At 46.4% G+C, this 144179-nt stretch overlaps 9 protein-coding genes across 9 annotated transcripts; 5 read left to right on the forward strand and 4 right to left on the reverse strand.

Annotated features, from left to right (window-relative positions):
• Nucleotides 1-1802: 1802 nt before the first annotated feature.
• On the forward strand, nt 1803-3095 carry PtA15_4A22 (uncharacterized protein; the record flags this gene model as incomplete). Its single annotated transcript, XM_053168092.1, has 6 exons — nt 1803-1884; nt 1988-2098; nt 2161-2313; nt 2481-2582; nt 2688-2837; nt 2941-3095. The coding sequence occupies 6 exons, from the start codon at nt 1803-1805 to the stop codon at nt 3093-3095; spliced, it is 753 nt and encodes a 250-aa protein (XP_053019129.1).
• Nucleotides 3096-3182: 87 nt separating this feature from the next.
• On the forward strand, nt 3183-4227 carry PtA15_4A23 (uncharacterized protein; the record flags this gene model as incomplete). The annotated part of the gene is made up of 2 exons (XM_053168103.1): nt 3183-3357; nt 3470-4227. 2 exons carry the CDS (start codon nt 3183-3185, stop codon nt 4225-4227), a joined length of 933 nt encoding a protein of 310 aa, XP_053019130.1.
• Nucleotides 4228-9165: 4938 nt separating this feature from the next.
• On the reverse strand, nt 9166-11735 carry PtA15_4A24 (uncharacterized protein; the record flags this gene model as incomplete). The annotated part of the gene is made up of 10 exons (XM_053168114.1): nt 9166-9423; nt 9515-9736; nt 9818-9953; nt 10034-10182; nt 10248-10504; nt 10584-10831; nt 10909-11049; nt 11117-11429; nt 11520-11643; nt 11712-11735. 10 exons carry the CDS (start codon nt 11733-11735, stop codon nt 9166-9168), a joined length of 1872 nt encoding a protein of 623 aa, XP_053019131.1.
• Nucleotides 11736-36269: 24534 nt separating this feature from the next.
• On the reverse strand, nt 36270-37615 carry PtA15_4A25 (uncharacterized protein; the record flags this gene model as incomplete). Its single annotated transcript, XM_053168125.1, has 6 exons — nt 36270-36428; nt 36539-36560; nt 36639-36963; nt 37048-37122; nt 37195-37236; nt 37366-37615. The coding sequence occupies 6 exons, from the start codon at nt 37613-37615 to the stop codon at nt 36270-36272; spliced, it is 873 nt and encodes a 290-aa protein (XP_053019132.1).
• Nucleotides 37616-43463: 5848 nt separating this feature from the next.
• Nucleotides 43464-101255, reverse strand: PtA15_4A26 (uncharacterized protein; the record flags this gene model as incomplete). Its single annotated transcript, XM_053168136.1, has 5 exons — nt 43464-44204; nt 44291-44500; nt 44587-45901; nt 51869-52599; nt 100920-101255. 5 exons carry the CDS (start codon nt 101253-101255, stop codon nt 43464-43466), a joined length of 3333 nt encoding a protein of 1110 aa, XP_053019133.1.
• Nucleotides 101256-102431: 1176 nt separating this feature from the next.
• Nucleotides 102432-102889, forward strand: PtA15_4A27 (uncharacterized protein; the record flags this gene model as incomplete). Its single annotated transcript, XM_053168147.1, has 3 exons — nt 102432-102434; nt 102580-102640; nt 102714-102889. The coding sequence occupies 3 exons, from the start codon at nt 102432-102434 to the stop codon at nt 102887-102889; spliced, it is 240 nt and encodes a 79-aa protein (XP_053019134.1).
• Nucleotides 102890-134933: 32044 nt separating this feature from the next.
• Nucleotides 134934-136290, forward strand: PtA15_4A28 (uncharacterized protein; the record flags this gene model as incomplete). Its single annotated transcript, XM_053168158.1, has 6 exons — nt 134934-135183; nt 135256-135369; nt 135445-135519; nt 135603-135936; nt 136014-136035; nt 136138-136290. 6 exons carry the CDS (start codon nt 134934-134936, stop codon nt 136288-136290), a joined length of 948 nt encoding a protein of 315 aa, XP_053019135.1.
• Nucleotides 136291-137156: 866 nt separating this feature from the next.
• PtA15_4A29 (uncharacterized protein) lies at nt 137157-138870 on the forward strand (the record flags this gene model as incomplete). The annotated part of the gene is made up of 8 exons (XM_053168169.1): nt 137157-137215; nt 137333-137456; nt 137542-137642; nt 137743-138079; nt 138148-138305; nt 138388-138521; nt 138629-138693; nt 138835-138870. The coding sequence occupies 8 exons, from the start codon at nt 137157-137159 to the stop codon at nt 138868-138870; spliced, it is 1014 nt and encodes a 337-aa protein (XP_053019136.1).
• Nucleotides 138871-139951: 1081 nt separating this feature from the next.
• PtA15_4A30 (uncharacterized protein) lies at nt 139952-140784 on the reverse strand (the record flags this gene model as incomplete). Its single annotated transcript, XM_053168181.1, has 3 exons — nt 139952-140277; nt 140338-140596; nt 140749-140784. The coding sequence occupies 3 exons, from the start codon at nt 140782-140784 to the stop codon at nt 139952-139954; spliced, it is 621 nt and encodes a 206-aa protein (XP_053019137.1).
• Nucleotides 140785-144179: the final 3395 nt, after the last annotated feature.

A 144179-nucleotide genomic window follows, 5' to 3' on the forward strand; every position in this document is an offset into this window, starting at 1 on the left:
CGTCATTCTTGACGTGGAAATCCCAGGCGGGTGGAGACAACCAAACTTAACACAAGTCCCCTCCCTCCAAGGAGGCGCAAAGCGCCTCCGAAGGAGGGACTTGAATATAATGTCCCAAATCTTGCGTGAGCGCAACCAGCCATTTGGCTGGGGAGGGCATTACAACCCCCAAATCACCCACAAGCGCTCTGATTCTGGTCACGCCTCCCAGACCATTGAAAAGTCTGTGATTTTTTGGTATATGTACGGCCCTCAAAGCTCCACATTTCCATAGCATTAGGAAACTGTGGGGATGGATAAGTATTGGGCATTGGAGTGATCCGCCCAATGCAGGCCCAGATAAACTCTTGGATCGATCCGCTCCTTATGGCATAAATAGCAAAATGCATACATTATAAGCCATAAGCGCCACCAATTGCAAATATGTACATATTTCATTAAAAATACAATTTAATACTTCAAGAGCCGTGGGACTCTCCCTGATCCGACAAGAGTGGAATCCGGCGGGTCATCAAAATCTAATTTCCCAAATGTGTAAGTGCCCTTGCAAAAATAGCTGCTGAGCAGGCCATTTATGGCCGAATTTCCCCCAAAAAAATCCAGCAGATGCTCAAGATGGGCAGCTACAACTGTGCCAAAAGGCATTGAAGAGAGTTCATTTATTTATTTTTAACTTTGTGCTGAGTTTATTTTTCATCATTTCTCTGCCAAAATTTGACTGTCCTCAGGCCGCGGGTCCGACTTCACAAGTAAGCCTCTCCTTCGGAGAGCGTCCCTTCGGGACGCGGGGTCGGGCCCCCCCGACCCTCCGATCGAGAGGCTTAGTTAAGCTCGGGAGACGACGGGCTTTCCCGTTGTCTCCACGCATTTTCCACGGGAGGGTGGAGACGACGGGGGGAGCAGTGAATTCCACGTGGGTTTCACGTATCCAGTGATCCCGTCGTCTCCACAAACCGGCGGGCCAGGAAGCACCCCCGCCGTGTAGCACCAGTGATCACGTATTCCGTCGCGGTCCCCAGGAAACCTGAAGGGCGGGCGAGTACACCCCCCTCTCACCAGTTTCCCCGTTGAGTGGGTCCGACCCATGCATATTGGTGCCAAGTTTCGCGGAGGGTTCGGTTGGATCACCAAGATGGGTCGAGACAACATCACCACCTTGAAGGTGAAATCTTGAACTGTAATGATTGAAACTTCACATGGAGAAGAATGCCTCCAAGCGTGTTATAAGTTGCAGAAATAATTATTTTAACTAACATACAAAGCAAATTGTGCCCGGTAAATTTGAGCACCACCAACCGGCCCGAACAAAATCCTTGTCCTGATCACGCCTCTTCTCGCAGACATTGACTCTTCGGGAATCATTCATCATGAAATACCTGTGGCGAACCCCGCTCGTCTTCCTATCTTACGCGCAAGGAGCTTTCTCGGGTTCTGGGCCAGGTGATCTCTTTGATCATGCAAGTCAAGCAGAGCTATGGCATTTGTTGAGCAAATTCTATCCTTTTTTCAGAAGTGATACAAATTCAGCTTACTGAGGCTCAACTCACTGCAGACCGACCCAACACCCGCGAGAGACATCAGTTCGACTAGATCTGAGTCTCTCGCGAAGTGAAGTGCTCGACCCTGAGCTAGAAAACTGTAGGTCTAACTCTCTTCTCGGATACAATCATTTTATACGCCAATAATTTCGCTTCGATCCACAGGTTGAGATGTTTCTCACCATTATGCGAGATGATGCTTGGTCTTTCTTTTAAATATTACTGCTAGACAACAAATCCCCAGAGCGCGGCCTATTGGCACCCATGCGTAGTAACTTGGAAGTCGACCGAGGTTGTCATCGCGGCTCATCATCGACCACCCAAGGGAAGGAACATGAATTCTTGGGTAAGTGGTTTCGCTTGGCGCACGGCAGAGCGCATTAGAAGAATTCAAAAGTTTTATTCGTATCTAATTGGCTCAGGCGTAAAACGTCTTAAATTCTTTGCAGGAATTTCGGGCAAGCCGATTTTTTTCAATTTTCTGCCGCATGTGCCACCCCAGGAGCGACGCGATGATCGGAGAGAGAGTCGGCTTTATTCTCAGGGTACTAGCGAGGACGGTAAGCAAAATTAAAACCTGATTCATGGGTCGGAAACTGAGAAGAGCCGCGAAATTTTACAGACTCTGGACGTCAACTGGATCTAAGCTTGACTTTAAGACATGATCCGGAAACTCTCAAGAAACAAAAGAAGTTTATTTCTACTTCACCAGGAATCATCACTGGAGAAACGGGGGAATGGATATCTCCAGAAAGCACTCATGGAAATGCCCCAAGTCAGTCTTGCGAAATCTTTCCTTGATTCCTCAAGTTGGCTTTCGGAGGCATAGCCATGTCCGAATTTTACCAAGATTTGAGGAATAGAAAAACCGACCAGAGCGGCGGAATTCTTTAGTTTTTGAACCCAAGCTAGATCTAAGCTTATCTCTGAATCATCCGGAAGCCTTTGGGAAAAACCAGCAACCTAAACTTGGTGAACCAGAAAGGTCGGCCAACACTATGATCGGATCAACATTTCCCCAGAATGAAAATGGGAAACGTCCGTGTCAGTATTGATGTTGTTTTTTGCGCTTGAGAACATGCCGTTGATCAAAGGCATACAGTGGCCAATCAGTATGAAAACTAACCTGAACGACCTTTTTTTTTTCAGTTCTTGAATCTCAGCTAGACCTCAGTTTGTCTACAGATGATCCGCAACCCACTAGGAAAAAACAGCACTTTATATCAAGTGAAACGGAAAGGGGGGCTGAAACTATGAGCAGCTGGATGCTTCGCCAGAAGGACCATGTGGAAACTGCTAGTTAGTAACAAGGCACTTATTGTCCCATAGGGGCTCAACAACCTCAAATTCTTCTCAATGCCCATTCTGCATAAAAACTAAGAATTGCGCCCTCAACTTGTAGACCGTAAACCTCCGCCAACTCTGAGCTCACTTTCGGACTACCCCGCAGCCGCTCGTGAACAACAAAATTTCGTGTCTAGTGATCCTGAAGGGGCAAAAAAAACTATGGCCGGGTGGTTATCTCTCGAGAAAGACCATGGAAACAATCCGCGTTAGTATCACAGAACGGCACCTTCTATTTTTTTTCTGTTAATCTTCGGGTAGCTAGCTATAGTAAACAGTCAGGATGGCAACTAACACAAGATGGAAGATTCTATAGAACACGCACCTCCGGTAGCTCAGGTAGATCGGGAATTGAATTTGGATCGTGAAGCAGCCTGGCAGGAAAGGCAACATATTTCATCGGCTGCATCAGCAACAGAGGCTGATGTTACGAGTGAATCGATAATTGCAAATGAGGATCACGAGGCTACCCCTCGTTAGTCTTGCCATGCCATCATTTTCGCCGTGGTTTGATTTGATCATTGTTCTTGGATAAAAACTGAGATTGTCTGGGTGTATTGATTTTGTTGAACTTTGATTTCTTCAAGCTCCCGAGAGTTCTTCGCGTGCTGCCACGGCTTGGTATCCTTTCCAACCCATTGTGAAAGGGAAGCGCACCAATAGAAAAAAGCCACTTACACGCCAAAAAGCACTGTCCGAGATTTACCGGAAGACCTACCCCAAAACCACCTTCAAAAATTGGGAGCGCGTCATAGGGAACAAGCAGGTTTCTACGACTAAAGGTAAGGAAGAAGCTGCCGAAGCTCTCACTAAGCAAAATAAGAACATCAAATGGGGCAAGAAAAACTCAGAGGAGACCGAGCTTAGAGTTACCAACAATTTTTCCAACCTTAAAGCCAAGGAAAAGATTGTTCAAGATCTAACTGGAAAAACGAAAACCAGCCCCAAAAAACGAAAACCCCCACTGACAAGAGTTCCTGCAAAAGAGAAGACCGAACCACTAAAGGCTGGGTTGCTTACGGAAGAGAAAATGCGTCACTCATTTTATGCAAAGTACGACGACACGGTATGGGGATGGATTTATGGAGGCACAACCTACGCTATGGAAGATTGGCATCAGGAGTCGCAGCTGGAAGAGCAATCAAGAATTTCGAATTTTGCCAGGGAGCTCGCTTCAGAAATAGAGGAATCCGACCATCAAAGCCAACATTCTGGAGTGGATACGACCAGTATTATCAACCGCAATGCCTTGAAATTCGCTAATCTACTGTTCATCATCAACTTGAGATTGATTCGGAGCTTGAAGACCATGCCTGACACATATTATCTTGAAGAGCATGCTTGATTGCAGCAATGGATTCTCGAAGTAGAACGCAGTCGGCTTGCATATTCTGACACTATGACGAGGCGTGGCATAACATTCCCCAAGCTTACTCTAGAGCAGTTAGCAATGTCAATGAAGTAATCTTTTCCAACGAGGCAGACAAGGTGGTAAAGCGAGTGGTGAGGATAAATAATAGTGGTCCGGAAACTTTCATCGGAGTAATATCTGATAGCCAACTAAAGATGACCAAGGCTGTAAATTTTAGGATGATACGAAGTGCACCTGAGATGACAATGTTTGAATCCTGTAAGAACAATGACGACGACTTCTCCGACAAGACAGCAACACACCTGAGATGACAATGTTTGAATCCTGTAAGAACAATGACGACGACTTCTCCGACAAGACAGCAACACACCTGCGATGACGCAGGGATTATTTGATTTGAGTTTTGTTTTTGGTGATTATGAGGGACGCGCGCAAGAGGTTTTTATGTTAGTCTCTTCCTCACGAGTATGATGATGTAAACGCGTGATTTTATTGTAAAGCATGAAATAAAGAAAAGAATAAAACAATCATAAACTATATAATGTCCCCATTTTGGCCTGAGAGATTCCAATCTTCCAAAATTATTTGGTGGGGATTTTGCGCCTTTTGAATTTAGACCATGTTCCCAAAGGGCCCCACGTCTGCCCTGTGGACCAGGAGACTCGTCTCACCTTTCTCCATCTTTTCCCACTACACAGACTCCTGGAAGTCAAACCATTCACGCTCCATAACTCTTCAAACTTATGTATTTTCAGCGCTCCTTGAGCTGTACAGATGCATACGTGGACAAATCTTCCAGTAGCTTTTTAAGTGTAATTTTGCCTTTGGCATTGCACACTATGAATATCATGATATCTACCTCCAAGTATATTTGTTTTTTATGTTTGTAGTTTGTTTTTTCCAGTACTTGTTTCTATGGGGCCAAGTTCTGTAGAGGATGTGGTAATCTTAACAACTAGGGACAATGAGTTGTGAGGTGGGTTTTTGTGGGGTGGATGGGGTGCAACCATTTTTCAGGTTGATTCAATTGGGTAACGGGTATTTAAATTGAAGAGTTTTTATACATATAAAGTGGACAACTAATAAGTGGGTTGAAGGTTGAATGGGTGGTGTGTAGTTGTCCAAGCGCGGAAGTGGTAGCGGCCAGGGGTTGGGTCCAGGGGTTGGGTCCACCGGGATTCAAACACCGGACTCATCACTCTCTTTGAAGTGATTATATTATGTTGTTGCAGGGGAGACACCAAGCTTCCGTGGGTGATGGTTACTGCTAGGCCATCTGGACCCCTTCCAGTAGCTTGCATACCTGTCACTCTGAAAAAAACTCAAGAAACTGGTGCCAGTTGACATGCAATATTACAAAGGAGTCTTTTTAATATTGCATGTCAACTGGCACCAGTTTCTTGAGTTTTTTTCACAGTGTGTAAAACAAGTACAAGGACTGAGAATCCATACTGCATTCTGCCGTGCATAATCGTGGCGGAAAGCAGTATGGCAAGTATGGAGTCCCTGTGTATTGTCAGTGTGATTTTCAGAGAGGTAGGGGTTTCCCCATCCACACTTCTCTAAATTCGCCCAAAAGGGGTGCAACCCACTTTTGGAGTCTCACACTGGTCATCAAGAAAGAGTATGTGCAAATGCCCTTGATGAACGGTTTGACCAGTCATTGAGAAAGGGTATGAAGTCTCTCAATGACAGGTTCCAACTGGTCATCAAGAGGGAGTATAAATCCAAGTATATTAAAGCATGAGATTCCTACAAAAAAAATCAAGGGTTCCTCCTACATTTTGAACAAAAATACAAAAAAGAAAAAATTAAAGGTTTCCCCTTTTTACATATTTCCATACAACCATCCGAGCTCCACCATGCTCAACAACATAAACTTTCCACAACAATAAGGCCACACAGTAAGGATCAAGCCCGCACCCAGCCACCCAACGTCAACAAGCTGATGACCCGTGGCCCACCGTCCATCCCTGTCTAGCAGGGTTAAAAAACGGTGGGAGGAAGACCCCCAGCCGTTAAGCACAAGGGGGGCCCACAAATATCCCCCATCAAACTGCGCAACTGCAACAGCGGATGGGGGTGAGACAACCCCCCGACTGGAAGCCAGCCGGGAATTTTGCCTGAGGCCATACCTTAAGTTGTTGCTGCTCCTTTTATCTTCAAAACTCGACTGGTGTGTGTTTTCGTCTCCTGCTGTCGTTCCATAATCCAAAACAACTCCACTGACCCGCCCAAATAAACCCTTACAACTTGTTGCAAAGCCCCAGGGCCCCCATCATATGCCACACAAAACAATAGTTGCCACGCCTCCAGCTCCTTGGACCCGATTGAAACACAAGATCACAGCCCCGTTCCCGTCGACTTGTCACCCGGCCATAGTCTACGGATTTTTTTCCGCCTCAACATGCCCTTCAAAAGCACAATCATGGACGTATCACACGCCATGCAAACCAAATACCCTCGTCTTGACTCCCCATGATTCCTTGCGCAACCAGCCCAGCCACTTTTAACATCTGGTCCAAATCAAGCACTGGCCAACCCTTCTCAACAACTTATTCACAAAAAATCCAAGACCCTTCCCACATCGCATCAACGGTTGTTCCTGATTGACCAGATCAGCCGTCGCCGCCGACCCTGACTGTTGCAGAAACCGCAACCTCTACGCACCATTAGCCCCTTAACCCAATATCCTGCGCCAAACCTATCGAGTTACTACAATACAGTATTACGGCCCTAGGCCTGGGTGATTGCCAGAAGTCATGGAAAGTTCTAAGATTGTGCTGACAGCGTTGACAATGAGGTGATTCATTCTTGCGGGACTACTGGTGATTTCTTGGGTTGGAATAGGAGTTGCAGACCTGAAATCGAGCTCAAGTGCTCCATCGCGACTGAAGCCAGATATTGAGCCTTTCATCAAGTAGCTCCAGCAAGAGACTATGTTTGTCCCACTGAAAACTGTCGCACTCAAGTTGACTAACCTTTATTTTGTCATCAGGTTGTCTCGGGCCAAATCTCTGGCGCAATTGATACTCATGAGTGACTTTTCCGTGGTAATGACAACAGGGACGGATGATCTCCGCACGTTGTTAGCCGCCTTTCGGGGGCTCTGTTGTCCGACTAGATAAACTTCACGATAGAAAGCTGCTAAATGACGCGGACAGCCTTGATCACCTGTTGCAACAATGCAACTATTAATTACGGTGCTTTTACTGTATCTCTAAAAATGAAAAATAAGATGTCATGGACATGTGGATTTTTTTTGATATTCTTGTTCCCCACAAACCCTAGAATCAAATCCGCTTTTTTGGCCTATCTGCACTGGGGGATCTGTCTTGAAATGCATGAAACAACTTCAATTACAGCTATTATTAGGGCCCTAATAACAGCTGTAATTGAAATTTTTGGGCCCTAATAATAGCTGTAATTGAAATTGTCTCACGGATTTCAGGACAGATCCCCCAGTGGAGGTAGGCCAAAAAAGCGGATTTGATTCTAGGGTTTGTGGGGAAAAAGAATATGAAAAAAAATCCACATGTTCATGACAACTTGGTTATCATTTTTGCAGATACAGTAAAAGCACCGTAATTAATAGTTGCATTGTTGCCTGTTGTGACTAGATGTAAAGCCAACTGATGATTGTCTATTCTAATTTGATTTCAACTTTTTGGGCCATGATATGGGCCGGGCTGCCTTGGTGTTTTAACTCTTTTGTTGCGGATCATAAGACAAATTTTTGTCACTAGGTGGGGATAACTGGTTGGCAAAGGTTTTGCCTTGACTGTAGTAAATGTTCTTACAGTTAGCATAATGGAGAAAGTGAAATGCTGTCCTCTTGAAGTTGCTGCGCCTGCGCCAATTTCTCCAGCATAAACCTATGGGGGAGTTGCACAACAGGTTGGGAAAGTTTGTGTTGAAATTGTTGGTCTTGTTGAAAATTTATGCTTTGCCTGCGCGCGTTGTGGGCCCTTGGAGTGAGCTTGATTTTATGCTGGGGGATGAACCCACAGCGGCGAGGCCGCCCTGGCCTCTAGTTCTCTTATTGACTGGTTTGCTTGGTCATCAAGAGACCGTTGTGGTGAGCAAACTTGTGGTGGCCAGCTCTCATTCAAAATTCAGTCAATTCTCAGTTTTATTCATAGCAGATCAGGATCAATATTCCATCAAGGATCCCACAAGAACCCTCAAGATCAATCAGTGTGGCATGTGCACAGTACTCAAGGTGTTTCAGGATTTCTTTTTTCCTTCTTTCTGTTTGGTTTCATGTTTCCTTGTTCTTATTTTTCTTTCTTCCAGCTTTGTTGATTGTTTCTATTTCTCATATGTGCGTTTTTGGATGGAGAAGCAGGTGGTGGGTTGGTCTTGTGTTGTTTTGTTTGTTTTGTTTTCTTCTCTTCTTGTTGTTGTTGCCCGCAGAGGCGCGCGGGTGTATGATGACCTGTCCACACATGTCACAGTCCCCAGAGTCTGAGTTCAGCTCAAGCTCAGATGATGGGGCGGCATGGACTTTGTCTGAACCCTTTTCTTTTGGCTTTTCAGATCATCCATCCAGAATCGTAAGTATTGATCCCTCTCTGAGTCCGTGTGTCTTCTGAGTTCAAACTCTCAGCACTTCGTGCGTCCGGCAACTTTACATAGCCTTGGTCAGCTAACATACCCACAAACCCAGGCTTACTTGACCTGAGAATCTGGTGAACAAGCGTGAATGCTCTGCGGTATTATCGACGCCAGTGACTTGAGGACAGACGCCTGGGGGAGCTGTCACGAAGGTGAAGCAGATCTGCACAGTCAATGCATAGGCACAGAAAGTAGCGACTGGCTTCTACCAGTCTTCTTGAAAAATTGAAAAATTCGAGGCTAAAAAGTAATGTTCCAAACAAAGTATTTTGAGAGATACAACGAGATTACAGTTCATAGCGATCCTAAGTAAGTTATGAGATGTTCGATTCCTTCTTTGCGAGGTCCATCTCCCATACTATCGGCATAAACCTTCAACTCGTCGGTGATTGTGCCAAAGTCTTGATCATTGCGCTTCAGCAACATTTTGAAATGATCTCTCACTCCATCATCTTCCATGCACAGCCAACCGATGATAACATCTGTTAGCTGTAGGGCAAACAATCCAGCGTCTAGCTTCATGAGATAGATCTCGGTTTCGTCCATCTCATTCTATGGAACAGGAAAGGATGATAGTCAGACATCATTTTGTTAACACAACTCTGTCGGCCAGAATAGGTATTGACTGTGCAAAAAGGCTTACCTCTAGAAATGGCGAGTTTGCGATGAAATGATGTACTCTGGCCCGAAAACCTTCTCTGATTTCGATCAGTCGATCAACTTTTTCATAACTTTCTTCCACAAACTTGGTCAACAGCCTCAATCGGAGCTGGCTGTCGGATTCGAGGTTGAAAAAAAGTGAGACGATTATTCCAAGCATGTGTTCATCATCATCATGAGTCGACGTAGATTTCTTTGAGTTTTTCTGTTTCGCGTAGCATTGAAGAAAATAATTGATGTCAGTGAATCAACCGATCCCGCTCGAACTCAACAACTGCAAACTTACTTTGCCCATAAAGAAGGAGAAAAGTGTTTTCAATCCTAGACAATCAACAAATTTTTCACAATTTGCGCTTCCCTCATCACCGGAAAGGGCGTGATCTAAAACTTTTAATGCTCGATATTTTGCCAAATTTTTACGCCTGTTTTGTTTTTGTTGTATATGTGCAATTCAGACACAGGATTGGAGTCAAAGAAAGTAAGATTCTGATCAAAGACTTACTTCATCAAGATTATCATCAATTCCACGCCTTCGCCTTCCAGGAATTTGACTTTGTGATCTGGTACAAGTAAAACACTGCACAGAGAATCAAATACATTTTCCATGAACTCAATCTCATCTGCATCATTGGGATCACATTTACGATACACCTGTTTGCAACGGATTGTCATGTTAGTTAAAGAGCGGGAACTTAATATTTGCTGCCATCACTTACTGCTAAAGCTTCAAGCAGAGTATCCATGCCGCCTAACTCGATTAGTTTGTTCCGATTTTCTTCGTCCTTTTGAAGAATGATGGCCAAAATTTCGCTGGCGTATTGCTTATTCTGAAACTTCAACGACTCCAAATCTTGGGTTTCAGATGAAGACTTCGATGGTCGAATCCGTTTCATTAAGTATTCCAGCAGTGGTGTTTTCTGTACAAATCTGACCGACAAAGAAGGCTCTAGAGAGATTAAATTTTCTATCAATCCTAGGTAAAGGCAATGGAGCAAGTGGATATGTGAGTGAAGCAGATGCAAATGCCTTTTCGAAGGGAATCTGCTGCAAACCTAAGCAATGGAATAATCCACTTCGTTCCGCCTCTTCATTTTCATCGAGCCGGTCAACAAGGGTAGAAACAAGCATTTCAAGTAATTGCTGATCGATCAGAGAGCGAACCATCGCCATGACGGCCTCGGCGGCTGGTAGGTGAGAATTGTCTTCTGCATTTTCTAATGTTTGCTCATCTTCCTGATTTTCTAAAACGTCATCGTCCGTAAGTTCTTGTAAGAGTTCTACCACTGCGATTGTAATATCGCTGAAGCCAGAGCATAAAAGTGATCAGTTTCACATGATTGGTGCTACATATTCAATTTATCCAAGCAACCAACTCACACGTTCTCGTGAGATAAAAGTCCAACCAAGCTACCAAGTGTTCCCAGCCTATTCAACTCCGGATAACTTTGGGCTGGGCATTGAGTTAGGAGAGAGAGATTGACGATGCTTTCTGAGAGCTCGAATTCCGAGTCCACAAATCTACGGTTGGGCCAATGGATTAAGCATTCTATAGCAGGAAGGGCCTTGAGTGATACGCGGTACATACCTTTCGGGGTTGTTTTCGAATTTCGTGCGCATTTCTCGATTTTTGTTGATAGCTCGTTCAAGATTCAAACAATGTTTCTTGATTTCCTTGAGTTTAAGCTTTTCCACTCCAGTAGAATCTCCTGGCGGACCCTCATTTAGGTCTTCTGTGTCCTGGTTCAAGATATTAATGATTTCCTTCTGCTCTGACGTGAGTCCATCACCGAAGAACCTTCCACCCTCTTCATCTTCGCCATTCCAAGTTTCTGAATATTCAAAGGAGTCTTCAGCACGCTGCTTTCCTTTGGATGTAACCACCCTAGCTCGTTTAATATCTGCTGACACCAAGAAGCTAGTAAGAATCAGCAATGTGTACATGCCAGGCTGATGCCCTAAAGTCAAGAGGGTAAACGAAAATGACCTACCCGGTTCTGCGGTAGATTGATGGGCACCATCTGATAGCCGATTACGCTTCCCAGAACCTCCGTTAACCTCGCCGAGGTTGGATAGCACCGGATTTTTCGTAGGGTCTGACTTGGGTGGAGGGGCCTAGTGAATGATTTGGACTTGATCGTCAGTATCGAGAAACACAGGTGGTATCACCGAGAATCACTTACCGTGAATAGTTCGGAGACGTCCATTTGGTTTTAGGGCACGCTGGTTCTAGAGGAGAGATGGTGCTACAGGGTGACACTTTGCCTTGTGCTGGGTTGGAAAAGTGTAACGGCTAGCCTCCCGATCAACAGGAGCGGGGGCAGGTCCGAAGGGTGGGACCCGGGGTCCGGGACGGGGCACGAGGCTCGTCCCGAAGCAGACCCGGGATCAAACCAAAAAAATCTACCCACATCTCCACAAAAAGAACACACTGGTCATGGAGCCAAGAAAGGCCTATGTTCGGGATGAGTTCTGGATGATTTCTTGGCAAGTTACGGTTTATTTCAGGATGATTTGAAACTGATTTTCACATCTGACTTCCAGTCTTTTCCATTCCTATCCAATTTTTATTTACCAAAGGCCTCCAGCACCACCAGGGGAGAATTTGACGCACTCTCCAGAGAGTGCCTGACTGTAATTTTATGTTGTTCTGGGTCTGATGTCAGTCAAATGTGTATTAGGAAATGATTTATAAATTATTCAGAATTCAATTGGAAGTCTGTCATAATTTATGAGGAAGTATCACAGGACCTCATGCAATGTTGTATAGAACTGTTTCATTCTTTAAGGATAACTCAATTATAACCTATAATGAAATGATATTTACTCAATGCCTAATTATCAATCATTGCTGGTGAATTTATGTTGATCAATTTCTCTATGTGCAAGGGGTTTCATACAACATAAATGTGACTAGCTGGGGCTTTAATGGCTTTCTGACCAGTTTTTACTTGTCATGGAGCTGTGAAAGTCCCCTCTGGTGATCTGTCACCCCAGTGTACGCGTGTACAGGAAGGTGACATTGTCAAAATGCAAAACAGCTCACATGCATGTGCATGGAGACATTGGAAAACAAAAAACCATAAAAACAACTCACAAGCTTACATGTGTTAAGAAGCCAAGTTGTTTGGCTGAAATCTGGTACCACAAACCTCCAAGTTTCACTTGAAACATAATTTCACCCTATTTTCATCCTTTTTTGAATCAATTATAGATTATACCTGCCTTTTTTTTAGGGAAATATGACAATTAAGGCGGGCCTTTCACATCATTCTTACCGGTGTGTACGTGTTGTTGATCTGAAAGAGGCCCAGCTTGCAATTTGGAACAACCTTTTATGAGCCCACATGAGGGAATAATTAGCAAAGTGAAAACAATGAACACCTTCATGAGTATGTGAATAATATCAATTGAACCCCAAAAAATCATCCAAATCAACAAACAAGTCAAATTGAGTTATGATTTAATTGCTGTCATTGTGTCTTAGTGGTTTCAACTGTGTTCTGATTGAGTTCCAGTTGAGTTCTGCATGACTTCTGGATGATTTATGGATGAATACAGGATCATTTTCAGAACAGTTGTGGATGAGTTCAAGCATTGTTCATTATTTCTTACACTCCTTTCACCAAAAGCATCCAGCACAGTTCTGGAAAAAGGGTACGGTATGACACTCTCTGGAGAGTGTGTCAAAATCACCCCTGGTGCACAGTTATGGAAAAAATTTACAGTAGGGCACTCCCTGGGGAGTGGGAAAATATCTCTCCTGGTGTAAGTTGGATATAAAAGCAGGTGCTTGTGGGTTCAATTAATCCCCAGGCGTCCTCACCCGCGGTACTTCCAGCGTGCAGTTCGTCCTCAAGCCCCTCTGCTGTTGCACTTGCACAGTTGAGGGGCTAAAGAGTGGGCCCCCCCGGGTTCTGCAGCCTTTGCTGCGGGATGGGGGCCTTCAACACCCTTCCTTTTTGACCTGTGCGCTTGACGCGGGCTGGAGGTTGACCCAGACGCAACAGCCATTGCTGTTCACAACACCTTTAAGAGCATCCGCATTGGTTGCGGATTAAGGGAGGATTTGTATAACTAATCCTCCTTGGCAACCACATTGGGTCCAATTTAATTAAACTAAACTCCTCCCGGGAGTACGATTTGGAGTAAGCGGGAGTAAATTTACTCCTTGCTAATCCTGGGAGTAAGCGCTGCATGCAGACACTCCTCCCCACCCAAAAGTATGCACCAAACACAGCTTACATAAACTGTAGGTGCATACAACATACTTACTCATCATTTAAGCCCGCACCAATGCGGTTGACCACCCGGATTAGTGCTAATCCCGGAGTAAGCAAATCTGCTACTCCTCAAGTTACACCTGCACCAATGCGGATGCTCTAATGGTGTTGTTTGGGAGCATTTGAGATTTCATTTTTTTCCAGTTCCGTTGTATGTGGATTAAACCTTGTAATGTTTTTTGTATTTTATAATAAGGGGAAACCCTTGATTTTTTTTTTTTGCTGTTTTTATGTATTTATAGGGGGAACCCTTCATCTTTTTTTTCTCAGTCATGGGAAAAATGTGTCTTTAATAAACTTGGATAGTGTGCCACCAAAACATGAGATATGAGGGGTGCACATTTTATGATCCGCCATAATCATAACTTTTGTTTTACACGCACCATATGCATGAAAATTTCAGATCACAGAGAAATATGCATAAAATGAAGGGGCAGGCTAAATCCACACCAAAAAATTACTTCATCCACTCCAAAAATGGAGTGAACAGTAGTCCACTCCAACTTTCATTGGAGTGAACCATAGTCTACTCCAAATTTTGTTGGAGTGAACAAAATTACACTCCAAAAAAGCCTGTTTTTTGGAGTGTAACCATGATGAACTCCAACAATTTTGGAGTAAACCCAATTCCACTCCAAAAATATTTTTTCCACGCACCATTTTTTGCATTTTATTTTTTTTGGAGTGCACAGATGTTCATTCCAAATTTATTGGGGTGGATTAAGGTTTCTCAAATTTAAAAAAAATGCAATTTTAAATCTGTACAATTGAAACTTGCATGTAACGTTGAAAAATGTATGTTCCAAGTTCTTTGGGTGAAGTACCAGGAAAACTTTAGGGAAGTAGTAGGCAGCTGACATGAACCAACCAAATTTAATCCCCTTTAATTTATTTCTGGTTCATGTTTTAGTCATTGTAGAAACTGAAAACATTTTACATACATTATTTTTGATGTATTTTAAATACACACTAGAGGCCAAGGCGGCTTCGCCGCTGCAAACCCCATCACAGCAAGAGGCCACCAAGCTCAAATTCAAACCTGAAAAGTTTTCCAGAGTATTTCTCCCACTTTTCAGTGGAGGAACACCTTTCAACAAAGCAATTTTACCAGATATGTACAGGTTCCTATGAATTTTTTATAGCCAGAGGTCTGGGGGTAAAGCTTTGGCACCACCCTAAACACTTGATAGGGCACTGTACAACCATTGCATGATTTTGCAGAACAGCCTGGGGGAACTTGACAAAGACCCATAAGTTTGAGAAAATCAAGCTTTGCTTTCTTCTCATTTGAAGTATGGATCACAAATAAGTCAGTTCCAAAGATTCAAGGTGAATCATTCAACATTCACCACAGTTTGACACATCTGAGAAAACTCAAAAAAAGAAAAATAACACCCAATCAGGACAGGCCTCATTTTGATTTTTCTTCTTCCCTCAGGATGCATGACATTGCAGCAAAAAAAAAACCAACTAATCTCCAGCATCAGAAAAAATAAACTAAAATTGGCAGGTCAAAGGAGTCACAAATAACATAATGTGGGGGAAGTGGGGGGGAGGGGGAAAAGAAAGGCAGAATTTACTAACCAGAGCATCAGTGCAGTTCAAAACATAGCTAAGCTGCAATCAAATATATAGTTTGGTTGGCTGAGACAAAGTAGCCACTGAGTTTAGAGAAGAACACAATGTTACGCCCTTTTGTCCAACCTGAGCCAGGTCAGTTGTTCAACCACACAAGAGCAATGGGTTGATTGAGTCATGCAACCCCTTTGAGCATCCCAACACCAGGAGAAAACAATCATCACTTGTCTGCAAGTGACATAGCAAAGTAAAAAGGGGCCTTTGTACTTTCTCATGTCACTTGTAGGCAAGTTATCATTGTTTTTTCCTGGTGCAAGCGTCCCAGAGGTGCAGCCAAATGAATTCAGTGAGGCTGGACTTAAATAAATGTGAGCTGTAGGATGGGAAAAACTTCAAGCTTTGGTGAAAGGGTGTTGATTTCAGTACACATGCGTAACTTTTTGTCCCAAAGAAAGTGCTGCGTCCAACATCCTTGCTTCAATTTCTTGGATGCTGATGCCAGCTGTTAGTCCAATCACTTCAGGCGCTGGGGCTGGTCCCCAGCAAAGACAGTCTTGGGCTCAACAGGCTGGAGTTCCTGTGCTTTTGGTGGAGATGATGACCTTAATGGACAAGGTCACAGGTGTGTAGTGCAGCTCATGAATGATGTGGCAGGCGTTGACAAACAGCCTTGTCTCAGAATGGTTGATGAAGTACTTGACTGCTTTTGGCCTGGAGGCTTTGGGGAGTGAGATGATGACAAGAGAAGGTTGCTCAAAAGTGTCAAAAATATAGCTTCTGGACAACGTGATGCATGAATTTGGGCATCTTGCCCATCTCCTAAGATGTGTGTTGATTGCTGAGGTACCTTCATGTCCGGACTTATCCTGGTACATGGGCTTGTTGTCACCAGAAATGGAATTGTCTTGTTAATAGTAAACAAGTTTGGAAAAAAAGGAATCGCCTCAAGAGTGAGAGTCTCTTCAGGCAAAAATTGAAGGATCCATTTTGAACAAAGGGGTAGGCTCAACATAGATCACAGATCTTCTTGACCTTGCTTCCAGTTATGCCCAAGCTTGACAATTCTGCCAGAAGAGCCTTGCAGTTCTCAATCACCACTTGCACTTAATCTACGAAGCTAGGCGCGCTTAATCTACAAAGCTTGGCTTAGCCACCGCTATGGCCGCAATTTTGTGATTGTGTGGCCCGCCCTGGTAGCCCGCAAACACTGCCTTCTAGATTCAATCCTTGATTGTTTCATTTTTATCCTTTCAGAAACATATCAGTCTCAACCGTGGTCATTGTGACATTTTGTGTTTGTCTTTATCACCACATCATACTCCTCAAAGGGGTTGGTTTCCACTGGTTTGCCTATCAGTCCTGAGATATGGGCCATCTAGATTGTCAAACATCAAAATTTAACAAAAAAAAAAGCTTTCATATCAAGGGGTGGAACGTGCTAGACTGAAATCAATCATCAAGAAAACACTCTTGCAATCAGCAATATACTGCAAGCATTTAAGGTGTTCAAAGTTGAAATCATAAAATTTCCATTACATCCAAGTTTAGTGAATTCACACAATCTTGGTGCCTCAGATCTAAGTTTTGGCGTGTGTTCTTTAGCAAAAAACCCTCCAAAACACCTCCTCAGACCACAATGTAAGTCAATGATCTCACAAAACCCAAAAAACCGTTGAAAATATTCCCCAAACACTTCATGAGAAGCACCTTGGAATGACCCTCCAGCCTGTGCCGCAGCAACACACAAAAAAGTGTCGGTCAAATTTTAAATCAAGGAGGGGCCTAATCAAATGATTTAGGGGGCCTCCAGGGAGGGGGTAGGACGAAACCGGATCCCCTGGGGGGAAACAGCTCCAGCATCCACCTCTTTAAGTACTCGGCCCACCTCATGTATGTACCTTGAAAATTTTCGGCTTCACTATGGCAATCACCATATCGACTGTTGTCTGAGCCGTAGACGGTGATAAACACTGCCCTCCGTACAGGTTTTTGCAAGCCTCAGCCGCCTCGCCATTCAGAATATCCCTCACAATTGCCCCGCAACTGTTGCCGCTACCTCGACGCGTGCACCGCCCTCATTCCTTCCTCTTGCACTGGACCCGAGCACCAGTGCGCCCTGGACATGCACAATCTCATCGGCAATTCAGTCAGATCCATCGTCCTCGACCATACCTCTGTCACTGACCTCGGCATCGCCCATCTTGCTCGCTCGCTCTCAACCGCTCTGCAAGAGTCCTCAGACCGGCCCAGCGAACTTCCCTCCGACGAGCCGTTTAGAGAGCTCAGGTCGATTAGTTTGAGGCGCTTGCATTGTGTGACTGACCGCTCCACAAAACACCTGAGTCGGTATCAAACCTGTTATCCATAGGTGAGTTTGGCGTATTTCGCGGTTGGCGTGACTATCTCTTGTTCTACTAATCATCAGGTGCTGCACGCACTGGTCCATCAGACCTCACAGGCACATCGTGTACAGAGGCAACGCCGCTCATCTTGAACAGACCGCAGGCGGCCCATCACACGCAGTCCCCCTTCCGGCCTGCGCGATCAGAAGACGAGCTCGAGCTGTTCTGGCGGACCTTGGACCCACCCGAGCAATTGAATAAGCTGCTGAGCCAGCATAAGCATGACAACATCCCAGCCGGCGGGCCGTTCTTTTTCCAAATCAACCGATCCGATTGCGCTTATTCCAAGAAATATGGAGCCTGCTTGGAGTCCTCGGCTTTCGCCAAACGCTTCCCACCTCTCTGCCTCCTGCCCCGTCCCCCCTATCCACCGTTAAACCCCCAAATCTTCATCCTCCATCCACGCTTCAGTCAGCCACTCCCCACGCTCATGTCTCCAGTCAATCTTCTTCTCTCCCCTCGATCAAACGCAAAAAACTCAACCCTTCTATCCTAGACGACTTTCTCGAAGTCCGAAAGTCTCGCAGGAAGTAGACCACCCCCACAATCGTTCTTTGTATGTATCAACACAAAAGTCAGTGGGCCCCTGTAAGAATTGTGTCATTGTGCCATAAATATTGCATACACCGCTAATCTTGTTGACTGGTCCAACATGGCATCAAACAGAATAGTAATTTGAATGTATTGTCTTTGCCAAGTACGTTGGACCGTTTCAACTTTTTGTTTTTTTGTTTTATGGATTTATTCTAACTTACCAGATTGATTTCTGGCCAAAGTATCCCACGACCTTCATGTTCCCTGCAGCTTGTGTAAGGGTTGGGTGCTTGGTCTCTGTTAGGGCAGAGGGCTCACATAATTAGAGGGCTTTTGATTGTTTTGAAAGAAAGATTTGTGCAATAGGAAATGTTTTCACTGGTGAAATTGCAGATAGCAAAAAAATTACTGTGGAGGTAAGTAATTCAGGTACAAATGAGAAAAGACTATTGACTGAGGATTTTATTCCAGGGAGTTGGCAGAGTGGAAGAGTTGGCATCAAGCTTGGTACCTAGGTGAATTAATGATTTCTGGAGCTCAAAATCAACCGGACTGACTTAGACTTCAACTGGACTGACTTAGAATTATTTCTTCACAGGATGTATGTAACATTCTAAATACCAAATGAAATGTTGATTTGTATGGCTCCATGGAGGATCCCTGAAATTTTTGATTGAAGTACGTTTTGGAGTTAATGTGGGGCTGAAGGACCACCCTGAGTCAGAAATTGTAGTTGCTTAATAGAGGACCTTCTGAGATTTCCCACTGTAACATCAAGTGAATTATATATGTAAATATGTGACAAGGTGGTCTCACCTTGTTTATGATAAATTATTGTTTGTGGATTATTCACAATATAAAGCAAGATGTTGTGGAGGGGGTGGGCTCTTTTCTTTTTGGAAATCTATTCACAATTTTGAATATTTATTTACTGAACTCATTATTGTCAGACTTACCATTTCCTAATGAATATCATGAGAGGAAGGTGCTAAAACTTGTCTGCTGGTGAAAACTTGATCTTGATAAGTTTCAACAAGCCAGTCAGATTTAGCTATTCCCTCTAGATTAAGAATTTTAGCCAACCAGAAGTCCTCCAATCAAAATTTATGAATGTGTATGAGATAATTTTATACCTAATTTGGGGGCGCCTGGAAGGGAATGACTATGCCAAGGGAGAAATGGTAGGTGGGCCCTTAGGAAGTTGACACAGGTTTTTGGGCCCTGCAGCGGCGAAGCCGCCTTGGCCTCTAGTAAGATCATAAAATCATAAAACTTTCAAGTGATGATTTTATATGTACCATTTTAGAAATTTTGCTCTAATTTGAGTGTTTGGGTGTACATATTTTTTTCACCTCAGAATTCTATGATTTTATGGTGTTATGATTTTATGCAATTCAACTTTGAACACCCTAATTTATAGTCCCAATCGCGAGGATAAGTGCTGGCACCGAGCTAAATATCAAAAAAAAGTGTTGTCAATTTCAGTTGCACACAAATGAACTCATTACGTTGGGTATACCGCATAAAGATGTCACTTGATACCCAGGTACCCGCCACAGGTGTGGGTACCTCCCCCAAAAAAACACTAATTCTCAGCACCCGCACCCCTCTGAGGAGCAGGAAGCAGGTACCCGGGTACTTGCGGCAGGTACCCGCGGGTGTGGAGATTTTTTGCGGCTAAGTAAGCAAGGAAGCCTTCTTGGCCAATTGGTGTATGTATACCACCCCGCCGAGAGGAAGCCCTCTTGGCGAGCTGGTGTACGTGTTCCAGCCCGCCGAGAGGAAGCCCTCTTGGCGAGCTGGTTTACGTGTTCCAGCCCGCCGAGAGGAATGTGGTGGCACAGGCAGATAGAGTGACACTATGGTATTTTACAACAACGTCCCTCTCCCGGACTCAGTGTCCGGGTGAGGTGAATACCGTAACTGCGGCGAGTTGTTGAGTGCGTAGCCCCTTGGGCTACAACACCCCCCCTCTCGCCGTAGACACGGTACCACCATAACATCTATCTACAAGATAATACTAGATACAAGGAGAATCCAAAGTGGGAGAAGAAAGAAAGAGAAAAAAAAATTGATCAGCAGCCCAGAATCTTACCACGCAGAAGCGTAAAACTTTCCGGAGGCATCCCTTTCGTGAATATGTCGGCCAACTGTTCTTTAGTACCTACCCAATTGATTGTAGTTTTCTTCTGATAAAGGGACTCATTAGTAATGTAGAAATCTCTGTCAGTGTGACGCGTCCTTTTGTTTGACGCGTCATCCGTAGAAACTCTAATGGCTGCCTGATTATCGCAAAACAGGTGACCTACAAAATCCATCTTCAGCACGTCTCTCAGAAGATGTCGTACCCACAAGGTCTGGCGGGTTGCTACTCCCAGGGCCATATACTCCGCGTGGCAAGTCGATGACGCCACCGACTGTTGTCTCCGCGACACCCACAGTACCGGGCAGTTGAGAAAGGAGAGGAACACTCCATAGGAGGATCTGGAAAACTCCCCCCCCCCACGAGGCATCTGCAAAGGTCTTCAGCGGTTTAGTATCACGTGTAGGGAATAGATTCAGACAGAGATCTTTGCTATTAGCCAGATAATTTACCAGGTGTTTCACACCTTTCCAGTGATTGACACCTGGCTTTGCCGCAAAACGGGCCAGGTAGTTTACCGCGAAACATATGTCCGGTCTGGTGCCGACAGCTAGGTAGCTGAAGGAACCCATGACCGACAGATACCGGCCCGAGTCTGCAGTAACTCCATCTTCATCCGTCGTTGCATTGTAGCCCGATGGTAGCGGTGTAGAAGCTGTTGTGACGCCGTCCCAATGTTTGTCGAGGATGCCTGCCACAAGCTCTTTTTGAAAAAGCTCAAAACCTTGTCCCGTTCTTCTCACGTTAAGTCCTACAATCGAATCAATTCCGTGGGACCATTTGATCTTCAGGATGTCTTTGAGGTCCTTCTCAAGCCGGCGCAGAAGATCCGGACTGGACGCCGTCACCACCCCATCATCGACGTGGAGCCACACAACGCCTGCCTCCTCCGGGTGTCGTAGGATATATAGGCTGTTATCGTATTGTGATGGCGAGTAACCAAACTTATCCAGTACCGCCTTCAGATGCAGCCACCAGCATCGGGCTGCCTGTCGAGTGCCGTACAGCGCCTTTTTCAGGAGTAGTGCATGGCCCGGTGGTGTCGTCATGCCTTCCGGTGGTTTGACCCACACCTCCTCGTCAATGGGAGGATTGAGGTACGCAGCGACGAAATCAAAACTTTGCACTTCCCAGTTGTAGGCCGCCGCGACTGTCAACAGTAGACAAAGAGAAACAAATGTTGCCGTTGGAGCAAAGGTTGCATTGAAATCTTCACCTTCAACCTGAGTGAAACCTTTTGCCACGTATCTTGCTTTAAAACGTATGCCAGACCCATCGCAATCAGGTTTGGTGGCAAACACCCAACGTCCCCCCAGTGCTTTCTTGTCTTCTGGCTTCAGTTTCAAGACCCAGACCCGCATCTGCTCCAGATTCGAGAGTTCCACCGCAATCGCCTTCGACCATGCTTCTTTTTCCGGTGAGTTCATGGCTTGCTTGAAAGTCTTAGGCACTGCAATCGCATAGAATTGACAAAGATCAATAATTTTGTCCACGATAAGTTCCTGGTTTGTGAATTCAATCTCTTGTGAGAAATCTCCAAGCTGCAGCAGATTCATGATAAAATCCACAGAAAGTTTAGACGCGCTTGCTTCCGTTGTGGTGGACTTGTCATGCGTTGGCGCCATATCATGAGGTAGAGATCCTTCTTTAGCAGTCGCAGTGACCGGAACGTCGGCGATTTCTCTAGGAAAGTTGACCATCGCTGAGGATACAAAAGATTTCTGGTCCGGCAACCAGAAAAGCCACCCTTTGCTCTGCTCAAGGTGTGCTATGACATAACCCCGAAGTGCGCGGTCGTCCAGTTTCTTGCGCTTTTCATTTGGAATGTGCACGTAGCCGGTGCTTCCAAAAACCCTGAAATTATCGTACTGCGGCTTTCTGTCGAACATTGCTTCGTATGGAGTCTTATCTCCACTCACGTTGTTTGGCAGGCGGTTGAGAACATACGTCGCCCATAGGAATGCATAACTCCAAAACTCTTTCGGAAGGGGGCTGTCATTCAGAATCGTCCGACCCGCATCCGCCACCGTTCGGTTGAATCTTTCAATAAATCCGTTTTGGTAGTGATGGTAGGGTAACGCCTTCTCCGCGAGTATCCCATTCGCCGCAAGAAAATCACTCAATTTCTGGTTGGCAAACTCTCCGCCATTGTCGCTTCTTAGTGACTTGACTTTTTCCCCAGTCGCCACTTGCAGTCGCTTAATGGTGTCGATTATGTGCTGGTTCGCTTCAGACTTTTTCTTCAGAACTTTGACAAAGGCGTATCCTGTCGCCACATCGCGCATAGTCAAAAGGTACTTGCCCCCATCGATGGAATCGACCTGAAAAGGGCCCATGAGGTCGGCCGCAAGAATGTCCAAACGACCTGCTTTTCGAAGTGTGGAGGCTAAGGGGTTAACTTGAGTACTTTTGCTAATCGCACATACCGGGCAGTGTATCTTTCCTGCCGGTAGTTCTTCGGGTAAACCATTACCCAGCTTCAATTTAATCACTCGCCTGATATGACGAAGGCTCGCGTGGCCAAAGGCTCTGTGATAGTAGAGCAATTTCACCTCATCCTTTGTGAGTGACTCGGGCTTCCACTTAAAATCGACCGCATGGCCAAGCGATTCTTTAAAGATCTCTTCTTGCGTTGAGACTTTAGTTTGGGTGGACAAAACATGAATGTCATTGCTCACTGTTGGTGAGATCGCACAAGGAGGAGAAGTCATGGGCGGAGAAGTTTGAGAACAAGTGGGAGAGAGAGAGGAGATTGAATGAGAAATGGGGCCAGAGATAACAGACTTCGAGGGAACAGGTTGGATAGGGGCGTGTTTGTGGGAAAGTGAACTGGAGTAAAGGATATGACAATCAGTTTGTGCCGTAGATCGCGTGCAGTCCGCCTTAATCATCGGATATGGCATGCACCAGCGGTTCTTTGTCGGCTCAAAAACACAGTCAAAAAGGCGTTCTCCAGAGGCACGTGATATCTGGAACGTATCTGTTGTATTGTCATATGCAACCATAGCATTAGCCTTCCGAAGAGCCGCCATGGATATTAAGGTGGTCTTGGCCTGCTCACAGTATAACACTTGTCTGAGTATTATCACGGTTCCGTTTGGTGCCTGAAATTTCAGGGACCCAACCCCTGTGATCGCAGATCCTGGTCCGTTGGTAGCTACGGAAACCCCAATGGGTTTCGAAAGGAGACGAAAATCATGAAGAAGAAATTTAGACCCGGTGAAACCATGAGAGGCACCGGTGTCAAAAATAGCAGTCTCACTTACGAGATCCTCTCCCAATGCCATCGAATGGAAGTCCAAGTCATCCAGGTCATCCGGTGGACCGTTGATCTCCACAATGTGGGCGGAGACCCCCCCTTTTGCCGGAGTCAAAGATGTTGACAGGGGGTTTTGGGACGTCTGACCGGTAGTCCGTGCAGCTGCTTGATAGCGGGGGCGATAGTAGTCCGCCAGACTTCTGGCGTGATCTTGATTTCTTGAAGGGTTGCTTGGAGCGCGTCGGAAATTGGTCCTTGGAAAACGACCCGAGTCAAGTTGGGTCCCGCTTGGCAAGCGGTCGTAGACCGTGCCTACAAAAGTCACCGCCTGTCCTGATTTCCTGCCGGCCTGTCCTTGGCCAGGTCGATCCGGACAGTTCCTGGCGTAGTGATTTTCATCGCCACATTGCCAGCACTTGTGCGCCGTGAGCGCATAGAAATCGAGCGCATCAACCCAGTCGCACTCTTCAATCTCCGCGAGGAAAGCCGACACATCAAAACTGTCCATATTAGAGGTGCTCGTCGTCAAAGCCAATGGTGGTGAGGTTGAAGTGAAAGCTGGACTGGTGGTCGACACTGACTCCATCACATGTTTGTGCTGGTCCTTACAAATGTCAAGGGCCAGCATGATCGACTCAAAAGATGGACAACAACCCTTTTTGTCGTCTTGAACCAGTTGTTCAACTCGCAACTCGAATGCTCTCTTGTATTCTGCATTCAAATCCATCACCGCTGCTTGTAGTACGAAACCGAGAAACGAATCAACTCCGATAGCCACGTTGATAGAAGTCCATTCGGCGTATAAATCTTTCAGATCGGAGGCTATTCCAGCATTGTGGCCTTCCGGGTCGATCTTGAATCTTCGGAACTTGTAGAAGATGTTCATTTGGGCCGCCCTTGATGATGTCTTGAATTTGGCCAACAGGTTGGAGTACATTGCGAAACAAGTCGGCAAGGCTTGCATTTCTGCTACCAAAGATTGATCGATGCTCGCGATGAGGATAGCCCGGCCGATCTTCTCGTAAGTCGAGTTGTTGCACACTTCGAAGAAAAAACGCGCGTCCTTCAGATTTAACCTCGCTACTTCCGCCATATTGCGATACCAGTCTCCGAAGTTTGAGCCATCCGCTTTCAGGGTGTTGACGGTCCTGAACTGAGATTTTGCCGTTTGGATGGCGTGGCCGACAAGTTTGCTCTGTCGGAGGTGAAATTCGGCTTCTTCGAAATCTCGGATTTCTTTCGCCAGCAACTCGTCCCTGTCATCATAGCGGGCTTGCCTATAATGAACTGGAGGAGCAGGATCAGCTTCAAGCGTAGGTTGCGGTGGTGGGTTGCGAGGTAACCTCGGATCCATGTGAGGTGGAGGGCCGCGTTCGTCGGTTGAGGATGGAACTTTCAACCTGACTTGTGCGCCCTTGCCCTTTTGACGACCCTGCCCGGCTGTGGTATCGGGGCTTGGTGGTAGTCGTTCGAAGTTGGAGTGAAGCAAAGCTAGATCTTCTTCTATTCGGTGTCTGTGAGATAGGTCGTCGATTTGCCAGTTCGACTTGCCCACTGATTTCGAAGTCGATTGTTGGTTGTTGGCTTGGTCCATTCAAACGTGGGTGCTCGGGAGAAAAAGTGGTGTGTAGGGAACTGGGAAAGGGGAAAAACAAGATAATGTGGAGAGGTTCGGAAAAGAAAGGGAACAGAGGGAATTTGGTAGTCAAGAGAAGTGATGTGGATAGTAGAAACAAAGGTTTTTTTCTAGGTAGATTCAAGGTTCGGTGCGTGAGAAACAAATAGACGGAAGGATGAAAAAATTTAGGGATATTCAAGATTGTTGGGTACGGGAAGGGTGAAAGCAGGACAAGAAGAGAAAGAAAAAAAAACTATGGTCGTTAAAGGTTGAGTAGAATGCGGTAAAGAAGAGAGAATCCACGTCCGGTATCAAGCAATAGCTAATATCTTTTCCGTCTAAAATCTGACAGCAGATCGAGACTGGGCCACAGTCTCGGACTTCGGAGAGATGGCTAGTCTTCCTAGCTATCAAAAATTGTCAGGATTAGACTTTCACCACGCAGAGAAGAGACGGTCAATGGTTCGGGAGGTATGGCGATCGTTCGACAAGGTTTTAGCGAGTCAAATAAGCAAGCGTATTAAGTTTGGCGATCGCCGATGGAGATGAAGAAAAAGTTCAAAGGGAATCGTTAAGATTTGAGATGGATATCCGGATGATTAGGCCGGCGACTAATGGACTATGATTAGTAGAACACTGCGGATAGGTAGTGATAAACAAAGAAAAAATAAGCGTCAAGGGCTCATAACCTGTAGTGGCACAGGCAGATAGAGTGACACTATGGTATTTTACAACAACGTCCCTCTCCCGGACTCAGTGTCCGGGTGAGGTGAATACCGTAACTGCGGCGAGTTGTTGAGTGCGTAGCCCCTTGGGCTACAACAAGGAAGCCCTCTCGGCGAGCTGGTATATGTGCATATACCAGACAGCCGAGAGGAAGCCCTCTCGACGAGCTGGTATATATACATATACCAGACAGCCGAGAGGAAGCCCTCTCGACGAGCTGGCGTTAAGCCCTCTCGGCGAGCTGGCGTATGTATACCAGCCAGCCGATAGGAAGCCCTCTCGGCGAGCTGGTGTATGTATACCAGCCAGCCGAGAGGAAGCCCTCCCGGCGAGCTGGTGTATGTATATACCAGCCAGCCGAGAGGAAGCCCTCCCGGCGAGCTGGTGTATGTATACCAGCCAGTCGAGAGGAAGCCCTCCCGGCGAGCTGGTGCATGTATACCAGCCAGACAAGAGGAAGTCTTGGCAAGCTGGTGTCCGCATACCAGCCCGCCGGGAGAAAGTCATCTTGACAAGCTGGTGTACATTATAAATACCAGCCCGTCGACATCTCGGCGACAAGCTGGTGTGTGTGTGCCCACTCGCCAAGAGCTATCTTGGCGAGTTGGTATATGTATACCAGCTCGCCAAGATGAAGCCCTCTCGGCGAGCTGGTGTATCATACCAGCCCGTCAAGAGGAATCCCTCTCGGCGACGAGCTGGTGTATGTGTAGTATACCCACTCGCCAAGAAGGATCCATCTTGGCGAGTTGGTATATGTATACCAGCTCACCGAGTGGAATCCCTCTTGGCAAGGAGTTGTTTGCATACCGCTCGCCATGAGGGATTCCACTTGGCGAGGTAGACGGGTATTGGGGGGGTACCTGCAGCTCATCAGGCCAGACACCCGCACCCGCCGGCGGGTACCTGCTAGCGCCAACAGGTACCCGCCCACGGACACAAGGTACACCACGGGCGAAGCTCAACGAAATGATTTCGATTGCCAGTCGATATCATTTCGGTTGGTCTGCCTGCAAGGGGGGACCGTCGCCAGACGGTCGGCGTTTTCACTGGAAAATTCCAGGAACCCTACTGGAAGGCAATCCAAAATTATTTTGGATCCCCAACGCACTCCCGAAGTGCTTTCGTGTGCGATTCGGAATGGTTACGGGCCGTCGCAGGTTTTGGAGGGCTCAAAACAAGGTTTCGGCAAGGTGGGTGGACAAAAGGGAGGCTTGAACATGCAACGTGCTTCTGATCCACCCCAACCAAGCTCCTTGCCAACTGCCCCAGACACACTGTGGTATGGGGGCGCTGTTATATATATAGGACCATGCTTCTGTGAGGTGTGGTCAGCCATATTCGGAAATATTCCGGGGAAAATCCAGGAAAAACCCCGGAATGGTCTGTTTCCTGGAATGAAGTCGAATCAATTTCGACTTCATTCCATTTTGGACGCTACCCGAATTGCGATCGGAATGGTTCCGGTACTTTGACCATACCGGAAGCAGTCCGATTGGTTTTCGGTCCTTCAACCATACCGGAACGATTCCGATTGGTTTTTGGGTTTTCCTACCATCCAGTAAATTTTCTGGATGGAAACTTTGAATCTTCACCCGTGGTGTACCCGCAAAGAGGTACCTGATGACATCTCTAATGCCGCTTGGTGGCACTATTGCCGTGGCGTTGGTTGTGAACCAACGAGGCGAGGGGAAGGGTCCGAAGACGGACGAGTTTGATCCGGATAGGTTGCGTGGGAGCCCGTTAACGTTGTTATCGACAGCGAGGCGTGGGCGGTGGCGGTGGCCGCGGGTGACAAACAGGTATGTATTGCATCAGTTCAGAATTGGGTGGCAACCCAACGTTGTTGGGCTGAGATCAGCGGACACTGTGAGGACTCTATTACTCAGTTCGCTATGTAAGGCTATGAAACTATCCGAGAGGATAGTTCGCCAGTGCTTGACTAATAACTAAGAAAATAGTTTCTAAGTGATTTGCGATAGAAGAAGATTCACAATGATAATTTTATTTTATAGAGTGTTTTGAGATTTCTTGGATACACTATAATGATAGTGATGGATGAGATGAAAAAGAATATATCAATGGGGAAAAGAAAGGAAAAAGGAAAAGAGGAAAACAACAATCCACGGAAAGATAACATTGAGAGCCGACAAAGATCGTGAAAGGAGATACGTCATAGTAGCTACAATCCTATTAATTAATCACCCGCCGGGATTAGTAATCCAAAAGGCGCATGACATAACAATCAACAACCGCTAATAACCCAGATGAATAAGCTTTGATGACCAATAATGAAAGACCGGTCGTTACAAAATAAGCCTCCCCTATTTCTCTACAACCTCGTCATTAGCCGGCACTTTTGTATTTTTTACCTTTCTTTTCTTCTGGGCTTCTGCCACCTTTCGGAAAGTCTGCAAATAAGAATTAGCTGAAACCGGGATATGGTTCTCCGACACCCATGTATTTTTGCCGGGTGTCGAGCCTTTCCATGAAATAAGATAATCAAACTTGCCCTTTTTCGCATCTTGAACATCCAAAATGGCCCTAATATTGGACCAATTAACAATCTGGCTGTTAGTATAGTAATCGTCCTTCATACCCATGTTAATTGAACGACCCGCCACACTGTTGGGATTTATATATTGAGTCAGTAGTGACACATTAAAGACAGGATGAAGCTTTGGATAATCTCTAATTGACAAATCCAACATTACCGCATTGAGTCCAATCATCTTAACCACTTTGAAGGGACCGATAAACCTGTAATCTAGCTTAGAGCTAATGCGTTGCAACTGTATAAACTTTTGCAAAAGCAAAACTTCATCACCCTCCTGGTAAACCGGAGCTTCCTTTTTTCCTCTGTTATAGTATTCCGCCTGCTTAACTCTTGCGTGATGCAAACATTCCATTGCCGTTTCTTGAGTTACCTGCAGATCAACTAAGAATCCATCCAAATTCTTTCTTCCTGTATTCTCCGTCAGTACATTAAACCTGGGGTGGAAGCCATAAGTGAAGAAGAACGGGGAGATCTTAGTACTCGCTGAATCTGAATTATTGATGGAAAATTCCGCCATCTCTAAACACCTGTGCCAATTATCCTGATAGTACAAACAAAAGTGCCGAAGATAATCTTCGACCACCTGGTTCATGCGCTCTGTTTGTCCATCCGTTTGCGGATGATAAGCCGTCGACAAAGCCGGCAGTATACTTAACGACTTCAACAACACCTTCCAAAACTTGCTCACAAAGGTAGGGCCCCGGTCCAAGACAATCTTACTGGGAAGGCCGTGAAATCAAAAAACATTCTTCCTAAACAAGTCAGCTAAAACAGCTGACGATGCCACTTCTTTGCAAGGAATAAAATGGGTCAGCTTGCTCAGAAGATCAATCACCACCAAAATGGAATCAAAACCGCCCGACACCGGTAGTTTTACTATCATGTCCATACCTATTACACTCCAAGGCTTTGGGTTCACTATTATTGACACCAACTTCCCGTCAGAAGCCTGCCGCCGAGCCTTTACTCGCTGGCATGAATCACAACTGTTAACATACTTGATGACTGAGTCCTTTATTCCGGGCCACGAAAAGGTCCGAGTCAATGTCGCCAACGTCCTCGCAATACCTGGATGACCCACTGTTGGTGAGTCGTGATAAAGAGAAATCAACTGTGTCCTTAGTGTCGAAGGAACTAAAATTCTATCCCAATGCCAATAAATGTTGTCAGCGAACCGCAAGGGTTTTCCTGTCTTCTCAGAATCAGTATAACTCTTCTCAAAATATGCCAACAGGTCCTTCGACGGATGTTGGAAAAACAAGTTGTGAGACAAGTCAGCCGCTGATGTCTTGTTGCAAGCAACCATACACCCTGAAATCAGATTAGCATCCATACTCCTAGTTCTCTCCTTGAAATAATCTTCCCTCCGACTTGGGCCATCCGCCGGATTCTTGTAACCTAAAATATGATAAATTAGCATGTTAAAATTATCTAGAAACAAAGCCCACCTTGCCTGTTTAGGCGACAAGTACTTAGCTGTTTTGAAGTAAAGAAGATTGGAGTGATCCAAAAACATCTTCACTGGGTTCTTGGTTCCCATCAGCCAAGCCCGCCACTCCTGGCAAGCTGAGACAATTGCTAAGAGTTCTAGATCAAAAACCTTCCAAGAGCGCTCCCGCTCAGTTAGTTTTCTTGAGAAATAACTGACCAGCAAAACATCCACCACATCATTAGGTTGACTTAATACCGCTGCAATTGCATAACCGGAGCTATCTACATGAACAATCCTATCCTGTGCAAAATTAAAATGTAAAAGTAAAGGTTCATTAGTAAACAACCGCTTCAAAGCCACGAATGCATCTACCGCCTTTCTTGAATTCAACATAGTTGAATCACTGTACTTCTCTTAAGTCAAAGTTGTCAATGGTCCTGCTACCGTAGGAAAACGTGGTATAAAACAGCGATAGAAGTTCGTGAAAACTAAAAACTTCCGCAATCCCCTTACTGTCAACGGGAAAGGCCATTCATCAATTGTCAATAGCTTTGATTTATTCATTTTTAACCCTTTATCTGTAATGTCGAAACCCAAAAACGTCACCTTTGAGCAAAAGAACTCACATTTAGCCAAAGAAGCTTTCAAAGAAAACTCGCGCAATTTGCGCAAAATGCTATCCAAATGATTCAAGTGATTGCTCCTGCTTCTCGAAAAAATTAAAATGTCATCAATGTAAACAAAACAACAGACATCCAAAAACTCCTGCAAAACATGCTGAATGAAACGTTGAAAGGTCGCCGGCGCATTAGCCAGCCCAAAAGGCATTACTTGATATTTGTACAAACCCCAGGGCGTCCGAAAAGCGGTCTTCCACTCATCTCCTTCCGCCACGCGCAACAAGTCAAAAGCCGCCTTCAAATCAATTTTGGAAAGAAACTTACAACCGTTAAGATTGTTCAAAAGATGAGCAATAACGGGCAAAGGATAAGATTCCCGCACCGTCATGTTATTTAGAAGCCTATAATCAACACAAGGACGATTAGCTTTTCCCGGAACTTTAACATAAAAAATAGGCGCAGCAGCTGGAGACGAGGAGACTCTAATGAAACCCTTAGCTAAATTATCGTCAACATAAGTCTTAAGCTCGTCCCGCTCCGGCTTGCTTAAATTATACATCTTGCCAAAAGGCGGCTCCGCTCCAGGCTTCAAGTTAACCTTGCAATCAAATTGGCCTCTATGAGGCGGTAGATTATCCAAAGACTGGAGTGACCAATTGAAAAAAAGGCCAAGTTAATAAACCAAATAGCGGCCAAAGACCAAGAATGGAAAGGAGAAGTTGCGGGTGCTCAAGCTAAAATTGCATCTGAAACCAAGCGATTCAACACCATCTTTGACGGCCATTCACATTTCCTCAAACGCATCACACAAAGTGGAGAGGTTGCACTGCAGCCAAGCTTACCATCATGAATAGAAATCTCAAAAATCTTGACAAAGAACAAAAGGAGTACTTCAAGCTCAAAAGAGGAGAGATTCTCCAATCTCTCTGTGACAAAAAAATCTCAAAGCAGTCCTATTTTGCAATTTTTCTTTATTGTCTCATATCTTTGGACCAATCAGACTGTTTCCTTTTAATCACACTTGTCCAATGTTTACATCCGATCAGACTGTTTTCTATCTTTTTGGACCAATCATGTAGGAATACAGGACCAGACCACCCCCAGCAACCGTCAAGGAAGCTGGTGCGGTCAAGCCCAGATCACCCGCAGCAACCGCAAAGGAAGCTTGCGCGGCTAGATAGATACCCAGACCCAGCTGCGCAAAGAGTTAAGACCCCTTGAGCAGTCTAGACCCATACCTAACCCAATCTCAGGCTGACAAGCTCCGCTTGATCTCTTGCAGATACAGAAACCGTAACGGCAACCGCACCGGGGAAAGGAAGATTAAACTCAGCCTCCGAGTACGTGCTCGAGGAGAGATAGAGTTAGAGTTCAGACAAGCTGACCAACCTCCTTCTTGTAGATCCCTTGTAGACCGTCTTGGAAATCAGACCTCAGCCCCCCTACTCAATAGGATCACGGCCAGCACCGCAATTGGTGAGTATTCCAATCCTTGACACCAAGGAAAGGATAGACTGCTGACTTGATTTGAACTACGTTCAACAAGCAGATCAAAAAGCCGCACACCCGTAAAGACAGGATAAGACCAGATTATTTTGTTAGCTGGCTCCCGCGTTGGTAAGCACAGAAACCAGACCTAGACTAGAATCAGAGAGTGAGAGGAGAAGCTAACAAAGGCATACTATACAGGCCCACCTTCTCATCTCACATCTCACCACAAGCCCAGACCAAGCAACCCAGAAGAAATAATCCTAAAGAAAAGCACCCACTCGTGCTGCTTTCAGGTAAATATTACAAACAGAATCCTTTTTGTTATTCTACTAAAATCACATGTAAATACAGATGATTAAGATAAGGAAAACATTCTTTCAGTTGTTCCTAAGTTTTCAAATCAGACTGTGTTTTTTTGCTCAGATTTATCCAATGTTTTCCAACTGATGTTGAGATAAAAGTGTGTTGCAAAATAAGAATAGGTGCTGCGCCTCCTTCTAAGATAGCTCTGGGTTTGAATGGTTACCGGCCCTGGGTTTCCCCAACATACAGACCTCTTCAGCGCTCCACAATGAGCCTGATGTGATCTGCCTAGTCTACGTAAGCTTCAGCCGTTCGTTTTCCCGAGTAGCAAAACTCTGCAAGCAAGTAAGAATGTGTTTGGGTGGTAAAAACTCTCCGTGTTGTAGCAATACGCAAAAGCTCCGCAAGTCTGTCTCTAACTACAATAATACCGTAAAGTAAGTAGTAAGTAGATGATGAAGAGATGAGAAAAGCCCCCCAAAAGGTCCTTGTCCTCCACAGCACTTTGCCGACTTTCTGTGTGCTTTCTCAGCAGTACATTCAAGGTTACACTCAGTCTACATATCAGAGGCATAAGTACACATGCTTATTCCCATTGTTTGGATATGTAGACTGAGCATTTTCTCAGCCACCCCACTTCATTCCTGCATGTTCTGCGTTGAGCAGATGTTCTATGCCACTAGCTCCATATAAATTGCCACACCAATCAGGCTGTTTTCATTTGATCAAATTTGACCAATGTTTTACTTCTGTTACAATTTTTCTCAGTCAATGAATCAAATCAAGAATAAATTGGTTTTTGATCACTATTTGGTGGACAAGAGAAACAAAAATTTGCAGATTAATCAATGACACACTGTCAAGCTCAGATAAATTGAAATTTATTTGGCAAAAATAAGAGTCACACATTGTCAAGTTGACCTTTGATCTCCCATTGGTGTTTTACAAGATCATTGCAGAGCTGAAAATGAGCACTGGAATATTTAATTGTATGGTAGTTTTTGATAAAATGAGAAAATGAAAGGGATGTGCCATCTTGCATGATGTTGACCTCCGCAATAATGGAACCAGGGGGTGACTCATCATAGGTGTAAGCCAAGTATCCATTGCATTCATACTCCACAATCATATTATGGAGAATGATGCATGCCTTCATAATATTCTTGAGGTTATGATGCTTCCAACTTTGGGCCGGGCAAGAAACAACAGCAAATTGGCTTTGGAGTGCGCCAAATGCGCGCTTTAAATCTTTGCGTCGGGCGTCTTGCAGTTTCAAAAAACGCTTCTGATCTGCTCCCTGCGGTTGTGACAGGTTCTTCACGAATGTTGCCCAGTCCGGATAGATTAGGACCCAGGAAAGCCCCTATGGAACACAGTAACCTAAATTCCCATATTTTTTGAAAAATTCATACATTTTTTGGAGCTCATTCATACACATTTTGTGTGTAGGTTCAGAGCTTGGTCTAAAAATTCAAACAAATTTACAAATCTTGTGCCTACCTTTTTTTGCCGAGGGTGTGTGTGTGTGTGTGTCAACGTTGTAAACGCTGCGCTGCGCTAAAAAAAGCGGTCATTTAGCGCAGCGCAGCGGTCACATGGCTACGTCCCAGAGGCACGTAGCGGAAGCTGTTGAAAAAACCGCTGCGCTACTCGCTACGCGCAGCGGTTGACCGCTACCCACTCAGGGCAATTAGCAATAGCGCAGCGGAAGTGAAAATCCGCTGCGCTATCTGCTAATTTAGCGGATAGCGGAATTTAACTGCATGTTAAACCTCTTTTAACATGATTTAGACCATTTCCTTTCTTCTTTTTCAAACCGCTGCGCTACTGCTGAAGCGCAGCGGTTCAGCGCTATGTGACCGCTTTTTTTAGCGCGCTAAAATTATCTTTTTTTTCCCAGGAAAACAAAAAGCGGTTAGCGCAGCGGTCTGGCCGCTGCGCGCAGCGTTTAGCGCAGCGGCACAAAAAACCGCTGCGCTAACCGCTTTGCTGCGCTAAAAGCAGCGCAGCTGTTACAACGTTGTGTGTGTGTGTGTGTGTGTGTGTGTGTGTGTGTGTGTGGAGAGGGGGTGCAAGAAAAGAAAAAAACTGGAAAGCAGACTGCTGTAACTGTTGAGGGGGGGGGGGGGGGGATGGGGTCACTTGGGCAGGGTTAATAAGAAGAACAGAAAGTGGGATGCAACCTTTGGATGTATTGGGTGGCACAGGGGTAGGTGGATTGATATACTTTGTATATACTTGTGATGGTGGTACTGGAGCCGCAGCCAGAGGGTAGGTGGGTGTGGCATCACTCCAGCCTAGGACTGTAGACTTGATTCAGACTGAAAAATCATTACAGAAAAGGCTTCCAACCTTAGCTTGACCCCTGATTCTCATACATTTTTGGTTAATACCCCCCTTTCCCTCAGAAAAAAATTCATACAATTGAGGTGAGTACCTTTCCAGGCCAAAATGACCATTCATACATCTGGGGTGCGTAGGTTTTTTGGTTTTTGACAAAAAAATCATACATTTTGGTTACTGTGTTCCATAGGGGCTTTCCTGGTTCCTGATAGATCCCATTGGCAAGATAGTGCCCTTGCTGGTAGTTGTGTCTGTTGATTGTGTATTCACAATTTTGTGCTTCACCATTTAACAGATTGTCAAACAAGGGTGAAGTATTGAGGACATTGATGTTGTTGTGTGAGCCTGGCAATCCAAAGTAAGCATGTCAGATCCACAAGTTGTGTGATGCCACAGCCTCAAAAATGACTGTTGTTTGCTGAAAATGACTTTACAAGGTTAGCATGATGCATTGGAGAGGACCTGATGCCAGCAGATATGTCTACTACCTTCTCCTTTCCTTCAAATGCACCAGCCCATCCGGATGGGCAGTTCTTCCACTCCCAGTGCATACAATTGAGTGATCCAAGCATGCCTGGAAATCCTTGTTTGACACCATCAGAGAGCAGTTGCTCCAAATCGGCAGCTGTTGGGTGTTGAAGGTATTCTGCTGAATAGATAGCCACAATTTCATTGCAAAATTGGTCCATACACTCTAGGGAGGTTGACTCAGCAAGCTGTAGGTATATATTTGTCATTGGTGAGTCAAGGGGGACTCAGAGATGAAAGAAAAAAATAACAACACCGGCAGACTACTGATGCTCTTCACAAAAGTGATTACTGTACTCGTCCCCTATAGGGACTACTGATGTTGGTTTCTTGTCTTTTAGCCTAATTAAAGAAAAATTCAAGCTACACCAGCAAGAGGCTCATAACCTGTTGGGAGGAGAGCTCGTGGTAATCAATACTTTTCATCATGTAGTGAGGGAAAGAGACTAAATAGGCTAGCTACATGATCTGTGACATGTGGCGCAGTCAAGAAGTAAGACTATTATGGTGTTCAAAATTGCACATGTCTTACATAAAATCATAAAGCCAATTTTGGCTGCAGGGAGATGTCAGTGTGCATAAAACTTAAAGTGACATCTCCCAGGCAAAATTGCAGTTTGTGATTTTATGTAAAAAAATCTTATGCCATTTTGAACACCATATATGTCACAACACTTCTCATTCAAGAACCAGGCCAATGCTTTTTCTATGATAACTATGGCCTTCAAAATCTGATTTCGCCACCAGGAATATGAAAAAATGAAAAGCATAACAGACGACTCATGGGTGATTAACAGAAAGGGGGCTTTTTACGTCTTTGACAGAAGAGGATTGAAGTCTTTGTGGTTCTGATTTATTTACGGCACCGTACAGATTATGAATCCGATGATTTATCTATGCTACCTGAATCTTCCCTTTGTGGTATTAAATTCTAGTGACGGACCAATACAATCTAACAATATCTCGACTAGTTGGAAAAAGTGTTTTGAGGGCATTTCTTTGGCATGGAGGCAGGTCAACCAATTCTGCAATCACCTTCACTTTGTTTGGGCCAAAGATCGAGTCCCACATGTTTCTCCAAGACTGGAGTTGAAAAACGAGGTTTGGGTCGTGATAAAAAAAGGGACCAAATAACTCAATAAGCGCTGACTCAACTTCAGCTGCAATGATATTTTTCCGTCAAAAAGACTTACTTCTGGGGAATGGACAAAAACCCTGGTTTGTAAAGAAAATCGGAAGCCAGTCAGATTCAGTCAAAAGATTGATGGCGCAAAGAAAAATACAGAAACACACTTGGATTCGAATCCCTTCGTGTAGCCGCCCATTTGCATGCCAAAGATCGCACTTCCTGCTTCGTCGGATAATAGTAACGCACATCGCTCGGCCAGAATGGTTTGATGCGCTTCGTCAAATAAGTGGAATACTTGATTCAAAATCAAAAACTTCACCCTCCCTTTCAAGGGATTGAGACTTTTCAATGAGCGGAGATCGATCCTCGGGGGTATGACCTCGACAGGCGCAGAAGCGCTCAAGACTTCTGTGCTCAAAATGTCCCCTAAGAAACTCGGTATGGGGCGCTCAGAATCTCTGAAGAGTTTGTATCCCAAAGTCTCCCAATCTAACAAATCAAGCCAGAGAAGTTAAGTTTTGGCAAGCTTGATCCCCGGGAGTTGTGTAATCGTAAGAGGTTGAAGAGAAATACCTCTAGTTATGTCCATGCCAATGACATCGGCACGATTCCATCCATGAGATACGATCTGTCTCAAGTCAGTGCCCACTGGAAAAACGTTACATTATGCACAGGCATCAAGTTCTGTCGCTTAGTTGGGCTGAATACAGCATCACTTACTACCAGCGCCGATATCCATTAAGATATTTTGGGTATCCGGTGCTTGTTCGATCGATTTTCGAACATTAGGATAATATGGGTGTCGTACAATCATACCCTGGAGGAAATAAAAGCCTACTCTTCTCCTTCAGCCCGTGCTGCGATGTTGAGAAACATGAAAACAGAGCTTACACAAGATGCATGGAAACGGGAAAGCTTTGCAGCATTCATCTCGAATGGCAAGAATATGTGCCTTCAATTCTTCTGAATCTTCAATCAGAGTCGCAGTTTTGAAGAAATTCAACTGTTCGCTCATGTGCGGATCATCCAACGGATACGGAACCTCAAACCCTTTCGCTGATGTCGGGAGGTGCTGAAGCGCGGGTCCAAATCGGTCCATTTTGAACTCGGGTTCACCCGGGATTTGATCAGCAACGGACATTGAGATTGGAAGAACTGTGGTTTTGCAGTAAGTGGATTGTTTATTTATTGTAGATAGGGGATACAAGTTTATGACTATCAGTGGGATGATCTGTGCTTGACTTGTGTGGGGGTAGAGCCACCTGTATAACTGGGATCAGCCAAAGTCGCACTAGCAGAGCCAGATTTATCTCAAGGGTAACTTGGCGAGCACTGCAACAGACACAGCTACCCACGGGCGGTGGGCTGGAAGACATCATCTTGACATTGCGGGTGCTGATCCGGGAGCTGCAAGCTCACGAAAGCCTCTGCCATAAAATATTGATCTCATGAACTCCTGAGTGTGGGGATACATATTTATGTGCATGTTCCATGGTAGTCACCTAGCCGGCTTGGCGCCCGAAGTTGCGTCGATCATAGTGACAGCACCCCAATTATCGCGATTTGCGCTGGAAGCAATTGTCACTGCCAGAAAGCGACTGGACTGAACGGTACCACAGCCTGTCATACATTTTTGGTGATGAACAAAGCATAGAGAAGATGAGATTTATGGGACAGTACTTTTACATAGGAGGTTCGAAGTGAGTCAAGATTCAGAAAGCTGCTTGGTACAATGTACGACGCGACTGACAGCTGGTAAATCATCGCATCGGGTCACGATTCTTCATAAGGAAGGAACTAGATGCTGGTACTTGACTTGATCCGGAAATCCCGTGGATCATCGCGATGACCCTTGTGGACCCTCATGAAGCCGGTATGACTGGCAGTTCAATAAACCGATATCAACGGCTTTGTTTGGGTGGAGTTCTTGACATCACGAGTGTGGAAGGTTGGGTGGTCACGAACTTAACTAAGTCCCTCTCTCGCCTGAGGCTTTGCCGGAGGGACTTATGACTTATCAGGAATTCTCGCGTGAGAGAACCGGATATTTCAGTCCTCATTTCATTACATCCGCCGTATCTCATGTAATTCTCAACCATCATTCACAAAACCAACTTTTTATACATTGCATGCTTTTTCTTATATTTTACACATTTTTCAGATTGTCTATTTCTTAACTCAAAGTTTTTAAACATTTGATTGAGAAAAGAATAATTCAATAAAAGTACAGCGCTTTGGCTGAGCGCGCTCGGACCTTTTCTGTGCGATCCGGTCAATTTCTTCAAAAATGAGACTTTTCAAAAAATAAAAGAGGGATGAAGATTGAGGCAAGGGAGTCTAAAATTATATGAGAAGGAGGGGCAGATGCAGGTGTACCATCCACCAAAATCTTAGAAGGTTTACGATGGTCAGAAACAAGTTCTGGTGGTTCAAAGGAAATCACCACCAAAACAAAAATATCTCTCATGCAAGAATCCCTGATTAGTCATAAGTCCCTCCGGCAAAGCCTCAGGCAAGAGAGGGACTTAGTTAAGTTCGGGGTGGTCAATCGGACAGAACTGTGAGTTCCCCGGACAGAGGAGGCAATCTAACTTAGCTAAGTCCCTCCTCCTTGGGGGAGCAAAGCGACCTCCGAAGGAGGGCCTTAAGGGCTATGTCGCCCCCGCGGCCTGTGAGGATTAAGCAAATGGCTGGGGAAAATTTTAAAACTCAACCTACTCATGCTTTTCTGAACATTTTGCTTCCTTGTTTTGATTTAAATGATGGCCTCACTCGTGCGCATCTGCTCACCTTGACCGCTTCCCTTCAGCTCTCAAGGTTGGGTCACAACACTCCCATGAAGTTTTGTGCGCATCTGGAACATGTGTTATGGCATCTGCCTGTAGTCCAGCGTCTTCCATGCATCGGCACTGCATTGAACAATACACACATACCATGGTGTTTGGGTCTGCTATTATGGTGCAAGCTTCTGATTTCACCGGCTGTATTCTATGCAGTTGATGTCAAGTGTTAGATGTGGTGGATGATACAGACTGAGCATGAAAAAGCCAAATGTTGCTTGCAATCAAAAACAGTCAGCTGGGAGAACCTGCTAAGCATTTCCAACATCATGAAGCGCACGGCTTGATTCTCCCAGATAAGCCACTTCTTTTGGTGGGCAACTTGGTAACTGCCAAGGGCGTGAGGGTAGCTGTAGAGAGCTTCAAAAAAAAGCCACTTTTTCCTAATCCTCATACGCAAGCCAAGTGACTTAGCACATAAGTCCCTCCTTTGGAGGGTCCCTGCGGGACAGCGTCCCCCCTACACGTAGAGAGGGACTTAGTTAAGTTAGGGACACAGCGGGGCAGATAGGGAAATGCTGATGCAACCAGAAGGCGTCCCAGCAGTCCATGCGCCACGGTGGCGTGACAGGGACCCAGAGCCATACTGGCGCCACTCAGTCATGCAATGAGGCCACAGGGATTGTGGGCATTGTTGGTGCCCCTGGTGCGCCATTGAGATGCCACCGACCTGGGCGGCAGATGGCCGCCCCAGTTAGATGCCAGCGTGACACATCGGTAGGGGAGGCGCCATCCCCGGCTGTCACGGGGCCGTCCATGCCGGTTGCCCGGCTGACGCAGGGGTCCTGATGGTGCCACTGGATATGGGGGGCCTCCACTGCGTCCTGGGGTTGCCCAAGAGGCTAGAACGCCCAATGGGCGCCCTGTCCAGGTGTGGGCAATCAAAGGGCCCATGAGCCGCAATCCAGTCAGCTTGGCTGCGGCAGGCTTGCGTCAATGTGCAAGTTACCCCGCTGTGAGTGACCAAACTTAACAGTCCCTTCTCGCCTGCCTCCGGCAAAGCCTTGGCAAGACGGTGTTACTCCCAAAGCTTCGGCAATGCGTCTCAGCTAGGCCCCACTAGCTGATGCGGCAAAGTGGGTGCATGTCTTGCTGGGTGCCAGACCTAACCCTCACCTGGGTATATATTCATCACCCGGCTTCAAGTCGTTGAAGCTCCCTTTGATCACCCAGCAGCTCTCCCACGTCTCACCCTCCCTTGTCACTTCATAACTCCGACTTACCTATCATATATCACGAATTGAGCCACCCCTGCTCCATACTCACAATGTAGGTTGAGAGAATTTGATCTAAAATTGCGAAGAAATTAAGAACCAGACTAAAGACACAGGGTTAGAAACAAGAACAATGAGAGAAAAACAAGAATAAGAAAGAATAATTTACCACCACAGGATAGAGGAAATATTAGACAACCAAAGGACAAGATTAAGAAGACAGAGAACAAGGACACTGGAGAAGTTTAAGAAAGGATTAGCCGAGGGAGGAAGGACCGAGGAAGATGTTGTTGTTCGTTTCTCACCAAATTGGAGAGATGAGCACTCGAGCGAGGTCGAGAGAGGAAAGGGTCTTGAGCAATGTCGAGACAAAGAAGAGGTCTTGAGCGATGTCGAGACAATAGGAGAGTGTGAAGAGTCGATGAATGAAGAGTCGACGAAGTCGATGAGGATGAAGAGTCGGCGAAGTCGATGAGGATGAAGAATGACAAAGGAAGGGGAAGCGGACTTGAGGAGAGAGGCAAGAGCCGACCGAGTCGATGGATGGACCAGCTCCCGCTCAATGATTTCACAGGGCTGTCACAGCAAAGAAAACTCAACATAGGTTCCCACACCCCCAAGGTAAGTCCAACCCAGTCACCATCCCCTCCACAGCCAGCCTTTGTTCACCCCGCCACACCCATGAGCCCACCCACTAAGTGACCCCATTCTCTTAAGCAACACACTAATTACTTTTCATCCACCCTTGATTGCCCAGCGGAAGTAGACTGAGAATACCAACACCATTGGACCGGTGTCAGAGGACTCCAACCCGGTTGTCTTAACAGGTATCCTTGCCGGCTCCACCGGGGCCCTGCAGCCTGTGTGTGCCTGACAAAATACAAGGTCAAGGTATTTGCCGCCAAGATTGCAGACATCTGACCACTCTCCTCCTCTTCCCCCTCCCTCCCAGAATATTTGTGCAGATGTTAGCCCTTCCCTCCCCCTCCACATGTGCCCCTGGTTGTATCTAAGTAGATGTCCCCCCTTGCCGTTTAGGAATATCATCACCTCAGATATCCCCCCCCCATTTAAACTGTGAGGCCCTCTGGGCGACCTAGTGCGTGCCCCATGCCCGCACCACGGTATCACAACGCTGGCCTCCAGGCCAAGCAGTCAGCTGGTATGACTGCTGTTGTTATCATGCCTGGATGAAACTCTGGGGCCCAGCCTGCCAACACACACCCATCTTGGGCCCAGGCACACTGTATCAAGGTCCGTCATCTCAGTGACCCCAGTCGCGGCAGCCTGCCATCCTTGAGCCCGTCTACCTCACATCTCTGTAGGCGCCCTAAGGCCATCCCCCAGACAGATGTCATGAGGATCTCAGCATGGAAGCCCGCGGGAGATCCAGCTATGGCAGACTGAGGTCGCCCCCCCTGCGCCTCGGTTGGGTTGGCGCCCCTCTGGGCAGCCCTAGGTGCGCCACCAGAGATGGCCGCAGGGCGTGGCTTGATGGCGTCCTGGTGGCGTATGTCAGAACGGCGCCGTGAGGGCGTCCGATGACTGCAGGGCCCTGCTGGCGTCGGGTCGGCCGCCCTGCTGACATCCCACTTGCCCCGCTATGGAGGCGATGCTGGTTGGTCAATCTTATCACACATTGCGGCTACCCCCAACAAATGACAAAGCTCCAATACCGTATAATTGTTGGGTCCATTTTCCAGCTTTGCTACCAAGGAATTGGGGTCTCTGATGGTCTGAAAAGGAGGACAATTTCTACAATAGAGGGACTTGAGTTAAGCTGTGGGAATTTTGTCCCAAGTTCCACACGACTGCATCAAAGAAAGTGCTACATGCCTAGCTTAAAGTCATTTGAATCCACCCAAGTCCTTGAACGCCGAAGAACCTCAGACTGTAACCTTAGACTGTAACTGGTTGAAATGAAATTGGGAAATCAGTAAAAATGAGAGAAAACTCCAGTTCTGAACAATATTTAGATTTAGAAAGCCCACTTTTAAATGTCTCTTTCTGGCTGGGTAGTGGAACTCAATTGAGGTTGAAGTGCCAACCTCAAAGGACATAAATTATGGAAGTCATTTTCTATCCAGAATGTTGGAAAAAAGTGAATGAAGTGGCGATCCCCATTGCCCAAATGACTTGATTTAGAGGGAGGCTTCAAACTTGGTTTGTTGTGTCAACTTTTTACATTGTAACAATAACAAAATTCAAAGCTGCTTCCAACATGGCCCCTTCTTTTGGATACATAAATTTGGGAGTTTATTGTATGTATGTACATATCACCTAGTAAAGGCTAGTAGGTATACATGGTAGGTACAATTGGAAGTTCCCCTAAACTCTGTAGGGGGCTAGAAGTCTTCCATTATTATTAGCCCGGTTCACGTTGGCAACTTTAAACCCATTTTTATCTGATTTTTTCAATCATCAGAAAAAGTGGTTTCAGAAGGATCTGACCAACTTGAAGAAAATGATAAATTTTAATGATAAAATGAATGAAAATGGTCTTAAAAATCCAAAGTGAACCAGGCTGTTGTTGATTCCAGTGTTGCAGAAGGTTGCAGACTTATATTAGCACTGTTCACGTAAGCTAAACATCAGCAAGATTGAAATAAAGTTTATCCCATTGTGCCAGCCAATTTGACTGGGAAAGTATGCTGATGTATATCTCTCACCATGGTCATAGATTTCTTACGTGAACAGTGCTATTGTATATATATATATATATTTAGTTATGCTTAACATCTATGATGCTCAGTGACGAAAGTGCAAAATGAAAAGGAAATGAAGCAAGGAATAAGAGGAAAGGAAATGAAAGGGGAGAGGGATGTGAGACCTTTTCTTCTTCTTTTGTTTCAAATGAGGAATATGTACCGGTAAAAACAAGTGCGCCAGTGGGAAACTAGGGAGAAACTATTCAGCCAAATTCAAACTCCATCTTTCAAAACCCATCTTTCAAAACGAGCCGCCCTTCATTAATAGTGCCAACTTCTCTGATGATGGCAAAGATGACTGTTCTATTAACTCCTTCCTTCAAGCTCTGTTTGAAGTGGGCCAACAATTCTTTAATTGTCAGGGGGCGGATTCTGAGGATATTGACGACCTGTTCCTTGGTTATCACTGCGATCTCTTGGGCCGGATTAGGACTTCCAGCCAAGGATGAGGTTCTTGTTGGAGGTGTCGGCCCCGAGTTGAGTTTTTTCTCCTTAGAAGCTATCGCGCCGTTAGGATGCTGTTTACGTTTCCCATTGAAAGTGGTCGTCGTCGTGTTAGCTAAATCAGGCGAGCTCGGTTTCAGTGAAGAGAGAACGGGCGAAACGGCACGACTTCGTGAAGCAGTTGATGATGATGCAAACTGAGAGGATGGAAGTTGTGGACTAGTAGCTCGCGAGCGATTGACCGGGCCTGCGTGTCCATGGACGGGGTGTGATGCCGAATTGGTACGCGAATGGTTTGGAAGAGCGGGGGTTCCGGAGCGAGAAGTCGGCCGGCTTTGTGGTTTGTCGCCTTTCAAGTTAGCCGCTTGAGTTGCAGGCCCCTTGTTGTTAATGCTCTTCGTTGAGCCTGCGGGTTGCGATCCTGGGGCTGGAGTTCCCGAACGCGATGCAGGATCCTTGGCCTCAGCTGGACTGAGGCCATTCGGAGGGGCAGGCACCACTTCTTCGAAGTCTGATTCGTCTTCCTATAATCGAGTAAAACTTGAGTAAGAATAAATGGAGTACTACTTCACACCGGCGAACGTGATCTTGAACAGTAAATTCAACGTACCTCCGAGGCATATGGATTCCTCACTTCATCATCACTATCGTAAACGTCGTCTTCCCCTTTACGCATCAGGAGTTTTTTGACTGCCTTGCCTTCTTTCGTAAGATCTTCTCGTTCACCGAACAAGTCGTCTTTGGCCATATCCACATCTTCTTTCTCCCTCTCATCGTCACCCGCCTTACCCGCAGCCAGCATCTCGCGTTTCATTTTTTCCTGGAAAGAGAGTGAAAGATGACAAAGTTTATTTCTTTGAAAGAGGTATGGGGGGGAGATACAGGGGAGAGGAGAAGGAGGCATACAGCTAATTCCTTCAGCTCATCTTCTTCCATCGCTTCATCGTTCAAGTTTCCAGCCCCCTCTTCATCGTCATCAAACTGTTCATCATAATCTACCTCATCAAAGTCGCCTTCTTGACCAAAGTTCGGTTTCCTATCTTCGTCATCATCAAGGCGGGAGGTACCACCCTGGACAGCAGTGAATTTGTTTCTACGGCCGTTGACGAAGCTTGGGATCTCTACTTGGGAGCGAAGTTTAGTTGAGGTTCCGATGGAGACTTTGGATTGATCGAAGAACGAAGCGGGTTTGATGTCTGCTTCGACCTTGACGCTCTCGCTAGTCTTGTTATCGGGAGTATTGGATGATGATTGACTGCTAGCGTTTGCACCCCGACGACGCATAAACCAACGGCCGACGTCCTCCTTGGTCGTTGGTTTTTGCATCTTTTCGTAGGCTGCCTCGGCTTCATCTGCGCCCAGAGTGTCGTAGTTGGGTCGTTGGGTGAATCTGTAGAACCTATGACAGGGTATCACTTGGAAGGCTTCGCCGGACGGATCCATCCTGAACAGGACGTAGTTAGAGGCGTCGGTATTGTTGCTGGGCGTCGAGCTGGAGGCCGAGGTGGAAGAGCCGGTAACGGCACCAGCAGATTCGTACCTGCCTACCCATCGTTCGCCATTAGGCGATCCATCTTCGAGTAGCCAGGATTGGTATTCTTCCTTCTTCAGCATCCTAGCTGACTGATCGGCTGCGATGAAGACTTGCCTGGTCTTTTTCTTGAAGGGCTGGGTTTTCTTGGGTTGAGAAGCAGGTGCAGGTGCGATCACTGACTCGTCCCTCGCCGTCTTGGTCGATGCCGCAGAGGCATTGTTGTCCGGATCGATTTTCATCTCGTTACCATTTTCACCCGTATTTTCTTCAGTCTTCACAGCGTCCTCCGTCTTGGCGTCGAGCGATCGTTTCTTCTCCTCCTCCGCCTTCTTTCTGATCGCCCAAGGATCTTTACGATTCAGCTTGATAGGCTGGACGAATGAATCCACCTCGATCTTCCGATTCGACGAGGGCGCGAACTTCAAGATGTTGTACTTCAGCTGTGGGTCGTATGCAGCTAGTAGTGTGTAAGCGTTGAATTTGGCCTCGGTTGGCGGTGCCTGCGGTGGGTCTGTCTCCATCGGTGTTGGTTCCTGGTTCGCTCTCTTGCTCGCCGGCGGGTTGGGATGCCGTCTGTCGGCTGCAGCAGGCTTGGTGTTCCCAGTCGTCCGGGCCTGGCTCATCCTGCTGGGTAGTCCAAGTGGGGCGGAGGTGATGTCAGGTGAGGTGGGCAAGATGCAGGCCGCCCTAGTCGCGCGCCGTATGTACTTATGTAAATACACACAATAAAAGCCAGCATGTCCAAAACTATTTATATGCAGCAAAATCCTTGGATTACATATGTATCTCATTTCTGTAACTGGATTTTTCAGGGACTTTTCACCATGCATAAATAGGTATGTATTTGTGGAAACACCATCACTCTCAGACACTCAGCCATAAATATCTCTTTGTTATATTTGTTTCTCTATGCCTTAGCAAACCACAGAACATCTCACAGCTCACAAGTGGTGATGTTGAGTGAGACATTAGGGGGGTTCACAATTGAATTGGATAAAACTATGGAGGTTGTTTTAGGGCCTGTACCATACAAAATCTGTTTTTCCCGCACAAGGAAAACAGTTTTCTTTTTTTCAATATTCAGGCCTCGTTTGGAGCCGATATAATCAGCGATATAATTGAAAAATATTTCACAATTATATCAGTGAAATACCGGTGGTGTTTGGCCAACCGGTATATACATTCCCCTGTAATTACAATCCTTCCTCCTCGATATATCGGCACATAGCTCACGGGTTCATCAGACCAACCATGGACAACCCAGATCCACCCAACTCAACTCAACTCGAACACTACACCCAGCAATCACCTCGCACACCTACCAATCGTGGAGCATCCAGCCGCGGAAGAGGTCGTCCGAGGGGATCGCGTGCCAGAGGAGTGAATCGGTCCACAGGAATTTGTGCGGCGACCGATCAACCTCTAGAAGATCATGAAGAGAATCCAGTATCTACGACTCGAACGACCTCGCAGCAAGGCCCCAAGAAATTACGCTGGACCGGAGCAATGGAGATCATGATGTTAGATCTCTATGCTGAAGAGGTTGAGAAAGGAAAACAAATGGATAACGGTTTTCAAAATACATCTCATCGAAACGTAGCACAGAAGCTGAGGGAGGCATTCCCGGAGACCGAGCACCTACTCGACTACACGAAGTGCAAAGCAAAACTTAATCAGTCCTTCAAACGCGACTACGACGTTTTTGTTGCCTGTAAAGAAGCGAGCGGATTCGGCTGGGATGAGACTTTGTGCGAAGTCACTGCTTCCGATGAAGTCTGGGAGAGATATGTTGCTGTAAGCCATTTGGATCTGTCTTCTTATGAAAATTGGAGAAGCTCTTACGTATTTTGTGTATCCTCTTGCTGGTATAGATACATCCAAACGCTCGGAAATTCTGGGAAGTTCCATATCCCGAGTTTTGCAGCCTAGACAAAATTTTTGGTTCTTCTTTGGCTACTGGCGAAGGATCCCGCTCGCTCTCACAACGTTTGCAAGTCCAGTCCCCACCAACCAATCCAAATCTCTCCGGTAATTTACCTGAACAGCCAAACGAACCAATGAATAGCCCAACCAACTACGTCTCTCGCAGTCATACGAAGCGAGATTCTATTGCCAACGCTATTCATGGCTTGGTTGGCTACATCAACACTCGACGCGAGGAGCAATCTCAACATCATCAACAGAGGCAATCTAGTACTACTACTCATCTCCAGCGTGCCATGGCTTTGTATCAGGAGGAGCATGCACAACAAGCGAGTCAAACAGAGCAATTGCAAGCTTTCGAGATCTTCCGAGACAACACGGTGTATTGGTCCAAGATGAGATCCCTTCAGACCAATACAATGTATCGATCTGAGGGGAACACTCCCCTTCTTCCTCTTGGACCAATTGTATATCGGGCAGAGAGGAAGAAGGGGAGGATTCCTCTCAGACCGATCCAATAGAGCGGTCCAAGAGGAAGGGGAGAGAGCTAATCAATACATAGTACAGCAGTTACGAGAAAGCTTGCGTTTCCGGACCTGCGATTCTGCCCTCCGAACTCAACTTCAACTTCAGCCACATCCCCCCTGTATTCTGGACAGCCCGGGTTATACAGGGCTGTGGGGCCTGACTGGGCAGCCTGGTGCCCGGTCATGCCCGACGGGCGCAGGGGAGCGGAGGACCGCTGGACTCAAAATTTGACAAGGAGTCCAATGGTGCCACTCTCCAAAGCTAAAAGCTAGCTATCACAAAGATAGCTTTTGCACCAAATGCATGTTCCTGTATGGCAATGGCCATGCAGGAGGCAATACAAGTGGCTGAAGTCGAGTTCGGGGGGCAAAATTGCAGGTCCAGAAGCGCAAGCTTTCTTGGAACTGCTGTATTGGTGGCAGAACCCTCTCTCTTCCTCTCCAACCAATGTAGTTGTATCTGTCGGAGGGGAAGGAGAGAATTCCTCTCAGACTGATAATATCAGTCTGGGAGGATAGACGGACCGAGTTGTTGGCTTGGTCCAAGGTGATCATGGGTCGGTCCTGAAAGAATCCCAATGACTAAGAGTGTTTTATTTCTTATTAGACTTAATAAAATGTAGTTTAAGATAGAAACAAAACAGTCTGTCAAGTGTTTGGGGGTATTTACCTAAGAGCAGGCAATAGGCCGCTCTCTACTGTAGAGAGATAGAAAAACTTGAGAGAAATGAAACCGATTTTGATAGAGCTAGTCTGTGCAAAAGCGCGATGCATTAGTTCTCTTCTCTTTTCTTCAAACAGCTCTGTTGTAAGTTTCTCTTACGCTCTTGGAGCCTTTTTGGCCCTTAGGGTCCTTTCGCTTTAGCGTTGGTGAAACGGCGTAGGAGGAGTGCGACGTTATCTGTGTCATGATTGCACTCCACGTTAGCCTATAGTTTCTCCTCTTGGTTTGGATACAAACACTTACCAATGGAGTTTCCTTCACTTTGTGGGGAATCGGTAGTGCTGATCTTTTTTGGGTTGACTTTGTCTACCGGAGGGTTTGAATAGAGCGTTAGCTCATATCTTGTCACGTGAAAGCTTAAACATCATCTACACACCTTTGGTGGTAGTTGATATCCTAGTTTTCAGTGACTTGGGGCCGGGATTTTCCACGAGCCTAATTTTGCTGATTGTTGGAGCCGAGTCTGCATACATCAAGTGATGAGTCAGTTTTTTCAACTCCGCGGAACCAGATTTGGACTGCGGAACTGGTTCGCTTTGCTTACCAGTTGCCGCAGCTGTTGGGGATCCCGGCCGCTTTCCCAATTTATGGGTCTGCGGCCTTTCACCTAGATGTGAAGTCTCACAGGTCCGAGGTGAGAGATGGACTAATACATATGTTGCATTGGTCCGAGATGAGAGAGAGACCAATACACATGTTGCATTGGCCAAGAGAGGCCCCAGTGTCTTGGTTGGAGGGGGCTTAGCAAAAGGAAAACACACATGAGAAACAGGGTTAGACCTGTTTCTGGAAATTGATTGTTTTGAGCAAAAAACGAGTTCTGATTTCCCCCAGAAACAGGTGCTGTGGTACACGTTTTTGAAGGGAAACTGTTTTCCATGAGGAAAGTCGTTTTCCGGCTGAAAAATAGCTTTTTGAGCCGCTATGGTACAGGCCCTTAAGGCCTTTATGAACATAATTTTAAAATTTTGGCAAGATGTCCAGAAGAAGGTGTGACTGATCAATCAGTAGCAATCAGTGCAATTGATCAACTTTTTAAAAATATGTTGATAAACAGGTTAAAATGGGTCCTAAAGTTTTACAAATTTCAATTGTGAACCCCCCTATTAGGATGGTTCACGTAGGGCCAAAATCAGCAAGACCAAAATAAAGTTTATCCCACGGTCCCAGCCAGTTTGGCTGGGAAGGCTTGCTGATTTATAACATCAGCAGGGTCAAAAAATCCCTACGTGAACCGTCCTATTAGGGGGGTTCACGTTTGCCTTATTTGGGCTGCTTGTCATGGATGGTTTCAAATCTCATGCACGCTTCCTGCACCAGGGAAAAGAAGTAGTCACTTGATGGCAAGTGACATGACACAGCTTTGTTTTCAGCTCCAACACTGCTCCAATGCTGCTCCTCTCCACCAGCACATCCGGGGCTCACATGATAGGTGTCAGGATCAAAGCACTCAATGTGAAAAAACCAGATGATGCTCAGCTTTGGCCCTGGCCCAGCTGATGCTCAGCTTTGGCCCTGGCCCAGCTGATGCTCAGCTTTGGCCCTGGCCCAGCTGATGCTCAGCTTTGGCCCTGGCCCAGCTGATGCTCAGCTTTGGCCCTGGCCCAGCTGATGCTCAGCTTTGGCCCTGGCCCAGCTGATGCTCAGCTTTGGCCCTGGCCCAGCTGATGCTCAGCTTTGGCCCTGGCCCAGCTGATGCTCAGCTTTGGCCCTGGCCCAGCTGATGCTCAGCTTTGGCCCTGGCCCAGCTGATGCTCAGCTTTGGCCCTGGCCCAGCTGATGCTCAGCTTTGGCCCTGGCCCAGCTGATGCTCAGCTTTGGCCCTGGCCCAGCTGATGCTCAGCTTTGGCCCTGGCCCAGCTGATGCTCAGCTTTGGCCCTGGCCCAGCTGATGCTCAGCTTTGGCCCTGGCCCAGCTGATGCTCAGCTTTGGCCCTGGCCCAGCTGATGCTCAGCTTTGGCCCTGGCCCAGCTGATGCTCAGCTTTGGCCCTGGCCCAGCTGATGCTCAGCTTTGGCCCTGGCCCAGCTGATGCTCAGCTTTGGCCCTGGCCCAGCTGATGCTCAGCTTTGGCCCTGGCCCAGCTGATGCTCAGCTTTGGCCCTGGCCCAGCTGATGCTCAGCTTTGGCCCTGGCCCAGCTGATGCTCAGATTTGGCCCTGGCCCAGCTGATGCTCAGCTTTGGCCCTGGCCCAGCTGATGCTCAGCTTTTAACCTGGCTCAGCTGATGCTCAGTTTTTCCCCTGGCCCAGCTGATGCTCAGCTTTGGAACTGGCCACCTGATGAGCATCTTTGACCCTGGCACAGTTGATGCTCAGCCTTGACTGTGGCTCAGCTGATGCTCATCTTTGGCCCTAGCCTAGCTGATTTTCAGCTCTTATCCTGTCCAAGCTGATTCCTATCTTTTTCCCTGGCCTGGCTCAGCTGATACTCAGCAAGCTGAGCATCAGCTGGGACAGGACTAGGAGAAGGCTGAGCAAGGACTGGTACAAAGCTGAGCATCAGCTGTGCCAGAACTAGTAAAAAGCTGAGCATCACCTGGGAAAGGACTGATCAAAAGGCTTTATCCCAATTCTGAGAGTGAGCTGCGTGAAAAAGCTGAGTATGAGCTGGGCAGAAAAGCTGAGTATGAGCTGGGTACCAAAGCTGAGTATCAGCTGGACAGAACTGAGGATCAGTTGGGCTCATCAAAAACTGAACAGGACCTCCTTGGTAAATTCTGGAAGTTGAGGAGATGGTTGGAGATTGGGGTAGATAGTGGATAGATATTGGATAGATGGTGGTTAGCTGGCTTGAGCTGGTGTAATGTCACTTGTCATCAACTGACTATTATATTTTCCTGGTGCTGCATAAACTTAAAAAAAATACTGCATAAGCATTCCCTTCAGCAAGGCCTGTAAAGGGGAGGTCTTGCTGAGAACTCTATTTATTTTCTAGAGTATCCTTGCATAGACCTGCATGAGCAGCCATCAATTTTTAACAAGAGTTTTTGACTGATTTCAAAATCAGGCTAATGTGAAACCCCCTAATATACTTATATATGTATTTATATATACCATTCCAGTGATAAGGAAAATCAATGAAGCCATAATATGTACCGAATAATCGTGAAAATTGGCAGTTCCACTGCTAGGTCGCATACAGTGTGAGACGGATGCGGTTGAGGATATTTTTAGCTTCAATCAGTTCTGAGGAAAGAAATGCAGCTGGCCATCTCTAACAATTCAAAATATGGCTACAATAAAAATCCATCATTGTTGATTCCCCCTTCTTCTGAACAGATTCATTATGCGCGTTCTTTGAGAACTATTCACATGCATGGGATTCTCCCAGGGTAACAGGTGAGTTGCTCTTATTGCCTCGAAGCCCCTGTTTTTGCCCTTGTGACGGAGGTACCAATTGGTGTCTCGACTCCGGATCCTCCTCGCAATTTTCTCAAGAGCAAGCAAATAACCCGCCTCATCTTCAAAAATGTTATACCATTTCACTATGTTTTTCTTCTTGTAATGGTAACGTAACATTTGAACGACCGACTCGGTCATTTTCATTTGATACATGGATACACGTATGGAGGGTTCATAAGAAGGTTTGTATGTCTTTTGAAAAGCGTCGTTCTTGAGTGGATCGAAAATCAAATCGGCAATCGCATCCTCTTCTTCTTCTTGATGTGATCTAGGCTTCTCTTCTGTTTCTTGATGTGATCTAGGTTTGTTAAGAATCTCAAACATTGCATTTTGGATGTGGTTGTGCTCTTCCAGGTATTCAGGGTCTCCGGCTTGATAACCAAGTCCTTCAAGCAATCTGGCATTGAACTCCCAGAGCCTGCTCACCAAGGATATTACCCCGTCCAAATTACTTGTCTGGGATAAGAACTGGTTTAAGTAGGGGCTCAAGGACTTGTTCAGCTCTGGGTCGAATCGGTTTTGCACTAATTTGAGTGGCTCGGAGTCGGTTTTGAGTTCTTTTGCTTTTCTGGGTGCGAGCTGTGCGAGTGCGGCCAATAGTATGTTATCCGCTTTGGCTGGGCTCTCACTACTAAACGGTCTGATCCAATAATCCATTTGAGTACTCAGTGACGTGAGCGTGCTCGATCTGTATTGGGAGTAGTATTTATCTTCAACGCCTCTGTCTTTCCACGGGAGCAGGTTCAAGACATCCACGTATGGCTTTTCGACTCCGAGCTGTCCGCTTTTACTGGCGTAAGCCGGAGTCTGAAGTTTTGATAGGTGGGCTAAGTACCTGCCTTCGTGTTTAAACAGAGATTTCCACTTTTTCAAGTTATGTGATTTGTAGTAGTAAGCCAAGAGAGGTACGATTGCCTTTGTTAGATTATGAATAAGCCCCACACCTCATTATGAATACGCAGCAACTATCAAAGCGAGTCATCCAAGAAAAAGTACTGGTCGCAAACCTAACCTCGATTTTCACTCCACATCAAAAACGACTCATGCGCACACAACCTTGCTGGTCTTTTCCTCACGCGTTTACATCATCATACTTGTGAGGAAGAGACTAGTAAGCACATCAACAATCACTAACGTTATCCGCACATCAAACAAATCAAAACTAATCCGAACTTTATCCACCCCTTTTTCTTTCTCCCATCCTTTGTTTATCCTCCTATCCTTTCCGTTAAATCTAGACATAAAAACCTCTTGCGCGCGTCCCTCATAATCACCAAAAACAAAACTCAAATCAAATAATCCCTGCGTGATCGCAGGTATGCTATTTCACATCTTTTCTATCTTATGAATGTATATATAATACCAATCTAATCAATCACTTATTTTCGTCTATCTTTGTTCTTTTTCCTACATTATTGTTTTTCTAGGTGTGTTGCTGTCTTGTCGGAGAAGTCGTTGTCATTGTTCTTACAGGATTCAAACATTGTCATCTCAGGTTCGCTATTTTTGTTATATATATAGTCCCAAGTCCCTCCTTTGGAGGCTTGCTTTGCGCCAGCCCAGGCTGTACCAGGGCCCTCCGAAGTGGGGGACTTGTGTTAAGTTAGAGGCATGCCATAGCTCCACTGTAAGCATACCCGAGGCAAAAGTCATCCCGTGACCTGTTGGGCGTATATGTATACACCACGGAGCGCCCCCAACCGCGGTTTGACATCGGACGCGATGTGGAGACGACCCCCGCGACCCCACCCTGAAGTTTTGGTGTCACCCAGAGCGGGAGTGATCGCCACCCGCGGTCGGCGCAACTTCCCATGTGATTCCCACGTGCGGGGCACACAGTTGGCAAATCCCTCATGTTGGCCCACCGTGGGCGCCACGGTTGGCATCCGGTGAGCAGTTCACAAAAATTTTACTTGCCACCGGGGTCAAACCCAGCACATCACTGCACTTCAAGGAGGGAGGAAATATGACTGACTGCACTTCCATGAGGGAGGAAGACCAGCCTTGCCCACACCACCAGCAAATGGGTGACGTAAACCGGATTTCGTCGCGCTGACGTAATCCAGATTCCAAATCAAACTTGCACCCCGGGTGTGTCGTCACCTGCCATTCTCAGTGGCAGGTGCAAGTGGAAATTTAAATGCACAACCCCCTCAATGGCTGGTGCTAACCGGTCACCGAGGGGACATACACACCTCCGGCCATTGAAAGGTGATACACATACCCCTTGGTGACCTGTCAGTACACCGGCCATCAAGACAAAACACTAAGCTCTCAATGGCCCGTACTGGCCGGCCATCAAGAGCAAAACGCTCTTGTTGATGTGTATACACATCACCCTTGATGGCCCGTCAGTACCGGCCATTGAGAGGAACAAAATACACTCTCAATGGCCTGAAATGATTGACCATCAAGAGGAAATACAATATACCCCGCTCAATGGTCCGTTGTGAGAAAGAAGACTGGTTAGCTGGTGAAGAATGTCCGCTGACCACCTTCTTCAAGAATATTGATGTCCGGGCTGTGTGATTGTTGGTAACTCGGCTCCAAACTGCTACTTTCTGCTAGCCTTCAGCGCTCCTCTACCGATCCTAATCTATAGCGTAATAATCCGCAAGTGAATAAAGCTCCGCACTTCGTAAGCGCAAGAATCCGCAGTAACTCTCCAATAAGAATAAGAACACAGATAATCTCCCAATAACTCTTGTACGTCCGTAGTTGTAAGTACAATGATGAGTGAAATCCCGTAGTTGTTGATAGGATAAAGATTCCCCCCAATCAGGAAAAGAGAGGAGAAAACCCTGAGCCACCCCCATCCTTCCCTCCACGCATGTCACCGTTCCCACCCGATCCCGCACACCTGACACTTTCCTGCACTAGTCCTCCAGCTCCGCCCGCTATCCCGCTTGTCACTCTCCCAGACTCCGCTCCTCTCCGACGCTTGTCTTCCCACCATCCTCTGTCTAGCCCCCGTCAGTCGTTCTCTCGCCACCACCTTCACCCCGGTTCCACCCGCTGGTGGAACCCACTCTGGCTGTCATGGCTCAACCGCTGACGCGCCGCTGCTACCAGTCCACGTGTGTAGTCCCGCCGCAGTCCAGCCCTGTCTTTTCCGCTCCAATCCGAATACCCAATCCAAAATCCGCAATCCGCAATCCGCAATCCGTGCATTCCAATCCGCGCGTGACTTTCTGTAAGCTTTCCTAGCGTGCTTTCCTGACCTCATCCTCAGTGCTTATGTCACCGGAATGCACTCTGCCTGAGCGGCTTTGTGCATTCCCCGCCCGCGCTATCCCCGCGTGGACATTCTACCGCGCTCGCCTATATAAATCACCACATCCGCCCCAGTTTTGAAGTCCTGCCCCCAGGATCTTCCCACCCATTCGCCGGCTCCCACACTCGTCACACATGCCCATACAACATCATCCTCCCGTTCAGTATGGTAGCTTGCAATCACTGCACTCGACTCGGACTAACCTGCGTCTACTCCCGCACTGGTCGTGCGTGTAACAACTGTAGAGATTCAAAATGCTGCTGCTCCGCCTTCACTCCCAAATCCCACAGCTCCCGCAGAAACCGCGAATCGCAAAACCGTCCACCGCCGTCTGGATCCCAAAGCTCTCGTGCGGAACGTTCCCCGTCTGTTATCTCGGTCAGTTCCCGCACCAAGTCGCCCTCCGCACACGGTGAAGACCTTATGACGCCGCCACCCAATCGTGCCAACTGCTCAAGCGCCAAAGAATACGTCCAACAAGCCCAGGTGTGGGCCCGTAAACACGGCGTCAACAGACCTTTAGTCGACAAGCGTCTCAAACATCCTCAAGAACCCACATTGACCCCTGCCACTGGACCTTCATTGGCTGCCAGGCCTTCTCCAACTACTGGTTCGAAGCGCCCCTTGGCGGATTCTACGGATTGGTTCTCTAAGCGTCCATGCCCAGCTGGTCCGCCGATTCTAGGTCTCGCAGCTCGTTTTTCCGCTCGTCCGCGTGACCCAACTCCGATTGTTCTTTCTCCAGAGCCCACGTTTCCCCAGGCTCCCGGTAGGTAATCTTTCCGCTTCTCACCAGGGGAGATATGTTCCCACTCCCCAGGGAGTGCCAGAGCTGAATTTTATGTCATGAGTTTTGGTTGGATGTGAGCCTGATGTGGATTAGTAACTCATCCCCAAAATAGTAAATTGGATGGAGAAGTTAGTGAAAAGTCAGTCACAATCGATTTGGAAGTCAACACAATGTTGTGTAGAATTCTTTTGTTTTCTATGTACAACTGCAGGAAGAAATATGATGAAATGATATTTCACCAAATTCCAACTCATCAATTGCTCCTGTTTACTGATTTTTAAGGATAGCAAAGCAAAATTCCCATTCTCAAAGGTAATTCCTCCAAAAAAATGGGTTTCTTGTAATTCACATTATATGCCCTGATCATGTACAAAATTAAACTAAAAGTTGACTTGGTATTATTGGGTTTAGATTTTTGGAATGTGGTAATGTTGCAGTCATTGAAATTGAAACCCATTTTCTTGGAAATGCGGGAATTAATTTGAATTTGGCTGATAAAAATGACAAAAAACTGTTTTAATAGGGTGAAAGTCTGAGTTAAGTCAAGGTTGGATTGCGGTGCCAATTCACTTTGGCCATATATCCTGTCCTCCTCACGAAAATGATCTAGTGAATTTTGAATTTTTTTGCTTTTCAAAATTCACATGTGCACATGCAAGTTAACCTTTTTGCACTTTTCTAATAGTCACCCTGATGTACGCGCGTACATTGAGGTGGAAATATCACAGGATGGGCCTTTCACAGCCACATGAAAAGTAAAAAATTTGTTTTGAGACACCAATTGTCCCCCTGATGTACGCGAGTACATGAGGGGGAAAAAATCACAGGCTGGGCCTTTCACATCTCCATGGAAAGGACACACTGGTCATGGAGCCAAGAAAGGACTATATTCTGGATGAGTTCTGGATGAATTATAGATGAGTTCTGGATGTTTTTTTGGCAAGTTATGGTTTATTTCAGGATGATTTCCAACTGATTTCCACACTGACTTCCAGTCTTGTTCATACCTATTCAATATTGCTTTACCAAAGGCCTCCAGCACAGTTATGGAAAAAAGTTATGGTAAGGCACTCCCTGGGGAGTGGGAAAATATCTCCCGTGGTGTCTGCTTGTCGCGTCACCGCTAACCATTGACCACTTTTTTTTTTTTTTCGCTCCAGCGACCCCAGCAAAGGACACCGAGATGGCACCTGAAGACCCGTCCCATACCCCTTCCGGCTCACCGCCCAGTGCCCCGCAGTCCGTTCCGCACGCCGAGATCCCCCAAGCCAGAACCGCCCGCGCCGCCTCGATCCACACGTTGGAGTCCACGGACCCGCCTTCTCCGCCGGCCAATACCACTCAAAGGGCACCTCGACTCCTTGCCCCGCCAGCCGCGTCTCGTGACTCTCTGACTCCACGCCCTCGAGCCTTGTCGGTACCTATCCATCTACCGCCGCCTGCCGAGCCTGCCGCGGACACCAAAGCTGGGTTTCTAAATCGCCAACTCGCGGAAATCTCCCGCGACCTACGCGACACCTTCCCTGACAACCCCCTCTGGGAGCAAGCCGTGTTCCCCGCCGCCGCCGTACTCGACTTCGTAGGCGCCTTCCGCGATATGTACCGCGCCCTACTTCACATCTCCGCGATAACGCCCGCACAACGCCGCCGAAGGTACGCATTCTTCCTCGTCGGTATCAACCAGCTCGTCGAACAACTCGAGCTAGCCATTGTCGTTCCCGCCGACAAACGTACTCTCCGAGCTCGACAGAACATGGAAGACGCGCTACAGAACAAACCGCACCCCGCACAACCTACCACCGCGGACTATGACGCTCCTATCTCTGCGGAGCACATTCGTACGGAGCGTACCCGCCGCTCCTCTGACTCCCGACTTCCCTAGCTTCCCTTTTTCCGCTTTCTCTTCTCCTTCTCTGTTGTTGTCTCCCCCCTTGTATATAGTCCTATCCTGCGGAAACAATGCTCAAAATACACGCGCATCCTGAGCTCCGCACCCGGATAATTTCCACCTAGAGGGAGAAAACTACTGAGAATCCACAGCAAAGTGAGCAAAAAGGTCCGCCATCCCGGAAAAATATTTTTTTTATAAGTGCCTGGACCGCCCCAGAATGAGAACCACTTTAGTACCCGCACTACGTTTTCCATTTTTATCCTTCTTTTTTTTTTTTTTTTTTTATCCACCACCCTTTTACCGTAACACAATCCAGAAAGAAACCGCAATCCATGAGCAAAAAATTCCGCAAGGTACCTGGTCCGCCCCAGAAGGATTTTTCCGCACAAAAATCCCCGTACCCCGCACCTAGAAATACAGATAGACAACAAGCCAGTGAAACGTATAACAAAACTGAAACCGAACTCTATACAATAACAAACATTCTGGGGTGGCTATGTAACCTGGCTGTAGACCAGATAGCGCACCCCCTCACCAATGATCACTTGTGGCTTTTGCCTGCCACGGCTTTCCCCGCCCCAGCCTTTTTACCGCTGTCCCCAGCGGTCCGCAAATGCCGACTCCGTCGCAATGGCGGATGTGCCTGATCCGCACCGTCCTCTTCCGACACCGCTTCCAAACCAGAATCCTCATTGCTAGATGCCGCATCCGTGTCCTCCGCACCATCTGAGCTCGCTGAAGACAAGACTTCCTCAGGGACCCGAACCTCCTCCTCAGAATCATCAGATTCCGCGGTCTGGTCGAAATCCGTAGAACCCCGTGCATAAAACCGCTTGACATGCGTCGCCGCCGCCCGCCGCTTCAGAAGCGTCCCGTCCAGTTCCTCTAGCTCGTAACTTCCCCCAGGAAATTGAGACACAATGCGATAAGGACCATTCCATTGGTTAGCAAACAGCTTACCCCACTGAGACTCAAGGCTACAATTGTAAAGGAGAACCAATTCCCCCTTGCAGAGAGAATCCCGCAAGCGATGAGAACACCGACGGTCCCAATACCGGACCGCCTTTGCACGACTCTCCTTAAGGCGCATCGCCGCCTTCGCGATAACTGAATCCCGCCGCAACAGCTGCTCCGATTGCGCCAAAAGCAAGTCGTCCGCCGATTTAACTTTCCACCAGTCTACCGCCAGATACGTGAACATCTCTATATCTACCGGCAAGACCAGCTGACACCCAAACAACATCTTGTACGGCGAATACCCTGTCGTCCGCTTAGTGGAAATCCGATCGGCGAACAAAACAGCAGGCAGATACTGCTGCCACTTCTTACCGTCCTTGCCACACAGTTTCACCAGAGCGCTCTTGATTGGCTGATGGCCACGCTCAATCATTCCCGCACCTTCTGGGTAGTACTCCGTCACTTTACCGAACTTAGCGCCACACGACTCCACCAATTTCCGCAAGCCGCCACGAAATTCCGCACCGCTGTCCACCGTGATAAGTCGCACACTCCCAAACCGCGCAAACCGGTCCTCTTCCAAAAACTGCTTGATTTTTGCCGCCGTAAGATTAACCAGAGGTCGCGCCTCCACCCAACCGGAAAGATCATCTTGCGCTACAATCAGGTACTTGAATTTCCCTGCCTTAATGTGCACCGCATCCATAGATATCCTACTGAATAGCGTGTCCGTTTCCGTAGGCTTCCCTATTTCTTTAGGCAGACGCTGACTACGCCTCTGGCATTGCTCGCAACTCCGCACACTCCTCGTAACACCCGGCCACCAAAACTGCGACTGCACTCGCCGTCTAGTTTCTGCTTTGCCTTGATGACCCAGCTCCTTGTGCAAACTCTGCAGGACAGCTTCCTGATCAATGCGCCGCGTCACTACTACCAAGTGCACCGGTGCGCTCCGACGCCATAGTTGACCCTCATGCACGAAGAAGTTCGCCGCTTTACGCTTGATCCAGCGCTGAACTGTCGGCCCAATTCCCGAAGGATAGCAAAGAGTCGTCAGGAACACCACCAAGTACTCTTACCTTGGCGTCTGAGTCACTGGCAAGCCTCCGCCCCCCTTCACGGCCGCATCCTTCGCCATTCGCACATCAAGAATCCGCCGCTCCACGTCCAGCTGTTCCGCCAATGCGAATTGATCCTCATTGTCACCCAGGGGAATGCGGGAAAGCGCGTCCGGCAACGTGAACGCCTTGCCCGACACGTGCACCACTTCAAAATAAAACAGCTGCAAGAATGCCACCCACCGCGTCATAGGGGCATTAGGCAACGACGGACAGTTGATCATCCGCACCAACGCCTCCGCATCGACCAGTAATTCGAAATAGACGCCCCACAGTATGTGTTGCAATCTCTGCATGATTTTTGCCACTCCGCACAGCTCCAACTTCGGCTGAGAATACCGCGACTCCACATCTGTAAACGTCACTGATTCATACAGCACGGGCTGATCCTTCCCGTCCTCTTCCTGGGTGAGTACTCCGCCCGCACCAAACTCACTTGAGTCCACTGCCAAACGAATTCCGCCGTTATCGTAGTCGAGTTCCTTTAACAAGATCTTTTGACCTACTATGTCCTTCAGTATTGCGAACGCCTCATCACACTCTTGGGTCCACTTCCACTCCGCATTCTTGCGTGTCAATCTCCGCATCGGACTCACAATTTCCGCAAACCTCTCGATAAACATGCGCACGAAACTACATAACCCGAGGAACTGCAGGATATGCGACGCCGTGCGTGGTTTCGGCCAATCCAGTATCTTGTTCCGCTTAGGTTCCGCGACCTGCCGTCCGTCTTTACACACCTCGTGCCCTAGGACCTCCAGCGCCAGTACACAAACCGCAAACTTCTTTCCTGAAACCGTAAGGCCCGCTTCCTTGATCCAAAACAAAACCCACTCCAGGGCCACCGCGTATTCCCAGATAAACCGACGAATATTAGGATTCTCCGCCAAAGTTGCTCCTCCGTAGTCACTCCTCGGTCCTTTCACGGCCGCATCGTCGATAAATATCTGCGCCGTATGAGGTAACTCATCCTGAAGGATTCAGGACATCTGCGCCTGATACACCGCCACCGAATTTGTAGCCCCCTGCGGAAGCCGAGTAAGCTGCAAGCGCCCCAATTGCGTCTCAAACGCCGTCAGCGGCCTTGACTCCGTATGCAATTCCCGCTGGTCATATCCGCCCATTACGTCCACCAGACCATAGCAAACCCGCCCCGCCATAGTGTCAATGAACTCCTCTATGCGTGGCGGCAACCCAGCGTCCCATATAGTGACCAAATTAAGCCGTTGCAAGTCGTGCACGATCCGCAGACTCTTCTTGTCCTGCTTAATTACCGCAAAGATTGGACTAGAATAGCTGGAGCATGATTGCTCATACAACCCCGTCCCCAACCGTTCCCGCACCAGCTCCGTCATCTCTCCCCAAATCGCCGCTGGTATAGGGATGGGCCGTATCTGCCATGGCTCATGCAGAACCGTGGGGATTCAATAAGGATCCCCAATACTCCGCTTGAGTAAGCCCCGATCTTCCGGTCCGAATGACAACGCCTTCTCCCGCAACGTGATGGCTTTGGCCAATAAGTGGAACTCCTCCTTGTGGAGCCATTTGGGTGGCCATCTGTTCCGTCGTAATCCGCTTCGTCGGCTTGAACCTTGGCGGAACCCGATGCAGAGGTGTTTTGAACGGATCCCGGCTCCACTTGATCTCCCTCAATGGCGGGTTGAGCTCCTGCAGCATCGCCAAATTCCGCGGCCGCACCTTCTTTGCCACCGGTTTATACCTCCCCCCGTTGACTCAGCCCATTCTTGCTTCACCGCCGCGCCGATCGTCCTGGCCACAATCAAACCCCTGCGCGGACGTCTCATTTTGCTCACAACCATGGCACAATGGTAGGGTTTCGTAGAAAGCCAACTCAGAAGTGCATACTTGGGAGGACTTACTTGTACACTGCTTGCCTCCGCCGCGCAGCTCCCGATTTCCGCACCAATTTTTCCGCTCTCGTCCCTTCCCGCTTTCCACTCGTCACTTGTCCCTGTCGCAGAGTAACGGCTCACCACAGTGGCGCTGTGGTAGTGCTTTGATCCTTCCACACTCAGAGATGCACACAATGGAAAGCTCACTTTGGTATTGAACTGCCTCGCCGTGCCTTTGCCAATACCCTCCCGCTTCTTAAATGTTGACCGTCCAGGCTGAGTCAAAGCCTCCTCCGCCCGGATAGCTTGGCCGGCAACTAAAAATCCTCCGCGGGAGGCTCCGCACAGTGGTGCAGTGTCCCATCGCCCACCTCCGTCACCCAATCTCCGCTTTGAGGCTGGCAGATGATTGTCTCGTACTGCTTCCCGTGAGTCCCTTCCACCCGCATCACTTCCTCTTGCCTTGCGGGACAGAAACGCAGCTGCGCTCAAAAGGCAAAGAGCGCTGGTCAACCAAGGATGATCTCGTGAGACCTAGTCACCAAGAACAATAACTTCTTGACCACTCTCGCCACCTCCACGGTCTCCGCCTCTGCTACCCCGTCCACTTCACAAGTAAACCCACCCATCATGCGGATTTTTATGTGAGTCTTCCGCAGCACCAAGTTAGCCTCCGACGCCAAACCCGCCGGGAGAATGTTGATCATGGACCCTGTGTCAATCATAGCCCATTTTGTGACGTTTCCTACCCTCATACTCACGTATCCCAGTGGACAGGACACGGCCGTAGATGGTAGAACAGGAATTGAATCCAGCGAGTGTCCAAACTCCGCACACTTAACCTCTGCAGTTTCCGTGTTAGTGGTGACAGCCGTCGCCACTGGCTTCCTTTCACCTGACGCCTCTTTCAACACGCTGATCATCTCGTCCGCCATCACCGGGGAAATTGCCGCCAGCTCCCTCAAGGTAAGGGCTACCGTGGTCTCCGCGCCCATTGCTCGCCGTGCAACTTCTGCCGCTTTTTTCTTGTTGCCCCCCGCCACCGGAGCTACCGGAAGCTGCTTGATCACCGGCTCCAGTCTGGCTTTAGGAGCGGGAACGGGATACAAATCCATCTTCTCCAAACGCTTCCCTAAGAAGACTTCCCCCGTTTGCACGTACTTCACACTGCTGGCCACTGCCGGCGGCTTCCACACCATGCCCTTGAACATCCCAATATTCACTTTCCCTTCCACCTCTTTTCCTTTCGCCAAAGGTTGCCCGGCCCGCACCACGTCCCTCGGAACCGGTCCATCCACTGGCGTACGATCCGGCCAAAAGAAAGCGCGCCCCCACGAGGAAACTTTTCCCGCAGCCCAATCCGTTTCGAAGTACTCGCACTGATTCCGCATATGGCTATTTTCCTTGCAGTAGTCACACACCGGAGGTCCTCGCCTCCACGGCGGCATCCCGCCAGCCTGCGGAGCACCGTCTGTCGGAGGAGCCGCGGGAGCGGCTGCTGGTGCCACGACCGCCTGTTGTTCCTTTGGTTGCTTGTGCGCCGCTTTCTGCATGAACAGCTTCAATTCTTTCAGCGTATCCGCCAGGTCACTCACGTCTTTGACCGTCACCGGCGCCTGCGGAGCCGGTTCCGCCCTCACAACTGCATCTCCTTGGCTGTTGTTCATGAGCTCCAACACTTCGAGTTCCGCCTTGACAGCGGAGCGCAGCTCCTTCATGCTGGGCAGCAGTTTCGGCCCACCTAGTCGTGGTTTGACCATCAGTCCTTGCTTGTTAAGTCCCCGAAGCACCTTCTCAGTGAAGGTACGGTTGAATCCCTTCAAGAAAATCCGCTTCGTTGTACCCATATCGGCCGTCACGATCTCGTTCCGCTCCAGATACCGCAGAACCTGGTCGAAACTGGTAATGTAGGACACATACTCCGCCCTTTTCCGCACGCTCCAAAGCCACTTTCTCCAAGTCACTCTCCCAATACCTGGGTCCACGATCTTCCCACCTCTCAAGTATCTCCTCCTTGAGCTTGGTCCAATCCTTACTCTCGAACCCCTTCATGTCCTCCACTTCCCGCAAGTCCTCGCCTTCCGGAAAGAAGTTGACCACCTGGTACGCTTTATCCGCATCCGTCAGACCTTCTTGCAGAGCCGCTCTTTCGAACCGGTCGATAAAACGCTCCACCTCCGCCTCTGAAAACTTAAGGTGCGGATAATCCCTGGGCCGTATCTTCGCTCCGCTCGGCGCAGGAGCCGCAGGTCGTTGTCCACCTAGCGCTTCTTCCATGGTCTCGTCTTCTGTCTCCTCTGGTCGAACTCCGTAAGTTCCTCTCGTTGTTCCTCCTGCTGACACCGCTGGTCGATTGTTCAGGGTGCTCCGCTGGTACAACTGTCGCCTCCTTGCTGCGATTGACTGATTAGGTGAAAACTGACTCCGCGCCAACGAAAAAGATATCTGTCCCAGTCTCGGTCCTCCCGCTAATCCCAACCACGATTGTCTTTTGGCTGGTCTTGAAGAAGAGCCTTCTCCGTTTTCCGCAATTACTGTGTCTCTGCTGTCCGTGCCGCCTGATCTGATCTGAGATTCTTCGTCACCTGGAGTAAAGAATTCGCCTTGTTGAGGGGTGTGCAAACTCCAAACCTGGAGTGCCAGGGGAGTCAAGAGGTGGAGTGCGGGAGCAATGACACATCGAGGGTTTTTCTCTTCAGTCACAACAGATTAAGAGTCGACTCCTCGCACCGTCACTAGCCTATCAGATCCACTCTTTGGATACTGGATCATTGAATGGTAAACACTTGTCGAGACAAAACTGAACTTCAAGGACCTCTACCCCCTCCAACTCGAGCAAAAAGGCCAAAGCAGACGAAAGCCTACAAAGCTCTACTTGCTCTTCCTCCACTACAACCGTCTCCCCCGCCGGAATTGGACACTCCAGCGGCTACCCAAGTACAGCGAAACAAGGACCCTATCTCTTCTGAAACGCATTCATCCTCCGCGTTCAAACTCAAAAGTCAAATCAACGGCAATTTTCCGTACATACCAAATCACCTTTTTAAACCTCTACTCGTCCGGACCCGGGTACCTACAGATCAAAGCTTGACCCTAGACGATTTATCCGTCTTATTTTCCCAACTCAAACTATCCAATTTCCAAGCTTCATTTTCTACGATGTCTTCTTCGAATTCGGGAGCCATTGAGATCACGCCCCGCGCAAAATTCTTATCAGAACCGATCAAGTACAAAGATTCAATTGAAATGCTCCTGGCAGACGGTTCAAATTTTAATCAATGGAAAAGAGCCCTGAATCGGACCATTCGTTTAACACTTGGACATACAAATTTTTTTGATACTTCGGACGGTCGCCCGGTTCTAACCGCACAGGAATCTGCTTCTTTGTTATTTTTAATCCAGGTTACTGTACACGATGAACTTTCTTCAATGGCGGATTCGGCAGCAAACGCTATCGAGGCCTTTGAAGCAATTCAGACAAACTTCCAAGGTTCCCTTCGATTTCGCCAGATTGATCTGCTCGACAAAGTTTTTGAACTCAAGGCTGCTGATCCCCCGGCCGACCTTGCACAACTCCAGACGAGATTCAACAATCTCTTCCAACTCTTCTCTGATCTTAAGAAGGTTGGAGTCACGCTGAGCCCAGTCCTTGAGTCACTTTTTGTCCAGATTATCATCCCAGCACCAACGACGATGACGCGCTCTCAATTCTATCAAACGATCTCTCTTCAACTTGGCAACAAAACAGATGCTACCGCTCGCGAGGTACAAACAATAATAAACTCGACGCACGGGGAGGCAGCCCGTTTTGATACCCAGGGCTCGGCGCAGGGTACCATCTTCCGCACTTATCAAGCTCCGCAGCCACCAATTTCACGAGGGAACCAGATCAAATGACACCTACCATCAGGATCAAATAGACCTTCACAACATCCCCCGACTCGACCAAACAACAATCAAGCTCTGCCAAATCAACGGAAGATGCCAACAGGTGACAACGTTATTGCGGCAATCAGCAATATTCGCCGCGGTAATCCTGCTCCTCCTCCGCATCTATTGGCACGGAACAACTCGTGCGGTTATTGTGGCGGCGAGGGACACTGGCGCTCAAACTGCCCAGTGTTACGTGAGGATGCACACCTCCCGCCGCCAATCCCATCTGGTCGCCCCGCTTCCGGTTATGCCCAACCACCTGCACCCCAATCTTTGGCGAACATTCGATCAATCACTGGACCAACAAACGGAGGGGCGGGGGTTGATGGCGCTGTTGTGGACTCTGGGGCAACCACTCATGTGAGCGGATCTTTCCTTTATTTTTCTTCCATGATCCCGCTCAAACAAGAATTGAAGCTAAATCTGGCTTCAAATGATGCATCGATGATTGCGACTCATAGGGGGAACCTGCAAATATCGAGTGGAGATGGGACCTGGGAGATTCCGGCAGTCCTTTACAGCCGGCAAATGACGGGAACCATTCTTAGCTTGGGACAGCTTCTCGATTCCGGTTTCATCCCATCTTTCTCTCAAAACAACGATCTTTTTCTTCATTCGCCCTCATGTATTATATTTGCCCCTTACCGAAACAGAACCTGGACCATTGGCTCTATAATTGCGACATCTCCAACAGTGCAGGCGGTGACTCGATCGCAATCTACCATTAATCAAGACCAATCCCATTCGACTCCCCACACTCCTCAAGAACCACTCTCCGAGTCATATTACTGGCACTGTAAACTCGGACACGTCTCAGATGATGTTGTAAAATCATTTCTCAAGCTATATGTCCCTTCCTTCAATCTCAAGTCTTGGTCACCATTTGTATGTGAATCCTGTCGGACATCCAAAAGCAAGAGGCGTTGAGCGAAAATTCCGGAAATAATCCCCCATGATTCCAAGCTCGCTCTCCTGGTCTCCGACGTTCTGGGACCTTTAGATCCGGACATCCACGGAAACCGCTATATCCTTACCGCTCGAGATCATCACACCACCTATTCCTTCGCCATTCCAATGAAGACCAGGGCTGAAGTTGTCCCACATCTTATTTCTCTCATCTGAACATTGAAGAATCGATTTGGTTTGGCACCAAAATTTTTACAATGCAACAATGCTCAGGAATACCACTCAATAAACTTGTCTTCAGCTGCATCGGAACTCGGCACTCAAATCATCTTTTCATCTCCGTACACCCCCAAACAAAACGGTGAGGCGGAACGTCTGAACAGAACTCTGGGCGACATGGCCCGGACAATGCTCCTTCAGTCTAAACTCCCTCAAAACCTCTGGTCTTATGCATATACATGCGCATGCTGGATCGCGAATCGAATACCCAACTCAAGAATAAAATATTTGACTCCACTGAAACTCTGGTCTGACAAGGACCCACATCCTTCATCAATTTTTCCATTTGGGACACGTGCTTCAGTTCATATTCCAAAAGAAAAACGACGGAAGCTTGACGTTCGAGGTTGGATCGGTCATCTCATTGGCTATCAATCGGATGGCCGAGGCTGGATATTTTGGAATCCATCAACATCAAAAACGTACGTCTCGGAATGTGCTACATTCCTTGACTTCCAGGGCAAACCGTTGGTTTCCAATCCTATCTCGCACCAACACATTCGGTCAGCCCTTATTCTTGGCCAAGTCCCAACAGAGAAGATTTGTGAAGATCAAGATACCATGATCGAGAAAATCCCGACCAGCCATGATATGGAGATCCCCAATAACCTCAAACAAGCATTATCATCGCCCAGAGCCGAATACTGGCGCAACGCATGCCTGGCGGAATGGAGACAACTCGAGGACATTGATACGTGGGAGGTGGAGGATCGTGCCGAGAAATATTCGATCGGCACTAGGTTTGTTTTTGATTTGAAACATAATTCAGATGGAAAAATTGAGAAACCCAAGGCCCGTTTTGTAGTTCGTGTATTTAAACAACGTCTGGGTCGCGACGTCAAGTTCACATTTGCACCAACGGCATCGCTATCCTTGCTCTGCCTTCTGTTTGCATTGGCTATCAAGTTCAAATGGTCCATTAACGCTTTCGACATCACGGGAGCTTTCGTACACAGTCCAATTGATGAGCTCATCTACGTTGATCCCCCGGTAGAACTGTTCCCTCACTTGAAAGGGAAGGTCCTGAGACTCAAGAAAGCTTTATACGGCACCCGGCAAGCCAGCCGCTGCTGGTGGAAACATTTCAAATCACTTCTAGAACGATGGGAATTCACTTGCAACGAGGTAGAAGAATGTCTTTATAAATTCCAGAATGGCGGCCACATAGTCATTGTATGGATCCATGTCAATGATGGAATTGTCTTCAGTAACTCCGCTGCTCATGTCCAAATACTACATGAGAACCTGGGAAAATCACTTCGAGTAAAATGGTTCGACAAACCCGACAAGATAGTTGGATTAAAAATTGAAACGTCAGACGGCAAATTGACATTGTCCCAACCGTTATTGACGGATCAAGTCTTGATGAAATATGATCAACAATTCAACTTTCGTCATTACACCACCACGACACCATTGATTTCATCAGATCTTGTGTCATCAGAATCGGAGTCCATCAATTCGACCGACTTCCAATCTTATATTGGGTACCTCAATTATCTTGCGCTGGGTACCCGTCCGGATATCTCGTACTCTGTTAACTACCTGGCACGTTTCAGCTCAAAACCAAACAACACACACTGGAACGCATTGCATCACCTGATGCGATACATCAAGACAACGAGGAACAAAAAACTGATCTTCAAACCCGACGATACAATACTCACGACATGGACAGATGCTAGTTGGGGAGGAGAATTTCAACGATCCACCTCAGGATTTATCATCAAACTATTTGGCTGTCCCATTGCCTGGGGATCCAGGAGACAGAAGACTGTCGCAAAGTCGACTTGCGGCGCAGAGTTCATTGCGTTAGGCGGCGCGGTAGAGTTCAAGTTATTCATCCTTCACATACTTCAATCGATAGTTCCAAATGCCAAATGCAAACTACTTTGTGATAACAAGGCCGCTGTTCTTGTAGCGGACGATAATGGTTCAAGATCAAGTCTCAAAAGCATTGAAAGAAATTTCTTTTTCACCAACGACACAATCCAACAACACAAGATCGACATTGACTGGGTACCAACCAAACAAAACTTGGCAGACTTCCTCACAAAAGTCTTAGGCGCTCATCAACATCAAGATCTCATTTCTCAAGTCCCTTTTTCCTAACTTCTTTTCCATTCCCTTTCTTCCATCATCAACATATTCTTTCATATTCTTTTCCATGTTTTTCTGATTACTTATCCATTTCTCCATAGTTTCTCTTCAAAAAAAAAAAAAAAAAAAAAAAAGAAAAAGATCCATATCCTTGTTTCTCTATCTATGACCACCTCTTGTTATACTTTTCTTTCCTCTTTCTTACTCATCATGTATTTAGTCTTAGGTGTGGAGTTTGAGGGGGGGTGTTGAGGGGTGTGCAAACTCCAAACCTGGAGTGCCAGGGGAGTCAAGAGGTGGAGTGCGGGAGCAATGACACGTCGAGGGTTTTTCTCTTCAGTCACAACACGCCTTCCAATGGGTTCATTCAACGTTTCCGCGCAAGTCTAGTTCCCGAGTATCTGATAACGACACAAAGTTGGTTTCCCGGCCAGACCCCCACTTGTGAGAAAGAAGACCGGTTAGCTGGTGAAGAATGTCCACTGACCGCCTTCTTCAAGAATATTGATGTCCGGGCTGTGTGATTGTCGGTAACTCAGCTCCGCACTGCTACTTTCCGCTAGCCTTCAGCGCTCCTCTACCGATCCTGATCTATAGCGTAATAATCCGCAAGTGAATAAAGCTCTGCACTTCGTAAGCGCAAGAATCCGCAGTAACTCTCCAATAAGAATAAGAACACAGATAATCTCCCAATAACTCTCGTACGTCCGTAGTTCTAAGTACAATGATGAGTGAAATCCCGTAGTTGTTGATAGGATAAAGATTCCCCCCGATCAGGAAAAGAGAGGAGAAAACCCTGAGCCACCCCCATCCTTCCCTCCACGCATGTCACCGTTCCCACCCGATCCCGCACACCTGACACTTTCCCGCACTAGTCCTCCAGCTCCGCCCGCTATCCCGCTCGTCACTCTCCCAGACTCCGCTCCTCTCCCACCGTCCTCTGTCTAGCCCCCGTCAGTCCTTCTCTCGCCACCGCCTTCACCCTGGTTCCACCCGCTGGTGGAACCCGCTCTGGCTGTCATGGCTCACCCGCTGACGCGCCGCTGCTACCAGTCCACGTGTGTAGTCCCGCCGCAGTCCAGCCCTGTCTTTTCTGCTCCGATCCAAATACCCAATCCAAAATCCGTGATCCGCAATCCGTGATCCGTACATTCCAATCCACGCGTGACTTTCCGTAAGCTTTCCTAGCATGCTTTCCTGACCTCATCCTCAGTGCTTATGTCACCGGAATGCACTCTGCCTGAGTGGCTTTTTGCATTCCCCGCCCGCGCTATCCCCGCGTGGACATTCTACCGCGCTCACCTATATAAATCACCACACCGTCAGTACCAGCCATTGAGAGGAATATACTACACTCTCAATGGCCTGCGCTGACTGGCCATCAAGAGTCCAGCGCTTTGCTCTTGATGACCAGTTGGGTCAATGTACAAGGTGTACATGTCCTCTTGATGGCTAATCATTTTAGGCCATCAAGAGTGTATTATGTTCCTCTCAATGGCTGGTACTGACGGGCCATCAAGGGTGATGTGTATACACATCAACAAAAGAGCTTTGCTCTCAATGGCCAACCATTATAGGCCATTGAGAGGTTAGTGTTTTCCTCTCAATGGCTGGTGTTGTTGAGATATGCTTATATCCATTATGTAGTATGCTTCAATCCATAACACTAACAACTTGTATATAGTCTATACTGAGTTGTTCTAGGAGTTTCTGCCTCCAGTGAATCAGAACTCTTATTTCTCACTCACCAAAGTGTCACTGGTTTGTCAACCATGAACTTTGGGTTTTCCCGAACTTAACACAATGACAGCTCTTTTTATGAAGCTTAGGGCAAAAAACCCTTCAAAATAAGGGTTTTGGACCCTAGCACTATAACTGTGCTGATGTAAACACTAGTAATGTAAATTACTAAACTTGTTACGTGGTAATTTGGCCACTACAAGGGTTTTAAACACTCTTTAAAAAGAGGAAGATTTATTATGTAATTAATAATATATAATTATTAATTACAGGGAATAAATTTGGCGTAGAAAAGTAGGTGGTAAGCGCTTAAACTGATTGGCTGCTTGTCAGAGGCGGAGGTCTTACAGCAACTACTTTTAAGGATAAATCTTGTAAATATGCTAATAAGGGATTTTTGATATTTTAAAGGTTTAATCCAGTGGATTTTACGTGCTGGGGATGGTTTTTTAAAAGGGAAAAGAGGCTACAATAGTATCAGGGGAGAATATTCACGGCAAACTTACAGTTTATGGGCGGTGAATGGTCTGGGGGATCTTTTCCTGAGGGCCAAATAGGCCTCTATTTATAGAGGGGACTTCAGTGGGCGTAAACACTGAGTCCTTTTCTCCCTATGGGAATATCCAGGGCTGTAGCCGTGAAAAGGGCTTGGCTGTGGGTATTTTAATTGTATTAAAATAGACTAATTTCCCTGACTCTGTCACATGACATGTTTATAACCAATTGTCATGTGAAAGAGCTTCAGTAGAAGTCTACATAATACTTTCACGGGGTATTTTTACACGATTAATATTACTCATTATTGTACAACAGTTTAATTTTAGGTACTTTAATTGTTTTACTAATTTTTTGTATGTAATACTATTTTTGGGCGCTTTCTGTGGCCAATTCTTATTTATACAATTAGTACATGAAGGAATAGGAATAAGGGGGTACTTTAAGTGGGTGACCCCCCTTAATTTATGATGAGGAATCTGATTCTGCAATAATAATTTAATAATAATTATTATTTACTGAGTTATTGCAGTCTTTTGGATACTTGATTTATCTCTAAGGCTGACACTCGCCCCCTCTAAAAAAGGTTAAATTCTGAAATAATTTAATCTTTGTGTTTAGAGTTCTTGAATCTTCTTAGATATTTATCCGCATCTTTAATGTCTTTTTCTGGTAGCCATTCATCTTCATGAATTGGGTTCCTGTATCTTACAAGATATAATTTATCTTTCTCTCCTCTGATCTTCTTGTCTTTCAAGATCTTATGAATTTTCTTCTCCTCTGACTCTTCAAGTGGAGGTACTTCTGCTTCAGGTATTTCCTTGCGTAAAGGGAATAATTCAGCATCTGATTCATTATAGTGTTTGAGTAAGCTTACTGGGAATGTAGGATGTTTCTTTTCTAATTCTCCATATAGTTCCACTTCTACTACATTTGGTCCATGTAATGCCTTGACTACAAATGGGCCAACAAATGCATTCCTAAGCTTCTTAGGTCCTTTAATATTAGTAAAGTTTGTAGTTGATATTAATACTAAATCTCCTATTTTGAAGCTGGGTACTTTGTGCTTTTTGTCCCATTTTTCTTTGCTGTATTCAAATGCATTATCCATGCTTTGTTGAGCGTGTTTTCTGGCTTTGTCCAGCATGTTCTTGAAGCTTGCTGCTGTGGGATGTACTTCTACCAAGTCCTTTTTCAAGCTGTCTTGTGGTAGTCTGGGGTTCCATCCTTTCTCTAGAATAGCTGGTGTTTTTCCTGTTGATGCATGGGTTGATGTTCTGTAGGCTAGTTCTAGGGCTGGTAATAGTGTAACCCAGTCATGAGTAAATCCATCAGAGTCTTTAAATTCTAATCCATAGGCACAGAATCTCCTTAGCATGTCTTCCAAGGTTTGAATCATTCTCTCTGCTAGTCCATCAGTTTGTGGATGGTAGGCTGTTGAGAAAGAGAGTTTAGTGCCAAATAGGTGGTACAGTCCTCTCCATAGATCTGATGTAAACTTGGGATCTCTGTCACTGATGATATTTTTGAATAGTCCTGTCCATGAAATCACTTGTTGCCAAATCATTATAGCTGTGTCCATAGCTGTATCATCTTTGTGACATGGTAAGAATATAGGTGTTTTACTAAATCTGTCTACGATAACTAGACATGCATTATAGTTTTTCTTTCCTTCAGGTGGTAATCCTGTAACCCAGTCCATGTTAACTGTTTCCCATGGTCTAGTGGGTTCTTCTATTTTCATCATATGTCCAAACCTTTTGCCTGTTGCCTTATTTGCTCTCTGGCATCTTTCACATGTAGTGCAGTATGTTTCTACATCTTGTTGCCATGTTGGCCACCATGCTAGGTTTCTTACTCTGTCTTCTGTTCTGTCTGAAGATAGATGGCCAGATGATGTACTGTCATGGCATTCATGTAGTAGTGTATTGATCAATACTCTGTCCATTACTGTTAGTACACATGTGTGTTTGGATCTGTTGTAGATGATACCGTCAAATAGGTGAAATCTTCCTTCCTGGTATGATTTCTTCCATGCTGTATCTAATGCTGCAATCAGGTCCTCATCCTTTGAATCTGTTTTGGACAATATTTGTACTAGTAATGTACAGTTCTTGTCTTGTTTGTAGCTATTTCTGATTTCGTCAAAGAATTCATCTTCTAGTTCAGTAATGCTAATTCCCATAATTGGCAGTTCCTCTGGGTCTTCAGGCGCCCAGGCTGGATTATCTGGTGTGTTTGGTAGGGACCATCTAGAGAGTCCATCTGCATTTTTATGCAATCTCCCTTCTTTATGAATTATTGTCATGTTACCTCTGTACACTTGAATGGATATCTGCCATCTAAGCATATGTCTGTTAGAGGTTTTCATATTGATGAGTGATTTTAGTGCAATACAGTCTGTGATGACATCAAATACACTTCCATCTAGATAGTAGTGGAGTTTCTCTAGGGCCCAGACTAAACATAAGCATTCTAGTTGGCTTGCTCCATATCTTGCTTCAGTTTTCTTGAGTTGTCTGGATATGAAACAAATGGGACCTTCCACTGGTTTATCATTGATGATTTGTAATTGATGGAGTGCTGCTCCTAGTCCTTCCATTGAGGCATCAACATATAATACAAAAGGTTTCTTGAAATCTGGCATTAATAATAGAGGTGCTCTAGTCAGATGTTCTCTTATTTTATTAAATGCCATATGTCTTTCTGTGGTCATTTCAAAGGCAGTATCATTAGAAGCTATCTCATAAAAGCTTCTGGCCATGGCTGCATAGCGTTCTAGGTGTTGTCTATAGTAGCTGGCAAACCCAAGAAAGCTTTGCATTTCTTTTTTGTTTGTAGGTGCTGGTTTTTGTAACACTGCTGCTACTTTATTCTGGTCTATGCATAATGCTAGTCCTGAAACTACGTGTCCTAGTGCTTTAATTTCTGCAAATCCAAATGCACATTTCTTCAGGGAAATTTTCATATTGACATTAATTATCTTTGTAAGAACCAGTTCTATTCTGCTCATGTGGTCTCCCCAAGTCTCAGAGCATATAATTATGTCATCTATGTATATAATTAGCCATCCCAGTCCAAGTTCTTCACAGAAGATGGTATTCATCATTCTTTGGAAATGTGATGGGGCATTTTTAATTCCAAAAGGCATTCTAAGGTACTCATAAACTCCTTTATGTGTTATGATTCTCAGGTATCTTCTTGCACGTTCTGTTACTACATTCTGATGAAATCCTTTCAAAGCATCCATACTTGTAATGTATTTTGCTTTAGCTAGGTTAGTCAGAGTCTCCTGTATCCTTGGTATAGGATATCTGTCTGGGACTGTGTAGGTGTTCAGTGCACGGAAATCTCCTACCATGCGTGATTTACCATTGTGGTAGGTTATAATTACTGGTGTGGTTATTTCCACTTCTTCATTATGCCCTACTTTTATAAGGACATTAAGCCTTACCAGCTCATCCAAGTGTTTTGCAAGCTCTTCTCTTGCTCTGGGGCTTGCTGGGTAGGCTGGTCTCCTTAGCAAAGGTGGGTAGGGGCGCTCTATGTTTAATGTAATGTCCACTTTTGTCCTCGTTCTTTTTTTTCTCTTTTTTTTTTTTTTTTTTCTCCGTGGTTGATGTTGAGGTGAGATATGTTGCGTAACTGTAGTAGTTGATCTACGCTCAGTTTATCATAAATTAGCTTCTGCTAGTTGTTCTCTTCCAAATCTTCCTTTTTCTTCATCCTGTATTTCTACTTGTTCCACAGGTAAAGGCTCTTTGGATTTAAATAGGAAGGCCCAATTATCCCATAACTTTCTTTTACCCTTTCTGTTCCCCAAAAGAAATAATTAGACTAGTCACACTAAGTAGTTCCAATTATTTTACCTTATTCAGTTCTGTTTTCAGCAAGGGGGTGTGTTGAGATATGCTTATATCCATTATGTAGTATGCTTCAATCCATAACACTAACAACTTGTATATAGTCTATACTGAGTTGTTCTAGGATTTTCTTCCTCCAGTGAATCAGAAATCTTATTTCTCACTCACCAAAGTGTCACTGGTTTGTCAACCGTGAACTTTGGGTTTTCCATCCCGCATCCCACGCAACAGGTGTACTGACAGGCCACCAAGGGGTATGTGTATCACATTTCAATGGCCGGTCAGTAGCGGCCATCAAGAGTGAAAATAGTACTTTACTCTTGCTGGCCAGTACTGACCGGCCAATGAGAGAGTGTAGGGTGTTCCTCTTGATGGCCGGTACAGACGGGCCATCAAGAGAGGTGTGTATGTCCCCTTGATGACCGGTTAGCACTGGCCATTGAGGGGGTCGTGCATTCCACTTGCACCTGCCACTGAGAATGACAGGTGACGACAGACCCGGGGCGCGAGTTTGATTTGGAATCTGAATTATGTTGTGGTGATCAATTCTGGAACTTGTGTCAAATTTTCCATGGAGCAATCAGCGCGGTGCACAGGCGGTGTGGAAACGGTGTGGAAACAGTGTGGAAACAGTGCGGAACGGAGCAGAGCGGAGCGCACAACTGAAGGCGGCGGCGCGCGGAGCTCGACGGCGGAACTGGACTCAGACTAAGCAGGCCAGCGCGGACTGGATAGCAGAGGTTGTGATTGGGAGAAGCCGTGGCAGCCAGAAGGGTGGCGTGTGGGATCCTGACATCATAGGCTAGACAGGGGTGTGGAAGCTAGAGAGAGGAGTTTGACGGCGGTCAAAGGCAAGTGGCAAAGACGACAGGAGTTGGCGTGAGAGCGGAGCTTGGCGGATGACGTGCGTGTGTATAGCGATTGGCGGATGATGATCAGTGTGCGTGTGTGAACGGAGTTAGCAGATGGCGTGCGTGTGAGGCGGGCGGAGGATATCTTTTAGTTCTCTTCCTTTTCTCTATAAAACCACAGTGGTGGAGGGAGGATTCTGTATCATCATACTCCCCACAGACTCTCTTTTACGGTTTTACTTTACTTTGTGGATTGTTGTGCTTCTTTTACCTTGCGTGTGTTGCGGAGCGGATTTTTTACGTTGCGGACTTGCTTTATGTGTTACGGTTGTGCTTTGCGGAGTTCTGTGCTTGCTTTATGGCTGTTTTCTTGCGGTTGTTGCGGAGTTTGTGGCGGAGTTGTCTTCTTTATGCGACGGAGCTTTATTTTACTGTTTACTTTTGTGGAGCTAGATTATTTTACGTGCTTTACTTTATTTATCCCACTTAGAGCCCTACAACGCGGCGGAGCTTTGGAGCGGAGTTTCTCCAGATCACCCGACTTTACCTGGGAATCATCTTGGAGCGGCGGGGTCCTGACATTTCTACGCAGTGACCACTTTTTTTCATCACAACGTCAACACAACAAAATCCAGATTACGTCACCTGTTTGCTGGGGGTGCAACTGGGGCGTCACACATTTCTAGGCCCCACGGTTTATTGTGACATAAGCACCATTTTTCCAAATTTTGTCAGACAAAGTCTGCGGATTTGGACCAAGACTCATCCTTTTTTTTTTTGTAATTTCTCACTTATGTAGCCTTTTTCCAAAAATGGAAAGAGGCTCAGAAAATATATATATATATATATATTTCAAAAACAATATTTCTTGGTAGGCCTAACGCGGGCTTAACCAGAGTGCAACATTGGTGCACTGCTCAGCGCCAGCCATGATTGGCTTGGCCCACCCGCTGAGTGAAGCTGGTTGGGCTCTTGTCATGCCCAACCAGCTTCCCCCGTGGGCACGCTGATCAGAGCCGGGATGGGTTGGCTGGGTTTTGTTAAAATTACTCAGGTGAAAAGAATTGTGTGTTGTGGGATTTGAATGAACCCACGACCTTCTACATTCATGAGAGATGCTCTTTTAACACTGAGCTAAACACACAGTTGGTCTTACTGGTGATATTTGGATATTAGATCATATAGCTTGGCCCCTCAAATGGAGCTTGAAGCATATATTCCAACACACCCCCTTGCTTCATGCACCATGAACAAACTATGAATATTGCATATGCAAATCATGTATGTTTGTCATGCATCATAGATAATGATTAATGCATAACAATTATGAAATTGTATATTGCATATGCATATGGAAGCATGAATATCAAGTATTCACAGGGTTTAGCCAACTTTAATTCAATTCACTGAGAGCATCCCACTGCCAATACAATTGTATCGGATGGCTGCATCCGCGCTCACGTCGGATGTTTTGAACCAATGTTACATCGGTGCAAGCGTCCGACGTAACTGTCTTGTGATGTTAAATCGGCGATGGCAGACGTTACATTGCTGTGGTCCGATCTGAAAAGGCCGGTGGGCGATGTAAGATCGGCAGACACCCCACCGACGCAACCCCCGGTTGATGTTGTGTCGCCCAGGTTGTAAACCGACCCAAAGGCCCCCCGACTCAACATTGGCCCCAAGCCACATTGCATCGACCATCTGCGACGCTACGATTGACTCAATATCGCGCGATGCCGCTTTTTATGATGGGCTTTCGCGAGATTCCACCGGGCTGGCACGATGCAACCTCGCCCTTGCTCGACACGATAGCGCTTTTGCTCGATGCAAACCCGCTCCCGGTCGATAAAATATCAATTTCTGCCGATGCAATCTTGGTCAGAGGACGCGACGCAATCTCAAAGTGGGATCACACCAGGTCCATAAGGCAAAACGCTCAAATTACCCCGGGGCCTCCCTCCTTGAATTTTCCGCGTCTCTCTAATGGATCTGCTAACTGGGACTATTCGCGCACAGGAACTTCATACTCCGGTCTCCCGCCATGCACGGCTATCCGGACGGACTTGCCTCCCACCCCACACACCCAGCTGCTCTTCTTCCGCCGCCAAAAAAACCGTGCGGCTGCCCATACATAGACCTGCATGTGTCTCGGCGAGTGCAGAGCCGACGGCCCGCTCTGGCAGCACTTTGTCGGCCTCTTTGCCAGCTCCAACAAGCGCCCCCTGCGCCCCGCACCGCGCTCGTTAATTGGCTTGAGAACACCCATGCGCCTAAGGATGCACTCAACCATCCGGTATCAGAGGACGAGAATCATGTGCCCCGTGCGGCCCTCATGCTCGCGGCCAAGATCCGTGTAGTTCAGTGCCCCCATCGATGAAGCCCCCTCCCGCGCCACTGACCACTGACCATCTGTGTAGCCTGCAGATTTCGCAGGCGCATGTCTCGTGGAACCAGACCTGGAGTCCCTGTTCGACGCCCTTGAGCTGCTCAGATTCTGAAGCCTCCGAAGGGTCTACGCGGTGCCCGTGCATGACCGCCGTTTTCCTGGCTGCCCCCTCCCCGCCTTCCCTGCCCGCCATCAAACCCTGGACGCCCAACAAGGCCGCGCACCGACTAGACGCCTATCTTCAACGCCACGCGAGATCTCGCGCGAGATCTTGGACATGGGTGTGGAGGTTGCGCACTGGACAGCCAGACAGGAGAGTCCACGGCGGCGCCTGCCTGCCACTTGGTGGCCCAAGTGATGGTGGAATGCGCGCGGGGGGGGGGGGAGGGGGGTGACGCTATGCCTGGCCAGACATCCGTGCGTCAGTCAACGCATCCGCGAACTTGACACAAGTCCCTCGTACCCAGTTTGGTAGAGGGGCGCGGAAGGCGTGTGCAACCCCACTACCATTGGTAGAGGGACTTGCGCGCAATGTCAGCCTTTTGGCCTGAGAGCAGGAAATCGTTTGGTGTAGAGCACCCTTTTTCCGCACTACACCTCACGAACTCAGAAAACCTTGATTTGTTTTTCAACAGATAGGATGGCCTGTGTCATTGCATCATAATAGTCTCTTCAAAATTTTGGATTTTACATTATAAGAAGTTTATACCTATTTTTGAAAGTTGCTGATTTTGGTGAATCCTTCACCATCAGAATCAAACCCCATAATTGATGAAATATATAAGACTGAAGCAGCAGACACGAGATGGTGAGTGTGTTGGAAAGGATGATGTATTTCATATGAAAAAGGAAAAAGGAAGAGAAAGAGAGAACTGACCTGAAGCAGCAGACACGAGATGGTGAGTGTGTTGGAAAGGATGAAGAAAGCCTTTCCACTGTCTGCTGCCTCAGGTTATGTAGTCGAGTGATGAACTGTGAAACCGGCAACAAGTGTGTGATAGGTGATGAACAGAGAGGAAAGAAGATCAAAGCAGACAACAAGATGAGCCAAGCTCAACACCCCCCCTTGCTGAGAATCTGAGAGATGAACATAATCAGAAAAGAAATGAAGGAAAACATGAGAAAAAAAATCTAGACTATCCCAAACATAAGACGGTGTTTTTCGAGGAGTATTCAAGGGAGCGGCTTAGTTAACATGTCGGCGAGCATGTCTCGTGTGGAGACGTGAAGAATCTGTATCTTTGAGTCCTTTACACATTCCCGTACGAAGTGATAACGCGCATCAATGTGTTTGGTTCTTGAGTGATGTTCGGGATTGTTTGCAAGAGCCTCAGCACCCTTGTTATTGACGTGAAGCGGAATGGCGTGTTTAGGACGTAGACGTAATTTGGTGAGGACGTTTCGAAACCATAGGCCCTCTTTGCATGAGTCAGAGAGTGCCTTATATTCAGCCTCGGTGCTTGACAGAGACACGGTTGCTTGTTTGCGCGATTTCCACGAGACAGACCCCTCACCAAGGCGGTATGTGTATGCTGAGGTAGATCGGCGATCCTCGCGATCCTCGGCCCAGTCTGAGTCGGAGAAACCACTGAAAACCATCGAGCCGCCGAGGCGAAGTCAAAGGTTTTTGGTGGTGGAAAGGTAGTGGAGTATGCGGATTGCTTCCAGCCAGTGATCATCGGAGGGATCTTTGAGAAACTGGGAAAGTCGATTCACAGCGAAAGAGATATCGGGCCTCGTACATTGAGCAACCCAGAGCAGCGAGCCGATTAGTTGATTATAGGGTCCTGAGGAGGCAGGATCACTGGGTTTGCGTTTGCGCAGGTCTTTGAAAGAGGAATTGGTGGGAGTAGATGTTGGAGTTGAACCGTTGGGCAGGAAGCGAGAGACAACATCGTCAATGTAATGTGCTTGAGATAGATACAGAAGGCGATTTTCAACATCCCGTGTGATCTTGATTGACAGGAAATGATGTAAATCCTCGTCGGCACCGATCTGAAAGCGTGAACCCAGGGATTTTATGAGCCCATCAACCTGAGCAGGTTCACCCACCACCGTGAGATCGTCAACGTGCACCGTTACGGCGCAAACAAGTTTCTCGGAGACAAGGCGAAAGTATAGAGTGGGATCATACTTGGACTGTTCCATTCCAAGATCGAGGAGAGCCGAATGCAGCTCTTGATTCCACTGACGGGGGGACTGTTTTAGTCCGTACAAAGACCGCGTAACTTCACACACATAATCAGGATGCGCCAAGTCTTCAAAGCCAACAGGTTGCTCCATGTAAATCGGTTCGTCGAGATGACCGTTGAGAAATGCAGTTTTGAAATCCACCTGACGTCCTTTCCAGCGACGCACAGCTAGAAGACTGCAAATGAGACGAAAGGTTTCCATGCGAAGAGTAGGCGAGAATACTTCATTGTAGTCAAGGCCACGAATCTGAGAATAGCCCATGGCGACGAGGCGAGCTTTCAGTTTCTGAATGGTCTTGTCCGGCCGGCGTTTGACTTTAAAGACCCACTTCAATTTAATGATGCGGTGTTTTTCCGGTCGCGGGACCAATTTCCATGTTTCCATCCCCAGGAGTGAGGAAAACTCCTCATTTGCGGCTTTCATCCATTTATCTTTATCCGGAGAACGTTGGAGCTGACGCCAGGTTTTGGGTGTGTCAACGTCGCTCGGAGCCGATGTTGATTTGGACCAGTGTCCGTAACAATCCGGAGCCTGTCGAGAACGATTGGAACGTCTGACCGGCGGCGGAGACGGTAATGAAGGGGGAGATGGAGGAAGGGGAACGGAGGCAGGGCCAATCGGTGGCGGGGAAAGACTTCTCGACGGCACCGGGGCCGGGAGTGGTGAGGGTGGGAGGTTTGACTGAGTCGGAGGGACTGGAGGAGGCGTCATTGCGGTCGGAGGAGCAGGAGGTACCGCCGGAGAGGGAGACCTGTGAGATGACGGGGTTGGGATGACCTCAGGAGGAGCTCGTGCGTGGGATGACCTCAGGAGGAGCTCGTGCGACGGGAAGAAGCGGAGGGGATGGTAGAAGGGACGGAGGGGAAGCAGGGCGAAGAAAGGGCGATGGGAGCTGGACCGGCGAAAGGGCAGACTTACCGTCAGATGAAACTGAGTCAGTAGAAGATAACTTGGGTGACGGGGTCCGGTCACGCAGTCTGTTCAGTGGCGCGTGTATGGAGGCCGTTAGCCGTCGATCAAAACGGGGCTGGAGAGGTATGTCCAGGGGTGGCGATTTGAGGATGGATGAGGTGGGTAGAACAGCGGCGGCAGGGGCCGCTGGAGGAGAAACAGGGACCGGAGATGGAACAGGTGTCGGCATCGGAGCGCAAGCTTCAGAGGACGGCCAGGGTAGTTCAATCGTGACCGTCGGAGATGGCCCCACCTTGCAAAAGTCGTATGGGAAGGTGAAGTCGTCGAATAACACCTCACGGGTTTTGACCGCCTGACGCCGTTCCAAATCCCATACAAGGTAACCGTTTCCGTCCGAAAGATATGAGAGAAGCAGAGCCACACGGGCCTTTGGGTCGAGTTTCTTACGATTTGCTTCGGGAACCTTATACCACGTCAAACAGCCAAAAGGATGCAGGGATTCAATAACTACTGAGTCCCGACCAAGAAGAGATTGAGGTGAATGGAAACCAGTAGGGGTGGAGAAGGGGATGGAGTTGATGGAGTAAAGAATGTGACGGAGAGCATCCACCCAGAAAGATTTTGGGAGTTTGGAGCTGATTAAAAGGCACCGGATTAGGTTGCCTATGGTCCTGTTTGCCCGCTCCGCAACACCATTGAGCTCGGGAGAGTGAGGTGGACCCGGAGAATGAGTGATGCCCGAATCAAGAAGGAAATTTTCAAAGGCCTTGGAGAGATACTCTCCGCCATTATCTGACCGTAACGCGCGAATGGTAAAGCGGCCATCCTTTTCAAAGGAAGATTTGAAAAGTTTGAAACAGCTAAAAACGTCGCTTTTGCATTTCAGTGGCATGACGGAAAGAGACTTTGAAAAATCATCTATGAATGTAACAAAATATTTATATCCCTTGCGGGATGCGATTTCGAACGAGCCCACATCGGAGTGGATGAGCTCTCCGGCAACACTGGGTCGCTACGCTACGCTACGCTATTTCAGCGCTACGCGTTAGCGCAGCGGCAAAAAGCGCCCATCTATTTTGCATAGCGTTAGCGCGCTGTTAGCGCCGCTACGCTGCGCTAATTTTCAGCGGCGCTAACAGCGCACCAATTCTTTGTTAGCGTTAGCGCGCCGCTACATTCGCTACGCTACGCTGCGCTGCGCTACAGCGCTTTTAGCGGAAAAAAAGCCCTTTTTTCCCGCTAAAGGCGCTGTAGCGCAGCGTAGCGCGCGATCTTTTGCGCCCTGCATGTGTAGCGTTAGCGCAATTGCGCGCATCTGCGCTAAAGCTACACTATCAGCTAAATAGCTGCGCACCGCGTGCGCGTAGCGTTAGCGCATATGCGTGCAATTGCGCTAACGCTACGCTAAAAAATAGCGCATTCGCGCTGCGCTACGCTACGCTAACCGCTATGGTTAGCGTAGCGACCCAGTGTTGTCTCCGGGGACTTTGGAGCGATAGGGAGAACAGGAAGTGAAGGGCGATCTGTGCATCTTTGATTGTATGCATACCGGACATTTGCGAACATCAACCTCATTCATTGACGTTGGCTTGATGTGGTGTAGTTTGAGAAATCGACGCAGGGATTTCAGACCTATGTGAGATAGGCGTTGGTGATACCCGAAAAGAGAATTATCAGCCAGTTGTCCGGGAACCAGGGAGGCGGAATTGGAAGTCACCTCCGCCGAGAGAAGGTAGAAAAGGTTCCCTTTTCTGTATCCCTGCCCGACAATGGAGCCCGAGACTTTGAAGTCTTTTACGTCGTAGATTTCGCAGGAGTCCGGGGTGAACACGACTCGGAGAGAAGCATCGACCATGCCTGCGACGGAGAGGAGCGGTTCGTGCAAATCGGGAACCACGAGGGTTTTGACGGACTTGGTGATGTCCAGAGGGAGGGTCGAATACCCCTTGTGGGTTGCTGAGACAACCAAGTTGTCGGCAAGGCGGACTGGAGTGGAGGTAGCTTTGATGTGAGAGACGTCCTCAGCATACGGGGTCATACTCATGGAGCAGCCGGAGTCGATGTTGGCATCGACCGACACCTGAAGAGCCGTGGTTGGAACGACAAGTCCGGACGCTGCACTGGCGTATTCAGAGTCGGAGCGGTCCGACTCGTAGGATGAGTCGCTTCCGAGTTCAACAACGGAGGTGAGACCAGCCTTGGCGGCCGGCTTGGGTGTTGGGTGGTTGCGTCCAGAGGTGGAGCGCTTGTCTCGATTGTCGACGGAGGAGCCTTTATCGGAGTCAGAGCGACGGCCTGGTTCGGTGTTCGACCTGCGGCCGCGTTGATGATCACCCAAGACTTTGGCCGCGCTCTTACAGACCGATAGTTTGTGGCCTTTGATACGGCAAAATGAGCAGAAGAGTGAGTCGTTGAAGGGTAGAAGAGATCTTCCTCCGGTGGAAGGGGATGCCCTTGCAGCAGAGATAGACAGATCCTCCTCGATACGAGATTTGCGACGGAGAGCTTCAGCTTTGAGTGCCGCCACGATGCGAGCTGAAGTGACTGAGTCCTTGTTCAGCATGGACAAAACACAGTGGAGCCAATCTACCGGGAGGGAACCGAGAAGCGAGGCGGCGTGAATGTCATCGGTAGTGAGGGGTTTGTCGGGAGTGATTAAGGAGTTTAGTTTCTCGGCGCTGAGAGCCATTTCCTTGATGTGGGTTTCAACATCATCACCGGTCATACGAGTGGTGACTAGCCTGCGGAGCCAGTAGATGCGACCACCAGCTGTTGAGTCAAGGTGAGTTTCCTGCAGAGCATCCCACATAGCCTTCGCATCCTCGGGAAAGGCTCTAATGAGTCCTTGCCCACCTGGCTGGTCGTTCCTCGGGTTTGACCGGTTTGAGAAGGTAGGAGAGTCCGAGGGAGCCGAGGTGAACGGTTACCACGAAACTCCAGTTGAGGTAGTTGGAGGAAGGATCCGGAGCGCTGAGTTGCGGGATTCCGGCGACCTTCAGGGCCGATGAGCTGTCCGGGCTGTCTTGAACGGCGGCGTCTGCCATTGCGAGTGTTTGGGTGATCCTTTGGTTGAGGTGAACACACTTTTGTCCGAGTGTTTTACGTGCTGGATGTTGCGCTTTACTAGGAAGAGCAACTGGGACTCATAACCTGATGAAATATATAAGACTGAAGCAGCAGACACGAGATGGTGAGTGTGTTGGAAAGGATGATGTATTTCATATGAAAAAGGAAAAAGGAAGAGAAAGAAAAGCCTTTCCACTGTCTGCTGCCTCAGGTTATGTAGTCGAGTGATGAACTGTGAAACCGGTAACAAATGTGTGATAGGTGATGAACAGAGAGGAAAGAAGATCGAAGCAGACAACAAGATGAGCCAAGCTCAACAATAATAAGTAGTAAAAAACCTAGATGAAATTTCCTGTGCCTTTTCTTGTTCTTTGCTGGCCAAACTGAATTAATAATACATTTTCCATAAAGTGGAATAAGGCAATATTGCACTGTAAAAGAGAGGAGTTTGACTTGATTTTCTTTTGCCACTCAAAAATCAGGTTTGCAAGATATGAGAAAGCTACATATCACCAAAACTGTGCGCCAGGACAATGATGGATTCCATCTGTTGGAATAGTCAACCAAGTGTGTTGCTTTCCTGCAACAATATCTAAGGAGGTAATTTGAGTGATTTTGAGATGCTGCCAGCCCCGCGGCCTGACTTTGCGCATAAGCATCTCTACAAGAGTGTTGTCCCACAACATCTCCAGAGAGGCTGCGTAAGCTCAATGTATCCGTGCATCAGTCCACACATCTGTGAGTGAGTCAACGCATCTGTGCTTCAATCAACACATCTTACGTAAGTCAACGAGGGGTTCTGAGAAAGGGAAGAAGCAATGTGTTTCAACTTCTCTAACCCTTCCAGCAGCAAGGCAAAATAATCAACCCCACCACTTAGTCAACCCAACATCCAATTGATGCTCAGGACCAACATCCAATTGATGCTCAGGAGATAGTGCTGCCCCTGACACCCACGCGATTCAGGAATAGTGCCTCTGGCACTATGAATAATGAATAGTGCCTCTGGCACTATGAATAATGAATAGTGCCTCTGGCACTATGAATAATGAATAGTGCCTCTGGCACTATGAATAATGAATAGTGCCTCTGGCACTATGAATAATGAATAGTGCCTCTGGCACTATGAATATGGCACTATGAATAGTGCCTCTGGCACTATGAATAGTGCCTCTGGCACTATGAATAGTGCCTCTGGCACTATGAATAGTGCCTCTGGCACTATGAATAGTGCCTCTGGCACTATGAATAGTGCCTCTGGCACTATGAATAGTGCCTCTGGCACTATGAATAGTGCCTCTGGCACTATGAATAGTGCCTCTGGCACTATGAATAGTGCCTCTGGCACTATGAATAGTGCCTCTGGCACTATGAATAGTGCCTCTGGCACTATGAATAGTGCCTCTGGCACTATGAATAGTGCCTCTGGCACTATGAATAGTGCCTCTGGCACTATGAATAGTGCCTCTGGCACTATGAATAGTGCCTCTGGCACTATGAATAGTGCCTCTGGCACTATGAATAGTGCCTCTGGCACTATGAATAGTGCCTCTGGCACTATGAATAGTGCCTCTGGCACTATGAATAGTGCCTCTGGCACTATGAATAGTGCCTCTGGCACTATGAATAGTGCCTCTGGCACTATGAATAGTGCCTCTGGCACTATGAATAGTGCCTCTGGCACTATGAATAGTGCCTCTGGCACTATGAATAGTGCCTCTGGCACTATGAATAGTGCCTCTGGCACTATGAATAGTGCCTCTGGCACTATGAATAGTGCCTCTGGCACTATGAATAGTGCCTCTGGCACTATGAATAGTGCCTCTGGCACTATGAATAGTGCCTCTGGCACTATGAATAGTGCCTCTGGCACTATGAATAGTGCCTCTGGCACTATGAATAGTGCCTCTGGCACTATGAATAGTGCCTCTGGCACTATGAATAGTGCCTCTGGCACTATGAATAGTGCCTCTGGCACTATGAATAGTGCCTCTGGCACTATGAATAGTGCCTCTGGCACTATGAATAGTGCCTCTGGCACTATGAATAGTGCCTCTGGCACTATGAATAGTGCCTCTGGCACTATGAATAGTGCCTCTGGCACTATGAATAGTGCCTCTGGCACTATGAATAGTGCCTCTGGCACTATGAATAGTGCCTCTGGCACTATGAATAGTGCCTCTGGCACTATGAATAGTGCCTCTGGCACTATGAATAGTGCCCCGGCACACTGAATAGTGCCTCTGGCACTATGAATAGTGCCTCTGGCACTATGAATAGTGCCTCTGGCACTATGAATAGTGCCCCGGCACACTGAATAGTGCCTCTGGCACTATGAATAGTGCCTCTGGCACTATGAATAGTGCCTCTGGCACTATGAATAGTGCCCCGGCACTATGAATAGTGCCTCTGGCACTATGAATAGTGCCTCTGGCACTATGAATAGTGCCTCTGGCACTATGAATAGTGCCTCTGGCACTATGAATAGTGCCTCTGGCACTATGAATAGTGCCTCTGGCACTATGAATAGTGCCTCTGGCACTATGAATAGTGCCTCTGGCACTATGAATAGTGCCTCTGGCACTATGAATAGTGCCTCTGGCACTATGAATAGTGCCTCTGGCACTATGAATAGTGCCTCTGGCACTATGAATAGTGCCTCTGGCACTATGAATAGTGCCTCTGGCACTATGAATAGTGCCTCTGGCACTATGAATAGTGCCTCTGGCACTATGAATAGTGCCTCTGGCACTATGAATAGTGCCTCTGGCACTATGAATAGTGCCTCTGGCACTATGAATAGTGCCTCTGGCACTATGAATAGTGCCTCTGGCACTATGAATAGTGCCTCTGGCACTATGAATAGTGCCTCTGGCACTATGAATAGTGCCTCTGGCACTATGAATAGTGCCTCTGGCACTATGAATAGTGCCTCTGGCACTATGAATAGTGCCTCTGGCACTATGAATAGTGCCTCTGGCACTATGAATAGTGCCTCTGGCACTATGAATAGTGCCTCTGGCACTATGAATAGTGCCTCTGGCACTATGAATAGTGCCTCTGGCACTATGAATAGTGCCTCTGGCACTATGAATAGTGCCTCTGGCACTATGAATAGTGCCTCTGGCACTATGAATAGTGCCTCTGGCACTATGAATAGTGCCTCTGGCACTATGAATAGTGCCTCTGGCACTATGAATAGTGCCTCTGGCACTATGAATAGTGCCTCTGGCACTATGAATAGTGCCTCTGGCACTATGAATAGTGCCTCTGGCACTATGAATAGTGCCTCTGGCACTATGAATAGTGCCTCTGGCACTATGAATAGTGCCTCTGGCACTATGAATAGTGCCTCTGGCACTATGAATAGTGCCTCTGGCACTATGAATAGTGCCTCTGGCACTATGAATAGTGCCTCTGGCACTATGAATAGTGCCTCTGGCACTATGAATAGTGCCTCTGGCACTATGAATAGTGCCTCTGGCACTATGAATAGTGCCTCTGGCACTATGAATAGTGCCTCTGGCACTATGAATAGTGCCTCTGGCACTATGAATAGTGCCTCTGGCACTATGAATAGTGCCTCTGGCACTATGAATAGTGCCTCTGGCACTATGAATAGTGCCTCTGGCACTATGAATAGTGCCTCTGGCACTATGAATAGTGCCTCTGGCACTATGAATAGTGCCTCTGGCACTATGAATAGTGCCTCTGGCACTATGAATAGTGCCTCTGGCACTATGAATAGTGCCTCTGGCACTATGAATAGTGCCTCTGGCACTATGAATAGTGCCTCTGGCACTATGAATAGTGCCCCGGCACACTGAATAGTGCCCTGGCACACTGAATAGTGCCCTGGCACACTAAATAGTGCCCTGGCACACTGAATAGTGCCTGCCCCGGCACACTGAATAGTGCCGGAGCACTATTCAACTACCATTTTCATTGAATATTGCCTTAGTGCTTCTGGCAATATGAATAGTGCCCCGGCACACTGAATAGTGCCGGAGCACTATTCAACTACCATTTTCATTTGTTAAAGGGTGCCCTGGCACACTGAATAGTGCCAGAGGCACTATTCAACTACCATTTTCATTGAATATTGCCTTAGTGCTTCTGGCAATATGAATAGTGCCCCGGCACACTGAATAATGCCGGAGCACTATTCAACTACCATTTTCATTTTTTAAAGGGTGCTAGTTGGCACAGCAATCTAGATGTGGCATGGGCCCTACCATCACCCTTTCCTTCCCCCCTCAACAATACAAGTTCCATAGCACAAACCTCCAGCACTGTACACCAAGAAAAATCAATTGTCACCAGACATCAGGTGACACCAAACAACAATAGCTGTCAATTTTTTCCAGCTCTGGCGCTACCACAACTAGGCTACAATGGCCCCTTTGTTTCCTACAGGGGGATGTCCATGCAGCTAACTGTGCAACTGGTGGGTAGCTCAGTGGAATTAGGCTGATGTCACCTGTAGTCTAGTGACAGTTTATCTTTCTTGGTAGTAATGAAGGTTGAGGGTTGAGAACAATGAGAAAGAAGAGAACAGGTCAAAATAGAGTTATCTGCAAAGAGAGAGATCAGATTTGGAATTTGGTGTTCAGCAAGTGGGGTCTGATTGATCAACATGCTACCAGTTCCACATGTACACGTTATATGTATGAGCACATGCATAGACTAAACCAATACTCAATGTACTAGAGTTTAAACTCATCAGCCAAATGTTTTTGCGAAATTTTACTAGAACATACATCCTTGCTCTTGAACAATCTTGAGCCACAATCTGTGAAAAGCGGTGGCAGAGCAACCTTGAAAGTCTAGTGAATTTCAAAACCATACTATTTGAACCAGGATGGATTTTGTTGATATCACATTAATCACATCATATATATGATTTGGTTGAAGCAAAAGACACACAAGACAATGATAGAAGATAGACAAGCTTCTGATGAGTCTAATTCTGAATTTAGTAATAGCTAGTAGAGGGAGATTACACAAACATAGAAGTTTGCAAAGACCTAGAAAGTTGATGTTCCTCTCAGGCCAAAATTACCTGTAACTTGTAAGGCAAGTCCCTCCCTCTAGGAGGGATTTAGTTAAGTTAGCTCCGCTCCCCCCAAAGAAACCGCAGGGGCAAGTCAATCTCCCTAATTATTTGCTCATGTGCAAAGATCCATTTGCTTCATTCCTTGACAACATCAACACATCTATGGAAGTTAATAGTCCGCTGGAAACTATTCAGCCAAAAGACCACCACAGTAAGCACATAATGTACCATACAAAGTTGACATAAATTCTGATCCTCATTATTCATTTCCGTAGGAAGCAGAAGGGGGTCGAGGAGGCGGCGCGGGCAAGCAGGTTCTTGCACGGATGTGGTTTTGGGTTTGTCAGAACGGTGCCCAGTTGGTCTTGGATGGGGGCCGAGGCGGGTAGAGGCACGGCCTGAGGGCGCAAGCGGACGGAGGGGCTGTAGCAAGAAGACTCAGCACACAACTCCTCGTCGGCTGACACATGCCCAGCGCGCATTCCACCATCACTTGGGCCACCAAGTGGCCGGCAGGCGCCGCCGCGGGCTCTTCTGTCTGGGCGTCCAGCGCGTGACCTCCACAGCCGTGTCCAAGATCTCGCGCAGCGTCGGAGATAGGTGTCTAGCCGGTGCGCGGCCTCGTTGGGCGTCTAGGGTTTGATGGCGTGGGGGGGGCAGCCGGGTGAACGGCGTTCCTGCACGGGCACCGCGTAGGGTCTTCGGAGGCTTCAGAAGCCGAGTAGCTCAAGGGCATCGACCGGGGACTCCAGGCCTGGCTTCACGAGACGGGCGCCTGCGAAATCTGCAGGCCACACAGATGGTCAGTGGCGCGGGAGGGGGCTTCATCGATGGGGGCACTGAGCTTGAGGGATCTTGGCGAGCTTGAGAGCCGCACGGGGCACAGGATTGTCTTCCGCTGATACCGGATGGTTGAGTGCATGCTTAGGCTGATGGATGTTCTCAAGCCGATTGCCGAGCGCGGTGCGGGGCGCAGGCGGCGCTTGTTGGAGCTGGCAAAGAGGCCGACATAGTGTTGCCAGAGCGGGCCGTCGGCTCTGGACTCGACGAGACACAGGCAGGCGTAAGGGCAGCCGCAGGGTTTTTGGGCGGCGGAAGAAGAGCAGCCGGGTGCGCGGGGTGGGAGGCGAGTCCGTCCGGATAGCCGTGCACGGCGGGAGACCGGGCGGGGCGAGAAGCTGGTTGGGGGTGGCTGGCAAGGTCGTTGGCGCGCAACCAGAGAAGCACGTTGTCGAAGCGCTCGGCGGCCGCGGCCAGCAGGAACCCCAGGGCACCCACTCAGGCTTTGCGGAGAAGCTGAGGCTCAGCGTGGAGTCGGACACGTGGAAGGGGTTGACGGCGAGCATCAGCCGCGTTGGCTTGCAATTGTCAAGTGAGATATGAGATGGAGGTGGTGGCGATGAGGAGAAGACAATTAGGAATTGCTCGCGTGGAGGATGAATCTTGCGAGGCAAAGTTCAGAACACTTGGCGAAAACCGAAGGGCCGGAAGAACCGGAAGAAGCCAACAATGGAGCGCGCAAGGTAGCCGCCCGTCTGGAATCCGGGCCGAGGCGTTCGGCCATTCGGGCGCTTCAAGTTCTTGCTTCAGCACCAGCTTTGATTTGAGCCTCAATCGAACAACAAATGAAGTCGTGTAGCTGCTTGTCCAATCAACGAATAAGAGAGCCCAAATGTTGTATTAGCGGCGGGTGATTTGATGGGATCCAGTGCAGATTCTAGAACACCTGCATGGGTCTTTGATTCTTGATAAAACATAAGAAAAAGACTAGTCGAGCAAGCAAGCCGAGTCGTGTTGACCCGTTCAAGTTAGCTGGTGGATGACCATCTAAGAAATGAGTATCAAGTTCCTGTGCCCGGTTAGCAGGACTAATAGTCCCAGTTAGCAGATATAGAGACACAGACAATTCAAGGAGGGAGGCCCCGGTAATTCGAGTGTTTTGCCTTATGTACCTGGTGTGATCCTACTCTGCAATTGCGTCGGGTCCTCTGACAGAGATTGCATCGGCGGAAATTGATGTTATATCGACCGGGAGCGGGTTCGCATCAAGCAAAAGCGGAGTTGTGTCGCCCAAGGGCGAGGTTGCATCGTGCCATACCGTTGTAGTCTTGTCAACACCGATCCAAAAACGCCCCCTGCCAATTTTGAGTCAACTATGGCGTCGCTGATGGCCGATGCAATCTCGCCTTGGGCCAATGTTGAGTCGGAGGTAATTTGAGTGGGTATAAAACTTGGTTGACATGACGTCAACCAAGAGTTGTGTCGGTGGGGTGCCCGGCGATGTTACATCGCCACCGTCCCTTTTGAAATCGGACCACGGCGATGTACAATCTGCCATCGTCAATGTAACATTGCAAGACAGTTAAGTCGGACGCTTGCACCGATGTAACATTGGTTCAAAACATCTGATGTAAGCGCGGATGTAGCCAACCGACACAATCATATTGGCAGTGTCCGTACTGATAATGTGAGAAGATTTGGCTAATAAAACATTTATTTCAGTAAAAGAAAATAAAGAAATACAATCGAAACAGTTTTACCTAATAAAACAGGAACTAAGATTGAGAATGAGAATAATAGATACCAGAACCAAAAATACACACTAGGACTTTCAAGCTAATGATAAAATAAGGGTGATCAGGTATTCTGGAAAAAAACGGTCAGAAAGAAGAAAAAGAGAATAGGGGGTTTCAAACATGGTGCAGGTCCTGTTTCAGGAACCCCAAATTCAGGAAATTGGTGCAACTGCAAGACACCCTGCATACATGGACCCAATTTTACCCAAAAAACATGCAGAAATAATTCAAAAATTCTTTGTGCAGGAACTTTGTTTTCCTGGATTGGGTTTCCTGAACTGGGACCTGCACCATGTTTGAAACCCCCTAATGGAATAAGAACCTGTGGACAGCGGTGTGAAGCCCCCGCGTTCCGCGGGGTTTCACAAGGACAATCACAGGCACATTCCCCGCTCGACTATATCCTCCGGTCCTCGCACTTCTCCTAGCCGGCAGAGATCCCTGACTCACATCTCTCCCGGCTAGGTAAGCCGTTCCCCAGTTTCCTTTTCTTCTTCCCTTCCTTTTCCCCTTCCTTCTCCCCTTCCTTCTTCCCTTTCTCTATCCCTGGTTGTATGTACTCATCAGAGAGATCCCTGACTCACATCTCTCCCGGCTAGGTTTTTCCTTTCTCCCTGAGCAATACATAGCCCCGTGAACCAGACTTCCCTCGAGGTTCACCCTCTGCGCCCCCACTCGGACAGACAGTGAAGGACCCCAAATTGGAGTCCTTACAAGCGGGCCTAGACTGAGGACCTCAACGAGTAAACCGCGGACACGACAAAGGATGAAGTTGAATGGTCGCGGGTTGAGGAGTGGTGGTTGAGATGAGCAAGGAAAGATTGATGGACGGTCAACAGAGTCCTAATTCAACATCAACGTCCGACATTTTAGTGGTTCGTTCCTGTTCTTTGGAGAAACCATACCAATAATGTGTTAAAATTACTCAGGTGAAAAGAATTGTGTGTTGTGGGATTTGAACCCACAACCTTCTATATTCATGAGAGCTGCTCTTATACCACTGAGCTAAACACACAGTTGGTCTTACTGGTGATATTTGGATATTAGATCATATAGCTTGGCCCCTCAAATGGAGCTTGAAGCATATATTCCAACAGGTTTAGCCACGGCCAACCCATCCAACCGCCCGCAGTGCTGGATGGGTCGGGTCAAGGGGGGCCCAAACACTCTTTGACACAATCCAATGCTGCGGTTGAACTCTGGGTGGACACGAGCTTAACTAAGCCAACACTTGTGGTGAGTGGGTCTGGGTGGCAGCCCAGTCTCACCAGAGAGGCTTACGTGCAAAAGCACAAAGCTTGCGTGAGCCAAGCGTGATATAGAGTCCTGTTTTAACAGTCTCTCTTCTCGCGTCTACGCCACTCACCCCAATTTTTTGTTGTTTTGTTTTTCTGACTGTTTGCCATGTCAGTTATTTTTTCATATTTTTTTTATTGTTGTTTTCACATTCCATCATTTTTGAAAACCGATTGCAAGAAATTTGAAGAAATTCTGTGATTTAATTAAGAGGAAACAATGGTGGGTCAGCTACGCTAACCGTAGCGTTAGCGTGGCGTAGCGTAGCGGAATTCCGCTCAATTTTAGTGTAGCGTTAGCGGAATTGCGCCTTCTCTGCGCTAACGCTACGCGCAAAGGGTGCGCAGCTAATTTAGCTGTTAGCGTAGCGTTAGCGCAGATGCGCGCAATTGCGCTAACGCTACAAACGCAGGGCGCAAAATAGCGCGCGCTACGGTGTGCCACAATGCTTTTAGCTGAAAAAAGGCCTTTTTTCCGCTAAAAGCGCTGTAGCGCAGCGTAGCGTAGCGTAGCGTAGCGTAGCGTAGCGTAGTGACTGTAGCGGCGCGCTAATACTAACAAACAATTGGCGCGCTGTTAGCGCCGCTGAAAATTAGCGCAGCGTAGCGGCACTAACAGCGCGCTAACGCTACTCAAAATGTAACTAAACTAAGCTGCATATGTAGGTAGAGGAGAAAAGAAATCTTGGAAGTCAACCGAGTTCATCACCTGACAGATGTATGAAACCTTTGATGCCTGGGTTGTCAGGTCGGTGGTTCGGTCGGGGGGAGGGTGCATCTTGAATTGTTGGGATACTGAGTATTGCGGAGGGGAGTCAGACTAGCAAGACTGTGAAAAACAATCAATCATCTGGGTCAGGTCCCAAACAAATGAACAAAATGTTACAAAAACCAAATGGATGGGCGACGGCATGGGTGAGCCAAAGAGAAGTCCACTCACTCGTCTGTTTTTCTTTTGGGCAGGTTGGTTTGCAGATCCGGGTGGGCAGGCTTGTCCGGCTAGTTTAGGCTCAGGTCTGGCTAGGTCAGCCTTGGGTCCAGTCAAGCTGTCCGTATTCTGATTGAGTGATAGGATGGAGGGAAGGGGTGGGGTGTATGCGGATTTACAGAATTTGCTGTGTGATATGAGCCTCTTGGTAGTTCCATCACCAATGTCCCCGTTGAAAATTTAGGAGCAACTAGAAGGTTTTATTTCCTTTTTTTGGTTTTACTTGTATGTACAATGATGAGACAAAAAAAACGGAATCTTAAGGGAAGGAGTTCTACCTAGAAGCAGCACGAGGGCAGGCGCTTGTCTTTGGTAGAGTTCTTCCTGGTTGCTGTCTTTGAGCCGAAGCAATGGCGGTGTGTTGTCTGGGAGCAGTGCAAGGGTGCCGATTACATGCTCCAATGTTAGCTTTTATTTCTCCCGCTGCGTCTGTTTGTTAATCTATTGAGCTCACCGGAGCAGGGGCCAGCTATCTAAGGAGCTTGGTCTTAGCCTTTCTATACGGGTGAGCTTCTTGGTTTCCTGCTTGTCAAACAGTGTTCGCTACAAGTCAGTCTGCTGTTTTGGTTCTGCTATTCCTCAAGGGAAGGTCTACTCACCGAGTTCGGCGGTGGCTGCAATCCTGTCTAGCAGTGATTGTTGGTTCTGGTTACCAATGCGGTCTGCAAGGGATCTACAAGCGTAAAGTTGGTTAGCTATTGCTCAGACTTTAACTCTCCTTGAGGTACGTACTTAGACGCTGAGCTTAACTCTAATCTTCCCTTTTCGGTTCCCGATGCGGTCGCCGTATCTGCGAGTGATCAAGCGGAGCTTGTCAGCTAGAGAATGAGTTAGGTTCTGGACTGCAGAGGGGTCTTACCTCTTTGCGCAGCTGGGTCTGGGTTTGCTTCTAGCCACGCCAGCTTCCTCAAAGGTTGCTGGGGGTCTGGGTCTAGGTTCTGCTGTAGCTGCACTAGCTTCCTTAAAGGTTGCTGCGGGCCTAGCTCTGTATTCTCACACCCGTTAAGCATAAATATTCTTGTAGTGTGAGTGCGCTCGGGCCCTGTCATACAAGCCTTGAGACCCAAAGTTCAGAATCTTGACTTTGGATTTTTTTTTCACTAGTTACAAATACAATGTTGTAGTAAAAAAAATACAGAAAAATCCAGAAGATGTAGATGTATGACATAGCAAAACCTAGAAAGGATCCATTGATTATTCGAGGTGTGGTGATGCACACAAGGCCGCTCCCAACCATTCCTTAGAATCTGCTCACGCCAGGAATGTGCAGCATGCAAGTCCCTCCCTCCGGTCGGGGTCGCTTCGCGACCAGCCAAATGCTGCACAGCCTGCAACGGAGCCTGGGACTTGTGTTAAGTTTGGGGCGGACAGGTTGGGGCCCACCCGGGCCAACCTTTCGCCGACCGCGACGTTGGGCCATTGTCAACCCAAGCTCGAATTCAAGCGGTGGTGTACAGCAGGCCCAAAAAGGCTTGCTACTTTTGCTGCAAACTTGAAACTTTTGGCCGCAGTTGCCAAACTTTGCGCAGCTGATATCGGCTGTGCGCATGGACCGTGCTTGGGGGATCCCGGGGTAGCTTGCCACCAATCCATCCGACCGCCAACTACCGCCCTCGACCCACTACCCACTACACCCATTACCCACCACCGCCAACACCAACTTCAAGGCCACAACGACTGTGATTGGAACCAGACAAATTGATCCCGCACGGCGATTGGAACAATTGGTTGCCGGTCTCGCTTCCATTTTTGCTCGCTCTGAATCATAACCGGGTCGCAACCCCTGGTAAGTCCAATTCACACTGGCCCCAACTCAATTGTTATGCTGTTCACGGCTTGTATGGCGGACCCAATCAAGCATATGCGGGTGGGACGGCATGCAAGCTATTGCGGTTACAATTCCATCATGATATTTCCGAAAAGGAACAGATAGCTGACAACAATTGGAAAGATCCATCCAGCGCAGCATTGAGTCAATCCCATTGGCTGATCCAGCACATGTAAGTGTTCTTTCTGTGGTTCTCTGTGCTTCTCTCAAGTCTCCTGCTGAAATACTGCACTCACCCCCATGGCAGTTGGAATAAGTCAGATCAATCCTACCCAGCAATCAGAACGTTTCAGTGCTGCATCAAATTGATCCCATAATCCGACCTATCTAAAACACGTGAGCCACCTCCACTGCCACCTTCATCACCACCAGATTAATCTCATCTTCTCAAGTACCCCATTGCTGACAGTAATTGTCTTCTCTAGGCTCAATGTTTGTCCTGTATACGGCATCTTTCAAATACGCCGTGGTTTGGGCCGCCCTTGTGGGGAAGACATTAGCTGAAATCAATCTCTCGAATGGATCAGATATCAGCTTTGATTCCCTGCGACGCTGGTGTGCGTTATATGAAACAACTCGGGCTGTTGTCACCAATCCGGCAACCTATCAAACCATTGGTTGACCCTTAGCTCTTGATGGTGAAGAACGCGCATTTCTATTTGGGATGGTCACTGATCACAACCCAACCATCTACCTAGAAGAAATCCAGGAGGTGTTACTCGAGGAACGCAATACTCAAGTGTCTTTACAAACAATATCGAACAAGCTTCATCATCGCCTCCGCATGAGTCAAAAGACAATGAGGAAGGTGAATCCTCATCAAGAACCAATCCAGCAAGCTCATTACATTCTCCTGATGGCCGATTACAACCCTGAATGCCTTGTCTTCACTGGTATGTTCCTTCTGCTCTCCCTTTTATCCAAGCTTTGGCCATTGGCTTACAAAAGATTCTCCCTGACAGATGAAAGTGGGGTGTGTCTGGACGGTGTCATTCGTACCCGTGGTTGGGCTCCAGTTGGCAAGAGGACTTCAAGATTTCTGGTGGAACGGGCCACACACCGGTTCAACTTGATTCCTGCTGTGGCCCTCAGCGGTCTGGTTGCAAATGTGATTCAGTCAGAAACCGTCAAGCCTGTCGATTTTGAGCATTACTTAGAGCATGTTTTAGTAAGTTTTTTTCCTCCTCATCTCATCTCTTCTTGCTCTCATTCTGATGACCTTCCTTTTGAAGCTTCCCAACATGAACTCATTCCCAGGACCCTGTAGTGTAATAGTGATGGACAATGCACAAATCCATCACAATGGCCAAATTGAGGAGCTTTTCCAGGATTGTGGCTGTCATCTGGTCTATCTTCCCGCCTACTCACCCGACATGAACCCAATTGAAAAGGCTTTCAGTGTCTTAAAGGCCAATTTAAGACAATATGGCGAACTTGACGGCGGCGAAACAGATGGCAAGCAGATTGAGGCTTTTACTAGGATTAACTTCACCCCCAAGCTCATGCAAAGCCTATTCCAAGGCTCAGGATACACTGACTGAAGATAACTTTAGACTTTCCCCCTCTTGATCTTGTCTCTCATCTGGAATAGTTCTATTTTTGTCTCTCTTCCCCTCACTTGTTTTCCAACATGACATCAAGTAAAAAAATATGTTGTATTTTTGTCTCTCTTCCCCGGTGAAATTAAATAAAAAAAAAATCAAACAATCAAGTTGAGAAATTACTGAGTTGCTTGTGCGCCAAGTCGTCACTCATTTTTTGCCTTCCAATATGAATTACTGCTCATGGTGTGCCAAATTACTCAGTGAGGAATGCAAATGAGTGTAATTCCAATTCAACTTTAAATAATAAAAATAATACATGAGGAAAGAATGACTTGGGGAAACAAAAAGGGTTAAACATGATTGAAAATGAAAAGAAAATATACCAATGAAAAAAGGGGAGACTTGAGACTTGATTGGTGGAAAAACTACTATAATGCTGTTATACTCACTGGGTTCTAGACCCTCTCATCAAGTGATGAGCATACTTTTTGGCTGAGAATGCAATGGATTAGGCCGGACCTTTGGGGATGCCTTTATTGTGGAGCTCCTGCGTGTCGAACCACTTGAACATTGTCCAATGTGTGATCCCAAGGGCGGTCATTCCCTCTTGGACTTCGGGGGAATTTGGATCAACATGTGCAAATCGGAGGAAGTCTTCAATTGTACTAGTATTGTTTGGTGGGGTCGGGGTCCTTGGGGCGTTGAGGGAGCTTGATCCTTGGGACGGAACTGAGGGGGCCGGCACGTTCAAGGAGCTTGGCATGTTCATTGGGCTGACCATATTCATTATGTTCGTTGGGGTGCCCATGTTCATGGGATTGTAGAACATCCCAGGGCAGTTGAACAGATTGAGGACTGGGGCTGGAGCCGCCGGCGCAGGAGCTGAAACCGGAGGTGGCGGTAGATCCCCCACGGTCCTGAATCAGAACTGGTCCGACTGAGGCGGAACCAGCAGAGTGACTTTGCCAGGATTGTTTTGCTTTAAATTTATGTAATGTCAGCTTTGAGTCAAATATTGGGTCAGACTCAGACCAATATTGACTCACAATTGCTTTGGCCCACGCACTGGCCCGCCCCACAGTCAAATTAAAATACTCGTTTGAGTTGGCTGGATTGATGAAGACGTGGCCCTCATGGCTCCCAGTGAGGTGCGGGGCGGCTTTGGGAATACTTTCAAGCTGGCTGATCAATTCTGCCAGCGAGGCGGCATTCTGAACTCCTTGAGATGGGCCATCGGCGGGTGGATTTGCCACAGAACTCGAACCGGTATCCATGGTTGTCCTGAGGTGTTTGTATGCTGATTCTTTCTACAAATTGAATCAAACAGTGAGCTAAAAATATACTTGACGAAACAAAGTAAGAAAAAAAGTACGGCTTACCTGGGCCAAGCTATTTGGGTCTTGTTGAACCAAGCAACAAACAATTGGGAGTGTTTTGGAAGCGCCCTCGGCAGCCAAGAGGAATCTTGTGAAGGTTTCCTGACAGTTGATTCGTCTCTTCTGGGCTGCTGCAAAGGGGCCATCATGCAGGATGATCAAGTTCCATGTGAGCTTCCCTTCATTTTCTTTCGCCTGGGCAAAGAGTCCGGTGCTCTTGTCTTTGTCATTTTGAATTGTCAAAATTGCGGCCGCCTTGAAACTGTTGATGTTGTAGTTGTGTGAGTCCCAATTAACAACCAATTTTCCAACATCTGCGTTGATTTTTTTGAGTAGTGGAATATTTGGAAGGGTTTTTTGTCGCTTGCGAGGGTTGCTAAGAGGCGGGGGGGAATGGGAGTGTAAAGGGTGAAATCAATACCGATTGGAACCTCATGGCTGTCCGAAGTTGAATGTGAATCTGCCAGGCTTTGCTGAGAGTTGGTAGGCTGGCTTCGATGAGACTGAGTACGCGCTGGTTGAGACTGAGTCCAATCACTTGCTTGGTTTGTTGCCGGCGATGCCGCACCAAGTATCAAGGGATCCATTACCAATTGTCTATGCTGTTCTCGGTCTGCTGCCGGCAATGCCGGGCCAAAGATAGAGGGATCCAGTACCAATTGCCTACACTGACTTCTCACAAAGGCTTCACGGCTCCGATCTCGTAGTTCAACTAAATGCCTTGTTCCGTCAAAGAGGGTTGGCAAGTGGCGTTCCGAGGGTGGGGTCAAAGGGTGATGGAACCATTCGTTGTATTCCAATGGAGAGATAGAACACTCATGTGATTGAGTATTTATATTGGTTTGAATTGTGGTGATAGTGACGGGTGGAGAGCCATCAGCTTGATCTGATGGTGGTGATACGCACAGAGGGATGATGGGAAAGAGAAAACTTACTTATGTTAGAATGGTTGTATTTTCCAAGCTGATTGGTTTGATGTGTCACTAGAACTGTCCGATTCCTGGGCGGGATTGATTTGGCTGTTTCCAATTACAGTAGCGTTGGCTGTGTGGCTGGTGGCTGGTGGCTGGTGGTTGCTTGCGGGCCTGCAGGCCTGGTGCAGATCCCCCAAGCACGGTCCGCGCGCACGGCCGATTTCAGCTGCGCAAAGTTTGGCAACTGCGGCCAAAAGTTTCAAGTTTGCGGCAAAAGTAGCAAGCCTTTTTGGGCCTGCTGTACACGCCGGGGGTACTTCTTACCGCGAGGCAGTGTGGATCCAACGGGTGACACCAGATTGGTGAAACCAATGTGGAATTCACCGTGCCCCCGGCAATTGTGGGCTCCCCATTGGAAATGGACAGGGTTATTGGATCCTTGTTGCTCCGACAAGAAAACTTCAGTGGACTCTACACAAGTCAATTTATTTGCGGTGGAGTCCACCAGAGTAGCTTTTGTGTGCCGTGGAAGCCACACTTCTCAATTTCTGTGATGCTGATTCCACAGTTGTTCTGCTTATGCTTATACACATGCTTGTAGCGCGGCCATGGTGCATTGTGGGTCTCATCACTGTCAAACTGCTCCACCCGGTTAGGTTTACTTTGCAAAAAAACAACAAAGTCCCCTTGTGGCAAGGTAAGCCCTGATTAACCCCGACTCAACCAGCAGCACCATCGCCTCCAGCACGCCCGGATCACACACCCAGCCAGCAGCAGCAGCAGCCCCCAGCCAACCACTGCCCAACGTTACCCACTCCCACAGCCCTTGTCTGGCTCGCCCGGGGAGTCCTGCCAATGAGGACCACCCCCAGCCAGCCAATCAACTTCTTCTGGAGATGGGTAAACATTTTATCCATCCCCACCCACTTTCCGGCCGTACACCTCTTCCGCCAGCGCGAAGAGCTTCGCTTGGCTGACAAAGACTTTTTGTGGGCGTCCAGAGGTTCGAGCTCGGGTTGAGAAGCGAGGAAGGCTCGACCAACCGGTCCATTTCGCGTAACTGAGTTCTGCGGGCCTTATTGGAGCTCAGATGGAGATGGTCAGCAACTTTTTTAGCCTTCCCCTGAGCAAGAGTGCCCGTGATAGACATAATAGGTTTCTTGCCGACGGGACCGGGACCGAATGCGGGCGCTGAGGCGGTAAAGTTAGCTGTTCCAGTTCCAGCGGGAGGGGGAAGGGCAAAGCTGGAGGCGGAGACGGCAGGTTGGAAATGCATCGATATTCACCAAGCGCTTGGCTTCTCTGATCTCCTTTGTTGCCTCAATCCCATCCTTCACTGGTAATTGCAAGTCCATCTACAATTGTCCGGAAAAAAAATCCTTCTGAGGTTAAAATCAAAGCATGTCCAGATTAGGATGGATGGATTACGGACCAGGACAAGATGGAAGCTCCCAGTCCTCCACTCATCCACTGCTTCTTGACTGTTCATAGCAATGTCGAATTTGACGGACTTTTTGCGCATAAAGGTGGTGAGGATAGTCTGACTGATCCTGTTATCCGTGGAAGATATTGACACAAGTCTCAAATATCTGCCCAGATTGTGTGTGCTGCTGTGATGGCGGGCAAGCCGAGCTTGCTGCTGGCTGTGCGTCTTGCTCTTTTCTTTCCTGGGGGGCTGACAGCCTTTTTCCTCTGTGATATCCTTCATTCTTGTTTTTTCACTCCATTGCTCTCTCTCTCTCTCTCTGCATGCTTTCCTTTTTTGTGATTGTTATTTTTTCTCAAATTGCACGGCCAAGTGATTGCAATGCAGCAGCTTGGGACCCTGGTGGTACAACTTTATGACATGATATCCGACGGATTTAGTATGTATGGTGCCCCTGCCTCCGCGGGTGGATACCACAGTGAAGCTCAGGGTGTTGTTACACCCACCAAGGATCCACTTGGAGCCGACCATTTGACTCATGGTGGGGCTGCCGTGGCTCGGGTTTCTTCTTTAATGTATCACGAGGAGTCCTCGCTGTGCCCACGGAAAGCCCAAGGCTTTTGTGGATTCGTCGAGGTGATCCCGTGGATACCCCCCCGGATCAAACTGGTGGTGAGCACGTCATGGGCGTGTGGACCAGGAGCCGCTGGTCCGCCCGCTGCACGTTCATCGTGGAATCCTCGTGGGTTCCGAGTGATGTCCCCGTGGAGGTACTCCCCGGGTGTACATACCCGTTGGCCTCGGGTACGAGTTCTAGCGCTCCGGGGCCCGCGAGAGCAAGCCGCGGAAGATCTCAGTGCGCAGCAGCCGCGCTGCCAAATGATGATACATACATATTGACAACTGGTTGACCTAACTCATCGTCCCAAGCCCCAGCCCACAGCCCGCCCGCCGGCACCCCGGAGCTCCCTCTGCCCACATCTTCATCACCGCGATCAACCACCCGATCGACAACCCCGACACGCCATGGTGAGGCCTACCGCCCGACGACTTCCCCTCTCACCCATTTCGAGCCAGAGCCTTTACTCACCAGATAATGGGAGGAACGAAATTAAAAGCTGTCATTGCTGATTTCGTGCTCTGTTTCCTCCAACCTGTTTCCAACCCTCAATAGCCTCGCGAAGTCAAAGATATCAAAAGCTTTCTCCTGATCGCTCACCGAAAAGATGCGAAAGGTATTCTATCATCTATCCTACGTACTTTTCTGCCGGCGCCTTTCTCAAGCTGATCCCCTCTTCCTTGTCCCAGCTTGCCGGATAAAAAAGTCAACTCGCACAACACCCAAGGGTGTTCCCACGAAGGTCACCAAGTTCAAAGTTCGATGCTCCAAGTATCTCTACACACTCGTTCTGACAGACCCTGAAAAAGCGGAGAAACTAAGAGCCTCCCTTCCTCCAAGTACGTCGATTGCATCTCGTGATTGAGTCTCAGACCTCTCCAATGTAATGACAACAAGCTTACCCCAATTCTTCACCACCTTATCACTCTCGCAGCCCTCAAGGTCGAAGACGTAGACAAAGAGAAGTCGAAGAAGAAAGCATAGGTATATGTTGCCCAAGCATGAATGTATTGAACCATGCCTACCATGCCCTCATCCACGCAACTACAGCGCCTGAACTCTCTTCTCTATAACTCTGCGCCCTAGTGTCAAATCCGCGGGACTTGTGAGCTGCCTTCGGCGCGCCGGCTCCCCCATCCCCCGGAACGAGGGGATTGTGAACTAGCGAAGCCCTCGGGCACTGCAAAAAGAAATGTGTCAACTGTAAGAGCATCTCCAACGATCCGGGGTGGATTGGCTCGCCTTTAGCAGCCTGCGAGCGGATGTCCCGAGATGTCACTAATGTGTCACAGCAGTCCGTATTACGGGCTGATGCAGGCCCAAGCTGCCAAAGAAAGCAGCTGTGGGCGGCTCTGATCGACAGCCGCTTGGCAGCTTTCCCAGCAGCTCCGCTGGAGGCCGAAAACGACCGCCGGCCCGGCAAAGTTGGACTCAGGCCGGCCAACAGCGGCTCCGTTGGAGATGCTCTAAGCAACTGTAAGCACGAACTTAGCAAAGTCCCTCGCTGCTGCGGGCGTGTGACTCGCGAAGCGAGCCTCCGACAGCCCTTGGCAGGAGGGACTTATACCGTACCTCCCCTTTCTGGCGCACGGAGAATGTGTTTTTCACCCAACATGCTACTGCTGAGGCTTCTATTTTTTTTCTTTATGTACTGATACATGTATGTTCTGAAAGATTAAACAAGACAAATAAACCTCAAGACCGTTACCAACTCTATAACCCAACTTTGCAGAAATTAATCACGAAATGTGAGCATGGACTCTCTGATCAATACATAGTGTGTTTGACACGCAGCTAGCTTGAGGATGATTGGGATCAATCATCAACCGGTCATGGAGGGGACTCAACCCTCTCAATGACCGGTATGTTCCGGTCATCAAGAGGATAAAGCCCTCTCTTGATGAACGGCACAGTACCGGTCATTGAGAGGGTTGAGTCCTCTTGATGACCAGTCAATCCCGGTCATTGGGAGTGTCAAGTCCCCTAAGAGGGTTGTATACTCTTGATGGCCGGTCTGTACTGGCCATTAAGAGTGTCAAATCCCCTCAATGACTGGCACAGATCAGTCATCAAGAGGTTGTACATATCCCTTTGATGACCGCTCTGTACCGGTGTAAAGCTCAAAAGTGTTCCTGAGAACCTTTTGCTGAGTGCAGAAAGGGATGAATGAGGTTACCTCTGCCTTTCATGGGTCACTAGACACCAAAACAAGCCCCCCAATCTATGATTGGAAGGTTTATGTAGTGATAGTGGAGGTGTATCAAAAGATAGCCTACTTTGAGCAGGTGGCTTAAGGGTTATGGTGATGTAGCTGATGTGTAAGTGTTGTAATGAGGTTGTAATAATTTGTATGAAAGGGTGTAAAAACACAATATAGAGTGGGGCTAATACTGTAGAATGAGCAAGTATTGTACTGTTATGGGGTAAGCTGAGTGCAAGTAGTTTGCTGAGAGAATTTACAACTGGGGGGAGGAGAGCCTCCTTAATTAATAGAAAAAGAGTGAGGGATTTTAGCTCCAGGGGAACAAGAGAATGAGGGGTTTAAGCTGCCCTGAAGAATACAATGAGGTATTTTGGCTGGTGGTTGACAGGTCACATGAGGTCATGATGTCATATGAGGCAGTTTAGCTAGTGAGAAATAGGAGTTGAGATGTTTTAGCTGGCCTGGCCTGTCAAATGATGTCATCTAGGGATGAGGATGGGCCGGGTTGGGTCGGAAAAATGCCAACCCGCCCCGCCCCGTTTTTAAATGGGGCGGGTCGGGTCAGAGATTTAGAATATCAAGACCCGCCCCATGACCCGACCCATCCCAAGTGGAGCAGGTCGGGGCAGGTTGGGTCATGGGCTGACCCATGGGTTGGTCCAGAGAGGTGACTGAAAAAAATGTTTTTTAATGAGATCTGTGTGCGTTGAACTGGTTATATGCAAAATGGACCCTGTTGGTCATGTGTATGGCTTATCACAATGGTTGAAATGAAGAAGAGAAAAAAATAAATAAAAGCATGTGTACATCGTGAAGCACTTCTATTCTTCAAATGTGTCATGATCCTTGTTGTCATCTTTCAGCCAATCTTGAGTGCAGACAAGCACCTCAAGTGTATCAGGATTGAGGCGGCTTTGGTATTTGTGTAGGACTTGGCCGGAGGTGGAGAACGCTGCTTTGGATGCAACAGAGGTTGCTGGGATACTCAAAATTCTTCAAGCAAGTTGAGCAAGGGTTGGAAACAGCATTGAATTTAAGTCCCACCGTTTGAGTATGTCAAATTGGGTTCCCTTTGAGATTGAAATGTTTGCCTCTTGAAGGTAAAGATCAAGCTCTCTGGTTGGGGTCCCAGTCAAGTCAACACCTTTGGTCTTAGCAAGATGCTGTTGGCAACACCGCAAGAGCTACGCTTTGCTACAAAAAGTGGCGCTTTTGTGTAGCAAAGCGGGGGTACCGCTTTTTCAAATGATAATTAGCGATAGCGCGAGCGGAAGGCCGCTACTTAAAGCGGTAGCAAAGCGCCAGTACGGCTACTTTAAATATGATTAGCGCGTAGCGCAGCGAATTTTTTTCCGCTTTCGCTAAAGTTGAGCGTAGCGGCGAAATTGGCGCTTTTTGGCGCTATCAGCGCCTTGTAGCGCCAAAAGCGTAGGGAATGGGGCAGCTTTTCTTGAAAAAGCGTAGCGGGCCAGTCCGCCTTTCTGTGGAAACTGCCTTAGATTAAAAGTAATCATCAATCCTCCATCAATTATGATGCTGGGGATTGATATTGGAATGTTGCTACAGTAGCGCAGCAAAATCGCTAAAGTAGCGTTTTTTCCGCTACTGTAGCAATAAGCGTAGCGGAATTCCACTATTCACCGCTGATAATAGCTCGCTATTTTTGCGGATCTTTTCTGCTTGAAAAAAAAAGCGAAAAGCGTAGCGCCCAGTCCGCTACTAAAAGCACAGCGAAGTGGGACCCAAATCACTACGCATTTGCTACGCTTACCGCTTTGCGTAGCGTAGCTCTTGCGGTGTTGCTGTTGGAAGGCCAAGTTGTCTTCATCTTCATTATGCTTCTGGAGCAACTCCTGACACTACAAACATGGATGAATTTGGGAAGGCATATATTGATCAATATGGCATATATTGATCTTTTTTTTTTTTGAAATCGGACTTACTTTGCGCACTGCGGAAAACTCTTCGCGCACTGTGGGGGTCGTCGTCTCGACGTCCAGCCCCCAGTGCGCGCTTCTGCCACGGCTCTTCGCGCACTGCATTTTCCGCCAAAAAAATGGCTTGCATTTCTTGAGATATTTTTTGATGAATCAATAGAATGGCTTTTTATGATCCCCCTAAAAAATAATCAAGTCATTTAGGGGTCTCCTTGAGCCTAGAGAAAATGGACATGAAAAAATCATATTTTAACGCGGCAGGGACCTGTAATATCGCTTCCTGTGCTCCAGTAGCCCCAAAAATTTCACAGTATCATGGCACATGTGCAAATTCATGACCTGATAATTTTCAGAATTTTTCCCAGAGATATAAGGGGTGCGCGGCAGGCTTAGTAGGAAAATTACTGCTAACTGTATAGCTTTTTTGTTATACACCCAAACAGTCCCAAAATTTCAGAAATGTTTTCATTGTGGATATTCTCCGCGCCATAAATTTCTTGGCAATAGTGTGTCATGATAACATGAGATGTAGTGCGGCGGGCTTAGTTGGAAAATGACTGCTAACTTATCTCATGTTTTAATGACACACTATTTCTAAGAGCTTTATGGCGCGGAGAATATGCAAAATTGAAAAATTCCTGAAAATTTCAGACTGTTTCAGCGTGTAACAAAAAATCTATACATGTAGCCGTCATTTTCCCACTAAGCCCGCCGCGCACCCCTTATATCTCATGTTATCATGACACACTATTGCCAAGAAATTTATGGCGCGGAGAATATTCAAAATGAAAACATTTTTGAAATTTTGGGACTGTTTGGGTGTGTAACAAAAAAGCTATACAGTTAGCAGTAATTTTCCTACTAAGCCTGCTGCGCACCCCTTATATCTCATTTTATAATGACACAATATTGCTAGGAATTTCAGGGAATTAATTTGAAGCATATCTCTCTGTGCTCTCAAAATTTTGTACCTTTGTTGTGTGTAACAAAAAAGTTATACGTATACGCAAAATAATAAATGCAATACCTATTTGGGCTAAAGGAAAGCTGGTGAGAATTCTGAAAATTATCAGGTCATGAATTTGCACATGTACCATGATACTGTGAAAGTTTTGGGGCTACTGGGGCACAGGAAGCGGTATTACAGGTCCCTGCCGCGTTAAAATATGATTTTTTCATGTCCATTTTCTCTAGGCTCAAGGAGACCCCTAAATGACTTGATTATTTTTTAGGGGGATCATAAAAAGCCTTTCTATTGATTCATCAAAAAATATCTCAAGAAATGCAAGCCGTTTTTTGGGGGGAATGCACAGTGCGCGAAGAGCCGTGGCGAAAGCGCGCACTGGGGACGGGACGTTGAGACGACGACCCCCACAGTGTGCGAAGAGTTTCTCGCAGTGCGCGAAGTAAGTCCGTTTGAAATTTCTCTTTAATTTTTTTCTTTCCTGCAAAATCATAACCCTTGTATCATCTCTCTTTCTCTTGATGTCCCGCTGTCTTAGTTTTCAACCATAGTAAAAGCTTCATTATGTTGCCAGATCAAATAGGTCATTTCTACATACTCATATGAATTATTCCTGAGGAAAAATAGTCTGTTAAGTCAGGAAGGGAGGGGGAGGGGGGAGGAGGAATGGGGAGGCATGAATTATTGTCACTTGAACTTTGCAGAAGTGTTGAAATCTACTTTCCAAAAAAAAAAAAAAAAAAAAAAAAAAACCAAATCAGTCTTAATATATCATGCTACATCAATTTTTTTCATATTTAATGGCTTGTATATATGACTCATCATATCCAATATCCTAAATTTCTACTAGGCCTGAGATTGATTTAATGTTTGTACCAGATTTGAGTAAGGTGTCTTTTGCTTTTTTTGTTCAATCAAAGACTAATGGGAGGTGTTTCCCCAATATATTCAATGGGTAAACTGATGTTATCCCAGAATCTGAGGTTCAAGACTTTTAGAATCTAAAGAGATTGATTGAGTCTGGTTGTTTTGAAACTATCCCCTAAAATTATCAGGCAGTGTGTTTTGTGCTTCTGCCACTGTGTCTCAACCAGGGCTAAGATTTATTTCATGATATTGGCACCATGAGGATCAGCAATATATGAACAATAATTTGAGAAATTTTTGGTCTATGAAAATCCCAAAATGTTGCAGTTACAGTCTGATCAGTGTGAAATATTGCCTAATTGGTTGGTTTTGTTGTGTTTCTACAACTATATCTGATCAACTAGCAATGGGGATGAATTCATGATATTGGTACCGTGATGATGAGAAAATTTGAAAGATTAATTGAGGAATACTTTTTGCCAATGAAAATCTCCCAATGTAGCGGCCCCATTTAATCAGTCACAAACTGTTGCCTCATTTTTTGTGTTTCTGCCATTATATCTCAACCAGGAATGTTGATTATTCCATGATATTGGTGCCAGAATGTTCATCCATTTGCAAAGAGTATTTTGGTGTAGCTTTCATGGATTAAAATCCCAAATCCGAGCGGATCAAGTCTGATTAGTTTCAAAATATTGCCTAATTGGGTATTTTTTGGTGTTTCTGCCACTGTATCTGAACCAGGGCTAACATTTATTTCTCTTTGTGTTTCTGCCACTATATCTCAACCGGGAGTGGTGATTATTTCATTATATTGGGACCAGAATATTCATCCATTTTCAAAGATTATTTTGGTATAGCTTTCATGTATGGAAATTCCCAAAAGGAGCTGCTATAGTCTGATTAGTCTCAAAATATTGCCTAATTGGGTATTTTTTGGTGTTTCTGCCACTGTATCTCAACCCGCAAAGCAAATGATTTCATGATATTGATACCATTATGATAAGAGATTTTGAGAGATTAATTTGGGTCAGCTCTTGCCCATGAAAAACCCAAAATGTGGCAGCTACAGTCTCATGGGTCTCAAACAATCACCAAATTAGGGTTTTCTTTGTGTTTCTGCCACTATATCTCAACCAGGAATGGTGATCATTTCATGATATTGGTACCAGAATATTGATACATTTCCAAAGATTATTTTGGTATAGAGTTCATGGATTGAAATCCCAAAAAGGAGCTGCTGTAGTCTAATTAGTCTCAAAATATTGCCTGATTGGGCATTTTATGGTGTTTCTGCCACTCTATCTGAACCGCGGCTAACATTTATTTCATGATATTGGTACCATTCAGACAAGACATTTCGAGAGATTAATTTGTGTCAGCTCTTGACCATGAAAGTCCCAAAATGAGGCAGCTACATTCTCATGAGTCTCAAAATATCACCAAATTGGGGTTTTCTTTGTGTTTCTGCCAGTATATCTCAACCATGAATGGTGATTATTTCATGATATTGGGACCAGAATATTCATCCATTTCCAAATATTATTTTGGTATAGCTTTCATGTATGGAAATGCCCAAAAGGAGTTGCTATAGTCTGATTAGTCTCAAAATATTGCCTAATTGGGTATTTTTTGGTGTTTCTGCCACTGTATCTCAACCCGCATTGCAAATGATTTCATGATATTGATACCATTATGATAAGAAATGTTGCGGGACTACTTTGGGTCAGCTCTTGACCATGAAAATCCCAAAATGTGGCAGCTACATTCTCATGGGTCTCCAAATAGCACCAAATTGGGGTTTTCTTTGTGTTTCTGCCACTATATCTCAACTCGAAATGGTGATTATTTCATGATATTGGGACCAGAATATTCATCCATTGCCAAAGATTGGTTTGGTATAGCTTTCATGTATGAAAATTCCCAAAAGGAGCTGCTATAGTCTGATTAGTCTCAAAATATTCCCTAATTGGGTATTTTATATTGTTTCTGCCACTGTATCTGAACCGGGGCTACCATTTATTTCATGATATTGATACCATTATGATGAGAGATGTTGAGAGAGTAATTTGGGTCAGCTCTTGTTCATGAAAATCCACAAATGTGGCAGCTGCAGTCTCACGAGTCTCAAAATATCACCAAATTGGGCTTTTTTTTCTGTTTCTGCCACTATATCTCGACCGAGAATGGTGATTATTTCATGATATTGGGACCAGAATATTCATCCATTTCCAAAACATTATTTTGGTATAGCTTTCATGTATGGAAATGCCCAAAAGGAGCTGCTATAGTCTGATTAGTCTCAAAATATTGCCCAATTGGGTATTTTATGCTGTTTCTGCCACTGTATCTCAATCCGCAATGCGAATGATTTCATCATATTGATACCATTATGATAAGACATGTTGAGAGATCAATTTGGGTCAGCTCTTGACCATGAAAATCCCAAAATTAGGCAGCTACAGTCTCATGGGTCTCAAACAATCACCAAATTAGGTTTTTCTTTGTGTTTCTGCCACCATATCACAACCGGGAATGGTGATTATTTCATGATTTTGGGACCAGAATATTCATCCATTTCCAAAGATTATTTTGGTATAGCTTTCATGTATGGAAATGCCCAAAAGGAGCTGCTATAGTCTGATTAGTCTCAAAATATTGCCTAATTGGGTATTTTTTGGTGTTTCTGCCACTGTATCTCAACCCTCAAAGCAAATGATTTCATGATATTGATACCATTATGATAAAAGATTTTGGTAGATTAATTTGGGACAGCTCTTGCCCATGAAAAACCTAAGATGTGGCAGCTACAGTCTCATGGGTCTCAAACAATCACCAAATTAGGTTTTCCTTTGTGTTTCTGCCACTATATCTCAACCAGGAATGGTGATCATTTCATGATATTGGTACAAGAATATTGATAGATTTCCAAAGATTATTTTGGTATAGCTTTCATGCATGTAAATGCCCAAAAGGAGCTGCTATAGTCTGATTAGTCTCAAAATATTCCCTAATTGGGTATTTTATGGTGTTTCTGCCACTGTATCTGAACCGGGGCTAACATTTATTTCATGATATTGATACCATTATAACAAGACATGTTGAGGGATTAATTTGGGTCAGCTCTTGACCATGCAAATCCCAAAATGAGGCAGCTACATTCTCATGAGTCTCAAAATATCAACAAAGTAGGCTTTTCTTCCTGTTTCTGCCACCATATCTCAACCGGGAATGGTGATTATTTCATGATATTGGGACCAATCCATTTTCAAAGATTATTTTGGTATAGCTTTCATGTATGGAAATGCCCAAAAGGAGCTGCTATAGTCTGATTACTCCCAAAATAATGCCTAATTGGGTATTTTTTGGTGTTTCTGCCACTGTATCTCAACCCGCATTGCAAATGATTTCATGATATTGAAACCATTATGGTAACACATGTTTATCAATTACTTTGGGTCAGCTCTTGACCATGAAAATCCCAAAATAAGGCAGTTACATTCTCATGATCCTCAAAATATCGGCAAATTGGGGTTTTCTTTGTGTTTCTGCCAATATATCTCAACCGGGAATGGTGATTATTTCATGATATTGGGACCAGAATATTCATCCATTTCCAAAGATTATTTTGGTATAGCTTTCATGTATGGAAATGCCCAAAAGGAGCTGCTATAGTCTGATTACTCCCAAAATAATGCCTAATTGGGTATTTTTTGGTGTTTCTGCCACTGTATCTCAACCCGCATTGCAAATGATTTCATGATATTGATACCATTATGATGAGAATTGTTGAGGGATCACTTCGGGTCAGCTCTTGACCATGAAAATCCCACAATGAGGCAGTTACAGTCTCATGAGTCCCAAAATATCACCAAATTGGGCTTTTCTTTCTGTTTCTGCCACCATATCACAACCGGGAATGGTAATTATTTCATGATATTGGGACGAGAATATTCATCCATTTCCAAATATTATTTTGGTATAGCTTTCGTGTATGGAAATACCCAAAAGGTGCTGCTATAGTCTGATTAGTCTCAAAAAATTGCCTAATTGGGTATTTTTTGGTGTTTCTGCCACTGTATCTCAACCCACAATGGGAATGATTTCATGATATTGATACCATTTAGATAAGACATTTTGAGAGATTAATTTGGGTCAGCTCTTCACCATGAAAATCCCAAAATGTGGCAGCTACAGTCTGAAGAGTCTCAAAATATCACCAAATTGGGGTTTTCTTTGTGTTTCTGCCAGTATATCTCAACCATGAATGGTGATTATCTCATAATATTTGAACCAGATTATTCATCCATTTCCAAAAATTATTTTGGTATAGCTTTCATGTATGGAAATGCCCAAAAGGAGCTGCTATAGTCTGATTAGTCTCAAAATATCACCTAATTGGGAATTGTTTGGTGTTTCTGCCACTGTATCTCAACGCCGCAATGGGAATGATTTCATGATGTTGAATTGGGTGAATACTTGGTACCAATATCATGATGTAATTACCATTCCTGGTTGAGATATAGTGGCAGAAACACAAAGAAAACCCCAATTTGGTGATATTTTGAGACTCATCAGACTGTAGCTGCCACATTTTGGGATTTTCATGGTCAAGAGCTGACCCAAATTACTCTGTCAACATTTCCCATTACAATGGTATCAATATCATTAAATCATTCCCATTGCGGGTTGAGATACAGTGGCAGAAACACCAAAAAATGCCCAATTGGGCAATATTTTGAGACTAATCAGACTATAGCAGCTCCTTTTGGGCATTTCCATACATGAAAGCTATACCAGAATGATCTTTGGAAATGAATGAATATTCTGGTCCCAATACCATGAAATAATTACCATTCCCCGTTGAGATATGGTGGCAGAAACACAAATAAGACCCCAATTTGGTGATATTTTGAGACTCATGAAAATGTGGCTGCCTCATTTTATGATTTTCATGGTTGAGAGCTGACCAAAATTAATCTCTTAACATGTCTTGTTTGAATGGTACCAATATCATGAAATAAATGTTAGCCCCCGTTCAGACAGAGTGGCAGAAACACTATAAAATACCCTGTCAGCGGCAGCGATACCAAGACAATAGTCTTCTAGCTACGCTGGCTGCAAGGATGAGATAGAGATTTAAGACTAAGCCCGGATGTTTCTAGAAAAACACCGGGAAGTAGAAATAGTTTTATTCTTAATACGGAGGGGCTTGACTTTAGAGAAAGTCAAGAGTATTTAAGTGCCCTCCGTTAAGATTTCAGGGCCTGTAGAACAGGGGTGGTAGAGTGCCTGAAGTAGCGGGGGCCTGTAATACAGGTTTGGTTCGCTAAAATAACCCCAGAACAGATCTTTTCTAACAAATAATCTGAGAAAAATAAGGAAAGTTAAGCAGACTCACTAAGAAACTAGGATTTCGAGGAAGCTAGCTGAGAGTCGGCTGAAAGTTCCTTTTGCGATGAACAGCGGAATCTAGAGGGGAGGCGATGAGAAGCGTACCACCACGTAAATTCTAAGACTTCAGGCGAATCGGACAAGACAAATGGGTAAGCAGGACGAAGTTTGAGGTCGAATGTTTACTGGGAAGGTTTTGTCGGGATGTCTGAAGATGTCTCTTCTTTCTTTGGCGGAGAATAGTCTCTTTATATAGAATTCTCTATGGATCTCTTACTTCACCGTAGAGATCCAGGTCTCTAGGGATCATTCGCGACTTTCCGCGGGAGCTCATCTCTTCGTCATGACTTCTTGTCACGGAGATGAGCCCTTCTTTTTTTTAGGGAAGCTAAGATGAGCGCTTTCTATGCTACCGCGAGTCTTCTTCGTAATGTTTTGCTTATGTCTCTTGTTTTAGCGATCATAGTCGCATGTCTCCCATTGCGAGTGTAGCAGCTTTCTTGAGCTATCTTAGTTTCAAACGTTTTTTTGTATTCTTTTGTACTTCTGTGCCTCCTTTCTTATTTTAAGGAGGCGCTATTTATTTATGTATTTTTCTCTTTATACTTAGATTTTTTATTACACATATTCCTTTTTAGAGGAATGTGCTTTTTTCTTTGGTTTTTCTATACTTGCTTTGTAACAGCATTCTAAACTCGCTTTGTAACAGTATTTTTTTATGTATCTTTCAGCTAACTCTGGTACAGTAGCTAGCTGACATACCCAATTAGGCAATATTTTGAGACCAATTAGACTATAGCAGCTCCTTTTTGGGAATTCAATCCATCAACTCTATACCAAAATAATCTTTGGAAATGTACCAATATTCTGGTACCAATATCATGAAATGATCACCACTCCTGGTTGAGGTATAGTGGCAGAAACACGAAGAAAACCCTAATTTGGTGATTGTTTGAGACCCATGAGACTGTAGCTGCCACATTTTGGGTTTTTCATGGGCAAGAGCTGTCCCAAATTAATCTACCAAAATCTTTTATCATAATGGTATCAATATCATGAAATCATTTGCTTTGCGGGTTGAGATACAGTGGCAGAAACACCAAAAAATACCCAATTAGGCAATATTTTTAGACTAATCAGACTATAGCAGCTCCTTTTGGGCATTTCCATACATGAAAGCTATACCAAAATAATCTTTGGAAATGGATGAATATTCTGGTCCCAAAATCATGAAATAATCACCATTCCCGGTCGAGATATAGTGTCAGAAACAGAAAGAAAAGCCCAATTTGGTGATATTTTGAGACTCATGAGAATGAAGCTGCCACATTTTGGGATTTTCATGGTCAATAGCTGACCCAAATTGATCTCTCAACATTTCTTATACTAATGGTATCAATATCAAGAAATCATTCCCATTGCGGGTTGAGATACAGTGGCAGAAAACCAAAAAATACCCAATTGGGCAATATATTGAGACTAATCAGACTATAGCAGCTCCTTTTGGGCATTTCCATACATGAAAGCTATACCAAAATAATCTTTGGAAATGGATGAATATTCTGGTCCCAATATCATGAAATAATCACCATTCCCGGTCGAGATATAGTGTCAGAAACAGAAAGAAAAGCCCAATTTGGTGATATTTTGAGACTCGTGAGACTGTAGCTGCCACATTTTTGGATTTTCATGAACAAGAGCTGACCCAAATTACTCTCTCAACATCTCTCATCATAATGGTATCAATATCATGAAATAAATGTTAGCCCTGGTTCAGATACAGTGGCAGAAACACCAAAAAATACCCAATTAGGCAATATTTTGAAACTAATCAGACTTTAGCCGCTTGGTTTTGGCATTTTAATCCATGAAAGCTACACCAAAATACTCTTTGCAAATGGATGAACATTCTGGTACCAATATCATGGAATAATCAACATTCCTGGTTGAGATATAATGGCAGAAACACAAAAAATGAGGCAACAGTTTGTGACTGATCAAATGGGGCCGCTACATTGGGAGATTTTCATTGGCAAAAAGTATTCCTCAATTAATCTTTCAAATTTTCTCATCATCACGGTACCAATATCATGAATTCATCCCCATTGCTAGTTGAGATATAGTTGTAGAAACACAACAAAACCAACCAATTAGGCAATATTTCACACTGATCAGACTGTAACTGCAACATTTTGGGACTTTCATAGACCAAAAATTTCTCAAATTATTGGTCATATATTGCTGATCCTCATGGTGCCAATATCATGAATTAAATCTTAGCCCTGGATGAGACACAGTGGCAGAAGCACAAAAAACACTGCCTGATAATTTTAGGGGATAGTTTCAAACCAACCAGACTCAATCAATCTCTTTAGATTCTAAAAGTCTTGAACCTCAGATTCTGGGATAACATCAGTTGACTCATTGAATATATTGGGGAAACACCTCCCATAAGTCTTTGATTGAACAAAAGAAGCAAAAAACACCTTACTCAAATCTGGTACAAACGTTAAATCAATCTCAGGCCTAGTAGAAATTTAGGATATTGTATATGATGAGTCATATATACAAGCCATTAAATTTGAACAAAATTGATGTAGCATGATATATTAATACTGACTAGAGGCCAAGGCGGCTTCGCCGCTGCAAATCTATAGTTTCAGGGACATCTCTAGCATCGGACTCTCTCCCCATTCTTCTACACAGGCCAGTAAATGTCCTCTGAAAAGAACACTTTAGATATGAAATGCATCCATAAAAATCCAGGTTGTGTTAAAGTATAGATAAATAAAATTATAAATAAACCCCTGTGACCCAGATGACTTCATTCAATTTACTTATCTTTTCCCAGCACTGACGAGTTTTTTCCATCTCAATTTGCACAGGCATAGCAAGTATTTCTGGTTTGAGTAAGGCAGTGTCAGTGCCTGGAACTGGGAGTTGAAGTGTTGAGATTAGAAAGGAATCCTAGAAACAGTACACTTGATAAATCCTGGTGCCTTCCCATCACCAAAATCCAAACCACAACTGCTGAGCAAGCTTTTCATTCCACCATCTCAAAATCTCACAGTATCCAGCAATATTCAACAAAGCTTTCAGTGTACCTGTGGCTGGAGATTTTCAAAAAACACACTTCAATATGGGTCCCCCATCCACTGTCCCCAGTCACTTCCCAAGCCCACAAAGACCACCCACCCAAAGACCACACCAAGCCCACCCCCACGCCTATAGGCGCCACCAGAAAGGCGAGGCGCGATTCAGGGCAAACGCGGCCTTTTGTGGTAAGTTTGGCGGGGAGAGCTTGGACAAAGTGGGCACGGAAGCGGCGGGCTTGTCCATGTTCTTCCCGCGGTTGCGGCGCTTGATAAAGCCTACAAACCCAACCAACCATCCAATCAACATCTCTCGTGATAAATCAACACAAAAATAGAAGGTGTGTATGTACCTGTGCTGAAGGCCGCGGGACGGGGCGTGCCTTGCAAGTTGACAAAGACGGGGCCCATCAGATACTGGCCCTCCCGGGGATCAGTAGCAGTACTGGTTAGTTGAGCAACTAAGGTTGTCAAAGCGAGTTGGCAAGCGGTCAGCCAAGTCGGGGGGGGGGGGGGGGGCGTTTGGGATGGTGCTGCTGGGCAAGGATCTGGTGGAACTGGTCTTGCGGACCAGTCTGGGGATGTAGGCATACTCGGCATGGGTGTTGGCAACGTCAGCAAAGTCCTGGGCGAGGCCGGGTATTGAGCCGAGGAAGAAGTCCTGGGAGGGCTACAAGCATGGTCCCTACGTAACGAGAAAGAAGTGCTGGCGTCGGGGGTGAGAAAATCGAGATGGTGTATATTGTACCAGCGTGCATCCCTGCCGATGCCATGAGACAGAGACCCTGCACGCCTGCCCTTTTGGGTCTCTCACACGGAGGCAAAGCTCGCCAGCCCACAGGGCAAAGGTACAGGCAACTTGTTGATATGGATGTAAATAGTATGTGCTCTTGCATCGGGAATTTGGGCAACACCTCCTAGGGCAGGTGAGAAAAGCCAAACTAAAATTGCCCAGCGGTTGTCACCTTCCCCGCCGCCAGCCTTGGTGCACAATATTTTGGTCTCAGGAGCAACATAAGTATGTACCGATCAACTGGAGCTGATGTGGCGTGGTGGGTGGGATGTTTGGCGAGGCAGTGTGATATGGTTCAACTGTGGCGCGCGGGTCAAGTGATGGTTGCCAGCATGGTGGAGGTGAGCAACGGAGGCGCTAGCGGCGTGGGTTAGGTGGCCAACGGGGCGGTGGTGGAGACAAGATCAGCCATGTACAGACCAATGTCAGGCTTTGGTCAACAGGTATATAAAGGGAGGGTGGGATGGGCAATGTTCCCTTGGCCCAGGGGCTCCGGTTCCATCCTGGCCCCTCCCTGCAGGCCCCCTACTTCACTTGATTAGGCCCCTGCTTGAGACAACAAAATGCCGACTCTTTTTTTCTTGTTGCACTGTCACAAGATGGAGAGTCTACCCGTGGCACCTAGTTTTCGGGGGTAATCTATTCAACAGTAGCCAATTTAGGCTGCACACCAAAACTTAGATCTTTTTTGCTATGTTTTTGTGAATTTAATAAACTTGGATTTGGCTTTTTTTTTTTTTTGGAAAGTAGATTTCAACACTTCTGCAAAGTTCAAGTGACAATAATTCATGCCTCCCCATTCCTCCTCCCTTCTCCCCCTCCCTGCCTGACTTAACAGACTATTTTTCCTCAGGAATAATTCATATGAGTATGTAGAAATGACCTATTTGATCTGGCAACAAAATGAAGCTTTTACTATGGTTGAAAACTAAGACAGCGGGACATCAAGAGAAAGAGAGATGATAGAAGGGTTATGATGTTGCAGGAAGGAAAAAAATTAAAGAGAAATTCCAAAAAAAAAAAAAAAAAAAAATATAATTTGATCAATATATGCCATATTGATCAATATATGCCATATTGATCAATATATGCCTTCCCAAATTCATCCATGTTTGTAGTGTGAGTTTCAGATTCCTGGATCACTCACATCCCCACAGTGAACAGGGTCTCAATGGGTACCCACGGGCCAACCCATCCCCAAAAACCTGTGACCCAACCAACAACAGGCCACCCAGTGGGTCGACCCATCCGGGTCAAAAATGGGCATCCGGCTGACCCGCCTCGCCCCAGACCCGGGTGGGTCGGGTCGACCTGACCCACGCTCACCCCTAACATTGTCATCTGCAAGCTGCATGAGGGGTTTTAATTGCTATCTTGACACCTGCATGATGTCATCTGTCAACTGTCAAACTGCTGCCTCTATTTCACTAGTCTGCATGCACCTGCATAAGACTGCATAAGCCTGCATCAAGTGTGCATAACACTGCATGACACTGCATGACATGTGCATAGCACAATGTAATGAGTGCAGCTGATGAGGTAAAGTATATGTAAAGGGTAGACAAGCTGTCAGGGTGGTCCATGTAACGGATTACATGTCCTGGGTAAGTGTGGTTCATGTCCTGGGTAAGTGTGGTTCATGTAACGGATTACGTGACCTGAGTATGGTGTTTTGTGTGTATGTAACTGAATGATGGTGTCTTGAAGGGGTTGTATCTTCTGATCCAGAGGGGTGTAAGGTGTGTTGTCCATGGTGTCCTGTGTAGTTTTGGCCGTAGAATCCAGTGGTGCCGCAATATTGGTTGATTTGAGCGTGTACATATGAGAAAAAAGGAAATTTTTAAATGGGCTAGATGGGTAACCATAAAGCATACCACACCGGTCATCCAGAGGGTTATACGTTCTTGATGGCCGGTCTGTGCCGGCAATCAAGGGCTCAGAGGCTTGACTGTAAATCAAAAAAAAGTATGTGTCTAAGTCATTGAGCATAGACCTCTTCTGTTACTCCGCTTCATTAAAATCCAAGTTTTCATTTACTTTGATAATTTATTTCACCTTGAAGAAGTAGTGTAATATAACTCAGACTCTACAGGATGACACGCAAGAAGCAAGGCTTTGTGCCAAGCAAATTTCTAAGGTTTTAAGTATTGAGGGCAGGGAACTGTGATGGTTTGAAAAAACTACCCAGCCAAACTGAGATTCTAGGCTCTGCCAAAGGGGGTGATAGCGGGCAAGTCCCTCCTGCCGAGGGCTATTGGAGGCTTGCTTTGCAAGACCAGAAACCCGCAGCAGAAAGGGACTTGGTTTAAGTTCTGGGTAGGAGAATTTTCCAAAGTACCTTTTGCAAGGCTTAAACTTTGGAATGCCAATGCGTTGTAAAAATATATAGCAACTGGGAAATTATTGAGATTTTATACAAGGCTTCTCCTACAAATTATGCCTTGTAAACAATGCCAGGGAATATTCACCCTCAGGACAAACATTTTACAGTTTCACAGGGGTGTATTTACAATCTTTGCAACACATCAGAGTAATAAAACATGTCTCTGTGTTTTAATTGAGAATTAAGATGGATCCTTAAAACACGGCTCACCTTTTTATTTGAAGAACATAGCCAAAATGCATGTTCAACTTGTGGGCAAGAATTTTCCCCTGCTTCAAAGTCACTTTTGCACCCCTCAGAGTCTCCCTCTTGTTGCTCATCTCCGGCCCACCCTAACACCCAGCTCAAAACTTCCTCCCTTTAAACATGTCCACTGCAGAATCCCAAATAGACAGTGACTACAATCTTCACAACCTCAAAACCCAAGAATAAGATATCTCTGAAGCTTTGGAGGTGGCACCAGTCCACACTCGGAAGTCTCACGGCAAACCCAAGCCCCATGGAAGTTTTCAAGAAAAATAATGAAGGGGAAACTGATGAAGATGCCGCAGCCAAGCCACAGAATTTTTTTTCCTGCCAACAGGGAACAAGGTCACTTTCATTGACCACAGTTGCACATTAGACTCAGAAGGCTATCCCCTCCTCCCAAATGGAAACACTGTATTTGTCAAGCCCACCAACTGGGGTGAAGTAGGCTTTACCAAGACAGTTGGGATTGAGTACCATTCAAATGGGCTCTGGAAGCAGATAAGACTCAACTGCCTTGGTGTTCTCTTTTGTGACCTCCCTGAGTGTCAGTGGGCGGGTTCGCCTCCAACTGGAAAAGTATCCATGGACAAATATTTCAAAAGTCAGTACCTTTTTTGGTTCATACTTTGTCTGCTTTTTCTGCTTTTTTCTGCTGATTTTGCTCTGTCTATCATTTGAATCGGGCACCCTAATTGCCAAGGTTGAGCCGGGAAGTTCCCGGGGAATGTGAGACACATTACTTGCAACAACACCATTGCGCGGTTTGATCAAAACACCAAAACCAAGTGGGCAATATCTCGCCACTTTGGCACCCAAAAGCATCCATGGCCCGAGGCAAAAAAGCCTGACAAGCTTGCAAAGAAAAAATTGAAGGCTGAGATTGCAAAAAACCCAAAGGAAGGGGCTTTCTTGCTGAAAGTAAGTTTTTCTTTTGACTTCAGATTGTCCTTTCAATTCTGATGCCTTTTTTTGACTTCAGATTGGAAAGTCTGATGTTCCAAAGGATCCATACAACAGTGGAATGAAAATTCATTTGTCCTTGGCAAATGCAGATTGGCTTTGCTATCATTGCAGGCTTATTCTTGCCGAGCTAGGAATTGTACCTGGGAAAAAAATAGGCATGCTTGATGATGAATTCCTGTTGGACATGTTCAAATGGAACAAGTTTGTCTTTATTGCTTTCATCTTTTCAAGGCCCAGCTGATTTTTTTGTTTGATTTTTGACAGAGCTGGACTGCGAGTCATATCAGCTTGTTTTATGGATGATTCAGAGCATTTCACATTCCAAAATCAATGTATGGTTGATAGTATTGTAGCACGCGACATTGATCACAATGTTTACAGTCAGGGCCTTGTTTCCAATGTGACTTATTGGTTCTTTCTCACTGGGTACCTGCTCTGAACCTCTATGGACTGTGAAGAAATATCTCAATGGGTTCCTGTCCAGCTCACTTGGATTTGTGGCCTCTCATAAAACTACTACAAATTGCACTTCGCCACATTGTTCCGCCAGTTATTGAAGCCAGAAATCAGCAAAGAAGAGCTTGATACGCTTGTGTGCAACATTGTTGACTTCTCAGCCGCCCAGAGAGAGGGCTTTGTTGTGGCATATTGGGAATTCTTTTGGATCTGCAACAAGAAGCTTGTTTTAGGGAAGCTCCAAGGATGTCATGAGGATTACAGCGCTCAAGTGACTTGGGTCAAAAAGAATAGACATATTGTTATGGCAGACAAAGAGTATGGACATGCAGCTCTTGATCTGATGATGCTTGTTTTGTTTGGTCAACCTTGGCACTGTTGCAAAACACCTTCCAGAAGATGTGCCTTTTGTTGATCAAGGAACCGGAGGAGGGCGATAAAAGTAATGAAGACAAGATGGATGAATTATGTTGGTGGTTTCCCAAAGCAAGGAAGTGGTTTGATTGGTGGACCATGGCCGATGTGGAGGTCATGCTCTTTCCAATCCGTTGGGCTCAAGTTGAGGATGGTCCCAAAGGCAAAGGGCAGCCGACTTTAACAACAAATGTGCAGGAAAGCCTCAACAGGCTTTACTACATGTTTAGGTTGGTGTTTAATTGCGCCAAAAAAATATATAATTTTTGTTGATTTTATGCTTCTTAATTTTCAGTGAAGGGAAAAATTCACTCCAATTAGGCCTTGTTTGGCTGTACTCGTTTTTCAAAGTCTTGGAAGAAGACTTCAATGCTGTCATGAGCAGGGCCTCAATCGATTACAGAGCGGCTCGCAAGGAGCCGATTGATATCTCTCAGTCTTTGGGCTGGGAGAAAAAAGGAAGAGAGCCCCAAATCCTGCTGCTCCAAGCAACGGTGCAACAAGTACGATACATGTAATTGTATTGGACTGTATTGTATTGGGAAAAATTTAAAAATACATGTATCTGTATTGTATCTTTTCCCAAAAAGTGTACACATGTATCATTGGAATTGTTTGGTGAGACCAATAGAAAATACATTTATCGTATTTGCGTGTATCTGCATTAAAATACAATAAAATGTATAGCCTATACAATACGTGTATCGTAATTGTTGCTCTGTTGCTCCAAGTAATAACAAGAAGAACCACCATGAATACAAAAATGATGGGCGCCCGCCGGACACCACAGATACTTTGCTCCCTGAACTTGCTGACAAGAAGAAAACTGGAAGGCCTCCAGGAGCACGTAACGTGTATTGTGGCGCGCTGACCACCTATCCATTGTACGGTGCCTCCAAGAATAAGAAAAAGGCAAACCACTGTTGGATGGCTGCCGTACTTGCAAGTTGAGACTATGTACGCTCTGTACAGTCCACTTTGGCTTTGTGGATCTAGTGGCCAAGGGACATCTTTATTCACAATTCTGGTGACACATTTCACCACTCGGACCACCTACCAGTTGAAGCAAGACGGCTCAATATGCGGAATTCTCACAATTGCACAGAAGAATATCTTCCAGCATGCTCAAACTTGCATCCTACAAGCTTCAAGGCAGGCAAGTTTTGCTCGGCAGACTTTTTCATTGAGATTTCCCTTGATCCAAAGAAAAACCCCAATCAATCGCGCAAAGGCTTGTTTGATGTTGAAGAAAGGCAAACTCTTACCTGTCCGGCTCACCCAGAGGCACCGCGGGAATATGTCCACTCTAGATTTGTAATAAATATCCAAAAAGAGATGTTTGAGGCCAAGACTATTTTGTACGCCAACACTGCAGAGCTCTTGAGGAAATGGATGTCCAATGGTTTGATTGGAATCTCAGGCCTCCACTGTTGGGACTGTGCAGCAAAAGCAAAGAAGCCCAAGAAATACAAGCAAACCTGAGCGTCCGGAATTTTCTAGGATTTGAAGAAAGAAGACTCCATCACTGATGGCATGCTCCCCAAGCAGTCAACCATTTCTTTCCCTGAGAATCAAGCTCCTCTCCACCTCTATTTCATGCTAGATGTTGTGTCAATTTTGGATTTGGCCAAACAAGCAATGTTCAATATTTATGTCCACAACCAATTGGCCTTTTGCATTTACTGTAAAAGGAGAAACATACACACTTTTTTGCTTGAGGATATTGGACTGGTGTGCATTACTGGTCCAAGGTATTGATGAACGTCTCCAGGGTGACAGGGATTTGGTATCACAACAACATGGAAAATGATGGACTCGCCTGGGTGGTCAGCTTGGACTTCTCTATTGGCGGGGCCCATCCCCACACCAGCTGGCTTATGTATTCCCGAAGCTGGACAGCCTCAGAGAAGGCATATGTCAATGAGAAGGTTGTGCAAATCAAGAAAGACTTCCCAACTGAACGTCCTCATCAAATTGCGTTCGCAAATCTTTGTGACTTGCTTGATTCCGGAAGGAAGTTCCTATGATCCACAGGTGAAAAAAGAACAATGGTAAGCATTAAGTTGGCCCTTTATTGATTATCTGACCTGATTACTGATGATCTGGTGTTCAAAGTTGCAAAAACCAACCATTCTGATGTTTCCCCGACTTCGCCGACTGGATTGGTGCCAAAGAGGCCTGCGAATGATTCTCCCTTTGCTACTGATGTGAATTTGGCAAACTCAGCGGAGGACTCTGCCAAATCAACTGAAATGAAGCCGGCGAAGTCAGAAAATGGCTCTTTCCTTGCAACCAAAGAGAAACAGGCGGTCCCAAAGATTCAAAAGCTAAAGATTAAGCTGAAATCACCTAAACCGCCAGCAGAATTGGAAAAATTGGCTTTGCCAATGCCAGAGCGGCAAGACACCCCAGGCGCAACTCCTTTGCCAGCTTCTGTGCCTACTCGCAGGCCTGGACGTCATAGCCAAAGAGTTGCTAAGGCGGGAAATAACCTTGCCTGATAATCTGCATTTCTTGTGTTATGCCTTGTAAAATTCTATTCTCATTGTTTTTTGGATGAATTTTACAAAGCTATTTTTACATGTGTATGCCCTGTAAAAGCTGAAGCCTTGCAAATTTGAAGTGTTTGATTCTGAGGGGTATCTTTAAAAAGTTTTCTTTTTGCAAGGCATATACAGCGTAAAAATTGCCGTGTGAAACTAAACTATTCACACGGCAGACATGGTTTTGCATGGTATTCTTTGCAAGGCTTGCGTTTACAAGGCTAGGATTGTAAGACATACCCTGTAAAATTCAAGGCAGTAGGTTCTTTGGTTAATTTTCCAAAGGAAGTCTTTTGCAAGGCTCAATGTAAATTATACTTTTGAAAATTCTACATCCCCTTTAAGTTCGCTGTAAGCAGTTGACATGCGGAAACAGGCGGAAACTCCAAGGAAGCTTGTGGTGTTACTCCAACCTTTCCCAAAGTTTAAATCAACCTAAGCTTCAATGCACAGTCACCATGCACATTGCACAGTGACTGAGCCAAAAAAGGCCATTATGTAGGGAATAACGATTTGGACCCGTTGCTAGGTACCCGGCACCGCCTGGCGGTTACCGCCGGCACCCGCCGCGCACCCGCCGGGCGGTGCCGGGTGCGGTGCCGGGTGCCTGTTTTTTCGTGAAAAGTGGGGGGGTACCTGGGTACCGCTTGAAGTACCCGCTCAAGTGCCTCCCGATGCGGCAGGGGCTGGAGCCCGTGCCTAATACATCGCACCCGGCGAGCCGGACTTTGACTATCTCGCCGAGAGAAATTCACACCTCTCCGCGAGATGGATTTGTACCAGCTCGCCGAGAGGAATGCGTCCCTCCCGGCGAGCTGGACTTTGACCAGCTCGGCGAGAGAAATCTACACCTCTCGGCGAGAAATCCATCTCGTCTTGGCGAGCTGGTCAAAGTCCAGCTCGCCAAGGGGTGTGTCTCTTGGAGAGCTGGTCAAAGTCCAGCTCGCCCAGAGGAATACACACCTCCTGGCGATGTAAGACTCAAAAGTGTTCCTGAGAACCTTTTGCTGAATGGAGAAGGGGATGATGGAGGTGCAAACTCTGCCCTTCTATACTATCAGATAACAAGACCCACCAAGGTAAGCTTGGCAAGTTTTAATGAAGTGATAGGGTTGGTTGGTTCAAGATGAGCTTGTTGATGACACTGAATAAATTGTTGTTATTTTTAATGTAAGGGTTGTTATGTAGGTTGTTTAAGTATATATATAAGGCTGAACTGTAAATGTTGGGGTGACTGTGATTGGTGAGTAATGAACTGAGGAGCTGACAACTGGGGAGGAGGGAGCTCCTTATATAGACAAAAGTGGAGCCCCAGAGGGCTTGTGGGTTAGGGTTTTGACTAATCTAGACAACAGTGTGAGGGATTTTAGCTGGTGGGAGTAGATACAAATGATGTCATAATGTGTCAGGGGTACATAAATGATGTATGCGTCAAGCTGGCTACGATGACTAGTTCCTTCGTGAGTTTCCTCCTCTTTTTACACCTGCTTACACCCACAATACTGATCCTCTGGCTTGTTTCTTTCCTAGTTTTCTGTTGTTACTAATCTTTTGTCCAGAGTACCCGGGGTAAAACGTATCCTTCTCAAAAAAAATCGATAGATAATCCTAAAAAACTCAAAAAAAAAAAAAAAATTGTAAAACCCCCAGAACCCTAAGGATAAAGATGATTAGTTATTTTTATTTTATTGTTGTCTTTTGTTCTTTTCATTTTTGAAATTAATCCATCCCAGACCCCCCTCCCCCAACTTAAACAGGTTGTCCCCAACCTTCCCTGTAAGCATACCACTGAGAGAGAAAGAGAGAGAAAAAAGATAAGAGAAATGGAGAAGAAGGAACAGTATAGAAGCTGTGTGAGGTTTTTTTTTTTTTTTTTTTTTTTTTTGTTGTTGTTTTATGTTGAGTTTCTGCTTTGGTTTGAAAAGATGGTCCTGATATCCACTGAACTGACAATTGAAATTATTTAAAGAGTGACTTTGTCAGGAGCAGGTCTTTTTTCCTCCCTCAACTTAAACAACAACCCTGGTAGGTGTGATCCAGCTCAGTCAGAGCCATCTGATGATCCACCATCCGAACTGTTGCCAGATACTTCCTCCATTTCGTCGTCTGCAGGCTCCGGCTGAGATGGATCCTCATCCTCCTGAATGTCTGCTAGTTCACGTCCTCGAGGGTAAAACCGTTTGATATGTGAAGCTGCATAAGCCCTCTTGAGTTCAGTCCCATCCAATTCTTCCAAGATATAGGAACCCTTGGGTAGTTGTTGCTTGATCCAAAAAGGTCCGTTCCATCGATTTGCAAACAACTTTCCCCACTGATCCTCCAGGCTTTTGTTGTAGACCAAAACTAGTTCTCCTGGATCTAACGGCTTCCGAAGTCTTGCTGCCATTCGTCGATCCCAGTATCGAACAGATGAATTTCTGACCTTCATCAACTTTTCGTGAGCTATCCCTAGAATTTCTTCTCGACGTTCCAGTTGCATAGTCCTTGCCTCCAAGAGTTGTTCCGTGGTGCTGACTTCAGTCCAATCAATCCCCAGATAAGTGTCCATTTCCAAGTCAACCGGGAGAACCGCTTTCTGGCCGAACACCAGCTCGTAAGGTGAATATCCCGTTGTGCGTTTTGTCGAAATTCTGTCAGCAAAGAGTACTAAAGGCAGATATTCCCTCCATTTCCCACCAGATTCGCCACACATCTTGATTAGGGTGTCTTTAATGGGTCGGTGTCCTCTTTCAATCATACCATTGGATTCAGGATAATAAGGTGTAGGAGGCCTAAATACTGCTCCAATCTTTTCGACTGCTTTGATGAATTCATTCTTGAATTCCGGTCCATTGTCTGCCGTCACCGCTTTGATTACGCCATATCAATAGACCCATTCTTCAAGGAGAAATTTTCCAATAGTTGCGGCTGTCAGTTTCACCAGAGGAGCTGCTTCAACCCATCCAGACAAATCATCCCGTGCTACTAGCAAGTACTTGTACCGTCCAGCTTTGATATGACAGACGTCCAAAGCTACTCGTCCGAATAAGCTACTCTCTCCTGTGGGGTGCCGTATTTCTCGTGGAACTAATGGGTCCCTCTTTTGACAAGGTTCGCAGCTATGTACCCATAATTTGACTTTTTTCTTCAAACTTGGCCACCAAAATCGGCAGACTAATTGCTGGTATGTTTCCTCAAGTCCCCGGTGTCCTAGATCTTCGTGAACCATTTGTAATAACTTGCTCTGGTAGGATATCTTGGAGATCACTAGTTGTGGCATGGGTGAATGTCTTCTCATGAGTCGTCCATTCTGGATAAAATAGTTAACCGATTTTCGTTTAAGTTTCTGAAAGTCCTCCAGATCCATAGAAAAAGGTCTCTGCAGTGTTTGTAGATAATATTTGAGGTCTGTCCAGAAACCAGAAGTCTCCCACTCCAATAGTTCCGTTGAGGCTGAAATTATGTTATACCATGAGCAGGCTTTGATTAGGGGTTCTTCCTCGTCAAAGTCTTCCGTATCATTGTAGAATTCTTCCTCTTCGTCGCTTATTGGACGTCTGGACAAGGCGTCTGGCATCGTGAACGTTTTCCCTGGCTTATGCACCATTTCGAACGAAAAAAGTTGGATGAATGCTACCCATCTTGTCATGGGGGCATTTGGAAGTGAAGGTGAGTTGATCATTTGAATTAGGGACTGCGCGTCCACTTGGAGTTCGAAATGTTGACCCCATAAGAGCGTTTGTAGTTTTTTCAGGATTCGTGCCACCCCACAGAGTTCCAGTTTAGGCTGTGAATATTTCGATTCGACTGGCGAAAACACAATTGATTCGTACAATACTGGTCGATTTAATCCGGTTTCAAGCTCCTGTTGTGAGAGTACTGCACCGGCCGCAATGAAACTGGAGTCCACTGCTAAAACAATAAGCCCTGCGTCTTTCGAATAATCAAGGTTCTTCAGGGTGATATCTTCTCCAATTATCTCTTTTAGCTGATTGAAGGCATCGTCACAGCTTTTGTCCCAGAGCCATTCTACGTCCTTTCGTGTCAGCCTTCGGAGTGGAGCAGCTATTTCAGACAGATTCCTGACGAAAATCCTGACATAAGTTACAATTCCCATGAAGCCTTGGAGTTCCGTGACGTTATTGGGAGTTGGCCATGTCGTTATCTTATTCTTCTTCTGATCTGAAACCCTTCGTCCTTCTTTGCAGACCACATGACCCACAATATCCAAAGCAGGTACGCAGCATGCAAATTTCTTTCCTGAGATAGTGAGTCCCGCCTCTTCAATTCGGAATAAGATTCTTTCCAGCGTTTGAGCGTATTCCCAGATAAAACGTCGAATTCCGGGATTCTCTTCTAAAACTTCATCATTGTATGTGGAACTTGGCCCTTTGATACCGCCATCGTCAATAAATACGCCTACGTGGTCGGGTATCTCATCCTGGAGAATCCACATCATTTGTGCTTGATAGACTGCTACTGAATTGGTTGCGCCCTGCGGAAGTCTGGTGAGTTGAAATCTTCCTAACGGAGTATCAAAGGTGGTGAGAGGTCTTGATTCCGGGGCCAATTCCCTTTCGTCATATCCACCCATAATATCACCTAATCCATAACAGGCTCGTCCGGCAAAGGATTCCACAAACTCTTCTGTTGCTGGTGGTAGCCCTGCGTCTTTGATGGTGACTTTATTCATTTCTTGTAAGTCGTGAACTATCCTTAACTTCCCGTCATGTTTGAGTACGCAAAAAAACCGGACTAGAGTAACTTGACGTTGATTGCTCGTAGAGTTTATTCCGTACCCGTTCCCGTACTTGCTCCACGTATTCGTCTTTGATTGCTGCTGGGATTGGAATCGGTTTCTTCTGCCATGGTACATGATCAATTACCGGTATGACATATGGTAAACCATATGAATGTTTCAAGAGTCCTCTTTCCTCCGGCGTGAAGGCCACAGCTTTTTCTCGAATCACGATTAAATGCTTGAACAATTTTAATTCCTCCTCCCACAGCCATCCGTCGGGTCCAAAGTTTACTACCTTCAAGCGTTCTTCCGTAATCCTAGCGGTAGGCTTAAAGTCTGGTGGATGAGGCGTAAGAGGTGTTTGGTAGGGATCTCGTGATAGCAGTGGTCTTTGAAGAGGTGGATTCAGTGCTTGTGGAATTGGTTGATTGATTGGTCTGATTTTCTTTGCTACAGGTTTATACTTTGTCATGCACCACAAGCTTCCGTCCCTCCAACTCTGGCACAATCCATCTTGAAACCTTGATCCCAAACCTTTAGTAAGTAAGGATCCAAGAAGCTGTTGTGAGTTGCTGTCCGGTTTCGGTATTCTAGTGGTGTTGACTGAAGGAGTTAATCCAAAAATGCTGGGTTTTTCCGAAGGCACTGTTTCTGGAACTGGTAGTGAGTCTTTTCTAATGTTACAGATTTTCAATAGCGTAAAGAAAATGATAAGAATATTCTCTATGAGTGATAGGATTTTAGAAAAAAATATTTTTGTCTGTTTTGATGTTTGTTGAAAGTTTTTTAGGAGAAATGATTTAGGCCAGTCGAGAGAACCCGGCGTCCGAGATATAACCTGCTTGACTAGCTGAAGCAAATTACTCCCTAGCTGGATGCCGGTAGTTAAAAAATGCTGATTCGGCATCTTCTTAAACATTCGATGTTCTTCGTTATCGCTAGGTTCTGATGCTGGGACTGATTTCATACTATTGGTACTGAGATCCTTTCGATTATCCCATCCTCGTCCTTGTCCGGTTCGAGCCAATGGTACCGAAATTCGCCGACCCTTGTTTCCTTGAAACGTGAGAGTCTCCCCTGTTTCGTGGTATTCTAAAGTGCAATCGTAATCAAATAGAAAAGGTCGCCCTAAAATACAATCTTGAGCCTTTGGTGATATAAAGAGGTGAGCGGGTCCGGAAAATCGGCCGATCTGTATTGGGCAGTTCTCGACTACGCCGGTAATGTCGCATCTGGCTCCACCAACACCTTGCATGGGTATGTTCACTATCACAGATTCTAGCTCCAAGTCCTCCGCTACTGATCGGGGTATGACGTTGACCATAGAACCGGAATCCACCATAAAGTCGACTTTTTCTCCCCCAACTTGCGCGGTTACGTATCCCAGGGCACAACTGTAGTAGCATGGATCTGAAGGTCCTTCTTCCTCTGGTAAGGTGGTCATTGGTGCAGCTACTTTGGCCCCTTCAGTTGCGATGTAGGTGGTGGAGGTATTCTTGCCTGACAGACGTCCCTGTAATTTTGCTATGATCTGTTCTGTGTATGAAGGCGATATCGTAGTGAGTTGTGCAAACGTTGTGGGAATCTTGACATTGTCCAAGTCCTGTAGTAGGGCTTCCTCTGGTGAGTCTCTTTTCAGGATTGTCGGTACTCGTTCCCGGCTCCAGACTTTCTCAGGCGCCTTTTTCGGAGTTTCTTTTGGTGATCTGTCCACTTCTTCTTCACGATCAATATCCATGGCATCTTTTTCTGGTTCCTGGATCCTAACTTCGCGTCGGCCTTCTTGAGCTTCTGACCTAGTGACAGGATGAGATCTCATGAAGTTTTCCGCGCCTAAGGTAGGAGGGCTCCAATGGATGGTTTGCACTGAGGCTTTCATGAAGGCCGTGTTCCCATTTTCAGTTTGCTGTGAGTCCGCCAATTTCTTGATGGCTTCTTGCATTCGAGGTTCGGCTGATGCTCCTGCAACCACTGATCGTATTGGTCTCGAAGGTACCCACGGTATTTGCTGGCCGTCAGGTAAATACCATTCTTTACCAATTCGCTTCACCAAGCCTTGTTTCATGTCTTTTGCTGCTTCTGGGCATTGATAGGTAGGGTGTCCTTCTCTCTTGCAATAAAAGCAGTTCTGGGCTTCATATAGCGGGGTTGACGGCCGAGCATTTCCGCGGTTGAATTCTTGTTTTTCTGATGGTCCTTGCCGATTATAGCCGGTGGGTGCTCCATTCTTGATCTGTTGTTTAAGCGTGGCAAGCTCCTGCTGTACTTCTTGTAGTTTCTCTTCTACCTCCTTATTGCTTGGGCTTTCCTTTAGCATCTGCTCTCGTCGCTTTCCGTCGCCTTTCTTAAGATCCAAATCCTTCTGCATGATGCGCGTGGATTCGGAGAAACTGGAGAAATTTGTGTAACCTTCGTCAACTTGTACCTCTGTTTCCGCGGCCTTTGTTAAGTCTTCCCATTTTGGTGCCTTGTTACTTCCATCCTTGGCCCTCGGAAGCTGATTTTTATTGATGAGTGTGCGTTTAATGCTTCGTTGGCTTTCTGTCGAGAAGGCACTTAAGAATAGTAAACCGGCGTCATCGTCTTTGTTGATATGTTCGTTCTTTACTAGATACTTGAGGATCGGGGTGAATTTTGCAAGGTACGCTTTATAATCCCGATAGCTTGAAATTCCTTCTTTAGCTTGCTGCTTAGCTACTTTGATAAGGTTGTCCACAGTATACATGATCGTATTATCGAGGTCACCCCAGGCTTTGACCATTGCCGCTCGAAGCTTCTTCCAATCATAATCATCGTACCCATCCATTTCCTCAAGCTGGCACTTTAACTCTTCTGTTTGTATGAATCGTGGTATCTGGATTGCTTTCTCGCTATCCGACGCTCCGTGACCATATGCCGCTCGCTCGAATCGTTGCAGGAACTTCATAAACTGGCTACCCTCGTAGAAAAGCCCAGGTTCTTTGATGATGACTGGCTTTGATTGGGGTATTGGTTGGGGGTAATAATACATAGGTTGCGGATTTTGCATCGGTATTTTTTGTTGTTGAAATTGAGGCTGAAACATATATTCTTGCTGATTTTCTGTATTGTGGATTCCGTACCCAGAAGGTCGTTGTCGTGGAGTTGTTTGTCTTGGGGGTATATTTTCGGGTTGTGGAGTTTCATCAGTGTCTGATAAGTCCTCTTCAGTCTGCTCTCTGAATTGATTCTCTGGTCCCTTTCCCTTGTCTTTCCTAGGTGGTGGAGGTGGATTTGTAGATTCCGAATTCCAATTCAGTCCCGAAGTTCCTGTCAATGTTCTGTTTTTAAACGGGGTGGAGGGAGAAAATCCGCTCTCCATATCTGGTAGACTGAACGGTAAACTCATGCCGGTTCGTGTTGATTCCTGGTTTTGTAATATGAATATCCGCTGCTACCTGTTACTGTGCTCTGAAAAAGAAACAATAATATCTGGTCTCTGGTCTCTTTACCAGGGCAAATTGGGGGTTTTCTTTTAATAATTGATATAAATAACTTTACCGTTCTGAGATTGTTCTTCAAACAGTCTCTGCCTATCCAAATTCTTCAGGTCTTACACTTGCCCTTCTTAAGGTTTTATAAACAGCTGTTTTCTTCAAACGATTCCGGAGTTCTCTTCTAACAGGATCCTAGTTATCCAAATTCTTCAGGTCTTACTCTTGCCCTTCTTGAGGTTTTATAACTGGCTGCTTCCTTCGAGATACTCTTTTCAGTTCGGATGGTTAAGTTTTCTTTTCAGAGGTTCGTAATCGGTCCTTTGGATGTTCCTAAAAGTCGACTAGTCGTTCAACAGAATAACTGAATATGCCGTTGAGTTTGATAGATTTGTTGATGAATTTGATTCCTTTTTCCGCTCGAAGTTGAGATCCGTAGACGATGTATTTCTGGTTATATGGTTGAAATTGATTATCCGTTGTTGATCAAACAAGATTATCCTATCACGTTGGGGACTCCCTTGTAAGACTCAAAAGTGTTCCTGAGAACCTTTTGCTGAATGGAGAAGGGGATGATGGAGGTGCAAACTCTGCCCTTCTATACTATCAGATAACAAGACCCACCAAGGTAAGCTTGGCAAGTTTTAATGAAGTGATAGGGTTGGTTGGTTCAAGATGAGCTTGTTGATGACACTGAATAAATTGTTGTTATTGTTAATGTAAGGGTTGTTATGTAGGTTGTTTAAGTATATATATAAGGCTGAACTGTAAATGTTGGGGTGACTGTGATTGGTGAGTAATGAACTAAGGAGCTGACAACTGGGGAGGAGGGAGCTCCTTATATAGACAAAAGTGGAGCCCCAGAGGGCTTGTGGGTTAGGGTTTTGACTAATCTAGACAACAGTGTGAGGGATTTTAGCTGGTGGGAGTAGATACAAATGATGTCATAATGTGTCAGGGGTACATAAATGATGTCATAAGAATGCAGTAGGGCCACATGAAGGCTGCGTAAAGTGACAGTAGACTGCATGAGTTGACAGGTGGATGCAGGGGGTGCATAAATGAAGTCTGAGGCTGCAGAGTCAGTGTGTGATGACATCATAATATGGAAATAGAAGAGTACTTGATAATATGTAATGACTGCAGTCTGATGGGGAGATGTATGTTTGTATCCTGTGATTTGTATAAGCATAATGCTGTGATCCTTGAATTGAGGCTGGTGACAGGCTGGTGACTGGGTATGTTGAACGTGTGATGGGTGTCCAGTGTCCAAAGAAGTGTAGGTTCCAATCCAGCGGGGTTCAGGTGATGCTTTCAGTGGTGACTAGGGGTAAAATTGGCCGTAGAATCCATTTCTGAGGTCTGTTTGATGGTATCTTGAGGCGTATTGTGAGTAAATATATGTATGCGAAAAAACTTTTGATTTTTCACTTTTCCGTCTACCACAGCGAGCTGAATTTTTACACCAGCTCGCTGAGGGGGTTCTTCTCGGTGAGATGGTCAAAGCCCAGTCCGCCGAGAGGTGTGTATTCATCTAGGCGAGCTGGACTTGACCAGCTCGCCAAGAGACATACCTCTTGGCAAGCTGGACTTTGGGGAATTGGTGTCCCCAGTCCCGTACGCCAAGTATGTGAAAAAAGGCACAAAGTACCGCCGGTACCCGCCCCAAGTACCGCTGGTACCCGCCAGGCGGTGCCGGGTGCGGTACTTGGTCCCTGCTTTGGGAAAAAAACCTACCCGGTACCCGGGTGCCAACCGTACCCGGGTCCAAATCGTTATTCCCTACCATTATGTGTCAATTGACCCAGTTTCTTTTGCAGTGAGCTCGGCTTCGACGTAAGGCAACGGCCTCTGAATCCTAATTAGGGTATGTTAACGGCTCCGGCCTGCTTCTCTGACCGCCCTCGGTCCCTTTTCTTATTGTACGCCGCTCTCGGCCAACTCTACGCGTGCCTCTCTCGCCGCTCTCGGCCTCATGCCTAGCTGTTCGTGGCCGTCCTGTAGATGCCTCGCATCTTGTCTATTTATCCTTGTAAATTAGCTTACTTCACCCGAATCGGGCTTCTCCAAGTCCGGCGACTATATGTATATGTATCTCATCTGTAGGACGAGTCCCTCCAATGGGCCCCGTCACTTCAATCTTGTATCTTATCCGCGTTAGTAAATTATGGATAAATTTTACTTCCTTTCAAATGACAATCCAAGGGAGTACAGCCTTTGTGCCATCATCGCAGTCGTTAACCGCTGTCCTTCCAAATGCTACAAACACGATTTCTCTACAAACTGGCTAAATTAGTCCATCCAAGGCTTCGCCCGAGGATGGAGAGACGCTGAAAAGTAGATTTCTGTGTTCTATTTAATGGCGCTTTCCGAGTGTCTCAACTCAATAACCACACCCTTCATCTATTCAACATACGTCTATTGGTATCGAGATACCTGTAACTAAAGCCTCCAGTGATCAAATCTATTCTATAACGCAATGTTGGAACCCCAGAAAACCCATGAGACGTCGCACATCGCGATGGATCAATTTGGATCTGGGATGTCAAACATGCCGGCCTCAGCGGTCGGAATCAAGGCAGCTTATCCACTCGATGATCCACGGATGAAAGACCAGCTCGAATTTTACCAAGCCGCCACCGGAATCCGAGATCCTCAGGAGTTGAAGGCTCATCTGCTTGATATCCGAGCCGAAGGTTGCAAAACGTTCCCCTTTCCTTGTGTCCTGTGTAAGTGCTAGCAAGTTCCCAATTTGGATGTGGGAGGTTCGGAAGTTCATTATACTGATACTAGGCAAACAGGCTTTCATTTCTTGCAGGGAATGATCGCTCGACACTCATTTTTTCCAAACGTCGTAAATTCTATCCAAGAAAAATCAAACACCCGGAAGATTTTCCTTGACATCGGGGCAGGTAGTAAGTACTTTTCTGTTTATTGGCTAACTGAAACACTTTTTCAATGGGTTCTCATGTTCCAAACATTTGTCTCAGTGGGAAATGATTTGAGACAACTTATTCATCATGGATGGAACCGCGACGATGTTCTGGGTGTGGACGTGAACAGCGGTGCGTAAATCATGATGTGGATTTGTTTGAGAAGATACCTCCCCAGACAAAACTGAGCACCAGACAATTTTCACATTGCTTAGAATGGAGTGTTCTTGGATATAAACTCTTCCGAGACAACGCTCGTCCGGTACCGAACTTCATAGGAAACATCCTTGAACCGCAAGTCTTGGATGTTTCTACTCCAGCTGAAGTCGGACCCGATGCTTCAATCAATCTTTATTCACTGAAGGATCTTAATCCTTTGAAAGGGAAGGTGACCTTCATTAGCTTGAATCAACTCTTCCATTTCTTCGACGAGACCGATCAAAAGCGGCTGGCCGAGCGCTGTGTGTTGTTACTTTCCAATACTGTGGGAAGTACCATTTTTGGTATGCAAGTTGGAGGCATCAAAAAGGGACTTCAAAGCTGCATCAAGTTGAGTTTGTTTTGTTTATGAAATCGACCAATGGGAAATTAACTTTATAACCCACGTCTCATTTCGAACGATGTAGGACTTTTGTCCACTCTCCTGAGGTAAATATCTTGAACTGGGCCCGCTGAAACGGCGGATACATTTATAAGGGAGAAAGCATGCTGATGAAGCCTTTACCGGTAATTTGACCTTGACCATCAAAGACTTGGAAGGAGATGTGGGAATCAGTGTTCGGTCCGAACAAAGTCAAAGTGGTTTCTGAACTTGTCGAAACCACCCCGGAGGACCATCTCGTCCAGCTTTTCCCTGGCTGCACGAGTATCCAGCGACTCTACTGGTCTGTAACTCGGATCTAAGATCAAAGCACGAAGTCTTTTGAAGTGACCCCGAATAAAGCAGGCTACCAATTTCTATGGGTGAGAACTTCTCCTCAACCTATGCTTCTCCATACAAGCTGTACCATCGTAGAGGAAAATTCCCTATTCAGGACCCCTTTGTTGTGTTGCGCCATGATCCAGTAAGCAAGCATAAAATTGTGTTTTCATGACATGCAAAACATTTCACTCTACAGATTGCGTTTCACTTGACATCATGTTTACAACTCCTGATCATTACGCAAGCAAAAATGGTCTCAAATATTTCTTCTCTTTTTTAATCTGTCGGATATATGTATACTAAATACCAGCAGCTTGATTGTTTACCTTAGAACTTGATCAGCTCCACGCAAATAGATGCCATTTTTCCACTTACTTTCCTGCTAAAAATAGGCAAATGACCAAATTAGTGGAAGAACTTTTGATTGACTCTGTAGGGGGCTACAGAACAGAAGGGAAGGGAAGTCCTCCAAGTACATATTTAGATTGATCAGAGGTTAACGCTCAGTTCAATCATGCATGTGAATTTCGGCATGCTTGAGCTAAAAAGTATTCTGCGTACATATTTTAGCGATGGGTCCAACTTCAAGTTGCTGCCGAATGCTTCAACTTGTGACATGCCGCTGTGGGTGAAACTGGAAGAGTGAATTCCTGTGAAATTTGCCAAGTTGAATTATGAAATGACGTCAATGGTCTCTCCCCACCCTCGCACGGTCACCCCGGTTGGCAAGAGTCGTGCCTCCCTACCATTGACCAGCCATCCGGACGAACCCTCGGAAGTTTCACCGCCAGCCGAATTAGCGATTTGGTCGATCGATCCTTAACGCAGCTATCAATTGCCGATAATAATGCCTTCCGATTCACTCGTCCATGCCTCTAGTGGTGCCTTAGGCGGGATATGTGCCATGTATGTAAGATTCGTCGGAAACTTAATCTCCATGTGCGGTAGAACTGAACCCTGTTGACCATCCATCACGTTTTCTGTTTCTTACAGGGCCATAACCTGTTCGTAATTTTACTTTAGTGAACCATTTGATTCGCTCGTGCCCCCATTTTCCTCAAACAATAATTCTTCTGTCGGCAACCCAGATCCCCTTATCAGTATCTCAACTCGAGCTCAAGTCGAAGCTCGAAGACATCCAGGGGAGGTCAGTCTCCAATTATGATGGTACCAGGTTTTGTTCGGTTGCGACTTTCTGATTGACGTGCTTGATTATCTTTCTGTCTACATAGAGCTCTTTGGAGGCGGCGCTACATCTCATCAAAAGGGAAGGGTTTCGGTCTCTCTATGACGGTCTAGGTTCTTCCTTAATTGGTATTGCTGTCACGAATGGGTTAGCCATTATCTGTAACGTTTTTGTTTCTCCTTTTGAGAAGATTTAGATAAATTCGATTCTCACCTCAAAAGGGCTCTCCTTTGTTCTTAAAATCTAGAATTTACTATCTGTTCTTCGAAGAATCCCGAGCAGTGTTGCTGTTGCGATCTTCTAACCAAACAAAGCGATCCTTATCGACAATCGAATCCATGCTGGCTGGTGCCATAGCAGGCACCATGACTGCAGTCCTAACAAATCCGATTTGGGTCGTCAACACTCGGCAAACAGTCAGAGTCGTTCGCTCAAACCCAGGCTTACCTTCAACCGCTCGCTCCAAACGCATGGGATTCTTACAAACTGTACTGCACATTCTCAGGACTGACGGGGCTATGGCTTTATTTAGAGGACTCGGACCAGCTTTGATTCTAGTCATCAATCCAATCCTGCAATATACTGTTTGTCATCCCTGAATCCCCCCGCCCGAGTCTAGTCCCATCCACTAATATCGATCTGTCCCTGCTAGCTATTTGAACAAATGAAAAATATCCTCATCGCTCGACGCAAACGATTTAGTCCAAGCGGTGCAAGTAATGCAACGGCCCACGTCCTTAAAGACGCCGACTACTTCATTCTAGGAGCCATTTCAAAATTGTTTGCCACTGGCTCAACCTATCCCTACCTGTAAGTAGCTCCTGTGAGGACAAACTCTTTTAAACTGAAAAAAGGGAATAAATTGATCTATGGAGAATCTCCCAATTTGTAGAACAGTCAAGTCGAGAATGCAAAGTGGCCAAGCAGAAGGAAAAGAATACCGCGATACATTTGACGGGCTACGTAAGATTGTGGCTAAAGACGGCATTAAAGGTCTCTATAGAGGAATAGCACCCAAACTGACACGTTAGCAATTCCTTGACATTCAATCTCGCTCATGGGTCAAACTAGATTTCTTGTTATCTGGCGATAAATTATTTTCGGGCCTGACTCCAACTTATATACATTTGTAGAGTCCGTGTTGACTGCGGCATTCTTATTTCTGGCGAAAGAAAGAATATATGTCGCAACCAAGAAAGTCAGTAATCTCGTCCTTTTCAGTCGATGATCCTATCTTCTTTCAAATCAAATCAATAATGGCCTTGCTGAGAAACTTAAGCCATCATGATCTGGTCTGTTATTACTTTCCAACTTCTGTTTGGTCGTTTTCTCCATTCAGGCATTAAAAACGGCATCCCAAATCACACCGGCCTAGTTGTCATGAAGAACCCGTCACAGTCGAAACTACATCGTTCCTGATTGGTTACACTTGTTATAGTACTATGAACGATTTGCGGTAAATGCCTTCACCATTTTATTCTCTCTCTTCTTCAAGCTTCCTTTCGTCCAAGCCATTTGTAAACAGTACAAAACCAATTGTAAAACATGGTTGTTGGAATGAACGTTCCAGAATAGAGCATTAAATTTTTTATCGTTTGATATTTATTTTTCCTGTCTAAGGATCAAATTTGCTCTAGGAGAGGCGCTGGCCCAACTTGTGCCAACCCCCCCCCCCCCCCCCCCCCCCCCCCCAGGACACGTCTGTATGGCCCGTCCGAACTCTGAGGGACTCGCGCCGCATCCGAGATATGTGTGTAAATGTTGATGGACAAGTTTTGATTTGCTAACTGTGTCCATGCACCTCACCCCAACATCGGGAGGTTTACCACCAGACAGCCACACTTCTTGCGGTCATCGTGACTTCAACCTGACTTAATCTTGGGCTCCCAAGCTCAGATGACATCCAACTGACGACCAGAACAAGACAGAAACTCTCGGTGGAAGGACAGCCCCAAAAAATTCGAAAGGGATAGGATGGGTGTTTAAACAAATCAGGTCAGCAGGAAGAGATGTAGGCGTGTGGGGTACAAATTTTTTCTGGAGAACTGCTCAAAACTGCTCCAGGTTCAGGCCAAGAATAGGCTGAAGGCGTAAGTCGGCAAGCCATGGGGCCCAAAGCTTAGTCGCGAGGGGCTTTGTTAAAGGAGAGGAACAGGTCATGCAGAGTCAAGACCAGGATGTTGCAATCTTTCAATTTTGTTTTCATTCGAATTCTGGGACACTCTCTACGTTAACGCACGCAGTGCGCGCGATCTCTTGCTCGAAATGCCGCCGTGAAACACCAATGTGCTTACGCTACAGAAGTCGATTGAGACCTCCACTGAAATTACACGGAGTGCTGCCTTGATGATTTCCGTCTGCAGCAGCATACAAATTGTAATTTTGTTCTTCGGGGGATAAGTTGGTGAATATCCTTAGAATCTCGTTAAACACTTTTTAAGATAGATCTGAAGAGCCTAGTTGGCTTGACTTTTCTTCCAGCTAGCGATCTTTTCATGCTTCTCGATCGCCTGGTAGAGTTTCGCAACGTGGGTGTAGTTGTCGACAATATCGGTGGACAAGCCTTGGAGCATACCCGATTTGAAGAGGGTGAGGGCCGCATAGAGTTTGAAATCCGCGACGCTCAAATCGTTTCCAGCGCTGTAGGTCGTTCCTTGGTTGGAGAGATGCTTGTCAAGATAACCGAACATCTTTGGGATCCGCTTGTCAATGCTGTTTTTCTTCAACATCTCTTTGCCCGCGTGGTCCATTGCGAAAAAGACGCTAGCGGCAGAGTAAAGGTCTGCGTACGATTGAATGCGTCAATAAGGATTTTGTAAGCGATACCGGAGATTTGACATACCATCGCCAAACTCTATCATCACATCTTGCTTTAAGGCTTTCTCTTTGTCGTCAGAATAAGCACCAGTCATTCGGCCGATGTAGCGCAAGATTGCCCCTTCTTGGGGGATCACAGTCTTGTCATCAACTGTAAGGATGGGTACTTGACCGAACGGGCAGGACTCCTTGCGCTCGCCAAATTGCTCCATCGTCAACCGCTCGTCGGTGAACGGAATTCCACCGGAGTGGAAAGCGAGTCTAATACTTTCTCCTCTGCTTGCCTGAAGGAATGATACAGAGATGGAAGAAGCATCTTTGTTAACAAACAATGAACAGATAACTTTGGAATGTGGACGCAAGACTAGATTGGGCATGTCCCCGATGGGCATGAGTCATAAATGGGATACGCTTCATGAAATTATTCGTCACGGACCTTGACGTCAAAGTAGGTGAGCTTGTAAGACGGCATAGTCACTGAGGGATTCGTATCAGAGATCGGAAAATACGTGCGCGACGGCGATAGAGGAAGATGCTCGAAGATGGGTTTGCCGATGGTCAACTACTCCGGGGCTCAAAGCTCATACATGAGTCTGGCTGGATGACGTCATGCTTGATTTTTTGGACCGGTTATTTAATGCTTCCGGAGGGATACTACGAGCGAGGGAAGATGTCATTGGCGCCGGGGCAGTTTTGGCAGGTTTTGGCTTAACTGTTTATACGACGGCCCACCGCATATAAATACATACAGTTGCGAGGGGCATATTACTGTACAGATTAAACCCCGGGGGTCCCCGGTTGGGAATTTTGGGATCTGGGAGGAAAAAAAAACAGGAGATTCAGCCTAATTTGGCAGGATCTGATGACACTGATTTTCTGAATGAACAACCTCTTGGATGGTCTTGAGTCTCGAAGAGAAGCAGTCGGCGACGGCCGCTTGTGGATCTAAATTGTGTGAAGGGTGCTGAGAGGTGAAGAGGGCACTCGGACTCTGTAGCTATGGGCTGATGAGTGCTCGGACAGGCTCGGACCCCATGGCTATGGGTTTATGAGATCCTTAGTCATGGAGTTACAGGTTATAAACCCATAATTATGGGTTTATGGCATGTACTTAGCATTGGGTTCGTAATGTAGGGGCCAAAAAAAAAAAACTGGCTGTTCAGAAACCTTAGGGCCTGTACCATAGCGGTCCAGAAAACTGTTTTCCGCCCGGAAAACAAGTTTCTTTGTGAAAAACAGTTTTCACCAAAAAAAAAACAGTTTTGACCAAAAAACATGTACCACAACACATGTTTTTGAGGAGAACCAAATGTCGTTTTTCTTTCAAAACGATCGATTTCCAGAAACAGGCCTGACCCTGTTTCTTCACCCGATTTCCGGTCGCGCCGCTCATCATTGCCCATCACTGGCGGTCAGCTCATGGAAATGCAAAATATCGATCCTGCAGTCCTCATGGACACCCCACCACCCACCGCACCATCCAGCACGCCTGCAACAAAGCCACCACCGCCAACAAAAGCTGCTCCCAAGAAACCTAAAAAAAAAACCAAGGACGACCAAAACGACAACGATGACGATGTTGAATCCAAATCACCACCCCACATCTGGACAAACAACGAACGGTCGGCCCTGCTGGAGCTTATAGCAACACAATATGCTGCTGGAAAACAAACCGATAATGGCGGTTTGAAGAAGGAAGCTTGGCCAGTGGTTGTGAAAAAACTGAACGAAAAGCTTGGAACGAATCTTACCGGTGATCAATGCAGGAACCAAAAGAATGCCCTCCGAAAACTTTTCCTTGACTTCAAGTTTCTTCGAGACCAAAGCGGATTCGGGTGGGATGAGGAGCTTCAAACGGTGACTGCCGACGAAAAAGTTTGGGCCGAGCTGCTTGAAACACACCCTCGAAGAGAATTTTCCAAACTGAAGGGCAAGTCGTTTCCCCTGTACGATCTTGCGCTCAGTGTCTTTGATGGAACGGCCGCCGTTGGCAAAGATGTGGGTAATCTGCTCCCTCCGGTGACAACCGATGCAATCAAACTCACGCCGGCAGTCAAGAGAAAAATGGCAATGGAAGACAATGACGAAGACGATAGTGATGTGGAAGTGAACCCCCCATTGTCTCTCAAAACCACCACCTCAAATGCGAAACCCAAACGTGTGCGAGAATCCAAGAACATGCTCATCAAGTCTGAAATGGACAGCATCAACGGTGCAATCCAGGCCGTCTCGGAGAACTCAAAAGGTCTCATGGAATCATTCACACAGATTGCCTCAGCGATATCAAACAACCCAAAAGATGAAGAACATTCAATTGCGACCCCGACCCACCCAGTCCGACCAAACCAATCGGTCAAAGAGGTGGCCCTCGACCTTTGCTCCAAGAAGTTCTTTGGTATTGTCCCGGTCGACTTGTACGTTGAATATGTTTCTGTGCTCGAACACGAAGATAAGGCCTCAACTTTCATAACCCTTAATCGTACTTCCAACTTCGAAGTTTGCCAAGCTTGGCTCGAGAAGCATGTATCAAAGGCAAACCAGAAAGCATGATCTAACACATGTGAGTCTAAAAGCTAAATACTATATTCCATCTCTTTCATCTTCGTTGCTGACAGACTTTTTTTTAATTCACAGTTATTTTTTTAGTGATTTCAATAGTTTTAACAAGCACTATTTATGTTCTTCAAAATTTCTCTTTGGAACCTATGCTTGTTTTTTTATAGTATGACATGATAGGTGACATAAGAAAAAAAAACTATTTTTGCCTTGTATAGGCTTGATATTGTTCCCAGAGCTTCTTTGCCAGGCGATCGCGCCTTTGCTTCATGATCGCATCCTCCTCGGTAACATCGAACCGTTCTGAGTCCATTCGGGTACGTGCAAATACTTGGGCATCTTCCTCAGGATCATCAAAGAGGTTTTCAATGCTCTCATGACTTCGGATGTAATTCCAAAGCATGCAGAGAGCATAGATCAAACGGATTTGTTTGTTTAAATCAAGCTCGGGTGCTGATTGGAGGATCGAAAACTTCCTCTTGATACATCCAAAGATACGTTCAACGGTGTTGCGGAGCGAGGCGTGTTGTAAGTTGTACAGCTCTCGTTTGTTTGACGGCTTCAGACCAGATTGTGCTTGTTCTTTGAGATGGTATCGGACACCTCGATATGGTGTCATTAAGCCTTGTCGAAGGCCGTATCCGGCATCGGCGAGGAAGTAGTTCTTTTGAGGGATCTTGAGACCTTTGGATGTGGCATCGTTGAAGACTCGCGTATCATGAGCACTTCCTTCCCATCCAGCCAAGACATAAACAAATTCGAAGTTGAAGTTAACCGCTGCAAGTACGTTCTGGGCCACGAAATGTTTCCGGTTTCGCCATGGGCTCTGAATCTCAGCTGGTACAGTCGCAGGTACAAATACCCCGTCGAGAGCGCCTAGAGCATTCTTGAAAGCTTTATACTTGGGGTTTTCTGAAATCGCCTCAGGTTGTTGACACATCTCCATGTCAAATTTCACATAGTTCGGATATATAGCGACGAGTGATTCGAGAACAATTCCAAAGTACCTGATCAAACGGCACACATTGTTAATGAATAGAAACAATCAATTATTTTGCAAAGTAAGCAACTGCTCACCGAGTAATTGTAAACAAGCCACGGCGGAACTTGACCGCTGTCTGGCGCATGTTGTTATTGTGACACACGATATCCAAGAAAATTAGGACCTGTTCTTCAACAGAGACTGATCGGCCGTTCTTCAGGAGGCCATTCATCGTCAATTCTGCCACTAGATTGTCGAAGGTTGTGCGTTCCATCCTGGTGATTTCGCGGAAGAGCTCGGGCCTGACCTCATCCAGTAGGAATCGAGTG

This window comes from Puccinia triticina, chromosome 4A (genome assembly GCF_026914185.1).
Source record: "Puccinia triticina chromosome 4A, complete sequence".
NCBI classification, from domain to species: Eukaryota; Fungi; Basidiomycota; class Pucciniomycetes; order Pucciniales; family Pucciniaceae; genus Puccinia; species Puccinia triticina.